Genomic DNA, 130499 nt, shown 5'->3' on the forward strand with positions numbered 1-130499 from the left:
AAAAATAACAGCTAGAAGATTACAATCCAACTCCATTCAACAACCAATTAGTTACACTGAACTCGTCATCCAAATGTGCTTGCCACGCTATTAATATATTAGGTAACTCAGAGGCCACGAGAACTGATGCAGCCATCTTTGAAAATTAGACTAAGTGTCGCACCCAAAAAAGAAACAAAAAAAAAAAGTCTCATGTTTCAGATATTGACATTTAAGCAGAAATTCAAATATGGTACCACTGCCATTCGTAAAATGTTTCAATTAAAACTGAGCCCACATTATAGCTGTCTGTTTTCTCTCGCAAAGGAATTCAAATAATGGCCATTCTGGCATTTATGAGACAGCTGCTCCCGGGGCAGAAGCTACATTTACACACCATCTTTGGAGCCTAATTGGGCAAGAAGTGAAGCCCCATTAAATAATATGGCATAATATATAGTATGTTCCGAGAGCTAAAATGAAGAACTTCAATGGAACCAGTCCTATTTGAGTTAACAGTAAGGGTAATACTGTTATAAAAATCCTGTGCATTTCAGTTTTATATACTGATTTATTGCCTTCTCTTTTGCTTTTTGTATTCAGAATTAAGAGTTATGTCATAATTTGTTTCAGTCACATAAAACTGAATTGACAAAACAGCAGAAACTGTTCTCGGAAATACTGTATATGCACATTAATTATTCCTCAATGATGATGACTGCAGTTATAATCACACATTACTGCATATCACCACAGTACAATAACTAACTTCAAGCTCTTCACTTTAACAACTGCCAACAGTTTCTTCAGCTGTTTTGATATGTTATAATGAGACTCCGCTGGATGACAACATGACACCGATTCATCTCAAGGCAGGCTGCTTCTATTTTCATTTCCTATTTACTCTTTTTGGTGCTGGTACTTGTTTTCTCATGGTTTCCAAACAACAATCCATCCACACGCTGCATGTCAGCAGGAACACAAGTCCCACTACTGTAAACGTAGCACCTAAACAGCGTTGGCAACATATGATTCATTTTGTGATTTGAAGATCAATAACCAATTTGAAGATGACCTAGTGGAGAGGATCCAGATTGCGCGGCTGTGCTTCGATGTGCAGTGTAAATCTCGTGTGGTGGATGTGCATTTAGGCCTGCCACAGCTCCTGCTCTGGGGAATGATTTATGCCTCGGCCCTGCGCCATGTCCTGTAGCAGTTGGGTTCTCATCGAACGCACAGGGCTAATTTGAGAGGAGAAGATGGTAAGCCAAAGGGTCAGGGTGTTAGAATCAGAGAAAGTGCAGAAATTCATGATCAGTAAAAAAAAAAAAAACACTAAATCATTAGCTTTATCTTAACTTATCTATTCACTTGCAATATCTGAGCAGAGATGAACAAAAAAGAACAAAATAGAAAGCCAGAGTCCATGAGTGGATGCAAGTTAAAGACTCTGGGAGGTAAATGGTTGTCCCAGGCCATCATCTTAAGACCAGAGTCAATCATCCACCGAGGCACCGCAAAGAGACAAACGTTTAAATGCTCTCCTCACATCGGAGTAACAACCGTTCGTCCGTCCGCCTGCATGGCCTCCCATTGCAGCGTGAGAGCAGTTCTGAGAGCTGGTTGCATAAGTGCCAAATATGAATGGATCCAAGACGACAGGAGGGAGAAAAGTTAGATGGAAGGAACTCATTAGAAGGGCTGCACTCTGCTCACAAACCCCATCTCGGAAAAGCAGAGAAATTTGTGAACTGGCCATGAGTTTTGAAGGATATCAAATAACACTTGACAAGTGAAAATGGCCACCAGGCAGCTAATAGCTATACTGTCATAAGGGCAAATTAAAAGGCATGACTTTGCATGCATGTAGGCTTTGTGGCTCTGGTCATGTGAGACACACTTTGCAAAAGGCAATTCCCTCACTCCCCGAGTTCCCCAACATATCTGTTCTGCTGGCAGGCCAGATGTGAGATGAAAGGATTGTTGGTGTTAGGAAAAAGGGGCTGACTGAGGAGAAGAGGAAGAGAAAGAGAGGGGAAAAAGGTGTGCTTCATTAAGTGCTCAGCTCACTCCCAGGTGGCCAGTTGTCCCTGAGGCATAGTCCCAGTGGAGTAGAGCTCTGTGAGGTTTGAGAGGAGATGAACAGAGGCTTGCAGTGGGCAGCGGCTACAGCATCCTCAAGTCCACAGCTGCCAGTGGCTGCATCACACTCTCTGGACTCCAGTAGCTATACCACATGGATCAGAGCCCGCTTCCTGACTCCGCCAATTACAGTGAACCGTTAAGAAGAACGAATGCAGCTTCAACAGATGGGAGAAAGGAGGTGTGTTCATTCGCTTGTTGGTGATCGAAGAGACAAAGACTATTTTAATGCTAATGTGCCACTTGCCTGTGGTCTAAAGAGATTTCTTTCCATCACAATAATCATCCTTATTTGTGCTGTTGTTTTTGCCTGTGTTTACTTGACAAAACACTAGACGCTGAGACTGATTAAGTGCATCATGCATTTCCTCAACCCTCACCAATACACAGTCCATATGCCTCTACATAATTACACAACCTATACTATTAATAATTAAGTTCTATGACTGTCTTACCCCAACTGGTGAAGCAAACAACATAGTTGAACTATATGGTAAAAAGAAAACCCACAGGGAACTCGCACACTATGATCAACGAACACATTATGCTGTATATGTCACAAGGGACCTCAGAAATAAACCTAATCCTACCACTAAGAGATGTTATGAGAAATAAGATCAGCGGCATTAGGAACTCAATGGGCCATACAGCTGTGAAGTAATGCTGCATGGCCTCCTTTCACAGGTTTGGCTCATGTGCTTTCTGTACATTCGTGAGCTCGTTTGTGTTTATTTACTTCCAGGGGGCTGTGAAGGTAGATGAAGGAGAAGCAGGGAGAAGTCAGCCGGAGCTGTAAAGTAATGGTTCCATCTTTAATGAGCAGCTGGGGATCGCAATATCTGGTGACAGAGAGGGTCTCTCTGCACAGTCTCTGTCACACTGGAGCGGCTCATCCTAAATCTTGCTCTTATTGCTATGAGAAGCGTAACAATATCTCACTACAGAGACAGAACCTCAGGTTTTTATGGGTGCTTGGGTAATTGAACAGCAGGAGGTAAAACGGTCTAATCTACTTACCAGTAAAGGAAGTGTATCCATACTAAATGAATGGTAAATTGATCTTGGTATTCACTCTTCATCCCATCTCTTTCACTCCTAGTATTTTGTCAACGAGATATGTTTGTGAGCCAGCTGTGTCTGGCACTGGAGTGATAGTATCATCTAGGCCACATGTGTCCTGGTGTAAATAAGCCTGTCAGTTTAGCCACTAGTCCATATGTAACAGAGGACAGGACTGAGAGATGGTGGCAGTGCCGTTTTACGGCCCCTCAAACCACACTTGTCAAGGAAACTGACCCATAAGACAGCTTGGATGGGAACAACAAATAGGCTTTGTCTCTGTAGTTTACAATTACCCAACAGTGAGACAGACCATACAGCATTTTCAGTCTCTAATCTGACGTCAGAGAAACATCGGCAGAGACACACCCACTGTTGATTTTGTCTGTACAAAGGGAAACATGACGTCTATAAAGCCAGACTTTCAAAGTCTTAGAAAATACTAATAATGTGTTTATAAAGCAACAAAGCAGCTTGAAAATGAGAGATTTGTGAGCCACTTAATAACTTGCAGATAAATCTGAATATTATTATTTAAAAAAAAATTTTTTTTTTTTTTTCAATGGAGATGTAAAAATTAAATCACTTATACCTGTAATATATACAAATATTGTCACATTAATGACTTAATCCTGCTCTGCTTTGCTATATCAGTGTAATTATTAATTAAATACTTGTTGTAAATAGATGTGCAAAGATAAAAGAATCTATCTTTGGACTTCTCGTCTCAATTAGAAGCCTTAAATCCTGCGGGAGTTATGATACATGCAATCACTCTCCCATGTTTCATTTATGTTTTGATTAAAAAAAAAAAAAAAAAAAAAAAGATGTCTCTGGGAGGACTGGGGGGCTTTCACAAATGAATTCAAATTAATATTCAGTAAAAAAAAAAAGGCCCAGCAGGGACTAGCTTTCTAACCAGGAAATCCTCAACCCCCTGCTCGTCTTTGCTGGCAAATCAAATATGCTTTCAAAACACTGTAAATACAGCGTTATCACAGAAAAACAGACAAATAATAGTTTGGTTCTGTGAATCTGTGAAGAACGATTCAAAAAGAAACAGAGGCCTTAAAAGAACTCATTTATAAAGATCCCAACAAAATGTCCAGGAAAAGCACAGTGAGAAGCCCAATGAAAGGTCAGAGCCTACAGGTGGACTCTCTAGTCCATCTCCAGGCTCTACTACTCTCAAACGAATCAAAAGATAACATACACATATATATATGTACCTTTAGATGTTAGAGGTTCTGGCTGAGGCAATCATTGAGATTGCAAGATTTAACCACAAAATAAGGAAGGAAAGGGAAGAACACGGCCTCACATTCGAGAAACTGAAACCACCCACTGTTTGACCTTTTTTTTTTTTTGCCTTACGTTGTTTTTCTCTAGTTCCAACTGCTGTGTGTTGAAATCTAATCATATCCTGAAAATGATCAAGGCCAAAAGCCAGTAAAATGTCTCCTTTGAAATGTGTGGAAAGCATCTGTCTTTGGCACCTTTGAAACCCAGAGAGACATCTGTCTAATGTGGTAACATGCCAAAGTGCACTGAGATCAACATACATACCTCAGCTATACACCTCATTTCAACACATGGTCCTGTGCAAATAAAGTTATAATTTAAAACATTTAGCAGCAAAATAAATGTCGTGTTTAATTTTCCTTAATAAGCTTCTTGTTGCACTTTGAAATCTCTGCCAGGGAGCTGAATATATCTTTCTCTTTTTGAAATTCTGATTGGTCTTGTGCGGACATGGAACAGATGGTGTTATCCAACTCATGGGTGGAAGGAGGTAGAAGGAGCAACAAGTGTGCAATTAAAGGCCTGAAGAGATGACTTCCGTTAAAAACTGTCATATACAACAAAATTAATGGTCCATACAGTATCTGGTGTACTAATATATGGTCAAATTGAGCTTATGACCAGTTTATTCAATTAGAACTAGTGAGTGGACTGTCCCTAAATTAACAGTTTTCAAATACACACTTGGAGGTCATCGTATTTTCCACAAATGTCACTCTGGCAGTTTTTTTTCCCATTAAAAGTGCTGAATCCTCCCCACTTGAAATGGTGAGATGAATAAGTGAACTTGTGAGATTTCAAGTTTTTAAAGATGCAAAACTAGACTTGCCAGCATTATTTGAAAGTTGAAATTGACCCACTAGCGTTGTGTTTAGTTCAGTGGTTGTACAGACCCTTTCCTCTGACGCCTACGCTCTTTTCTGCATTGCAGTAATTTCAAAAAGAATAACTAACTCCAACATGATCTGCTCCGTTTCAGTTGCCATTTTAGTACACCGAACAACTCCACACAGTGGTAGAGACGCAACGCAACCCTATCGCCAACTAGCGTTTTGATGGGGTGACTGCAGAATGCCGCAGGAACACAGCACACAAGTAGAAATGTTCACAGCGTAGGACAATTGCGTCGTCTACAGCGTAGACTCATCATAGAATAACATAAGCATAAGCTTAGGTTAAGTTCAGCAGTAGCTTCCAAGTTGGATAAACTTACCTACAATTTACAGTGCACCATCATTAGAGGTTTATTCTACACATGTTGCCGTGGTGAATAGGTACTCCTTACTCTTGTGTATCTACAGTGACAGCAATTCTCCATCTTTCATTCAAGCTGAGTCAGTATCAATCACACAACACTCCAAAGATAGATAGGCAATCTAATAACAGTAGGAGCAAAAATAACTTCACTCACTCAATCCTTGACCTTATGGAGCGAGCAGTCAGTTTGGTTAAAGCTACAGCCATCACATAAAAATGGATTTTTCTTTTGGATCAATTGCACTGGAAACATTTTAACTAAAATGGCCATAGAAAGCTGTCACTAATAAATAATTGCTGTTGTCATGGATTTATATACCGCCTCCGCCTCCTCTGGAGGAGCCCATATTTAAGAGTGTTTGTGACTGCAGGCTATTTAGACCAAATAAGACAATGCAAGCAGGTTTTCTGAGCAGCAAAGGAACTGCCTCTGGACAAGGAACCATTTCAGCATGAACGGAGCTGGAGGAGAGACGCAAATTACCATCAAACGATAGCAGCGATGCCACTGCTGAGGCGCCACATAGGACAAGGAGGAAGCGGTGAAACATTTAGGTCATGCAAAGTTCAGATACAGCAGTGTGAGTTGAGGATATCAAAGAATGATATCAGTTTGTTAATTATAATGTTACAAATTTAATTTAACAGAAGAGCACTGTTAAGCACTGTAATTTCCAGAACATGAGGATGCCAAGGCAAACATCCTGTCTGTAAAAGAATATGATGGTTGATTAAACTTGCTGATGGCTGCGAGTAAATTAGTGCCTTTAATGTGTTCCAATATAATGGTGATTTTTGCAGCTGCTTCGCAACCGTTTCTTGACCACAGCTTTACAATCACATGTTGGTTTGGTGTATTCAGCTTCAGATTCACTGTTATACTCAGCTGTGTGTGTCTCACTCCAGTAAGTTAGGTACTGTAACAAAATGCACCAGTGCTAAAGGTCTTGCCAATAAACATTTCTTAATAAATCCCTTTGAAAACTGCAAGTGCACATTTTAATTAGCTCATGAAAGGGATATAACCACCGTGGAGGTAGTTCTTTGATGTATGAAATGTAATTTCAGTTTTTGAACAGATGACAGTTGTCATACTGCAAAAGTTTCAAAATGAACTCGAGAAAAATACACTGATGTTATCCCAAAGTTAAGACTGAAGGATGTACATATTCTTACCCTAATGGTAAATTGGTGAACGTAATCTTGTCTATTTAGATATTAGCAGTTAGTTTTTCTTCATGTTAACCATCTCTACTACTACCAAGTGTAAAACGGAAATAATTCATGATCAACGTTCTAAAATGAATGAACTGCAAATTGACTGTATCCCATAAGTATGATGAGGCCTCAGGTGTTTATTTGCAGTTCCATCTTTTTAAACATAATAAAATAAGATTTTATCATGGAAAGGACAAAATATGAATAATTAGCAAAATACCACTCGAGACAACTAATTCTATTTTTGTCTTAAGATTTCAGTCCAAATAAATGTAAGCCGCTGCTCCCAGGGTTTAATCAAACATATCAATATTCAGCTGTTAATGCCTTTAATCTGTGGCCAAAAGGAACTCGCAGAACTCATTCAAACACTACGGGGAGTTTCCACTAATGATCAAATATGATAAGAAAATACAAAGTAAATAGCTGATCATTTAAATAGGGCTTTCCATTTATAATCCAGCACCCTACATTATCAGAGATGACCTCCTTGGATGGAAACAAAGCAAAAGTGGAAAGATTATACAGCAATGTCGTTCAAGCTCTATTTTCTGCATTTTATTTGTTCTTGCAGGCTCATTGATAATTTATACAACAGAATAAAGAAGACAGGAAATGCATTCCCAGCTAGCATTACTACTCATTAGATGCAGCACTGGTTTTGACTTAGTGTTGCACACTTCAACTATGGCCTGTGCCACCAGAAATTGATTAAATCAGGAAGTACTGCTCTTCAATAACAAGGTGCTAGGCCAAGCATGCCCAAGCAAGCTAGTTTTAAATAAAAGAAAACAAATACTTCAATGCCACAAGGACACTGCTATTAAAGCCAACATGGTTGTTTTTTTGCAGGTAAGTTTCTTTTATTCACCATAGACTTACTGTATGTATGTTACCATACTGCATTTTCTGATTAGCCCTAAAATATAATGGCAATGTCACAGCAATGCATCAATCACTGTTATTATACAATACAATACCCCCAAACCATTCAGTGGATGCATTTCCCATTCTGCTTTTATAAAGTTCAAAGTCTTATCTGCAAACTGCATTACTTACTTTTCCATTACCAAGTGATTGTGTTTTAAAAACTGAACACTGCTCATGTTTGTGACTTTATGACAGATGGTAGCCAAAAGGTCAAAGACACAAATGGGGTTCAGTGCAGAGAGATCAATTCGGTAGGATACCCCTGTGTGTCTATGGTGATCCCCTTGGGAGGGACTCCACCAAAGGCTGTTTTTGAACTCAGCATGCTACAAATAGAGACCCCCTACATCTTGCCTGAAGTAGGAGGTCTATGATTTCCATGAAGGCAGACTGCTCCAAGCTTAGAGACGCCTACACCTCATTGACTCACTTACAGGCTCCCAGGAATCCATTCAGAACCACACACTCTGGAGACAAAACAAAGTTAACATTCAAACAAATATAATTAGTCAATAAACTCCTGCTGACTGAATAATGTGTAAATTGACAGATAATGGCTCGCTGGGCATGTAACTAGATAATCTCACAGGAAGAGGTTGTCAAAGACATCACCAAGAATATTTGGTGTCTTTAACTTCAAGTGCCGAAGGTTCCAACTTCTCAATGGAAATAAAGTTGTGTTTTGTCCAAAAGACAAGAGGAATCACACATCACCAGTACCCAACTCTCACCTCTGACTGGATTTTCTCTGATCTACTTTTTACTTAATGAGGTGTCATGCACAGTTTATATAAAAGATATGACCTTATTAAATTGTGAGTGAAAGGGTGAAGCAATAGCTGGGGAGAGATAAATGGCAAGGCTGTAGAGAATCTCATTTTGCCTTTAACATCAATGGAACAAGCCCTCATCCTGATTGTTCCGAGATGAATTAGTGACATTCAGGGCTTAATTCAATTAGTAGTTCAGATGAATAAACATGAAATATAAATCTGTAAATATCACATTTGCTAAAACTACAAAAAATAATTAAATAAAATCTATTTGATGAAGCTTGTTGAAAAAGCAAAATACCCAAGAAATTCAATTCAAATGTAGCTACACAACATTTATTAAGAAAGTCTTTAAATAACAGATTTGCAGAAAAATCAGTTGTAATAAACAGAAACAAATCAAATGTATATTTTAAGTCCAACTGGGTTCTTTGAGACGTGTATCACATGTAGCAAATCTCCAAAGGATGTCTTCATTGACCCCCGATTTTAACTTGCATTTTGCTATAAATGCAGAAGCTTAGAGTTCATTTTCCAAAGAGCCAAGCTGCTCTTTAAATCAAATTGCTTTCCTGAGACCACTTCAAGCTTTCCAAACCCTGTTCTTGTTATTCTTTTCCCTTAACTTGATTTCTGACAGCCAATTCAATTAGGCTGGATATGTGTGGGTGTAAAAAAGGCAACATGACAAAATGAGAAGATGGATGGCAACCTTTGCTTCACCATATAAAAAAAAAAAAAAAAAAAAAAAAAATCACAATTGCATCGTATTGAAGCTCAATCTATAGGTGTTTAACCAGCAGTAAAACGAATGCAGCTTCGACTCCAGAGCCATACAGGATCACAACCAGATGACGCCTAATCACCTTTTGCAGTTTTGTTGATTTTTGAAAAGGGCCTGCATGCTAGATTTTCATTTTCATCTTGGTATATCTACCACTGTTAATTAAAAATTTATTTAACAAAAAATTGAGATAAAAATTAGGAGGCAGAGTGATATTTTCAGCAACCCTTGAATTTTCCAAACACGGGGCACAGTGACTCATTAGCCACCTGACCTTAATGGTTGTCTGCAGGGACATGTCTGGCCGAGTCACTGTCTGAGTCATTGGGCGCCAGGGAGGAGCCGACCTGTTGGTAGATGAAGGAGTAGAGGCTGACGTCAGGGCGCCGACTCAGGCAGCTCTTACACACCGAGTTGTAGTACTGCCTCAGTAGATCGTACACCTTGCCTGTGATGGAGATGGAGAAGATTTGTGCACACTGTCTAGTCTAGCGGGGATAATGCAGGCAAATTTTCAGGACAATAATGAGCCATTTGATTGTGTCATGAGACCACAACATTTAGAACAACAATCTAAAAGGTAAATTATTATTATTATTATTATCATCATCAGGCATCACATCGTGGCAGTGCAGTCAAAGAAAGATATAAACATAGGTGCATATAAACAAGGCAGAGTGGTACTTAGTCTTACCGACACTGATTTTCCTCTGAGTGAGGAAAGCATGCATGTTGTGGACATCTGTCATGAGCTGGCTGTCACCAAAGGTGAAATAAGCCACATCTCTGCCCGCCTCAGCAGCTGCCAGCATCTGGAGCAAAGCTGGAGGAGAAGACGCTTATGTTAGTGAGAGTTACACAAATTCAATGCAGTGAAACTACTACTTATTTTACAGATTTAGCCACACTATCTTTGTCCTTGTTAGGTACAGCAAGATTAAATAAAACAGAGGTCCGAAGAGTCATTCCTTAGCAGATGTTAGCGGTAAAAGTGAGGCACAAGCATCTGTGGTACGAACAGCAAAAGGTAAATAATCGGGGGAATAGGTCTCACCCCTACTGAGAACTCTGGATTAGTTGCAAAGAGAGGCCAGGTCTGGCCCCGGAGAGCTGTGAATATTTTAAGAGGCTGGAAATATGTCTGCTGATTAATGAAGGTTGGGTTAAGTTAATGAGCAAAACTGAATCAACATTTTCAGAATAGGGCTGAGATGAATACGGCACTTCAGCAGTTTCTCTTCACTTCTCGGTTTCAACTGCTTTGTGCAAAAATTATCTGCCAATTATTGAAAGGTGGCTATGTGAGGCCATGCAAGGTAAACCCAAGATGAGAACAGCATCTGAATTATGAAGCTTCCCCTGGAGGCATTTCATTAAGCAGACAGTAGACAACTGTGACCATGGAGTCCCGTACGCCGCTACAGCTAATTAAGAAATATACAGTACATGGCTGTATGTATAGTATGGAAGCACAGGGCCTCGAAGTCAAACACAAAGTGAGAAGATGGAGCTACTACTGCAGAAGCTCCCTGCTCACAGACAGTGATACAAGGCTCTGACAAAGTGTTGTAACAGACTGATGGACTCAAGCAGGCGATCAATTTCACTATTAATGAAACATATTAACTTTGTCATTTGATCAATAGAAGGAAGACAACAAATAGGCTTTAAGTAAATGAACGCATTCCCAGAAGACAAATGGATACCCACACTGATCTGCTGGAGCCTTTCAATCTGAAATTTATTCTGTCATATCCAGGAAGAGAGACCACTTAGGCTGCTAAGTGCACAAAGACGATTTGAGTGCATTTCTCCACATCTACTGAGGGCAGTGTAACGTCAGTGCTTACCCTTTAGACGTGCGTCACCCCCGAAAACCCCACAGCCCCAGTTCCCTGTAGCCACCGCTGCAAGGTTTTGGCTTTGCTCCTCAGGGCGAGCAAAGCCACAGTACGCCTGAACGAAGACAGAGTCAAAGGATGATTGAAGAAAGGAAATTAGGAAGGAAATGAAAGCACAGAGAAAATTACATTTCAATATGATACGACAAGTGTTTGTAGCAGATTCAATATACAAAATACCGAGGAGATAAGTACACTGTAAACTTATGCTCTGTCTGAAAGGATCTCTACATTGCATTACATAAATGTTTTTTAGATTCAAACGATTTTTCGCAAATGTAAAACATTAAAAGGCAAATACAGAGTTTTTTCCTCACACACACACACACACAAACACTAATCCCATACATTATTGAAAACAGGAAAGTCACAAACAATTTGTCATTTGATAAATGAAGCCAGAATCCACTGTGATGAGCCTCAGTTCTTACAGCAGGTACAGTGGTTCATTCAAATTATTCAACATGATACTGCATGAGAAATACTTTTTTTTGTTGAATAAAATATGTGGATTGAGCTCTGGACATTCTCACAATGGTAATAATGTGCATAGTGAAAATGAATTGCAAGAGCCCATCCTACCCGTTGACCAGTCATAAATTCTTCTTTAGAAAGGGCAGATGTGACAGGTACTGTAGCTACTGTAGCTTAACAATATTTGAAACGGGATTGATCTTTATGTTGGTACATTCCTCACATCCTTGTCAGCGCTGTCAAACTCCTGCACGCTTTCTGATGGCAGGTTTGACAAAATCTACATCTTGATTTTCTGTTACAAATGGACATCCCCCAGTAGCAAGACAGCACATATGAAAAGGATTCTTAATTTGAAAAAAACAATGTTGTTGCCAATAGAATAATCGTGATTAATCACCCTGAGGTCGATTAAGTTCATTAAAATTCATTCTGAGCCTAATGGGCAGTGTAATGAATTAGATTAAGTTTATTCTCTACATATATTTGACACTTCATCACTCTGTATTACACATGTTCAACAATTAGCATTATTCAAATATTTACCCTGGGAAATGTAAACATGAGTCAATGACATCTTAGTTGATATTTGTGTTAAGACTGTTTGATGAGGCTGTTACTAGATAAACTAACAGAAAAACCATTAAACCTGTGTAAACCGAACATCAAAGAAAACATGTGACACTGCTGCTGTCTTATACAATTACAACATGACACAAAAGTGTAGCATCAAAGAGCAGTGGTAGTTTGCCTCCCCCTGCACATGGCACATCCACTTCCAGAAACTGATCGTCTGTCTACAAAAATGCATTTAACTCATCTCTCACGCTGTAGTTACTATAACCTCTTCTCCAATGAGCCAATGCTCTGGAGCTCAGGTTTTGTTTTCGCTCTCAGGTGTTTTCATTGAAGCGTGATCTAAAGTGCCAAGCACAACAACAAAAGGCAAACCCACGCGGGCTAAAGAAACCAAACAGAGAGACAACAGAATGAAATGAACACTTAACAGTAAAGCAGTGAACAGAGAAAAGGAAAATAACGTGTAACCTTGTTGAGTTCTCGGTTGATTTTCTCTGGTTGAAACTGTTCAAGAAAGTTCCTAAACTGCAGAGCATCGATGGCCACAATTTCTGTGCATTTTCTTTGCCAGTCATCCCTGAAACAATTCAAAGACATCATTTTTAACCAATTTTTGCACAGCACAACAAACCAAAAGATCTTCAAACAATAATCTTATTAGCACATAAGATAAGAAGGAAAAAATGAAGCAGAAAAATAGACGACAAAACGCTTTGTGATCACTTTAAAGGTGTGACTTTAGAAATGGTTGTAGAAAATCATTTAAATACACAGTATTTGGTCATAAGACAAAGTAATGGGCAAATTTAATGTTGACCTCATGGTAAAACAGATAAAGGGTCATGGTTTCACTGAAGTTAATTAAAATTAATCCTAAGGGACTGTACAAAATGTAATGGTAATGCATCCAGTAGTTGAGATAATTCAGTCTTGCAAGAGGTGGTTCAGTTTCTTATCAGTTCAGTTCATGCTTGATCAATCAGAAGGACTGATTAACCATAACTAAGCACAGTTAACAGGTATAAAAATTATTTTAATGCATCAATGTGCTGTAAGTACCTTGGAGTTGTGTCCTGGTGGCTGCCAGCCCACTTGTAGGTCTGAGCATAGCCTGTGTATTTACTGTACTGCTGCGTACCTATAAAGAACAAAGAAACATTAATCGTGCACCTTTGCAAAATCAACCAAATAATAAATAAACAAAAACACAAAGAAATACGATTCTCTTCAATGTGGCACTCGGGTTCTTTGCATAACCATCCAACAATAATATATTTTTTTTAATGATGAAGGCTTTTCAGGCGGTGTGTCTATAGTTATTCTGCCTGATTGGATAAGACAGGATTAGCTGTCCCCTGGTAAAAGGAAGGTCAAGTTATTAGCCCCCTACAATAATATGAGAAGCAGTAACTGACCACCAGCCCACAGGGGAACACTCAACACCCCATAAAGAGAGGGCAGTGGGTGGGGAGGTGACCGCACAGTGAAACAAATGAGGCCACGGATTAACTTCCCATTCATTAGCGCTCATTAATACCTGGCTTTTGAGAGCACTTGCTGAGATGCTTATGCTGCAAAATGAATAAACCAAGTGATTACTTGTGGTCCGCAGGTATTAGGGAAAGCACAGTGGGGGAATCTCTAGAGTTCACTCTACTTGACAGACATTTTATAAATAATCAGACTCCCTCTTAAATTGTTTTCAAGCCTGAATTGGACACTGCGACGCCTAATCTAACCTTGTCCATAAGCATTAAAACAAAACAGAGGGATGGGAAATATACTATCTGGCTGGCCAATGTCACCAAAGGAATAATGAGAGAATAATATAAAGCATATTAAGTTCACATTAAGTTAACACTTCCAGTTTCAGACCAGACGGCCTTGTGTTAACCATGCATACACCTAACCTTTAATGGTCTTCCAAAAATATCTAATTCTATGATCAACTATATTTGCATTTGAAAAGAACAACCTTCAAGAACAATATAAATGATGCTTATGTTTTATTATGCAAGTCAAATGTCATTTTGAAATTATTTGTAGTGGGAAGCGGATCAGTCTTGGTGAGGGAAAAGATGCATCTGGTTAATAGAAGTTATTGCTAAATATAATTCACAATGTTCCTGAAGGTTGTTCCATTCATGTGTAAATATGTCAGAACAAAGTGTCTCATATTTGTTGTGGGGTAGAGACTGTAAAAGGGCAGAAGCGCATCTCATTGCATGGTTGAGGCACAATTGGGCAAGTTTTACTACTGTAATGCTGTCGTACTCTGCATGTACTGTAAATACAGTCCCACCTACAAGTAAAAAAAGTAGTGCCACACATAGTTTTGAAGTACATTAAAGTAGTTTATGCAATGCTGCTTTTCTCCTACACGCCAACAGCTCTCTGCTTTTCATGTTGATGTATCCTATATTACAAACTACTACCAAGAGCAGTTATTTATTTTAAACAGATTATTTTACCCAGAGATATATGGGTAACAAGAAATCACCACCATACTTTTGCTCATGTAAAATTTGTGTCATCTGATATAAAAGTCCTACATTCTATGTTGGAAAGCCTATAAACATGTGAAACCGTCATACACAATGAAAAATGGAGAACATAAAAAAGGATTTTGTGCAGACTCAGGAAAAATGCACATATGTTGACATCTTGCTTGATCCAAGCTTGCACTATGTTTGTGGTCAGTGCTGCCGTTAATGAATCACACGATTTCTCCCTGATACTATTTATACTTTTGACCGCCCCAATGGCAGCCAGAGATCCAGCAATCAAGGAAAATTCAATTAGGCCTGGGTACTTTTGCAAATTTCAGTGCAGAGGTAAGATCCATTAGCTTCTCTACTGTATGTCAAAATGTATCACAAGGGAATATGATTTACCACATGGCCACAATGCAGCTAGGACTTTTACAACAGGGGGACAAGAGATACAGGCAGGGTTTAATAAAGATGATGGAATCGAACAGTCCATTAGCGGAGCAGGTCCTGGGCAGGTCTTCCAGCTATAATTAATTCTGGGCTGCAGTAATAAAGTTAAGTGGCATAAGTGGAAGCGAGGGAGAAATGGCCAGAAATCTGAAGGTGACTCCGCCAGAGTAAGAAGAGCTCCAGTAAAAGGAAGAGGAATGATTGTTGATCAGGTGGGGGGAGGCTCTGTTGCCTCATTTCCTGCTTTAATCCAACCTACTTATAAAAACTGACAATTTCCAACTCCCATTCAATTATGAGAGAAAGATATTTCCAATTATACTGGTTCAAGACAAGGACTTTTATTTACTAAAAATAATATACTGTATATAAAAATAAAATTTTAACTGGGGAGCTACTATACATGTAATATTTCTCTGATATTCAGTTGTCTTTTTTCCACCAGCTCTGATAGAAACTTCAAGGAGTCATCAGCCTCCTGCAGGGACTCCTTACGTCGAACTGTTGCTACTGCGTCTGCTGTCCTGTCCAAATCTTGTTGTTGAAAGCATTCAATAGTGAAGTACAGTCAGTGAGAATTACTCAACAGAGCAATCACGACAGCCCAATCTCACACTTCTGAACAATTTTCTGATGGGACTCTCCAGTTTGCAGCCAATCAAAATAAAACATGTGACAAGGTGAGATTCAGAAAACAGAGCAACTACCAGAAACATTCTTTAGTCTCTTGCTGCGCCAGGATGGGGTAAATTGAAGATGTGCAACGTGTGCACCATGCTGTGTGTGACAACTAACAATATGTTGCAACTGTCAAGTCACCCCAGGAAGTTATTCATTGGACTAAAATCGGCTAAAGCAGTGTTACTATGTTTATATGATTTGGATTTTGGATTAGAATTTCTTTAGTGGGCATTATTATTAAACTAAGTGTTGAAGAATTTGAAGAAAGATCACTGACCTGTAATGATCAGACATTCATTGTGACCCAAGACTTCAGTGAATAGGCGAGAAACAATCAGCTCTGGATTGATCAGAAAACGTATTTCCTCTTGGACTAGTCCAGTACCAGTGACTCCTCCTCCCACAAACTTATTGGCAAAATCTACCTGCAAATCAAAGTAGATGTGTGAGAATAAAAAACAATAAATCACCCATGGCCTTGCAGACAATCTTAAATCTACACAGTTCACAAGTGTAGACAATAAACATCTACTAAATGTAGCAGCAGACCATACAGTGTATTCAAATATTATAACATTTTAATTTACTGTGAAGTGTATGGTTCATAAAAATTGGAAGAGAAAGGAAAAAACAGCTTGTGAAGTTAATGTCAGACCTTTTCTTTTATTTGTGACAGAATCCCAGACAAGCTGATTGGGAAGTTGGCCTGAGGTGCTCACATTACTCAGACACTTGTCACCCATGCCAAAATGAGCTCTCCCCAGGAGCAGCACTTAGGTGTTCTGCTGCCAGTAGCAAACATCAAAACAAGAGAGCAGTCTTACAGTGCAAAGTAAACATCTCCCTCCAGTCATAACATGCTGCTAAATTGACTGCTGACTGATGCCTGTGATATCTTTTGCTGCTTGTGTTCTTTCAGGTTTGTGCAGACTCATGGGTGGCACTTCTTTATGGTCTGTTTATGATTCAAAATTAAATATGCAACTCAACGTTTCAGCTCAGACAGAGGCGTGGCAATGCATTGTTTCAGTCAGAAAGCAACCATGTGGAACATACAATCCAATTTCCCGACTGGCAGTTGTTGCTTATTGGCCTGCAGACAGCGCAGACCAGCCCCGTTATAACCTGCAAAGGGCTAAGCTGCAGTCTTACAACGCATCTCCACATAGTGGTCACTCAACTCTGGGACAGTGAGCCAGCCTCCAAAGTATGCTTTGACAGGCTGTCAGAACCCAGCACCCCCGCCCCAACAGAGCATCCATCAATCTGGGCCAAACCTTCCCCTGGAGCTGGTCATGTGTACACATCAACTGTCAGCTTGTGGCAACTAGAGGCACACAAAGGGTGAAAGGCAGAGCGGGCCATCCTGACAGTGTAGAGGAAACGTGGCCGACAAAGAGAGCAGAGGAGGCTCAGAGGCCTCGACCCCAGTCCCTGCACACAGAAACCAGCATGTCACAGGCTCCCTGAATGAAAAAAAGGCCTTTTCAGCAGTAGTAAGCAAACTGGGTGAGAGACTCCAGAATGAGGTGGCTCAGTGACTGACTACAACAGAGGGAAAAGAGCACAGCTAAGAGCAGCTCTCAAAGTAAGAGCTCCTTCAAGCAAATGAAAATGATTCTGCAAATTGAAGTCGCTCCACATCACACTACCATGCCGTGTTTCCACAAGCAAACTGGGACATTTCTCCTTCTATGCATCTTACCTGAAGCATTCCACAACCATCATCCTCAATGGTCCCTTCACAAGTAATGTGGAGCTTTGTGAGCTCAGTCTGTGAGCTGAAACACAAATGGTAAATTGGTTTTCTGTTACTGACTGTGGTTAAGATGATGGATCATCGTTTCCAAAATGCCTACTAGATGCAGCAGACGGCAGGGATTCTTGCTAAAAACAATTACCACACTACTACTACTTCAAATATTAATAATAATGTATTCTTTAACCACAGCATCAATATACTACACCTTTTCCAGTCAACGGGTTTATCCAAACTTCTCCGTGTGAAGGTTACAAGTCCGGTAGGCTCTGAAAAAGCAAAACATTTCTTACTTTATGTCATTTAGAGTGCATTACTGCAAGATTTGAAGTCTAAAATAAAATCTGAACACCTACTTTCCTCAGTGACACTTTTAAAATAGCACATCAGGGTTTTCAGCTTCTCAATCTTCTTTGAGGAGGAGCCTTCAAACAACCTAAAGAGAAATTATTCATTTTATTCAATTATTTTTAATATTGGCAACAAAACCAACTCTTATACAATAAGTTACAGCAAAGAGCCAGGAAAATGACTGGTTATCACCATAGAGACTCACTTTGGCAATGTGAGTTCAGTCATGCTTTAACTTGATATGAATTAGTTCATCTCTCACTCAGTTTCCCTTTCAGTTACTAGTCGATTATGTAGGAGCTCCTTCACTGTTGCGACAATGGAGTTGCCCCAGGCTTACCATCACAGCCTCACTCGTGTGCCACTTCATAGCACTTTCACAAAAAGAAAAAAAGGGGAACAGAGAAGGAACCAGTGCTTCCTCCTTGGGGATACATTAAGGAGCTCTGTGTCCTTTTAAGCAACAGAGTCCTCAGGAGGCAAAAGGTCATTTCCCCCTGAAGAGTAACACACAAACTTTCCCTGCAAACAAACATGTATGCAACGCTGCTGGTAGTGAGGTGCAGTGGATGGGTTTGAATGCATTTACAGCATTAAGTCCACCATCTCCCTCTCAAGAAAACACTTAAAAGAGCCCCACAGCCTGCTTCCCATGCCTCAATAAATAGAAAAAAAATCATGGGAGGGAAATGAAATAACAGCATCAGCTTGATGCACTGAGGGCCCTTCAGGGGCTTAAAAACTCATTCATCGAACTTAACCCCTGCAATACCTTCTCTTTTTAAGCAGTGTGGCCCCAAGAAACAATCGTGCGTTGTGTAGTCCTCAAGACAAATTGCATTTCACATAACCAAGTCACTAGTGAGAGCAGGCTTTTAGTAACAAATCCTACTATGGTCTTTGGGGAATAGAGAATTAATACACAATTATATAACATCAATAAACCACCCACAGACGTGCAGAAAGCAATGATGTAACTCAGGAAAAGGGTATACGTGACTATGTGTAACATGTGTAACAGCTGGGTTTTCGCATCACCAGCAGAAATGAAAGAAATGATACGAACATAACTCTGGAAACTCTGCTTAAGCAAAATGCACTTCATGATATAATGATTTTTGCTGACCAATACCTGAATGACAGAATCAACATTCAAGTAAGCAAAAGAAAAGAATAGAAAGTATGAAATCTAAAGTGAGATGAAAGGACATCTGCAGATAAAAAGGCTTTTACTTCCTTTACAGGAACGGAAAGAAAGAGAGTCTAGAGGCCATATGTGTTCACCAAATCTAATAAGAAATTATTAAGGAAAATTCATAGCACTTAATATCTGGCTCCAGACAAGTTTTAGAAGCTACAAAGAAAAGATCACACTGGCCTTCCAGCAAAACCTCTATGTGAATGAAATAGTGATGATATTGAACTCTGTTACAGCCTTCTGCAAACCAGCCAATGCCTTTCTCCATTGTCAAAGGCAGCCATCGGAGTCAATGTTAATCTAATTCCCCCCTCCATTTAGGTAATTACACTGTGATGCCAGCAGAAAGGACATGACTGAGCAGTGATCTGCAGACTGCTTTTGCATTACACCACCAAAACGATCGCCACAGTGAAAGTTTGCAGGAATTAAAAGAAGAAAAACAAAAACAAAAGGTTTGGCTCTTATGTACAGAAACGCATTTACTGTTCTAACAGTCCTGGTAAGTATGCATTCACATACATCCAGGCACAAAAATGCTTAGTGCAGAAAGCAGTAGTGCCCCCTCATGGAAATGGAGCTAGTTGTCACAGCAGCTTCCTTTACACTCAGATTATGTAACTTTAAACATGACTCAAAGTAGCACCTCCCTACATTACCTAAAGAAGTTGATGTCTGGGTAGTTGCAGTACTCAGTCTTTCTGGAGTTTCGTCGGGGGAAGGTGCAGAAGAAGGCGTTGGCGAGTAGACATGCCACCTGCTCCTGAGACATGGTGATGGATTGGTTTGTGCCTGCCTTGAGCAGGGGTATCGGCTAGAGGAGGAACAGAGGTACAACTGAAGAAGGTCAAAATAATTTGTTTAGTCAATTTGAGACAATGAAGCGTGTTGCATAAAGGCAATAATTTTGTACCACTCTCTAATCAGCCATCATAATTACAATCATGGCCTATTCATGTTTGCACATGCTCCATGCTCCAAATAAAGGTCTTGGGTTTAAAAACAAAGCATCAGCATAAGAAACCGTAATAACAGTGTGGAAAGCTTCTTACAATTAAGACTATATGCTACATAAAGAGGAAAAAAACTGCAAGGCATGGCAATATAGTTTGAAAATGACAAGGAACAAGACAGTAATTATGATGGCTAAGTTGTACATTAAAGATCAACATATTTAATTGAATTAGCAAATTCACAGGTTGTTATGTTGTAATAGGGCAACATAAATGGGAGAATCCTGTCGCTTTCATTTAACATGAAGATATTGATCTCTCATCAGCTATCAACATAATAAATGGCATTTTCAAATGATCAATAGATTTTACACACACATTTATTTGCATTAAAAATGGGTTAGATAATCCTAAGATAACTTAAAAAAAAGACTGTAGGGGCCAGCGTTTAACTCAATGCAACTTCCTGTGTTAAACATCCATAGACAGTGTGTAAAATTAGATGGTTGGCCAAATGGATACACTTTTTTGCTATTTGGCCTTTATTAACAGTGAGTTGCAGAGCGGCAGATACAAAGCATGAGAAGAAAGAGAGAGGGTACAACATATAACAAATATACCCAGTGGACATTGCAGCTTTTTGGCATCTGCTGTAACTATTCTGCAACCAAGGTGCTCCCACAAAAACCTTTTTAATAAGACGACTTGATATTGATCATCCTCACACCAATGAACAAAAGACCAAAAAGACTATAAAACATGTGACAAATGACCATCAACAGCCACATGCCTTGACCTCACCATTTTTACTACCATTTCCTAAGATTATTTGTCATGTTGTGACCTTTAGGATCAACCCACTGCAGTGATCTACTGTGTTACAGACCAGTGGGTCAGTGTCCATTGGGTAGTGATGGGTGTTACCTTGGTACAGAGCTCATATGCTCTCAGCGCTAATTGCACCATGTCTGGCAGCAGGGAGTCAAACAGATGTTCAGCATCATCAGGCTTCAGGACCTTGGAGAGAGAAAGAGACGTGTTTATGTTTGCTGTTTTGCCACAAAACTCAGTTGTGACATTATTAGCCATTTGGGCTGATTAGTTTGAGACGAAAGGCTTAAAATTAACAGTGTAGACCCATAAAAAAATACATTAATAAAATACAAGAAATACAAATGCTTCAAAATTATAGTAAAATTAGTATTAAAATAAATAAAATAAAATGTCACTACCTGACCTACAGTACCATACACGCAGATGTAAAACAGTGAAAAAAATGAAAACTTGTACAGCTGAAAATATCAGAAAGATCAATCACAAAGCAATTTCATCAAGGTTGCACGACCATGCCAGCTGATTAAACAGCCTTGCTGGAAGAGATGCAAATGCCCAAGCGTTCCAAATAGAAAGGACAGTGTGTTCTCTGGACAAGGAGCCTTGACTAGTGATTTAGCCTAGGACATTTATATTATGGCAAAGGAAGCCTGACTAAACACTGTCATAAGTAATGACTTGGTTGACATCATAAACTGCTCCAATGGGTGTAATAAATGAAGGCAGTTGACAGGGCGAGACGCTGGGTATAGCTGAGGTAGTCCAGCTCTTTAAATCAGCAGAAGACAGTGCATCAAATCAGCTGAACCAACTCTCTGTATGACCCGATACAGGTCTGTACATCACACCAAACTAATAAAGTAATCAAGCAAGATGCAGGGGTGAGAAACCACAGCTCTTTTACAGATTTAGCATCCCTACAAGACCAAGCAATAAAGCAATCTGCTTGACTGCGCCCGTGAACGCGTGAGCATGTAAAAATAAAACACTTGCATGCTCATAACCGTAAATACAGCATGGGCTGAGCTCGACAAAGAGAAACAAACAGAAGAGATGCTGTCTGTCAACAGCTTTTCAGTTATTCATAAGATGTGTTTGCTAAAATAAATATTCATTGAAGGGGCCAGGCCTGTCACTCTGTGCCATTCATGTCTCTTTTTCTCTGACACTCAAAATCATCTCGCTACAGCGTCGCCAATCTGGCACTTCCAGAGGAAAAGTAATAAAGTGAAAAATGGGGTACATTACATCATATTGTCTGCCATTTCCAATTTTAATTGTGTGTTGCACTGAAAATAAAAAAATAAAAATGTGGGATCCAGTGCAACAGTTTTTTTAAGTTACTGTATATGTGTTCATAATACAGAACCATATTGAGTGGGCAAATTGATTTCTGTCAATATATTCCAGCTTTCTATAGACTGTACATTACGGTGGATGGCTGCTACCTATTTATCATATCAGATACACACTAAGACACATAAATTACTAAGTGTAGGTTAGGAACAACATGTATCAATATAGCGCATAAATAAATTATTTGTTTCTTGTATGAGCTGCAACAACATCTCTCTAATATCTAATATAATACAATATCTACTAAGATATATTGTATATTATATCATGATATAAATGGCATGAATCAAAATTGTGACCCTTTCACAAGTTCACAATCAAATATGAACCTGCACAGTCATCGATCAACAAATTAGTGTATGATCAAATATACAATGTTATTATGTACAATTTATGCAGAATCTCACTTAAAATCCATCTCTATTTTTGAAGGTTCTTGCAGTCTGACAAAAATCAAATTTTGCCAGTCTAGTAGACGTGACACAAAGCCAGCATAAACAAACAAAACTTGGCCTATGGCTAAAGGCTCTCAACACGTTCAGATTTTATCCAATAAACCCACTAATATGATTTATGACATATATAAAGAACTGATTCAACAGAATACGGCTGGACCAAAGCATTCTGTGGGGTGTAATGTCAGCCATTTTCATTCCTGACAAGTTGCTAATCGTGACCTTTTGGCAAAAGATTAAATTATTTCTCTAGAGTCTCACTTTGTCTCTGAAGGGCTGAAACATTCTATCGCGTAAAATCCATTACTGTTATTGTGTAAAATGACAAACCCCTTTCACATACTGGTGTTGCATGTGCTTTTTTCTTGAAATGTGAGATGTCATAAAAAATATGTAGCTGAGAGTGAATGAGTACTCCTTTACTGCAAAGAGCATAAAGCCTATTATTTATCTAGTCTTAGGTACAAGTTACAGGATTTCCTATATCATACACTCATGTCATAACAGTCCATCTCTCCAGATGTCTGTGGATCTTTCTGTGGTTCTCTACAGATGGAATATTCCCATCCCTTTGATGAGCCAGACAGTAGAGTACAGCCCCCCTCGACTTACACAGGATGACGCAGAGCGCATCGAGACAACAGATGATGGATGGCCCCCAAACGAGGCAGGAGAAGACACTGGCAACTCTGAGCAACAACCAATGAACTAGCAGGGATCTGGTCATCATAATGAAACACTGGCTTTTTTCCCTTTGGTTTGTAAAAAAAAAAAAAAAAAACGACTTTGCTTATTCAAAAAATAAGTTTTTTACGTGACCACACCTTTAACATATAACGTTAGTCTCCGAGCCTTTAAAAGACACAAACCTTTTCACCAAACCTCACTCTAAAAATAAGTATTTTTTACTCTCACTTCCTCAACATGGCAGGCTCATTATTTAGCAAGTACTATAAATTCCTAACTGGATTCCTAACTGGATTTTCAGTTAAAGCTAACACTCAGTACTGATTGGCAATGCCACCTAAATGAGAATCAAATCAAGGGTTAAGTAAGACATCTGTATTACTGCATATTTAAAAATAAAAAATTAGTGAATCATTACTTCACTTCTGGGTTCAGAGAAACTCATAAACAGAACAGGAATCATACCAGATATTTATAATGTTTACCTTAGTGCAGTATAAGTTTAATGCTGTGAAGTCCCACTTCTTGGCATGCGAGGCATTGTATTTCAGTATTGCATTCTGTAACAACAACAAATTCAATATATAAATGTAACAGGCAATATTATTCCAAACTTAACTTATAATTAGACTTAATACTGTATCTATGCCTATTAAAACAACACCCAAGTTGCCATAATATGAAAATTGTGTGCCTCTCAATTCTTAGACCTATGGTGCCCTCTTATGGCACGGTCTGGCAACAGCAACTGTAGTAGACTGCGCATAAAGTAAAATGTACTGGGTCTTCTCTATAAAATTACATAGTTGTAATACTTGCCTTCAACTCAAGTGGACTTGAACATTTCTTCTTTAAAGTTTCCTTGATCAACTCCCACCGACTCTTATTCTGCAGTTTTTGTGTTTCCTGTGAAAGCACAACTTTTTGTCAGGTCTCCCTGGGACAAATTTAATTCCACTTTTATATGCAAATAATGGTCATGGTGTGTTGTTGAGCGTGTTCCTGGAAGTGATTTCAGCCAGCATTTTAATAAATGTTGTGCCCCAATAAATTATAATAGTACAGTATTACCTGAAGTGATTTCAACACTTTCAAACAATAAATATATTGCTCATATCATCATTGTCATTGGAAGCAATAATAATGTAATATGCATTCTGTTAGGCTTATGTGAATGCCCTTTTAACACAAATCATATTAAAGCATGAGGACACCATCCGTGCAATTAAAAGCAGCCTGCCTACCACATATTTTGATGTGACATTTCCATGTTTTAATACTTTTATTGAGTCTATAGATATGTGAACTATTACCTCGTCTACTATGGGAAAAAGATTACTACTGGAACATGGCATTTTGACATGGACATCATCCCAGGTATCCATAAACTTAGCAGGAAAAGGAACAGGAACTCTACCATCCTGAAGAAGGTCTGTCTGTCAAAAAGAGTGGATGAAAACAAGTGACGCAAACTATTATGCATAAACTAATAGTCACACTGGTAATTGCATTCAATTTCTTATTTTGATTCTTCAAACAAAAAAGCATTATGTTTTACTTTGGATCTAGTTCAAAGTAAATTACTGGATTCTGATGTGATAAAATGTCTGCCAAAGTTAAACATGTTAACATTTAAAGACTTTAAAGTAACTTAAGAGTGAGAGCTCTCTTAGAAATCCTTTAGCAAACACTAAGAATGTGGCGATATGATAAATGCGTTTAGCAGAAATTTAACTGTGTCTGCGATTCATAAAGCTCCTTAAATGACATGAGAAGGCAATATGCTGAACCCTGAATGCTATGCAGACACTGGCACTAACTCAAAGGAGAAGAAAACAGACAAAACCTGCAAAATATTGCGTTACTTCAATTACTGTGTTTCTATGATGTAACCTCTTGAAATGCGGTGATTAGCATAGGCAATGAAAGAACTGCTCAAACCCTTATCATCACAGTGTGCCGGCCGGGAATATCCTTCAATGGAGGAAGTTCTCTGCCACATGTAGGCATTCTCTTTAGCTCACTAATTGGTGTCCCCAGCCATTTGACTTCAGGCTTTACGTTGGCAGAAGTAGTTTCCTTGTCTGCGTCTTGTTTCTCTGAAGACTTATGTGGCCTGGCCCGCCTCACAGGTAAACTCTGTGATGAGGTCCCTGGAAAGAAATCTGTTATTTTCTTATTGTGTTTGACGAAGTCCTCTGAACTTGTTGAACATGATTGCATTCCTTGTTTTTCTAATCCATCATCACTGTGGCACTCTGTCTGGATATTACTTTCAGCAGAATCCTTGGATGCTGGTGATGCAGGATTGTCTCTTTCCAGATCTTGTGATGTCAGTGGTTGGGTTTCTTCATCCATATCAGTGACGGCAAGTTTTTCATCATTTTGAGGATCAAAAGACTGAGCAGAGGTGCTCGGAAAGCCACAATTATCTGTCATTTCTGCATTGTCCTGGGTTTGGCACACTTCAGCTGTACTTGGGCTCTTTTTGGGTTTAACCAACCATTGCTCAAGAGTATTTCTGAACATGTGTGGCTGTCTGGCACCAGTTCTTTGAGGATGTTTTTTCTTTACACCTCGTAAACCACCGTCTCCAGATTTCGGCTGATTCACCATCTTGTCAGTGTTGCTCTTCTCCTGATCTACTGTCTCATTATCTCTGCTCTTATTGCATAAAGACGAGACTGAAGAAAAATACAAGACAGACATATTAAAACAATGCCAAAAAATGTTTGCTATACACTGCAAATAACAATTTATAAATTACCTTCAAGAGAAGATGAACGGGACACTGAGGAACCAGTTTCCACCTTTAGTCTCTTTGCTAAAGGTTCAAAGTTGGTCAGTTCAGTCATTCTATAAAAGCAGAAAGTAACGTGTCATATCCATTTTATTTTGAGATAGAGCTGAGTCTTGACTGCTTAAACATATAAACAGATTCATGAATACTCACAATACAACTTGAGCTGACACCACGAACAGGGGGGTAAAGCTAGTTGGTTTGGTCCAGACTTGTTTCTTGGGCAGTCTTTTCTTCAATAGATGAGCAAATCTTCGAATATAGTGCGCAGCCATACATGACACGATGTTTTTAAATAAAGCACATCAGTCAGACGCAATCCCACATACTTTTATGTCAGCATTTATAATGACTGGATTTAACTAATAAGCATTAGCTTAGTAATTAATAATGAAAGTCGTGTTTTGTATTTGATTATTAGCCAAACGTTATTTAAAGTTAGCTGCTGTCCAACAACAGACTGCCTGTAGCTTATTAACTTTAGGTTAGTTGACTGACATGCTAACTAGCTTTAAACTAGTTATACCGGGTGGTTACAACAACCAAAACGCAACCTGCTTTAGAACAGCGTCAGTCACTTTAACAGACATTGTGTAAAATTAAAACTTTCTATTGGATTTGTCAAAGTACTCAATAAAACATTTGTTTAGCTTTGGTTTGCAAAAAAACGTGGTTAAAGCGACACAACAATACTTTTAGTCGAACGTCAAAACACTTCCGGGTACAGGTGACGTAACATCTCTTAAATAACGCGATATTTCCGGAGCTGCCCAACAAAGTTTATTTTGTCTATGATACAGTCTGATTCAGGGAATCATCAATATTTGTTACATATAATGATTCACGGAAATAAGTGAAAATAAATTAAATTAGCTAGCTATTTCTTTACAATTAAAAACGCCACTGAATGAAGCAATCACAAAAAAACTCACCCACTTAGGTAAAAGCAGACAAAGTTACATAACAGTTATAGAATAGCAAAAAAAAAAAAAGTATTTAACTGTGTGCAGAATATTCTCACAAGTGTTTAACCACTGTGCCATCTTTGCTTTTAGTTTACTGCCTCTTACTGGGTAGCTCACCTGTGGTTAGCCACGCCCACCATCATGACGCACCTGTGCTGTGGAATGGACGAAGCGAATTCATTAAAAGCAGACACACCTGAGAGCAAATGAACACATAGTCTAGATATTCTAAGCAGAAACATGTTCAGAAAATGCATCTCCGCCGTCTTCTTGCTATGTTGTGTTTCTGGGATCGACAACAAAGGTGAGCCACAGCTGATGTGGCTCCTACGATGGAGCCGAAAAAATGAGAGGCTTGTTTTCTTCCTTCGTGCACACCGAGATATCGACATTATTTTTTGTTATTCTTATTATTTATTATTATCTCCATGAAGGTTGTTTGTCGTGTTCGTGCTCCTTTGTCCATTTTTGTTGTTTTACATTGACACAGACATGGCGTATCCATCGTATCTCTGTATTTATTTACTTTTCTATCATTTGTTTATATATTGGTGCTCATCAACGTTAAGCAAAGACTAACATCTCCGTGTTGTTTCTGTGTTGTTTCTTCCAGACATTTACAGTGAGTTTACATCAAAACTTTCGGGGTACTCCATTGTAAATCCTCAGGTGATACACAGATGGACAAGGAACATCAACAGACCGACACAGTCAAGGGAGGTGGGTACAGTTTTATATTTTAAAAATGATATTTTAATATGACCACATTAATTATGATTTCCACCAATTCAGAATTATGAAGAGGAGACGATATCCTATGCAATCAACATAGAAAACAGAAAGCACATCCTTCACCTTAAAAAGAACAGGTAAGTACAGTTAGGTTACACTGATGTTATTCTAAGTTATTGTTAGTGCTTCAAATTGGTATCACGTTTATTTTCTTCTCTTCTTCACAGAGACTTTTTACACCCAAACTTGGTTCAGTATTTTTCTGGCTCTACCGGTAACCAGTCATCACATCCACGATATGTGAGTCAGAACTTCTGGTTTTAAGGCTGGTTTTTAACATCAATCTTTGAAACTTTTATTTTATTTCTCTTTTATTTATATTTATGTTTTCGTTTTCTTAGGTACATTGCTATTACCATGGAGAAGTGGAGGGATACAAGAATTCAGTGGTAGCCGTCAGCACATGCTCTGGCCTAAGGTTTGAACATCACTCTTCCACTTTCACTTTTGTCTCTTGTCTATACATTATTAACATTTACTGACTTATCATGGTTATACTTTATAATCCTATTGAATTTTGGGTTATTTATAAGACTGAAAATAAATCTGTTTTTATGGAATTTTACATTACATTTTACATTAATTTGCCATCATCATACCAGTACTGGCTTTTTAGTCATATTAGCAGTACCTAAACACAGTCACTCATGAATGTTCTGCTCCTCTGTTAATACATATGCCAAGAAATGCCATTGTGTGGGATTGAAATGTCACATCTCTGAACTGGGAGAGTCTGAAAAAGCATTTATCCAACACTTCACTATAGGGGTGTGATCATCCTTGGAAAGGAGACCTATGGAGTTGAGCCTGTGCCACAGTCTACCACCAATGAGCATCTTCTGTATCGACTGAAGGATATTCAGACAGGGCCTGTCACCTGTGGGGTCGCCCATGAGGCTTTGTCAACGCAAACCCATGAACGCTTTGAACCTGGCCGGTCCCTGACTTCACTGCTGCGGGTTAGGATGGTCGCTTCATTTGCTTGAAATTTACATTGGAGAAATTGAAAGTGACTTCAAGTGAGAGTTTTTCCTGTTTTTCCTTCCGCTGTTTGTTTCAACAGAGGAAGCGCAATTTGCCTCAAACCAGTTATGTGGAGTTGGTTCTGGTTGTGGATAATCTCAGGGTGAGTGTGCGTACATGCTGTACAGCTCTCCTGGAAGCTTTCACCTTTTGTTTTTTAATAATGTCAAATCAAGGTTGATTTAATTTGGCTTTTTTGGCTTTCTTCTGTCTTTATGAGGTTGTTTTTGGCCAGCATACTGATTTACCTCAAATTGTATACTTATTTTTCTAAAATATAGTGAATAACGATTCTCTTTTGTTGTGGTCATTGTATTAACAGTATAATTACAAGAATAAAAATGAGACGGCAGTACGGATAGAGACAGTGGAACTAGCTAATCTCCTGGATGGGGTGAGATTTAAATTTGTGTGTACAAGAAACTATACTAAATTAGTTTTAAGGATGGTTTTGTGTTGTGTCATGTTTTAAAATTTCTATATTCTCTCTTCTGTTCTAGTATTTCAAGCAGCTCAATATCCGAGTCATCCTAGTGGGCCTGCAGATTTTTAAGGATGGGAATCCTTTTGACGTTAATGATTCTGCAGGAAATGTGTTGGATAGCTTTGTTAAGTGGAGGAAGGCTGTTCTTATACCACAAATCAGGCATGACATTGGTCATCTCATTGTGTAAGTAAATTTGTATTCATCCTCAAGCCTCATAACCATATATTTTGTTCCTGTAATACAGAGTCAAACTTAAGACTTCTTTTTTTGGTTTGCTTGTTTCTTAGTGGTCGGTCCTCAGCATACAGAGGTGGTATATTAGGTATAGCCTTTGTGGGCTCTGTCTGCTCCATATCAACATCTGGAGGAATCAGCGTGGTTAGTTCAACTTAATTTAACTTCTAACACTAGCTGACAGCAATAATGCTTCGGTAGCATGAGCTTATGTTTAGAAACTGACACCATTGCATTATTTATGGACAGTGCTAGGAGAGCAGCTCTTTCTCCCAGGCTCCTAATAACACGAGTCAAACAGGTTAGACTAGTACAGAGTGTTGCTAAGCTCCATGATTCTGCATTTTTTTTGTGTGTTATTGGATTCCCTTTCAAGTCACACCTGAAGTGGAAAAAAACTATTAGTTTAACTGTGCCATATGTTGGTTAGTTGAGAATTGATGTGAAAAATTACATTTTATTTACAACAGTTTGTGTTTACAACTAAAAATGATCAAATTTCCCATTTAGAGTATTTTATTTAAACTATGGAGAATGCTGGGACTGAATGTGCTGTTTCTCTTTTCACAGTTCAGTGACAACTCCCTTCCATATTACTCCACTGTGGTGGCTCATGAGATGGGCCATAACCTGGGCATGAATCATGATGATAACCGCTGCAGCTGTAATGGAGGCTGCATCATGACAAGCACTGCAACGTAACACATCTTCCATAAATATAATTCTTAAAATCAGAACTAAATTTTTTAAAATTTATTTAAAGACCTGAATTGTTTGTAGTGCATTTAATGAACGTCAGCATTTGAATTATACAGAATTTCATTAGGCAAGCACAGCATGCTTCTGTACAAATGCATGTATAGCATGATTTTATCATGTTGTTTAGAAATGTTAGGGCTGTTCAAAATATTATCACTAATGTTTTATCTTTCACCCTCTAGTGGTTCCACCACCTTCAGCAACTGCAGTGGAAATGACTTTGAGTCGCTGATACTCCGTGGAGGGGGTGTGTGTCTCAGGAACCAACCATCTCCATCTAATGTTATTAGTATTCCTACATGTGGCAATGGACTGGTGGAGCAAGGGGAACAGTGTGACTGCGGCAAACCAGAGGTAGAGCATTGCTTTCTAGATAAGCTCATTGATGTAGAAAGTTACAGAACTATGGTGGGCTGTAAAGCATAGTTTTTCTCTGTTTCCTTTCAACACAGGAATGTAAGAATAAGTGCTGCGATGCTGCCACCTGCACACTGACATTTGGGTCCTCCTGTGCTCAGGGAGCCTGCTGTGACAACTGTCGGGTCAGCATTTTGCTGGTCTTCAGGCTGTGGTTATGTGGTATTGACATTTTGCATCATTGTAGATCAGTTTCCTGATGTTGTACGTTGTGTGTTTTTGTTTTAGATCAAAGTTTCTGGAACGCCATGCAGAGATTCTGTCAATACCTGTGATCTTCCTGAATATTGTGATGGCTACAATTCTTCATGTCCCATTGACTCATATGTCATGGATGGCCTGAGTTGTGAAAATAATGCTGCATACTGCTATGAGGGCCGATGCCAGACATATGATTTCCAATGTAAACAGCTCTTTGCACCAGGTACATTGAATAAATACTGACACACTGTTATTTTGTTAGCTAGTTTCTACCTTTGTGCAACAACCTAGCTGTGGATATTCCAGTCAAGACAACATCAGGGCATAGTCTAAAAAGAGACACTTGAAACCTGTCAAATTATTATTTTATGTCTCTTGTGATTAATCTTGTAATCCTTTTTCCACTGGGCAGATCCAGCAACAAAGGCAGCAGATGTTTGTTTTGTGACTGCAAATACGCGAGGAGACTTATTTGGAAATTGTGGAGTCACCAGCACAGGACAGTTCATCGCATGTAGTATAGCGTAAGTGCTCTGAAAAATATAAAAATATTACAAAAAGTGTGTCTTGTTCGTTAGTCTATACTTGAAATAGGCTTCACAGGAATCAAACTCCTAAATGATATATATCAAGCTATCTTACTGCCCGTTTATTGAATGAATGTGCAACACATTTAAGGTTTTCAAGATTCCTACCGTGATTTTTACCAAACCTGTGAATACGACTACTGTAAATGTAATAATTTTACTGTATTGTTATCAGTGTGTAAAATAGTCTAATAGAATAGTTAAAGGATAGATTAACTTTTTAACCAGTGTTTAGCTCATGGCAGCAGCGGTAACTGTCTGTTTCTCTTTAACCTGTACTATAGAGACTCCATGTGCGGAAAAGTGCAGTGCACTAATGTGAATGTCAACAAACCCCCTCCTGGTGCCCATGTCAGTATCCAAGTAGTTCAAGGGTCAACCTGCGTTAATGCAGACTTCAACCTTGGCTCAGATGTGTTAGATCCTGGCTATGTTAAACCTGGCAGCCCTTGTGCTAGCGGAAAGGTAAGCCAACTTTGAAGGCTGTTTTAAAAAAATATACACACCAAAGAGTAGGAATGCAACCAGGACGTTATGTGAGCTTTATTTGTTAAAGGATTGTGCTGTCATTGTATGGGAGGGGAAAATAAATGATGTGGTTTTTTTATATTGCATCATTATGGTTAACATCTCCTCTTTCAGACCTGCCTGAACTTTAATTGTGTGAATGCCTCTCTTCTGCTACCTAACTTAAACTGTGATGCCCAGGCCACCTGCAATGGCAGAGGGGTAAGTAGGCATTTAAGTTTCTTTTTCAGTTTACAGCTAATAAGAACTGAGAGACGTCTGACTTTGCTGTTGTAATTTATTGTTTTACAGATATGTAATGACAAAGGGCACTGTCATTGTAACAATGGTTGGGCCCCACCCTACTGTGACAGATCAGGGAGAGGCGGCAGTATAGACAGTGGCCCTGCTCAGATAGGTGGGTCTAAATTGATTCATGAGTTGCCTCTAAGTGCATTTATAAATTCAGAGAAATGTAAACCAACCAAGATAGTTTGGACTATAATATTAATAATAATGATGCCCCAACCTTAATGTTAGGGCATCATGGTGCTCTTATATTAATCATGATCTGCTAGATTGATTGTAGTTGTGGTGGATACTTATTATATTTGCTAGTTACATCTGAAATTACAACTTTTAGAAAAACTAAATGAAAATGGCAAAGAAACTACACAGAAAAGTTGTCAATATAGTTGAAGGGAATCTGCTGGGATGTTGATTCTCATCTGAACTTTTCTATCTTAGACTACTCCCTCAGGAATGGCCTGTTGATCTTCTTCCTATTGGTGGTTCCTGTTCTGGTCGTCCTTATTCTGGTGCTGCTCTACTTCTTTAGGAGAGAGTCCCTGGACGCTTGCTTGAAAAGATTCTGCAAGTAAACTTGCAGACAAAATATACTATTATCGCCAGTATATTAAGTATACTATTAAAAAAGCACTTAATCATATAGGCTGCATTTACAGTACTTTATATTTGTCTTTTTCTTTTTTTTTTTTTGTAAAGGCCACGTAATGCTCAAAATGGAAATACAGATGGACGGTCAAACAAAAATGTTCAAACAAGTGCAACAACCCAACGTCCAGAACCACCTCTCCCTGTAAGTGCAAATTTTTTTGCTCTTGTTTTTTTTTTTTTTTTTTTTTGTTAATGATTGGTTCAGGGTAGACAGGGCTGGGTTTATTTTGCAACAGGAAGATCAGGTTTTTATTACCTAAATATGCAGTCATACAAGAATCAGCCAAGTATTTTTTTAGAATTACTTTTTTATTGCTTGTTTTATTCCTTTAATTCTAGCTTGGAAATTCACCAGCTACCTCAGCTCCCATTTCTGGGTATGAAATAACTTGAACTATTTATTATCTTATTTATGCTAATGCAAACTTGTCTAACTGGTTGAACTGAATGTATATTTTACCTGTCAGTTTCAGGTATGGCGAACTGGATTATTGGAATACAGAAGCAAGCACTGCCCCTGCAAAACCTCCACCTCCTATGCAGGGCCCCGGCATGCCGAAACCAATCCCACCCAAGCAGCCACAATGTTGATGTGCTTTTTAGACTACATATTTTCAGTTGTATTGAATGTATGAAGTTTACAGCTCAACACTGTAATGTGAATGTGTGGAGTTTACGTACAGCTCAATGTATGACAAGATCATATTATTAGACAGCAATAATAATATATGCACAGTAATGTGTTGCCAAGGCCTTTATAAGGTCACCTACAGTATAGTAACATGGTGGTGGATGACACTGGTATACTTGTGCATATTTATTGGAATATGTGTTTTATTAGATTCCTGCTTATCACTTGTACATAAAATGTATAATGCACATACACAGTATTTTAATGGTTTTGTGAATGTTAATATCTAGAGTGTTAATTGGAATAATAAAAGTACCCATATTTAAATAAAGCTCCCTTTTTTTGCAGTAGTGTAACTATAGGTACACATACCATATTGTATAATGATTGAAAACAAAAGGCACAGAGTGAAACTATGTAGGTATCAGTAATAAGAACAAGTAAGACAATGTTTTAGTGGCTTTTGCTTTGTGATGAAGTTATTCAAAGAATCATAGCAATTTCCCTGAAGTGAAATTCTTTTGTCATGCATCTTGTCATCCTTTACACCATTAATGTTTCTGTGTTTTTGTGATTCCCACATGGGCCAAACGGATTTTACATGTAAAACAAAACTCTCCCGATCTGACGCGCTGGGTATGCACAATGTCCCATAATCTGCAAACATTTATATAGGCCACAGGGCCTCAGTCAGACTCATGAGCTGTGAGGAGGAAATGTCTCAATTTCTTATTAACCATCGCTTGACTTGTTTTAATTCGTAGGCTTTTATTTTGAATGTCATGGCACCGGAAACGCGTGTTTTGTTCTTCCGTTCTGACGCAGCATGATGCGGAAGTCAGTTGTTATGAACCTACATCCAAGTCAATAACTACCAATTGCTACAAAAAACCTACCTTACAAGCCCATGATTACAACACGATGTAGACAGCAGAGGTAAACCGGCTGTCTGGTAGCGCATGGCGGCAGAGATAGACGCAGGTGCGGGTCGGGCTCCGGCTTGTCTGTGTGTCCTGTGCGGGCTACCTGCTGCTGGCAAGTCCTCTCTGGCTCGTACGATCCTCGGCACCGCTGCACAGCACGGGTGGAGAGCAGCTGTGGTGCCCTACGACCACTTAATCCCCGAGCACGCTTTTCAGACTAGAGTCGTGGAGGACGGTGCCAAAGTGCAGGAAACGGTAAAGGCACAAATGTCTCATGTAATTACACGATATCCAAAACTAGAAGAGGGCAATGCATGTTATTTTAAGTGCACTTTCCCTTTATCTGTAACAGTCAACAACGAATATGATGTGATGTTACTCACTCAAGGTGCTTTTTAGCATGCATTTATAAAAAGTATAGATTTTTCTTTTTTCGTTTTTAGCACACTGAGTGGAAATCACACCGACGGGCAGTGTTGCAGTGCATCGAGCAGTTCTTGAAGGAGCCTCAACTGTTGACAGAGCAGCTGAGCAGCTGTCAGATCAACAGAGAAGTGTGGCAACAATGCGTTCAAGTCCTTGTGCAGCCAGAAGCTGCTCACCAGACAGCGCTCCTGTTTGTACTGGATGACAACTTTTACTATCCGAGCATGAGATATGAAGTGTATCAACTTGCAAGGAAGTGTAAGCACTGTTTGTACAACATGACCATGTTGATGATATTGCAGGTTTTAGCACATTAAGTTCAAATCTTGTACATTTGAGGTACCTGTTGACATTTTTTAAGTATCTATCTAAATAGTGCACTCAAATAAAGTGAAATCGTGCTGTTTATATGGTGCTCCTTTGATTTCATTCATCGTCAGTTGTCATTGCAGATTCGCTGGGGTTCTGCCAGGTGTATTTACAATGTGATTTGGAGTCCTGCATCAAAAGAAACCAGTGCCGGTCTCGGCCCATTCCCACTGAGGTTATTCTGGAGATGGAGAAGCATTTGGAGTCTCCAAATCCACAGAAGTACTCTTGGGAGACAAACAGCATTTCACTCAACACAACAGAAGATTTGTCAGACTGTGCCATGTAAGGCAGCAGAATAAGCAGTTATTACTTAAGCTGAAGTATATAAATCAGGTCTTAATTAGTGGCCTGTTTCTCCACCTATGTTGTTTGTCCCTAGCCAGAAGGTGATAGAGTTGATCTCCTTTGCACTGAGCAACCCGCTGTGCCCAATTGAGGACAACACTGAACAAAAGGTGCGTCAACATACCTCCCCTCAAATCTGTAGTGGATTTTAAATATGCAAGTTGAACATTGGATTGTTGTCTCATGCTGTGCAGGAGGCTGACCGTCTGAAATGTGCCACCAATGTGGTTCACCAGGCTGACCAGGCCTGTAGACGCCTGGTCTCCGAAGCCATGAAGAGAGCCAGAGGTCAGTAGAGATACTGCATACTTGACATATTTCTCACTTTGTTATTCACAGCCCCGAATAATGATCATTTTTGTGACTTTAACCTCAGAAAACCAAGTGCCCCCTGATCACATGAGGTCTTTGGCTGCACAGCTGAATGAATCGAAAGCAGTATTTCTTCATAACCTGCGAAAACAGTTCCTTCAAGAAACATCTTTCCTTCAAAATGAGGACATTAATGTGGAAGGTGTGGTGAAAAGAGCAGTAGACAATTTTGAACACGAGAAGAAAGAAATCTTGTTGAGAATCATTAATGACTAGAAATTACTTTTTCACAAAGCAAGATTGAATTGCACTAGAAGTCACAGTCTGTATTTCATTAAATTTAAATAAAATATACTGTCAGTACCACCATTGTCTTTTTATTACTTTATTTTGAAATAAAACCACTATTTCCTCATAACGTCAAACTCGATAAGCCACCATGTTTTGGTTACGTTTGTATTATATAATTAAGATTAAAGGGATAAGAGCACATCAATCTCAATTTTCCATTTTCTGTCATAATAAGATAGATAATCACATAGAAACAAACACAGAATAGGTTTTTACTTTGGACCAAGATTTACACAAAATCAAAACTGCTACTTAAACTAGATAAAAATATCCAATATTTTACACATGGAAAAACATTACTTCATATTATGTGTTAGAATCATTCAGGTTACCCTGGGTGTTTATAGTGCTGTAGGCTACAGTAAAATGTCATTTTATACCAAATACTGGTATATACAGTAGCATGAAAATGACTAAAGACCATTAATAAATAGTCCTAGAAAAGGGATTCAGAGTATAAAAATGGTAACTACTACACTCTCTAGAGTGTATGTAAGAATAAATACACATCAGAACAGTCTGGTTGGCTTAAACTTTGAACATAAAGCCAATTAGGTCAAAACATATCCATCTAATTTAGCTAAGTGAGCTGGAACTTGTAAAACAAATACAAAGCCGGTGAAAGTGATAATGTTAGTTCTGAAATACTGTGGTTTTTGTGTTATACTTAGCTGCCTGTGTAACTGCAATTTACAATAAGAGCTGTAACAATAAGGGTTGAGTGAATTCCTGGTTACTCACTGCAAACTGATGGCAAATGGTGAAAGTCACAATAATATTCCAAATGCAAACTGCTGGTCAGAAGAAATACTGACCATAATATGCTGCAAATGCTGTGTTTCAAGGTGTTTCTGTTATTTTGTCCATTCAAAACTAATATGAAAAGTTTGAAGTCCGGAGCCATGTTGTAAGGCAAAAATATAGTGCAGTTAATGTGTAAAATAAAAAGATAGTAAGCAAAAATATAAAATGTAAATCAGTGTCACCATTTTAAAATGCTGTACAAGAAAACAAAAGGATTTAACATTCCAAAGGTTTGTCAATTGATTCCTTGAAAGGAATCACTTTTTATGCTGGCCACGGGCAAAATGGCAAGCAAAGTCGTATTTGTCTATGCACAAGTGTCCACAGATGTTGCACTGAAATGGATTTTCATAACCATGACAGCCCATGTGAATGGTGTAGAGGATATTGTCAGAGAAGTGAACATCACAGTGCTGGCATTTCAGTAACTGCTGTTGGTCCAAAGCAGTCATGGCAGGGGCGGGTGTGCTCGGCTGGCTGTTGCTAACACTTGCAGGAAGAGTGTTCATGTTGTTCTCAAAGCTGAGGGCCGGAACGGGACTGCAGTTACCGTGGCTTGAGGTGGGAGAAGATTTATTAGGTGGTGACGTCTGCACTCCGTTTGAACTCACTGCAACCTCTTCACTAGAGACCTGATGTATGAGAATGGGCTTCTCATCTTTTAAGGACTCTCTGTCTGGGGATGCAGGAGTCTGCGATTCAGGGTGGAGGTTGGCCAACTGTCCAGCAAGTGTGGACAGCTGGTCCAGGGGGTTATCAAAAGTGACAACATTAGCACCTCTGTTGCGATTGTCATTGTCGTCCACCTTGGGAAGGTTCTTGTGGTCACCGCTATTCAAATGGTGGTGGATCTTATGAGAAAAGTCACTCAAATAATCAGACTTTGGCAGCACCACAGAGGGAGGGCTGAAGTTAATGAGTAGTCGTCTGCTGAAGCCCAGCGAGCCCGTCCTCTTCTGCAGGGCACTCAACATTCTCTTGTTAGAGAACGGAGAACGGACGACCCTTGTGGGAAGAAGCTTGTGGCGGCGACGCCGGTGGTGCGACAGGTTGCTGCGGTCGCTGCAGCGGAAGGCGCAAAGGTCACACTTGTACGGCTTCTCTCCTGTGTGCGAGCGCATGTGGGCTTCCAAGTGGCGCTCATATGCAGATGCAAATGGGCATAGTTGGCAGCGGTGAGGCTTTTCTCCTGTGCAACGATAAAAAGAAAAAATAACTGCAGTTGGTTGATGTTTCCAATGAATAAATTAACAAAGAGTAAACAGTGATGAGGCAATAGGTACAATGTAGTATGTGTGCAGAAAAAAGGATTATACAAAGTGAGGCTAGATGATACAAAGACAGAACAGAAATGTTTAACCTCAATAAACAAATAACAGCAGCAGACTTTGTGGAAATCAGTTTACTGCATCTGTCTTTACTCTTCAACCAATTATTGTGCTTCAGGTGTTTCCAAGTTCCAGTTCGGTCCCACTCTTGCTTCTCATGAGTTAACAATAACAAATGTTGTTATATACTGTATCTCACCTCCCCAACTGTATATTGTTCTTACTATTACACTATTGACCTATTCTTTATTTTTGTACTGTATTCTAGATTTATTCTGTTCTGTTGTTTTTAACTTTTGATGTACCCTGCTGCTCTCTGCTGGGGGGATCTCCCTTAATACACTGAGCTCATCTCTTCTCGTCTTGCCATTCAAATGCCACCATTGCATCATCATTTGCGTCTCCTCTCCCCCCTGTAGTTGTGTTTCCTCCTCTCTGTCCCCCTCTCTCTTGCCTTTTCTGCTTGGAGCTGTATACTTCCTGAGTGCAGTTACTGGCCTTACCAACCTGCCCAGTGTTTTTCCTACTTATTGTTGTTGCTGTTTTTGTTGCCCAACCAGTAGAGGCAGATGGCCGCCCAGCCTGAGCCTGGTTCTGCTGGAGGTTGGGTTTCCAATATAATTCTGAATACACTTACATACACTTGCATTTTGTAAGGTCGTAAACCTTACACTGTAAAGGGCCTTGATGTGACTATTGTCTTGATTTGGTGCTATATAAATACAATTGAATTGAAAAACATTGAAAATGAAGTGAATGCAGTGGAAACACAAACCTGTGTGGATGCGGATGTGCTCTATTAACCGAGCCATGCCCTTGTTGGCATAGCTGCAGTAGCTGCACTTGTACTTTCCATCGCAGGTCCTCTCTAAACCATCCATCTGCACGTCTGACCCATCCTCCACTGACAGGCTCACCTCCACCGCAGGGGGGTCCAGACCATTGTGCTCACTCCTGGGTGCAACTAAAACACACACACACACACAAAAACGACTTTAATATCTCACCTTTATCAAATACACAGTGATATTTTATGTGTTGTGAGCTATACCAGTTACCCACCGGCTTGAAACGGCTCCGCTGAGTGTTTCTCTCCACAAACAGAGCCCGAAATCATGTTGACATGCTGGGTTTGCTGCGTTAGGTATTCTTGAAATTCCTTCACAAAATCCACAGGCTCAGTCTTTATCTCCTCCATTCTTTGTTTTTTTTTTAATCTGTGTTGAACTTGAAAAGATCCGGGGACATTAATCGACAGCTAGACGTGTAATAACTCACATTTGATAGACGAAAACTGACACAAGCTAACGACGCTTCCTACAAAACATGTTCACAGTGGACTCAGCTGGTATCAACAATGCTAACGATACCTAGCTAGCAAGCCCTATAGCATTGTCCTTATTATTAACAACGAATATTTCACGCCACATTAATCACAGTTACCTTTTAGCGTCTGAGCAATAATATCGCCGAGCAAAAAGAAGTACAGAAATTGAGACTTGGTATAAAATGATCAGCTACAGTCGTTGCCAAGTGAAAGCCCAGTAACCTCTTCCTTTTTTCTGAGTAAGCCTGCTGTGTTCCGTGTGTACCCAAACGCACCTGTTGCCTTCGCCCACCATCGGAAAAATGTATTAACATGTTTCATAAAACAAATGACTGATGTGATGGTGATGACACAAAACGAGAGTAAATAGCTCTACGTCAGAAGTTCACAACTTACATCTCAGCATTGGACCACAAGTGGAGGTTTTTTGTGTTATCAATTTGCACAGTAAACACAATCTGCTATGCGATCACCACATGCTAGTAGTCTCTAACAAAGTTTAACGCGTATACGCAATAAACATACCGTTCTTTCACAATCAGCAATGCTATTCCAGCTGTTTGTTGCTGCTGTTTATCTGCTGATAAGCATCACACCTGATGCTGTTTTGTGTCTATACCATACATTAGTTTTTACAGTAGTTAATACGAGTATGAAATTGAAAACAACTTTTACATGAGGCACTTGAAGGCAGCAGCACTTCCCCCCTAGCATATTTGACAACAAATCATGGCTGCTTCGTTAGCTAGGATTCTCTCAAAGGTGAGACTGGATATGTTAATGATTATAACATTACAGTTTCCTTTTCTAATTTCAATATACTTTCCACTGTTTAAACCCTTTATACGCGAATTAAAACCCTAGCTTGGCTTTGCCTATGTCGCTAGCTAAAAGCTGACGCTAGCTGTAGCATTACAAAATAAGACAACAGTGTTATTGTGTTCATTTGTTATGATGGCCGCTTGTGCAACATTTACTCAGATGGGATATTTACTCAAAACGCAGATGGATGTTTTCACTGTCCTCTGCCCTGTCTTATAGTCTTGCAGACAGATCGCTCGGCCATGGGGAGCATGTCAGGCTGGATGGAGGAGCACGTCCACCAAATCTGCCCCAGAGGTGCCTTCAGAGCAGTCGTCCGGAGGGCTCTCCTTTCCTCCCCTTCAGACATTTTCAGAAGAGGAGACTATGATGAGGGATGCAGGTAAGCTGACAACCCGGTAAGCTGTTGGGGCTGGTGACAGAAGTTTCTAAAACGCTGAACATCTGATTGAATTATTTTGCAGTGAAGAAATACGCACAAGAGCGCATTGCTCCATTGGTGTCCAAGATGGATGAAGATTCTTTCATGGACCAGGAAGTGATCAAATCTCTCTTTGAGCATGGTGTATGTAATTGATATAATTGCCAATTAACAGTGTTATTGCAGCTGCTGCAACTGTTTTTTTATAGCTAGTAACACTTTTGTTGCTTATTTACAGCTCATGGGTATTGAGATTGACCCACAATATGGAGGCTCTGGATCCTCGTTCTTCTCTTCTATTTTGGTCATCGAAGAGCTGGCGAAGGTGGATCCCTCTGTGGCTGTGCTCTGTGATATCCAGAACACACTGATCAACACGCTGTTTGCCAAACTGGGTACCCCGGCTCAGAAGGAGCAGTACCTCAGCCGACTGTCCACTGATATGGTGAGCAGTTTGCTTCTTTAGTGTGTAACATAAAGCAGCTACATCACAGTAAAGGTTTAATTATTGTTTTCACTCCCTTGAATATTTACCCGTGTCTTGTACCATAGATTGGAAGCTTCTGCCTCTCTGAAGCAGAGTCAGGGAGTGATGCCTTTTCTCTGAAGACGCGTGCTGAAAAACAAAAAGACTATTATGTCATTAATGGATCCAAGATGTGGATCAGTAATGCAGAGCATGCAGGTGTATTCCTCGTGATGGCAAATGTGGATCACAGTGCTGTGAGTTGCAGCTCATCTTTTTATTCTTGTTACCCATTTTTGGCTGAAACATGTGATCCACAACTTATTTATTTAGTGAATGTCTTAATGCTAAAATACCTCATCTCCATGGTTTACTTGACCAAAAAGTGTGCTTCCATTGTTACAAATGTCGGACTTTCTTTTGCTTGGCAGGGATACAGAGGCATCACTTGCTTCATTGTGGACCGGGACACAGAGGGGCTTGAGATTTGCAAGAAGGAGAACAAGCTTGGCCTGCGAGCATCCTCTACCTGCCCAGTCAACTTTGACAATGTGAAGGTGCTACCAGATACACAGTTCTGTACCAGAACAACACAAACAAATAAAATTGGTGGCTATTACCAAATGTCTGCTCATCATTGCAGGTACCAGTGAAAAACATCTTGGGACAGATCGGTCACGGGTACAAGTATGCTATTGGAATGTTGAACGAAGGCAGGATTGGAATTGCAGCTCAAGTAAACTATGAGTCATTTTTATCATGATCAATATCCCTATGATATGAAATATTTAGATTTGTAAATGTTGCATGGGATGTGTTTATGCTTTTCAGATGCTTGGGCTGGCACAGGGTTGCTTTGACCACACAATTCCTTACACCAGACAGAGAGTTCAGTTTGGAAAACGCATCTTTGACTTCCAGGTTTAGATCTTTTTAAATAACATGTTTGGGTTCAGTCATATTACCTGGTGGCCTTCTTATATTATGTCCTCTTTGTGTTGCAGGGAATGCAGCATCAAATAGCCCATGTAGCAACACAGATTGAAGCTGCCAGGCTGCTGACATACAACGCAGCTCGTCTGAGGGAAGCTGGGAGACCTTTCATTAAGGAGGCCTGTATGGCTAAATACCATGCTTCAGAGGTGAGCACCCTGATTCAGTGAAACTATTATGGTGTTTGGAACTGGTTACGTATATTCTTAGGATGTATTGTGATCATTGGTTATCTAGTTTGTGATTTTATACATATATTTTATTTATTTGTCTTTTCTTTATGTGTGGTATTGTGAGTCGAAGGTTTTTCCAGGTTAAATAAAATGCATCAACTTTTCTGTTCTTCAGGTTGCAACACTAACTACATCTAAATGCATTGAATGGATGGGAGGGGTTGGCTTCACCAAAGACTATCCCATTGAGAAATACTACAGAGACTGTAAAATTGGTGAGAATGACTGCAGAAATATGTTCTGTTCTGACTAAAGCAACAATTTGGAAAGGACACATTTCATGAGATCTGAAGGAAGTCAGGTGTAGCTGTTGTGTGATTGGACCAGAGCGGGGCGGAGAGAAGGGCTGATAGCAGTGGCTGTAATCGGACCCCACAGGAATTCCCCTGTCCGAGTCCTCAGTGTGTCATTAAATCAACACACAGCCAAGGAAGCTGCCAGAGCAAAATATCACATTTCATTTCACCAACTTCATTTTAGCTTCCCAATTCTCCAGCGGGATCACCAGCAAGCTGAGCAGCATAATAACCCCCTTGTCTTCTGATAGTGAAAGCTGCAATTTTGACAAAACTGTTTTGCACAGCAGGAATTCATTGTAATCCTTTGTTTTGTCTTCACGTGCAGGTACCATTTATGAGGGCACTACCAATATCCAGCTCACTACAATCGCCAAGTTTATTGACAAGGAGTACGACAACTGAAAACCACTGACTTTGAGCCTGATAGATTGCACTCTGTGCTGCACACTCCTTTTTCCCCTCATATTACTTAGGTGGGATTAATGCAGCAGTGCAGGTAGGGCTGATAGTGTTCACTTCTTAGCACCATGTCCTCACCACAGTGATCGCCCAGCCCTAAGTCCTGGACCTGTTGTAGTCCTGCTTTCCTGTTTCTAGAGTTGGCTCACCATCTCTGTACTCTGTCTACTGTAAAGCAGACCCCCCCCCCCTCCCTCCACGGTTGTTTCCTCACATTTAAGGTCAACATTGCTCCAGTTTCATAGTTTTTGATTTTATTTTTCTCTAAAGTGGAGGAATAAGACATTGTCATGTGTAGACCTTCACAACCTCCCTCTTATATGTAGCTGTAACAGTCACGTGTTGCATCATGTAATCGGATTTTTTAAAAGGTATTCGTTGGGATTTTCTTTGAATGTTTCAGTGCCTTCAGAAGATCTGCTACGACTGAAATCAGTAAATGCAGTGTGTGTTGTCTTAGGATATGTTTCAATGGGGAGGAAACTTGAAAATAGGCAGAATGTAACAGCTCACTGGTTTAGGGAATATGTTCCATAAACTGTACAGTTCCTTGTTGGAAATATGAGAAAGTTATTTCATATCATAGCAATATATTATCTTAAGGAGTGATCTGTTCGTAAGTGACAAAATTAAATGAATAAAGTATTTTTCAGTGCTGTCTAACGTGTCTAAAGTGACTGAGGCGTTTGCAGGCTATTACAAACCTGTGTCGGTAGATGGCAGCATTCTCCTGAGCGACAGCGCTGCTCTGGGTTGAGTGCTCAAACAGCTTCTCCCTGAAAGAGCAGTTAATTAGCTTTTCTTTTAACAGCCTGTCACCTCTAATGATATTTTATATCAGTTTAATTAAGCTAGTGCTTCAGATGAGGAGAGCCTGCCTCGCACGATCATTTTTCAGGTGATTACATTTCCACGGCCTGGGTGCGCTGCGTAAAAGGATGTGTATGATTTTACCCAAGAGACAAAGACGAGCTCTGTCCCAATATGCAGACCTGTAGGAGTTTTTACCCAGAACAGGCAACTTACAAAGTGTCTGTTTAATAAAGAGGATGTTATTGCTGATAGAAATTAACAATGGAAAGTCCGATTCATAACGTGCTGCACTGGAAACGTTCAGATGAAATGAGTGTTTTTACATCTTGAACATATGTTATTTATCATTACATTGATTAAATCATCCTTTAACTAAAAAACAAATCTTTCTTACATTAATAGATACAATATTTTGGCAAAGTATTCTTCAGACGTGAACAATGCCATTAAAAAAACACCGATGATTAAACTACATTTCCTGGAAATGAACAATCTGAGATTTACTGTTTAGTGTTAGAATAAGAATTTATTTACTGATTAATTAATAGCAGCTAAACGATGACTGACATGTTGTCACCTGGTATAACAGCAGTTGGTGGGTGTAGGATGATGTTGTGCATCATCTACCAAGTTGAACATGGAGCTCAGAGACACAACAAACTATTATTCATGTGATCAGCTCTTAAAAAATATAACTGAAAAGGGGAAACACAGGCTCGCGTTTGCACCACTGATTGAGTGTCCTTTGTTTTCCCCTCTGATCCACTCTGACTTGTTCTGTCTATTGAACAAGCCCGAGTTTAATGAACATCATCTGATGAAAACACAGCTATCTGCTTTTCACTTTGCATCTGCGAACAGCTCCACTAACCTCCTTCTCCGCCCCCATCTTTAACACCGCTATGAGACCTCTAATTATGCGGGGATTCAAGTAGCTTTTCACAAAACACAGTGTTGTCCTTTAGAGCTGAAGAGCGCTTCATGAGCTAAAAGGACAGGCTGCATGTTTGTAGGTTGAGCAAATTCAATTTGTTTGATTAGTTCACTGCATCTGCTGCAAGTTTGGTTGGAATGATTCATCTCAGATGCACTTTGTGTTATTAGTATATTTTGGCCTATGGAAGAATGTGTCTACTCACTAACTTTTATCCTAAAGATGAGGCCTGTTCTGTATTTCATTTAGGGTTTAATCGTGTTTTGGTGCAAAGCACGGTGCGGAGGATCCAGCATAGCTCCCTATGGTGCTTTCTCAATATTTAATGTGACTTTATTTCATTTTACCACAGAAATAAATACTAAATCTTATCTCGCTCCTGCTCCTTTCATGTCTTTATTTTCTTATCATCACATCACAGCTGATTAACAGAATGGCTCATTACACATACAACTAATCCGCCGTACAAGCACTGGTATTAGTCTAATATGGGACACAAGACTGCTCCTGTCACGCGTTAGATCACTACCTGCCCCTGTAGGTTTGCAGGCTTTTTTGTACAAAGCTGATGTGAAAAGCTTTTATCACAATAGTAAGCATTCAATTTGATGCCTGCCTGTAGCACTTCCTGGCTAATAACATTACGCTGAAGTCGATCAGCTCTGGTTCATGTGAAGCGCACAGGACACATTGCTCTCCTGCTGCACACAGGTGGAAGACACATTATGTCTGACATACAACAGACGAGCGGCCGGTGGTTCCACAGCAGGTCACAGTATTCAAATGGACCCAAACTGGATGAAGGATGTCACGCTTTTAGTAATGTGGCTTCCAGTTTCTAAATATAGCCTAACGTTCGAGTTTGTTTGGTGGTTCACATGAATGAAACCATTTGTGCTTTTGTTGTGAGTCAAACTGTTTAGTTTCACGTCTTGGTGAGATCATTTCCAGGCCATTTATTCAATTTATACTGACAGGTGATTGCGGTTTGTGCACGGCCCAAAAACCCTGAGACATGTTTTCTCTTTAATCTAATTGGATGATAAGTGGCTGCCTACTGTTGAGCTCTAAGCCAAAACGCTTGCGCGGCCTTTTTCTTCCGCGGCTGTTCTCGCCACAGCCCCTCGTCGGTTTCATCTCCAATCCCATTTGCTGTTGCACTTGCCCAATAGCAGAGACCGAGCGGCGTTTTAACTCGGATGGCATTTTTATTTCCTCGTTACAATCCGGCGCATGTTTGACGCAGTGATCTCTGCGCTCTCGTTCTGCTCATCATCGGGGAGCTGGACGCAGCTCCGAGCGAATTTCTGTTTTTCTTTTTCCTGTCTTTCTCGTTTGACCTAAACTAAAACCAAGCAAATCTTTTTTAGGGCTTTTTCCTCTTTGATACGTTTTTTGATGGTGACCCACGTCGGACAGTGAACGGTGATGGCAGACTCTGACGCGCAAGAGACTCGCCAAACTGCAAAAGATTCGCCGTTCTCCATCAAGAATCTGCTGAACATCGAGGACAAACCCACGAAACCAAAAAGCTTTCTCGCCTCGTCCAAAGGAGTGTTTGATGGCAGCTTCTTTTCTAGGCTCGGTGATTTATCTTTTCCTCGGTTTGAGTTGCCCACACAGAGAATTGGACTATCAGCGCAGTATTTGGAGAGAGCGCCTGCCTGGTGGTACCCATACACACTTGGAACTCATCTGAGGACTGGGGGTAAATGATTAGAAACTGCTTTAAATCTGCAGATAAAGACATTGACGCGTTTTCTTCTGAACACATCTACATTTAGATTAATTCCCAGAAAAAGGCCTAGCTCACACAATTATGATATAATTATTTATACTGTTGGTAGCGAATCGTTTTTAACAAAATAAAAAACAGTAAACTGCAGGTCCAAAGCGTAAACCTAACTAAATACTGCCAAATGTCACTGTCTGTGTATAACGCATGCTGAATGGCTTAAAAGGTCAAGTTTTAATACTGTTCAACATTTTTTCTGCAGGGTCTGAGAAGGCCAACCTGAGGGAACTGTCACCGACACCGGACAGGCGCTCCCCGGACGTCCACAAAAGTGACCTAGATGCCAAAGACGAAAGCGCCGATGAAGATATCGCTCTGGATGAAAGTGACACAGAAGAGCCAAAGAAAGAAACAGACCAGGAGGACGAGTGGGGAAGAAAAGCGGATGAGCTGGACTCCGACAAGAAGCCTTGTCGGAAGAAGAAGACGCGCACCGTGTTTTCCAGGAGTCAGGTCTTCCAACTGGAGTCCACCTTCGACATCAAGCGCTACCTGAGCAGCTCGGAGAGGGCCGGTCTCGCCGCGTCCCTGCACCTGACGGAGACGCAGGTGAAAATCTGGTTTCAAAATCGCAGGAATAAGTGGAAAAGGCAGCTGGCCGCGGAGCTAGAGGCGGCCAACCTGAGCCATGCCGCGGCGCAGAGGATTGTGCGGGTTCCCATACTTTACCACGAGAACGGAGCCCCAGAGACGACCGGGAGCACCGCCGCAAACTCGTCCAGCAACCAGTCCCTCTTGGCTTTTCCTCACCACATGTACTATTCCCACCCGGTCCCACTGCTGAGACCTGTTTAACACTGACTGTCAAAATGCTCTGTATATATGTTTTTAAATGAGAGTGATGTTCATTGACAAAAGTTACGATTTATATATTTTGTAGATTCAACGGGCACAATGTTTGGTCATATTATTATTATTATTATTATTATTATTATTATTATTATTATTATTATTATTATTATCCTGCTTAAGTGTCCTTGAGCAAGACGCACAGCCCCTACACAGCCTCCAAAGGTTGCAATGGGACAATAGAAAACTCTTCTTATGACCACTGTCATTATCATTATTATTATTATTATTATTATTAATAATATTATTATTATTATTGAAATCGTTGCATCCTCAAAAGTGGGTGAAAATATTTTAATGTATTTTGTTTGAAAGAACAAAAAACAAAACAGGGTCTAACTTTATGTACTTTACAGAGTTTTGTGTCAGTGTTTGTAGCTAAAAATGTGGAATTTAATATTTTGATATTTTTCAGTATTGTGCAATACTGTTGGCTTCACGTTAGGCTTCCAGCCTTTGTCACTTACAGTTCACTTTTACAGAAAAAGAAATATCCTTTGCTCTTTGTAATAGTGAGGACAATCATGTGATCCTTTAAAAAAAATCTCCGAAATACTGCAGGTCATCAGAGATGGAAAGAAAGACAGGTGAATTGTATTTAAGACGCGATGTTTTGCCTGTAATTTTAAAGCCATGAAAGAGCCAAAAACCACCCTCTGTTTTGTGTATGGGTTTATTCTGATGTTGTTATTGAAATTCTTGTACATTATATGGTCTTACACTCAGTAAAGATTTTGTTCCAAAAAGTGATGTATGCAGGGTATCCTTAGTGGACCTATCGTTGTGGAAAACGAATCGTTAGTTTAAATCATGTGGTAAAGCCGTAGGAAATAATTTGTGAGGATTTATGAGGAAATAGGCTATTTTCAAATAATAATACCAGGTATTAATGCACACTGCGATTCAAAGATTGTGCTCTTTATTATAAAATATTAAAATGTGATCATTTTAGCAGTTAATTGTTCGCAGCCACCTTTTAAAATCTAGTTTGGCTTCTTAAATTTAAATGATGATGTCTTAATTTTAACATAACACGAAGAAACATTATACTGGGTATTTAACTTATTTTTAGATTTACTGATTTGAACAGCTATTACAAAAATAAATACTTTTGAGCTATGTGTATCTTATCGACATACCCTTTGCTAATTTGTGCTTTCTTTGATAACTGATAATAGGCCGCAATGACTAAAAATGAAATTATTCTGTTGCTTAATCATATTTGGGTAAGGTTCCCCACGAACCACAAATATAATACGGCAGGTGACAAGTAATATGAAGGAACAAAATATGAAGGAAAGCCATATACAAATGCACTATATCATACAATAGCCTAATCTATTATTGTATTACATTACATTATAGTGATAATGTAATCTATCACTGTGATATTTCTAATAAGATAGCCTAAGATTCAGGTCTGATTCACAACTACCACGCAAACCATAGGCTTCTTTATTTTCTCTGTGATGCATTACAATGTTTTGTAATATTTGCATTTTATCAATCTTAAATGGAAGACATACAATTATTCATATTACTATAATCAAATATAAAATAATTTAGTTACTCATCAGAGTCACGGAGGAGCGCGAGCAGTCCTGTGTCATGTGATCTGTACCAAGACAACGGAAGTATACGTCGACGTTAAACCAACCAATCAAATCGCAGGCGGGAACTTGAATATTCGTCTCAACCAATCAGCATCGTCAGGGATGTTCGGTAGCGCTCAGTGCTTCATGCTTTCATGCAATGTGTTAGCAGTGTAGCATTTTCCGCTGTGTAATTTCTATCCAATAATTATTGGTTATAATTAAAGCCTTTAAAGAGAATAACATTTTCCCTCGAAACGACACTCAACTGAAACGGTAAGTGAAGAGCAACGGCTAACAGCAAGGCTTGCACCCTATGTTATCGTTACCGTTACAAGCTAACTGTTAGCAAACACCGGTGGTAGCAGAGCGGGGCTTGGTGTAATTGCTGGACGTAACGAAACGGGTTGCGTTGAAATAATAAAAAAAAAATACTTTTAATAAAACTGATTCTACTGAAAGTAGTTAAAGTTATTGTTTCACCGTCTCTCGCAACAGAAAGTCGTGTTATTTAGGTCAAATAAGGCACGGAAGCCACGTACTGAACGGGGTTGGTTAATAGCCATCGTGACTGAGAAAGCCAGTTAGGCTAGGCTAGGCTAGGCTAGGCTAATGACAAGCAGGAAAGCTAACGTTACTAATATTCCAACGTTAGTAGGTCCCAGTGGAAATCTGACAAAATAAGTCTGACGGACGTTTTCAAGACAAACGCATTTGGTTTGTACCAGTACTGTACAAGGGCTGTGCACCAAAGTATAAATACAACCACTACAATGAAGTCCCTGTATACAGTCCTCCAAATTATATAAATAAAAAAAACCTTTATTAATAAAAGAGGGACATCGTTTGAAACAATCCAATTTAATACAGCTATGAAGCCGAAACTATAACAATGATAATTTAAATAACAGAAAAGAATAAAAGAAACAAATTTGGAGTTTGGAAACGTTTCAAAGCTTCTGTTTGTTATATTAGAGTTTAACATGAACGACATCTATGTCTTGAATTTAATCTTGATTTCAGGGTTTGGTATTTATTTCTTCTGCAGATGACTGGCTCAAATGAATACAAGCTGAACCAGGGACCAGAGGACGGTATTTCTGCTGTCAAGTTCAGCCCCAGCACAGCCCAATTTCTGCTGGTTTCCTCCTGGGACTGCACTGTCCGTCTTTATGATGTTGGAGGCAACACCATGCGCATGAAGTACCAGCACACAGCTCCAGTTCTTGATTGTGCTTTTTATGTAAGTCACATATTTTTATGTTTGTTGACTTTGTTTATACTCATGTCATGTCATGGACTGGTCTGATACACAAATATAATGTCCCCTTTTACTTGCAGGACCCAACACATTCTTGGAGTGGAGGTTTAGATGCACAACTAAAAACACATGATTTGAACACAGATCAAGGTATGTTTCAAACCTGTGAAATACTAAACCTTTAGACAGTATTATACTGTATCATGAATCAGCACAACAAATATGATGATAATTTGCTTATTTTGATTTTATTTATATTTTATGTTTGATGTTTTGTTTTAACAGACACTATAGTTGGTACACATGACGCCCCCATTCGATGTGTGGAGTACTGCCCGGAGGTTAATGTTATGGTAACGGGTAGTTGGGACAGATCAGTTAGACTGTGGGATCCAAGGACACCCTGCAACGCTGGTACTTTTACCCAGCCTGAAAAGGTACAGCAGATATCACATGTTGTTAATAAAAAAAAAAAAAAAAAAAGTTATTTATGAAATGAGTAATTTTGTCAGGTTGGAAAATGCATAAATTGTGATAGTGTTATTTCATTGCTCCCTTGTTTCTTGTGTTTGTGTAGGTTACAGTTGTGTTTTGTGGCATTGCTAGTGCTGTCTCACTCTTGTCTCATGCACATTGTCTGTATGACAGGTGTATACCCTCTCTGTGGCGGGAGATAGGCTGATCGTTGGCACAGCTGGAAGACGAGTCCTGGTGTGGGATTTGAGAAACATGGGCTATGTACAGCAAAGAAGAGAGTCCAGTCTCAAGTATCAGACTCGCTGCATTAGAGCCTTCCCCAACAAACAGGTGCACTGTGAATTAATTTGTCTTAGAATTGGCTTTTTAATAAAGTTCACACAGGTTTTTATGAGAGAGACAGACCATATTTAAAACTAGACAGATCATTTACTTACAATTAAGCGTCATGTTACGGATGGAGATTCCTGTGTTCATGTGAAAAAGTTCACTGGTAACTTTTCTGTCTTTGCTGCAGGGCTATGTCTTGAGTTCAATTGAGGGACGTGTAGCTGTGGAGTACCTGGACCCAAGCCAGGAAGTTCAGAAGAAGAAGTATGCCTTTAAGTGCCACAGGCTGAAAGAGGATGGAATTGAGCATGTTTACCCGGTCAATGCCATCTCATTTCACAGTGTTCATAACACTTTTGCCACAGGTATAATTGGCTACTTTGTATTTAATAAAAGCACGTGTGTGCCTGTTTGTGTCTTTTTACAATGGTCATATGCTTTTCTGTGACATGAGCTTTCAATGTGGATCACATAGTTATCAGAGATCTGTATCTCAGAAGTAACAAGGTTTCACTTTGAGTTTGACCTTGAGTCTCTCCTCTTTCCAGGTGGTTCAGATGGTTTTGTGAACATCTGGGACCCATTCAACAAGAAGCGTCTCTGTCAGTTCCACCGATACCCAACAAGCATTGCGTCTCTTGCCTTCAATAATGATGGTACCATGCTTGCCATTGCCTCCTCCTACATGCATGAAAAGGGAGACATTAGCCACCCAGAAGACGCCATCTTCATCCGCCAAGTCACAGATGCAGAAACCAAGCCCAAGTGAGTCCTCCCTGCCTCTCGTGTCCTCAGTATGCCACTTTACTACTCACAGAATGTGTGAGCAGCTGTATTTATAAGGAGCATGTCCAGCTGCAGCATATGCTGATCTGTATCACTCTCGTCCACTTTTCAATATCCGACAGTTGAAAGATAGACGGATGACAACTTGAAAATACAGTTTTCTGTATCTGTACTGTCATAAATATACTCTGTGACCAGACAAATAGAAACCTGGTGTGTAATGTAGTTCACTACAATACCCATGTGATAAATACAAATAGTATGAGGTGGTGAGGTTGTTTGTGGCACTGTTGTATTGACATGTTTTTTTATATAATAATGTATATAATACTTCTGTTTATGTACATGTATATTGGTGAGGATAAGTACATAATACAATGCATTGTTTAGTAGAAGGCAATTGTGTTTAGTTTTAATTCTGCTTGTATTTGTCTGGACAGTGCAGGTCTGGAATCTCTGTCAGGTCTTGAAGTAAATATCTTACTGAGTTTAAGTTAAGTAAAAAAAATAGCAACAGGGAATTTAAAATATAAATGATCAGATAGGCCTAGTGTTGACTTTTCTGCTTGTCATTTGTATTTTATTACAATAATTGTGCAAATTGTTTAATTAAGGGTAAAATCACTTATTTTGTCAAACCAAAAGATGTATGTTTTATTACTGCAATGAAAGGCAAATTCACAAGAACAATTTTTCAGTTATTACGTGTTTTAACATTCATGTAGCCAGGGTATACGGACTTCTATTTGACAGGTGCCATTTAAATTTTTTTTCTTCTACTTTTTTATTTGTTTTTTCTTTTTTTAATTTAAAGTGAAATGGTGAGTAGTATACGACTTCAGACCCCCAGACCTCAGTTCAGTGATGGCTCCTGAGTTGATTGAATTGTGTGTTCTCTTCTGATTTGGTTTACAGGTCAACCTAAGTCCATGTCAAAATGGTTCCCTCCCTGTATGAAGCCTTTATCACGTTTGGGTTATCTGCTGGCATCCAGTGTACCATTACCATATTGTTTCCTGTCATTTATTTCCATTCCAGTAAAAACATTTATCTTTCTTGTAAGTAATGTTTGTCAAAATCTTCTTTTCTCTCGTTAAATATTTCTTTGTTTCATGTGTGTTTTGACAACTATTATTAACTAAAACTGATTTCTATACCCCTTTTTTTGAAATTCTTTTGCTTGGTCATTTCTGAGTCTCCAAAAAAAAGACTATTTTTGTTGACTCTTAACAGGGAGTTAAAACGAAACTGATCTTTGGCAAATCTTTTAATAGACATAAGTTTGATAGTTTTAATAAAACTTTTTAACCACCAGCACAAAGTCGGTTTGTATCCCTAATGTGTGTCACCTGTAAAAGTGAACTTGAGCAATGTCAGGAATGTGTCGGGGCAGAAGAGGTTGTTCTCCTGATGATGTGTTGAATGAAAGCGATGATCCAGTCATATTGCCAAAGGCTCCACTTGCCCCCAGACAGTGACCTGTGCTGATAGACATCAGAGGTCTGCAGCCTAAACCAGGTCCTGCTTTATTACTAGGGGAAAATTGGAGAAAACCACTAAACTGGATGACCTGGTTGCATCTTGTGGACTGACTGGGGTGAAGGGTGGTTCAACCAAAAATAATGATCATGATGCTCATTTTAGTATTTTAAATCTTGCATGAAGGGGCCAATTGCCTTGTGTGGTATATCGCTTGCAGCAAAGTGTTTATAGTCTTTATATTTTCACTGCACTATGCATTTGTTTTAAATTGTTTAAATGAAAAATGTAATTCATAATTCAGTGTACGAATTCAAAAGATGAAGGATGACAGCCAAGATGTTTTAGCTGTTCATTATTGCCGAATTGCTCTGCGGTAGTTGTGCAAGTTGTGACTATGGTGAGAGTCCGATATAATGCAGCATTCGGCATTATACGAATGGGAACTGTGAGCACAAAGCAGCGCCCTGCACAACTCTAAGTGATGCCTTTTCCCCCTCAGTTCAGATTTTCAATTGCAACTAATGCAATTTCTGAAGCCCTTCAGCCAAAGCAGCAGAGAAGATATAGATGTCAGTCATTCTGTTTAAGAGCTCCAATTTTTTACTAATGGCTCTATCTGCTTCTGCGGTATCCTGGAAATGATTAGTTCAGTTTGGTTAAATGATGTAACTAATTCCCATCATTGTCAATAATGAGTTAGTCTTTGACGTTGGAGTATGACTGCAGCTTAATATGAAATGGCATTCATTTTTGGACATAATTACTGCCCACGAAGCAGACAGAGAATGGCCAGAGGTTTGTTGTTGGGGTTACAGTGAATTACCTTGTTTCCTGTCATCTTTGGCTTCCGCTAAATTGGAAAATTGAGTTTTTTTTTTGAATGTGCATCACAACTGTTGAGGTTTTCTTGTCTGTATTGAATAACCATTTTATGGAGGAAAAAGTAATTTAGCAGCTAATCTGTCAGATACATTAAAGCAGGGTTTTTTTTTTAGCAACCTTAAAGTTTGCACAGAGTTTAAAATGCAGGACTCTGTTATTTAGCATATTAAAGGATTTAGTGTTAACAATGCAATTCAAAGTAGATAATGTAGCTGTCGAATTATCTGACAGCATCAACTTCTTACTTTTTTCTGTTCCTTCAGCAAAGGCCCAGTTAACCACAACTGTGGTTGTGTGGCCAGGCTCTGGTTTCCAACCGCTGAAGTGTTGCAGACAGTTTGGCTCTACATGAAACCATTACATGACAATTAAAATGGGTGATTGTGCTCCAACAGCCTGTCAGGTGCATTTAACCCAACCACAAAGGGCTCTTATGTTCACTCAAGAGGGCGCAGATGACCTTCAACTAGACACCTTATCTCTCAAGACCGGTTTCTAATATTATATCAAGCTGATGATACCGTCCTTTGTGAGCTGTGGAGAAATGGGGAAATCACATGATGCATCAGGAAAATATTGATAGCATTCTGTATTCTGGCTTGTCTTCTGTTTCATTGCCACATACTGCAGGTCGGAGATGAAGAGGCAGTGACACCATACGACAGTGCAGTGTCTTCTTCCTTGAACAGAATAAATCCTTACGTAGTAAGGGCTAGATCTTAGAAAATTGTATGGAAAGCCCAAATTTCTGCTTTGATTTTGGACGGCTGATGTTAGACCTGCAGGAAATACACAGCCATTTAATAGACTGAACAATTAACTGAAAACCCAATCAGCTGATTAATCTGTCGATGAAGTCGTCATCAGTTGTAACTCATAATGTGATAAACAAAACTAAGCTGATAACAAGGAGATGCACCACGATATGGGCGGTTTACCACCTTTGCTAAACAATTTACAGATGGAAAACATGTTGAAGTTTCATCCAGAGGGTAATTAGTCAAATGCTCCATTGAAAGGCACTTCTTGTTAAATTATCCACGAGCTGACGTAGTTTATGCTGCTGGTGGATTTACACTATCTACGTTCATTTTGTAATGTTTATTACTGACGTGTCCGTGATTTTAAAATGGCTTATTCAGCATTGAAAACATTTGTATCCTCTTTTATATGGGGTTGACACAGTCATCACACCAGGCCACAATGAAAATGTCCAGTAGAGAGTTGGCGTCCCGTTGCAGATACATCCCACCGAGGGAATGAAACCTGAGCCTTTCATTTGGAGGTGTTTGCTGCCTGCCACAACGCCTCACTCCAAGCAGCCCCTGCCCCGAGGAGGCTTTTAAAGAGCTTTCATGGGCAAGACAACATCTCCTCCAGAGCATTGTAGTTACATTAGAGCCTAATTAGATGGTAAAGCTCAAGGCCATGTAACCCACTGCTTGGTTTACACTCGCCACCATCAATCTCTTTACAAGGTGGGCTGACAGGCAGCAGGGGGCTGACTAGTGGAGGGGACGCTCACCTGTGGGCTCAGCTATACTAAATCAAAAATCTCTCGACACCACAAGAGGGTCACAGATTTTGGGCTTGGGGTTCCATTTTCAGCTCCCAGGCTTTTTGCTGGAGATTAATCATTTGATAATGAGTTAGTGGCCTGTAAAACTATGAAACCAGACGAAAATCATGTCACCAGACGTTAAAGGTGGAAACATACTGAAAAGGGAAGTCCTGCTTGTGACTTTAGCCCCAAAATGCAAACCTCTCAGCCCTTATGATACTGATTTGTAATTTGATTAATTGTTGTCCAAGAGTTTTCCATGTACTGTAGCTTGTTAATTTCCTCCAGGGGTGAAACCACAGCCCTGTAAACATAACCGACCCATGTCCTATAGAGAGACACCTGTCAGGCTCTGAAAGAACTGAGGGCAAGACCTGCGCTATTCCTCATGAAATATAGAACCTGTTGCATCGTGTCAATGAATCGCGGTCTGCTTTGGAGTGACGGGCAGTTTTCTTTATATAGTCAAAAAAATCTGGTGATGGTCGATCCCAAGGGGGACTTTGGAAAACAGTAACTTGTTATCCCCATTTAAACTGAAATCAAATTGCAGGTCTTTTCAGTCCAGCCCCTTTGTACACTCCCTGTGTCTATGAAACCCTCTGTGCTGTTTAATGGGTTCATGGCCACAGGGCAAGGGTTACAGTTTGTCCTTCCTGCAATTAGCATTCACGGTTAGCTTAGCAGAACTAATGCACCACATCTTTGAGGCTCAAGTTCCCCGTGTGCCTCTGAGTGACTGCGGGCAAGATTTAACTGACTTCTTGTATCCATTACAACCTGCTTTATTAGATGTTATTGGCAAAACCCTGAGAAGAATGCCTATTCAGTTAATGTGCCACATTTTTGCACAAAGAAAAAAAAAAAAACAGAGGAGATTTAATTTTGGTATTTATAGCTACCATAATGTTAACACAGAGGTCAGAGTCAGCGGCAGGCAGGGTCACATCTCATTCATATCACAGATCAATACAGGCCATTTCCATTCCATTATCAATCTAATTGTTGCTCATATTTTACCCACATTTCTCCATTAGAACAAAAACCACATTTAAAACACTGTTTTCTCTCCCGGTGTGCCCTTTAACATTTAGGTCAAGACACTGTGATCCCATGACAGTTCAAAGCTATTGTGGAGGCAGTTGTGGGCTGTGAGGATCTCATGGATCTTAAGTGACACCACTGCTGAAATGACGCAGCCTAGAGCAGTTTTCTGCTGTTGGCTTTCTCCGTGTTGTGTAATATCACATTGTTTATGTATGTATGAGTTTGTGGTTGTCTATGTACAGTAGGTAGGATGAGCATTGTATGCACACTACGTGGACTGTGGTACTATCAGAGTGCAAGAGAATCAAATTCTTATATTCAAATAATGAAATAAGCATTTCTTAAATACGAGTTACATATTTTTCACAAAAAGACAACTTGATCTTAGTTTTAAAACCAGACCATTAGTCAACATCAGGCCAAATTCAGACAGTTCCCCGGTTGTATTTACGCCATCATGATCCCAAACTAGTGCTTCATGACAAAACTGAATGTTCAATGTCGTTAGTTAACGTCTATATGTATTATAGATTCAGATATCTAATTTTGTCCGTGTGTTTAAACTCCAACCTGTGGCTAACTGGGGAAAATGTTCAATGCTCAATGTAAAATGCATTTGTCATTTCCTAAGTGCATTTTGTCTGAGTGATCAGTGACTGCAGTGCATTATGGAGCCAAATCAATGACAAAGAGGAGGTGCTTTCATAAACAGCTTTTGATTATTGGAGATTATTAACGTTTTTTGAATTCGGTGAAGTGAAACAACGTGTTGTCCCATCGACTCGAATGCAGATTAAGCAAACTAATGTGAATACAGAGATCAATGCATTCATCCAGTGATGTTTCTGTGCGTAGACTGGCCATGCACTGAGACGTCTGGCTCTAATTCATCATCGTCCACACATTATATTATTATTGATGGCTCTTGCCCTGGGCTAGTGCATTTGTTTTTTAGATTTGTGACAGGAGGCAGAATGCTAGATGAGGTTTATTCTGCAGCCATGCCAGCAGCCGTGCACATAGCACTCTCTTATTTATCTATTGATCATCATACCTCCCAATAATCTGGTGCCTGACACATTTGACAACATTATGTGGAACGGGTCAGAGGACAGCGCTAATGAAACTGAATGATGGATGATGTTATCCGCAGCATTAACCTTGCTAATAGTTGTCACAGGCAGCACATTTACTCACACATAGCTGGAACCCTGCAGAGCCTGATGGAGTTGCCATAAAAATAAAGAGCATTCAATGAGGTCGTCCAGAGGCAAATGCAGAAAAACAAAGAAGAAAATATAAATAAATAAACTTTAACATTATGTTGTGGTGTGCATTAGCTGCCGAAACAATGTCTAGGTCAAAAATGGACAAAAGTTTTCATGCAAAGAAAGATTTTTTCAGTTGTATAAAGCTATGGCTGTAACCAGATTTTAGTGCAACTCCTATTCTAACTACATGTTGAAATAAAGTCAGTGCAATGATACAGTTGCATGTAAACTTTGCCCAGGCAGGTTGAAGGTAGGCTTCTGGAGGTCTTTTGACCCAAACCATGTCTCAGGGGGTGCCTCTGGAAAAAAATATTAACTGTGAAAATTGGCCTGGATGAGGGGCAAAACAGATTGTTTGGGGCATGAAAAGAGCAGCGGGACGGCTTGAAGTAAGAGCAGGCTCACCACATCCTTTAGAAACAAGTTCTATCTGACAACAAACCAACAGGTGTGTACTAGTCAACAAACTATACAGTATTTCAATCCAGCAAAATCAGAAATTAAACCATGCATGAATTTTATCACAGTGTTTCATCCAAAAAGATTTCTCAAAAAAAAAGAAAAAAGAAGCAACTAAGCTGATATTTTCATAGAACGGAGTAGAAATAAAAGTAAAAATCACATTATGTGCGAGCAGTCATAAGAGAGGTCTGTAACACCAGGTATGAAGTGAGCAGTATGACTGCGAGCGCTCTGCTCTGCTCCTCTCCACTCCATCCATCCCGCCTGGCTAATGTATCCCTCTCAATAGCTGGGGACAAGGGGAGAAAAGACTGCTAGTGTGAAGCACAAAAAGCCCCACCGCGGCCATGTTCACAACAGTAATTGGCAAGGAAGCTTCATTTCATTCACTCCTGTATGTCTTTTGTTGTCCTGTAGGTTTTTACAAGTGTGGCGCTTTTGAGAGTTGTTTAAAGATGGACTAATTTCTGCAGCCCCCTGCCTGTTGTCGCCCATATGCCCATTTATTTATTTCTTGTGAATACACAGTAAAAAGATTCTTTCTTTATTTTGGTGGACAGCAAAGTGTATTAATAACTAAACATTCAACAGTGTCTTGATGACACTTCTGAGTGCCCTACTTAATTTTGAACATCTGCAAGAGGTGGAAAATATTTAATCTTCTTACAAATTCTGCTGCTTTTTACACGTAGAAAGCTTTGTTGCTGTTCAGTGAAGTAGTGGTCACAGAATAGATGGTGGTGGGCATTAGAGGGATGGCATATCTCCTTTCATCATCACATTGTAGTAGTTGTTTAAAAGCCTGCAAAATGTGGCTTGCAGTTTTTTTCCCCACCACAATTACACTTTATACTGTTGTAAAATGCATTAAAAGATTCTTCACAATACGACATTTGTGCATTTTTTTTTTTTATGATAAGCACTCTTGACCCTCTGATGCACCAGTTTTACATAAACGCAGCTGCAAAGAAAGGTCTTAGGGGGTTGTCTGCTGTTTGCTTTTTCAGGCGTGATTCAGATTCACTCTATTTTTCTGAGAATGAATTTGTATATTTCTGTGATGTTTTCATACAACCTGTATTTATGCTAGTTTGTGTGTGATCACACCATTTGGAACAGTAGGTGTGACCAATGTTGTATGTGCAACATGTGACTCTTTATCCCTTCATTACAGGTCGCGTATCTGTGATTGTTTTATTGTTATAGCTAATTTAACAGGCTTTAAAGGGTTAAATGGTGTATTCATATATTCATTGATATTTCACAAGTGTGAGAAAGATGAGGAACTGTTTTTATTTTTCTGTATTTATCTTATTAGATAACGATAAAGAAGATGAGGGTTAAGATAATACCTGGGTTAAAATTAAACAATTCATACCACATTTCTTTTGTTATATTTAATTTTCTTGTTTTCCTTCTTTAAGAGCTGCAAAACACACAAGTCAAATTCATGTCTATATACATGGATGTATATCCAGCTATAAGGCTAGGTAACAAGTTTCGGCGTGAAAATTGTTAATTAAAATTCTGCAATAATTACAGGTAGATAAAAAAGTGATAACACTAAGTTCTGGATGGTAATGTACTGTAGAGATACATTGGTATTCACAGTGTTTACACTGGGGGCACCATCAGAGCTAAGAGTTATTCCCTCCTGTTTCTCCACTTACAGTAAACAGCTTTTCCCGTGAGGTTAGACTCTCAGTACACAATCTCATGCCTAGGGCCCTTTACAGATGAAACATCTCACAAAGTATCAGCGCTAATAAGAGAATGTTGACCCGTCCCTGATCAGAACCTCTGAGCTAACCGAAGCAGCAAAAAACGCAGAAGATGGGAGGTTCACATAATGGGGTCAAACAGTTTGGCTGTCAAATTGCATCTCAAGTAGGTGAAAGTAGTGTTGCAAACATTTTAGAGAGAAAATACAGTTGAAGTCCTCAAGTGCCGTCTGTATGAATACAGCCCTGTGGTGCAGGGTTTCCAGCAGAGTAGCTCGAACAGTTACTCGTTCCTTCGCATGTCATTTGAGAACGACATGTCCTTCACATCCAGGCTATTCTACAATTCCACGTCCTTTACGAAGGAAAGGTCAAACCGGTCACATGACCTGACATCCCTGTGGACTATGCCGAATGGCTAGAGGTCAGAGTTGGACACCTGGCCTCACTGCAGGGTCAAGACTCTTAGTTCTTCACTTAGTCTCTCTCTATGCAAAGTTATGCAACTCACTGATAGTTAGAACACCTATATGCAGGTTACGTCACATCCAGACTTTCTGCAAAAGAAAACAGCCACATATTTATTGTTAATTGTGTTCCACTATCAACCCGTAAGGACTTCAACTTCAACAGAACCCTCATTGATTCAGTTTCCAGAGGAACTGCAGCCTGGATCAGTTTACATTGTTACCTTGTCACACTATGTTCTGGTCTGATCTCCGTGTCCATTTCCGCTCAGCTTCCCCTCCCAGTCACCACCATACTGTGCAACAGAGCCCGCTTTGTCCCCGTGGCCAGTCACCCATTTCTAATCTCCAGTCTTTACCGCACTGGAGACATGCTGCATGCTTTCAAAGAGCAGAGCGAACTGTTGATGCATGCCCTCCATCTCCCAAATGAAGTGCTGAAGAAGACCTTGTGGTCTAGTAGCGACAAGTGACTCGGTATTAAAGTTCCTTTGCACCATGCAGATCTGGTCGATACCATCCCGGGAGGTAATCATGAGAAGTATTAAATCATTAATCTTTTTATTATAACAGCAGATAATACAATGACAATTAATTAAATGTTAAAAAAACACTTAATGACACCATGACTAAAAAAACATATACTCACACACACACACCAACGAATAAAACAACCATTAAATCGATCAACTGAAGAGTATGGTTGGCAATCATGCTTTTTGAGTTGGCTTGATGCTGAAAGTGCTTTAAGTTTTCTTTAGTAAAACATGACTATTTTTTACTTTATAAACTATAACAAAAGCTCAATAAAACCTACATGCACCCTTTTTTAAGCGCTGTCCCCAAGAACATTCTTTAGTACTTAAGTTTAAATATGCAAAGACAATAAATTCATCAAAATACTTCGATAATTCAAGCAACACTGAATGAAATCTCAAAACAACTAGAGTTTAAAAATGTGTACATATCAGCTAATGCAACACAGCGCTGTCTGCATATCTATCAACGATCTGTCTCTCAGGTTAAACAGTAAACAGACATTTGAAAAACCGAGGAGCTTGAGTACAGTGTAATGATGTTTCAGGTAGATGCCATGCAAACAGATACCATCGACACAGAGAGCTCCTTCTATTGCATTAGCTAAAGGCACTGATATCTTGATGGAAATAACTTCATTTTGGCCACTACCAGGCCCAGTAAATACAATTGCTAGCTGTTAGCGCAGCTGTGTGCGCCCAGTAACTGATGGAAAGTGACTCAGACACAGTTATGAATGGTGCTGGTGGCTGCGCCTGTGCACTCTTGAATACGTTATCATCCCCTCTGTATGGTGGAGCATATTAATAAAGCACCTCACAGTTACACCATCTAAACAGACAGTAAATCACGGTCTATTAGACCAATAGGAGCAGGAACACGCCAGGCCCTCATTGTACTAGAGTCCACCAGTTTTAACCACCACAATTAACACATTAAACACTTCAATCGTGAACTGATGTGCCACAATCAGCTAACATAATGATTCATTGATGGCTAGTGTAAAGTGAAGGCCAGCCCTACAAAGTTAATCAGGCTAATTGTCTGAAACCATCTTCATTAACATAATATTGTTACTGAGGATCAGAGAATCAAGTAAAATCTGGAAAACTGGGTTTTTCTTAAAAGCTGAAATAGTGACATTCACGACTTCTATTCTACTCAGGCACTCAGTAAAAATGTGATGTGGTTTGAGCGAAATTAACAGGTTTTTTTTTTTTTTCCCCCATCTGGACTCATCCTCCCCCTACAGTCCCATGTTATGGTGGTGATCCTCTTTACTGACTAATATATATATTGTTAAATGCTGAGTGTGATACTGTGGATGGATTTTGCTGGGATTTTGGCATCTGTATCCTCTCCGGCGATCCTGAACATCACACAGGTGTTGGAGGGGATGGTGGTGGCGGCGGTCTGGGATTTTCCCAGCCATCCTTGAGATCCACGCCTGTACATTTTAACTGTTACCTGCAGAGTAGGAAACAGAAGAGTAAAAAGAAAATGAAAGTCACATTCAGGAGCCTCTTGTCATCCCTTTTGTGGGTAAAAACTGAGGCAATATTCTTGGTTGTTTGGGGCTTTTGTCTGAGGTCATGACCCTGACTGAGACCTCCTGACTTTTGACTAGACCCAAGCAGACACTCATGACTTTCACCTTTGACCTCTACGTGGACAAGCTGTTCAATTCAATTCAGTTTATTTGTATAGAACCAAATGCCAACAGAAGTCACCTCGAGGCACTTTACCATGGTTTGAGACTTAGCAGTATGTAACAATATGACTATAAATGACATTAAAAAAGCACAACAATCCTTCTTGAGCAGGCACTAGGTGACGGTAGGATAGGAAAAAAACTTTCTTTAACGGAATAATCATCAAGCAGGACCAGAGTTGGCGACCAGTAACCCAGACACCTAAAAACATATTGACTTTTTAACTACACATAGTCTGGTTTTAACTTTTTTACCAGCAAATGACCAAATCTGGCCATTATTTTCTCTATTAATTATTTAACTGACTAGCACAACTTTTCAGGAACCACAACTTCAACTTATTTTGTCTGAAACATTCACACACATCAAAACAAAGCCGCTCTGTTCTCAGTGGAAAAAAACAATGTGAATACTCTTTAGGAATCAGTCAGCTGAAATTTTGATAATTTTAGCAGATGACTGTCAAATTTTCCTGAACCTTAGTAAAATATTGTGCATCTCTGTGAGAAGAGTCATGCAAACAGCAGTATGAAACTAAATAAATATTAAATTAACCTTGTTCTCACTGGGAGTTTTTAATTCCCCTCTACATCTTGAATGGAGTCATACCTCTCTTGATTTTATGTAGGTTGTAGGGCATAATACGCTTTAACACTACATCAAAACTGCCTGTTATGTTTGAGCTTGACAATGGACGCCTTAACTAGATTTAGACATGCAGGTAATTGAACCACATCCATTTCAAAAAGAATGCCTCGCTGCATCTCTTGTTTGGCTGCATTTACAGGGGATAACAGAATATTACAGTGCCTTTTCACAGTTCCATTTTCTTTCACTTTAGCATTAGGCAATTTTTCAATTATTATTTTTTTCCATGTTCTTTCATCCCCAGCTCTCCATAATGCCTGGGCCTTTTAGTTAATGGTAGCGACAGTCAGAGCCCAGTATATCGGCCCTTGTCCATTTTGTGGGTCATTGTGGAAGCCCAATAGGCCTTTTATTACACCGACATCAAAAGGCAGATAAGCATTAGAGGTGGGGAAAATACCCTGCACTAGATATGTTCCCTCTTTCCTTTGTCTGCTATTGAAAGTGATCATTTTAATAGTGAAGAGGTTGGTGAGCTTTGGGGCTGATGGGAAGTGCGACACCCCTGACAGCCTACGAATATGAGCAAGTTGATAACACAACACAAGCGCACAGCACACCCTCAACACCTGCACACTCTTGCCGCTAACCTAATTATCTGCAACAAAGGGCACTGCGATTTCAGACACACATCTTTCCACCATTTACTTACTTATTACTGTGCATTAAAACAGGGAGAAAGAGAGAAAAAAAAAAACTAAACAATTGTGTCTTCTATTGCAGCCTTGGCCGAATGCCACATGGCTTGTATTACAATAGCATCAGACACTTCAGAGTGAGTGAGTGTCTATTAATTTGGGATGCATGACAAAATAGCTTCATGACAGCTGGTGGCAGAAAAGCATATAAACCAACACAAAGACATCAGAGAGGAATTATTCTAACAAATCATACGATGTAATAGTCAGCAATTAACTAATTTAATGGAACTAAAGTAGAGTACTTCCATATACAAGCCCTGTTACATATTTTCAAGCCCTTATAGAAGGAGAAAAACTATTCACTTCATATAGTATGGGCAGGAGAAGAGGCTAGGAGGAAAACCTACTTCCTACAAAATGTACCTGCAACAAAGCTGCACAAACACGTAAATGTATTTTAATAATAGAAAATATTTTTACAAATCTGGATCTGGAGTCCACAACAGCATCTAGTGTTTGTTTAGAATAAATTGTGCAAAAATGTCGCTGTCATTTAATCCTAATTTTGTCTAATAACATTTTGCAGGATTACACTAAATTGATATAAGTGTGGACATTCTATTTAGTGGCAAGTTACTGTATATCATCGGGATTCACATCAACCTTGTAATGCCATACAGGAAGGATGCCGCAGCCTTTGGCATAAAATCAAAGAGGGTAGTCCTGTGTGGTCTTGACAACCTGTCTGCCAGGTGTATTACAGAGATGGTGTGTCAGGTACAGGAAGTGTCACTGCATGTTATACTCTCAGCCACTTGAGGCGAGTGTAAAGATGATACTGTATCTAACTTTGCAGGGCAAAGGAACAGCTGAGATAAAACAGATTAGCTAGACGTTTTTAGAGTGCAGTCAGCCTTCTACAGTACATTTGATGAAATGTACCATGTCACAGCTACACAACTTTCAACAAGCCAAGAGGAAAAGATCAATAGTTACTAAAAATAATCTCTCACTTTTGGCTTTTGAATTTTCCATAAGCGTATGAGAATCATTACTATTTCAAGCACAGACAGGCCTGAATTTGTGTGTACAACACTTCATGGCGAGGACAGGACCCTTGGGGCTAAGGTTGGGTGTCACACAAAGGGCTGAGAGCTCACTTAACGGTGTCTGCTCCTGAGCTGCCTCTCACTTTCAGTATCAGGGGAGTCGTGTGAATGACATCACTCCTCAAATTTCAACAAGACAAACTCCCGCTTCTTATTTACCGTCTGCTAATAGTCATAAATCCTGCTCCTGCCTCACTGTTCACCTTTTGCCCTTTTTAAGTCAAGACAGCTCTTTCTGCGTCCAAAAAGAGAAACACCTCTCTGCAAATAGCCGATACAGATCTTTACCGGTTTCCTTTCCTACTACCTGAGTCACTTTTGGTGTAATGACAGTTCAGGAATCCCCAATTACTTTTGATCAGAAAACAAAACATAAACATGTGTTATGAACTCTGCACTCTGACTATACACTTTAGATCTTCTAGTTGTTTTAGTACCAATGTCATTTTTTGCAATGTAAGGTCTGATCGGTCTAATGAACTTCAATAATGCGAGGGACTTATTAGGTAGAGACGTGTCACCACCTGCGTGTACTGCCATTCACAAAGTTTAGATTCTCCCCCTGATAAAGTCAAAGAATCTCAGCAGGGTATCAGTCAGCAGGGGCTGTAACCCGGAGCCATGGGTGCAGTGTTTCAGGTGAACTCTGAGTGAGCGTAAAGCCACACCAGCTTCAGACGACGGGTTCTTTGTTCCACGCCGTGTCTCACCAGACACAGATGGGGAGGAACACTGAGTAACACACCTCTGGCACAGCAAACATCTTTGTCGACAAGCCAAATGCAATGGAATCTGACCAAAAGTGTTTCGCTGTCATTTTGGCTAGATGTAACAAGGCAATTAGGTAAACACCGTGCGGTTTGGCTCACCAGATGAATATATTAACAACCTGCTAAGAGGGTTGTGAATCACAGGAGCATCAGTGATTTATTTTAATTATTGAAGCTGGTGGTTTGATTGAAGACAAATTATTGTTTTTGTCAATTTAATTTAATTTTGGAAGCCACAATTTTACTCAGCAATAATTATTCAAAACAGAATATTGATTAAATAAATGTTTAATAACATGAAAACTCTTTCTTCTCCTATAAGGTGAAAATGATCCCAGAATTACGTTTCTAACATTGTTCTTGAATGAGATGGAAACAGTAAGTGTTTCTATCATTAAGCATTAGAAACATGAAAACCCTGACTATTTATACAGGGATGTTCATATCCAATGTAAAGAATTAAAAACTAATAGGGCATCAACTGCTTGTCTGAAGTGTCACTACAATACATCCTGCATGAAATAATCAAACACCATATTTGAACTCTTATGTGATCCAGATGTTGACCGCTCATTAGGATGCCTAAACTTTAGCTTGGTGACATTACTGACTACGTCAATAACTCCATTTGTCTAAAGCCACGAACACATAAAATGACCGGCTAGGTTCTGAATAGCTCCATCTCTGCTTCTAAACAACCTGCCTCAGCTAACAGGAAGCCATTAGACTCTCAGCAATAACCATTTACATCCATTCACCCTTGCACTGACTTTATTTTCATCCACATAAGTACATTTTCTGAGAGAGATTAAAATATGAATCCCCCTCCCTTTTCTCCTCAATGGGTCTGGTTGTCTGGCTGACTTGAGAGGGCACAATCTATGACTGATTTAATTTGCTTTACGAACATCTCTAACAGCATTACCCCCAGAGCATACACTGACTGCCCCCATCTGACTCCATTAACTCCCAAATCAGGTTTAAAGACCATATTGATGCCGTACGTTATTAAGGGTGATTATCAAAACAACAGACAATGGGCCAAAGTGTCTGTTAACTAGTTTATCCATAATTTCATGTAACTGTAACAGATGGCAGGGCTGCACACAGTGGCCACACACTGTCTGGAAAGAACCACATATTAGCCTTTACATTAAAAGAACGATAGTCTGCTCGCAGGTGGTCAGAAGAAATGGTCTGAACACACTGAATAAACTGTGGTATTAAATGTCAAACCCAGAAATGCTTGAAGAGCCCAAGATAAACAACTAATTTCAGAAAACAGTGAGAACCAATTACAAACTGCCCTTTTTATTTTTCTGTAACTGAGGCTCTTGCTGCACTAAAAAAAAAAAGTCTGATAAAAAATGTTAATGTTGCCGTTCAGTCCACTTCACCACCTTTATTCTCCTCAATTAACAAGAATGGCTTTTGAAACTGTAATTAAGTGTCTCTGCTCCACTCAGCCTCTTCATTATTCATGAATCCCTATTGATCATATCTTACAGCCCATACTGTGGGGATCACTGTAATATCCTGAAGCCCCAAAACAAATAGCTGAGCTTCCCAAGATAAAATTAACATCTTGGCCAGTTACCAAGTTCCTGGAAAATACAAAATCCAGCATCTGATGCCAAACTCAATGATGTCAGAGAAACATTATTAGAAATAATTGCATACTTATTGCAGAAATGTGTCATTGCATGGGTTTGATATTACTGTTTGACTTCCAGCGGAACTCTATTGTCACAACATATATCATTTGGGATGCAAGTAATGATTAAGAAGAAGTTTTTCTCTATAAAACATCAGAGCCCAATATGATGTCAAATATATTCAGATGTCTAATCCCCTTGTATGACAAGCCACAACCAAAGCATAAGTAGCTTGTTATACAAAAGTCAATTTTCTGGATGAAGTAATACAAACTAAAACAATTATTAAACTTTTTTAAAGTTTTGATATAAAGCACCACAGTGGAACATATTTGTTTAATCATTCTACATGTGTGTTTTTTATCCATATTTATTAATGATATAAAGGATATAGTATAAATTGGCTAACTAATCTTTTTAAAAGTTAGGGTTATGCATTTATCACACAGTCCTATGGAAGAATAAGCAAAAGCTAGGACTTGTAGCCAATTTCACCTTACGTGTTATTATTTTAATATTTATGAGCAGCACAGTATTACCTACTATGTGTCTCGAACAATCACAGCTCGTCCCACTTTCAAATAAATTATTTTGTAAAGAATATTAATGGCTTCGAGCTTTATTTTAAACATGTATTCAAATTTACTGAAACTCAATCTCCACCTGTGTTAAGTAGGAATGTGTAAAACATGAACTCCACCGGTTGATGTTTAACTAAATTAACAAGAGCTCTTGAAGGGCCCTTTAAAATGACTGGTACTGCATGCTGGGCGATGTATTTAGAGGAGACACATTGAGTCATCTTCAAATTGACAGATGCAGAATCTCTCCACGGGACTCTTCACTGAGGCTTAGTGTTAGTGAAAAAAATAGACTTTACCAAGTTTAATCACATGCTATTACAATGCAGCTTTTATCATTGCCTTCCACTGTATCAGTGCTGGTGTCTTCACTAGTTCATTACAGACACTTGTGATTCTGCAGCACTCTTCTCATGTGTAATTGCACGGCCAGCTTTCCTCTGTGGCTTCCTACACACACTCTGGTGTAAATTATTTCCAATTCCGGTTTCCTTTTGAGAGCGATGGTGCAATTACAGAAATCTGAACATCCTGGTAATTTCCCCACAATTTTCATTTTTGTTAAAAAATACTAGGCAGCTAATATATCGCTTTTTTTCTCGGAAATTCTTCAAAAAGTTCTGGTGAAAAGTGTGCTTTAGTAAGTTTAAGTGAGTACTTGGCAAACTCGAACAGTGACGTCTATGGGTCTGATGATGCACTTAATTACACATCAGGTTAAACAATTTAAGTCCATCTTTCTGAGTTGATGTCTGGTAACTGAAAAAAATACATCTTTGTTTATCTGTGGTCAGAAAAACATTTACAAGTACACAGACATTAAGACACGTCACTGGCACTGCCATTATATGGATTTTGTTGTTTACACAGCAGATATTTTAGACTATGGCTAAGTATTCTTTTTTACCCTGCATAAAAGACTAAAAAGTCACAGCGGCTGCCAGTGTTATCTATTTAGGCAGTAGAATTTGCAGGCTTTGTAAATGGCCAGCTCCTGGCCCTTTGTGTGTCTCCATTCATTATCACCACAAAGCGGTTGATGTCTCCCCTCTCTGCCTTTTCTGTGCGAAGCACTGAGCACACCAGCCTGTCCATTACATGCCTGTGACACGTGCAGCCTGGGAGATGGCCCAACAGAGAGGAATGTCAGCGTGGAGTTAAATTAACAAGCTACATCTGTGTGAAATCTGTAGCGAGTCTAAGAGATGACATGTATCTCAGGAAACCATCTCTGATTATTTGTTAGTTGATATGTTGTCAGTGAGTTTGCAGCTTTCTCACTTGGTGGCTTTGCTTCTATTAATCAGCTGACAGGGCGGTGTAGTCAAGTTACAGTTGAAGGAACTCAATTGTTGTTTCTTAGCTATGCAATTAGTAGACACTGTATATGCTCACTGTGAGACCTTTTTAATACAGGGGCTCCATTTGTGCCCCTCCTGAATAAGATTGATTATATCAACTGGTAGAAAGGCCTCATGAACAGTCAAATATCACAACAGAAGACGACATGAAGATGAACAACATAAGTAACCTGCACTTTAAATTATGACATGAATAGATCTTTAGCCCTTTTCTCTCTCCCTAACAGACACAGACACATTCGCACACACGCATACACACTATAATTACCCCTCAATCCATACAAATTGAATGAAGCCAGAACCGTGTTCTAAGAATATAGACCATAATTAATAAATTACAGCCACTCTACTCAATCATTCTCCACTTTGGGGACATGTAGACATCCCATTTTCCGCAGAGTAATTGACTGAGCCCGCAGAAAACACACCTAGTGCCTCCATGGTGGCTTTCTGGATACATCTGGCACCACTTCTTACAACCAAACAGATGCCTGAGTGAAACTGTAGGCCATATCGCAGATCTTCTAGCCTGTGTGTTTACAAGTAACAAATCAAATGCATGCATTATTTCTAGGCTCTGAAAATACGCCTGGGGGAGCTATCAGGTTTCTTCGTCACCCCCCCCCGGCTCACAAGCTTCCCCTCGCAGCTGCTACACTGGATGGCACAATCACGTAGAGCAAAGAAAAAAAACACTTCAAATGTTTTTACTTAAGTTAATTGTACAAATCCATGGTAAAATCTATTTTACCTAGTGGTTACTGCAGCTCAATACTTGCAATCTGATAACAAGAAAATAAGTATGTAGGCCTGCATATTGTTTTCGAACATACTAAATAGGGTTAAACAGACACAGCAAATGACATTTACCATTTATTCCAAATTACTTCAAATATCTCTGTGAAATATTGGGAGGGGGTGCCCCTCACACTGACTCCATTTAGAAATATTCCTTTGAAAATATAATTCATTGTCATCGTGTGTGTCCCTCTGGGCTAGAAAAGGGCTCACTGGAGACCGTCTAATGATTGTTGGGTCATGTATCAAATACACAGCAGCTGGAGGCGAGAAAGGAAGAGTACATGCAGTCTGGGTTTTTGGGGACGGGGCGGGGGTGGGCGAACCTGGGTGAGCCTGAGTGGAGTCTGTAAGGAAAGCCCAGACTGAGTGTTTGGGTGATGATGGTGAGTGTGAAACACTAATGGAGGCTGAGAAGGGGTCACACTCACTGAACCTTAAGACCTCGGATTTTAGTGTGAGTAAGAACAAACCTCATTCTGCACATTTATTTAACAACCCTGCTTGCTCGAAGCACCAGTGAACAAGCAAAAAGTATTTGTTTGTGAATGCTTTTAAATGCCACCAAATCTAAAAATGAACTGTAACAGGTCTGACCTTTACATTCATTGCCAAAGTTCAGATTTCTTTTCATATCACCTGGAGACACAACATTTAACTAATCTGGTGTATCCATTCATTACCACACATTAAAATATCTGGCATGAGACTATGAATAAGCTCAAATGTTTTTAGACTGTGTGACTGCTTTGATTTTTTTTTTATTAAATCAAATGAGCTAATGAGTACCTTTCAGGTAGGCACAATGACTTAACTCAATCAAAACACTGACGAGTTAAAGCTGCAATTAACACTGGGGAGTGTGGAAATTATATGAGAGAGCGCACTACAGTCAGGTCAGTCAAACTGTTCTTTTGTTTTTTTTAATGGCTCATTCATCCTTTTCTAGCTTGGAAAAAACAGATTTAAAAATAGAGTACTATATCTTTAATTGCTCTACTTTTAAATACATTTAAAAAAATAAAGACTAGGAATAAAGACTAAGAATAGGATAATTATCCTCCTGATGTGTTGTAAAATCTTTAATTATTTTGACCAAACTATTACTGTAATCATTCAATCTGGTGTTTAGACAGCCATTTTTAAATTAATATTGACCCCGATTGTTGTCAAATAAACTGTAAAATTGCCGTCATGTTCTGCAGTCATGAGCATAAATGAAATAGTGTTTTTCCAGAAACCAAATTGAAAAGGGGAAAATTTTGTGAAACAGTCATAAAGTACTACTGCCCCCTGCTGGTCTTTACATCTATGTTTGGCTTTATGCTTTAGGCTGTCATTGGATGTCACTGACACAGTATTCAGCCCTCATTTACAGACAGTACCTCTGGTTCTGGTAGCTCATTGGAGGCAGGATAGTCAACTGACCTGAGGAGTGTGTCCCAGCAGGGCCCACAGCAAATCTGGAGACAGGTTCTTGACTCGTGAAAATTCAAGCGTGTCTGTCTCTTCCCGGTTCAGAGCGATGTACTGGCAGCCCTGATAGTCTCCTTTCAGCTCCCCACCACAGTTGAGCTGCACCAGATCCCACGTCCCCACCCTCCTCAGGACCTCACGCACTAAATCCATCTGCCTGTATGACAGATGACCTACAGGACAAACAATCTGTTAGCATTTAGATTCTTTCATGTTTTAGATCTCAGTAACAGACAAAAGCAACATGTTGAGTGTTATAAATATCAGATATATCAGAACAGTGATTGGATCTCTCAACCAATATTGAACCGGTGCGTCTCAAAAAGTTTAAATATCATAAAAGAGTTACTGGACTGTTGCTCAGTGGTCCTCCTGCAAGTGTTTGATTCTGCTCTGTCCTGTGACTATACAGAACGGACGGTTAGAGCATTACTCTTGTTTAATGGATCTTTTCTTAACACTAAGAGGCTGCATCAACCATGGCTACATGACTTATATGACACCCACAACATTCTCACTTCCTGTTCTTCCGCTGTTCACCTCTATGCTGTCCTGATTTTAAACTGTCCCTCATTCTTTACTAATGCTCCCTCTGTAAAGTCTTTGTTTGGGACGAAAGCAATTTAAAAACCATGCTCCTAAAGGAGTCTAAAGAAAGAGTGGAGAGGCACATATTTCAAATAGCTTGAAGTCTAGTGTGAGGTTTCTATAGTCAGTGATGATTTGGGGCCATGTCATCTGCTGTGGTCGACCATGAGGTTTTAAACCACTTCATGTTTCTGTCTTCTGAGAAGCTTAAGTGAGATGCTGGTTTTTTTTTCAGTAGGACCTTGCACCTGCCCACTGTGACAAAACTAACACTAACTGCTTTGCTGAACATAATATTTCTCTGCTTTATTGTCTAGTCAACCTGCCTGACCTGACCCGTATAGAGAATGTATGGGGTATTGTCAAGAGGAAGATAAGACACACCCGACCAAACAATACAAATGAGCTGAAGGCTGCTATCTGAGCAACAAGGTCTTCAACAGGGCCACCATCTGCATACCACATGGCACTGAAGCATTAGTTTTTGCAAAATGCCTATTGAATGCATATATGAACATTATTTTCAGAAGTTTAGGAAAACATTGAGATACAGGATAGGCTGTAATAATCTTAAATTAAATTAATTGAAATGCACATTATATAAACAATATTTTACTTTTTAAATGAAATTCTATATTTTTTCCCCCACAATAATCACATTTTTTTTTAGATGCACCTGTAAATCTTTTAAGGACCCACTCACCAGAGAGCCAGGAGGGAGTCAGAGCATCTGATATCCAGGCCATATAGCCCTCCCTGAAAGACCTGAGGAAGTTGTCTATCTGGCTGTGGGAGACCAGCTCCCTCAATTTCCTCAGGTCCTCATCCAGCTCACAGTCTGGAGAGAGGAAGATGACCCTGGAGAAGAAGAGGCTTTGGCGCACAGATACTCCACTCCTCTTCAAATGGCAGTATAGATTAGTTGTTTTGGTCTATAGGAGAAAATGATTAAATGGAGGGATTCAACTACAGAAATGTGTGGAAAATGTATAGAAACAGTGAAACAGGTCACAACTCGTGTTAGATATCAAACTTCGATACTTTTTGGAGTCAACTTCTTACTACATTTTCTGTGATCAGTATCCGGTATAAGTTATTTATCATTTAACATTACATAGCTCAAATTATTTTGTTGATTTAAAAAAATTTAAATAAATAAATAAACATTGCCAGTAGCTTTTGTATGACCAACAGAGACACTGGATTCACAATGATGTAGGTTAGGTCAGGATATTCTCTTATCAGACTAATCCAGTAATTAACTTATCATTTCAGAAGGTAGATAATTCAAACCTGATGTCAATGAATCCAGATAAGAGACATTTGTATGTGCTACTATTCAGCAGAGTGTCTCAACAATCATACTGTCTAATGGCACATATGCTGCACTTTTTCATCTCCAACAGTACCCAATTTAAGAAATTATACATCCTCACAGACGGCCGAGCTGTATCTGCTTTGTGTAGGTTAATGGAGTTAATAGATTCAATTCAAGCTGAACTATTTTAATAATGCACTGAGTATTTGCTGTCAGACTCTTCTGTCAAGCTTCCAGTCCAAATTGAACATCTATAGAGATGGAAATGAATGACTCCTAACAGACCTAGGCACATAAGGTGACAGCTGTGTTTAGGCACCTGCCTGCTTTCACCACCTCCCCCATGAACATAATTATGGCCTTTCAAATGAAGAGCATCCACTTGGGAAGTTTAGGAAGCCCTGCTGTAGTGTTAGAAATTTCCATATAAATTGTTAGGGTGACTCAGATCCTCTTAACCTAGCTGTGGTTTGGATGAAAATAATGTAGTGGACAATCGAATGGACCTCTGACTTCAGTGCAACAAACCGTTTGACACTTAGATGTTTACGATGGTATTTTGACGTTTCTGCTAAGTGTGTCTTTTTATTTTTTACCATGATTGCTTTGAGGGGATCTTCAATCTGTTCAATGCAGGTATTGGTAAAGTTTTGGTCCTCTTCTTTCACTTGCACATGCCAGTTACGGTTGTGAGCAGACACTGTGCCTCTCCAGGGTTTAACATCTATGCAGAAGATCCCCTGGCCTTAGTAAAAGAAAAAAAATCAAAACAACACATACACACAGACACACACACACATTCATTAGAAATACATTACACTAAAAACCATTAAGTAAAAACTAACATTAACAAAACCAACTGTTATGATATGTTAAAACAATATACACATATACAGCACAGCAAAGTGCTGTAGTAATACTACTAATAGTAAGTAAATGTATGGTATATAACCTGTTTAATATCACTACATCGTTTAACTATTCAAAAAGATACAAGCTCACAACAATCTGCAAATGCACAAGTGGTGTTGAATGATTGGTCAGTGTGAAAAAGTTAAATTAGACTGTCACAAAACATGAAACAAACTATTTTTTCTTTGGTCACATAAAATCTAAATAAATTAAGTTGGATCAGACCAGTATATTTATCGCAGACCTGGCTGCAGTGATTGTATACAGTACAGGAGTGGAAGAAAAGAGAAAATTGTCCCCTGGCTTGAATCCAGTAGCACACTTTTGGTGTAATTTAAAGCTTAACGTGGAGCAACTAAACCCCTCCAGCAAAGAGCAGCTGAAAGGAATAACGCAAAGAAGACACACTTTTCTATTTCATGGGAAAGATCTGTAATTACTTTTCATTTTTGGGTGGACTCGATACTGTGCATTGTACAGTGTTTTTCTTCTGGATCTCGGTAATCTGAATGTGAAGACATTCTGACATGTCACAGTGGGGTAAGGATTGGCATAAATGATAAAGTCAATGATGTGTAAACTCGATTTAGCTGCTTTAGTTTCAGCCTCTTGCTTTTGTGTATCTTGGCTCATTGTTACGCTCTCATAGCGCACTGGGACATGAAAGGGACATGAAAACAACAGACATGCGACTTATGCTAACAGCTGTGCTTTTCTACTTTAACACTTGTTAGCTGTTAGCGATGCCTTTTAGCATGACTCATCAAATCTTAACATAAAATGTAAGATTCAGCATCCCTACATCACAAAAACCAATACTAACCTAATATGGACCTCTATGCCACAATGTGAGTAATAGATTGATTGATTCATTTGTTCATCTATTTTGAAACGTTATTTCACTCTAGATATCCACCTGTGAGGATAACAACGTTGATGTCATCTTTGGTATTCTGAAACTGGTCTGGGATCCGCAGATTGCAGTAAACATCTTCCTTTTTCAGCCCGGCCAGTCTCCTACAGTGCAGGAACACAGAAGATAAAAGATAAAAAAAAAACAACTGAGGTGAGAAAAACAGAAACATAGAGTTCACTGGAGAGTTGGGTTGTAAATCATTGTGGGTTTATTATTATTATTATTCCTCCACAGTTCCTGAGTCATTGTGCAACTCAGATACTCACTTGACCTGCTGCAGAAAGTCAGCCAGTGTTGGTATCTGCTCCTGGCTCTGGCCTTGGGCACCCTCCGAAGCTCTGGAGCTGAGCTGGAACTGGGTAAACAGGCTTCCAAGCATTCTCGGCTTTATGTGAGAGGGGAAAAACAGAAAGATGGACAGAGACAGCAAATACAGTTAAACTACTTTAGCTTTAAATAAAGTTTTTAAACGATGCCAACATCAAGCCAAACACAACTTATGTTCTTTTTTATTCATGCAAACAAGTAAAAAAACAAACAAACAAAAAACCACACACACACACACTGCTTCAACCTTTAAAAGCCTTTAAAAGCATGCTAGCTGCTAAACCACCTGGTCGACGCCACTTGAACTTGAACAAACAGGATAAATACACACCGCTGAGGTCTTTCGTTGTTTCAAACCGTCTTTGAAGAAGAGGGGAAATGAGGGAAGTCACTTCGGCATTTTTTTTTTCTCCCCCCCCCCACCTCACCAACTGCTGAGCAATGTAACTCTATCCACAAGAGCAGTTTCCCAACTTCACCGCCCTCCACCAGCTGCACCTCACTGTTCCTGGAAGAAGTAAACAGCGGACCACGTGCACCACCTGCAGCGTCATATTTCCCCCACACGGGGGCGTGACGTCACGACACGTCACTCAGCGCTCAGCTGCTATTTGCATGTGATGATCAGCTGATGATGCTTTGGATTGACTGACAGGAGGCGACCTCCACTCCTTCGCATATGTGCTCATCTGTAGTTGTTTGTTGCTTGTAGTCGCATTGCCGGTCTACTAACACTGCGTTTTGCTGTAGTTTACATCCAACCAAAGTCTTAGAAGATGTTTCACTTCTCTTTCTGGGATATTTTGCAGATGAAGACCAGGCCTCTGACATTTTTTAAAATCTGGGTGTTTGCCTGTTAAGTAGACCTATTCAGTAAAGCATCCATGTTAAAGTCACAGCGGCACTAAACATGTACTAAAATGTAGTCACATATCATAAATATTCACTGTGGTAAAGATTAGATTACAGATTTTACTCTTGTAAAGTATGTATCGCAATATAATCCAATTAATTCTAAGCTGTGCAGGATGATGCTGAATTGTGGAATAAGATTACATTTCATAAGGTGACCCTTACAAATACAATGAACAGACTTCAGGTTTATTTCAGAGTTGCTTTAAAATGACTTTACACTTCACAGTACAGGCTTTGGGAGGACATAGTGTTTTTGTGAACTTGCAGGTAGTCTGCATAAATGACTGGCTTACACATGCGACAAGGAGCCTCACACCCTGCGCGAGCCTAGAGGATATTACAAAAGTGATGAAGAATATTTAATTCAGTAGTAAATACACAGCGAATATCTCAATATGGTGATAAACAATATCCGGATAGCACAAAATACTATGAAAGAGCTTAATATCAAGAGCAGATAGCCAAATCAGCTCATATGGGCTCAATAGAAGCCAATAAACAAAGGCACTCTGCCTCTCCTGACCTTCACTTCTGGTTTAGATGGGAGCGATAAAGCAGGCGCAACCTCAATAAAACCCATACAATGGAGTAAAATAAACAGATATTAAATTAAATCAGAGGCAATACTGGCTGAACTGCTGCAGGAATTCAAGAACAAAAGCTTCTTTGTGCAGTTTAATATTGTCTACAATCACCACCTCATGATACATTTCAAATCATTTTCATCTCTTGCCTTTACGTATCAACACATATAATCATCTTGTATTGGAACTTACAAATGACTTGTGTGTGTGAACGGCCATGTTCATACTTATATTAAATGTGCGTCATGCTGCTAGTTTGGCCTTTTCAGTTGGAGCTAATATAAAATTCATAATCCATCTCATCTCTGACTGTCGGCCATTGTTGTGTCAAACATTGTCATGTTTGTCTTGCACCAAATCTACCCTGCACCGGTTTCTATTCTTATAGTCATTATATTAAAATACCCCAAAAACTATTATTCAGCTGCAGAATATATACTGCTGCAAGACCCATGTTGTTTTCATTATCTTGCCACGGACTGGCCTTCAAGCCCTCTTTGGGGCTTCTGCATGCTTCAAGTGGCTCCTGATGCCTTGCATCTCCCATTGTCAGTGTTAATGTCATTTTCAGCTAATGCACTTGAAGAGCTCCACTGCGTGTGTGAGGAGTTGCTGAGGTTTTTCAGGTCTCCTCTAAAGTGTAATTAGACATCAGAGTTTGTGCTTTGGAGGTTTAGCCACTATAGAAGGCTTGGTGATCTCAGTAGAAAGAAACAGGTATAATCTGGAGACTGATAGAGGTATAGACTTCATGAATTTGTCAGATTTTCACTGTCGTCTATAAGCGCATGATGTTCAGTTTCTAGTACTTTAAAAAGAAAAAAATCACACTGATAATGTTTCCATTTTCAATTTTTCAAATGAAATATCTAATTTGCAGAAGTAATGGCTACATGACATCGCTGATGCTCTGCTCACTAATTTTTGCTCATTTCCTTTGAATTATTAATATGAGAGATTCTCCATATGCTCTCTGAGGATTCATTACACAGTGAATTAGCATTTTGCAGTGAAGAGTATAAAGAGCTTAAATGCCTCAATCAAACGAAGTGATTTAAATCCTGTCTAATCAAGATGTTTAATGGAAGTGGCAGCTGGATGACCTGAAGTAAATGGTCTGAAAATGTCTGCGGGTCCCAATCACCTGTATAATTAGTACAATTTTACCTGGAAAAGCTTGGGTGCTGAAATTGGGTTTTCAAAATAAAACTGCATTAATGTATAAATGAGGTAAAATTTCCCTTTAGGGAAAGTTTTTGGATAAAGTACTCAATGTAAAATTACTAAGAAAATATACAAATTGTAAAACACAAATTGTAAAACTACCACTGTAACAGTGGCATTATTGCTGGTCTATTTTGTTTGTAATTCTCCATTTTAATAACCTCGGTTAAATTTGGGCTCAGGAATTAAGTGTGAAAATGTGAACAGTTTTGGTTCTGACCCCAGAGAGCCTTCTCTGTGGCCGGCTTGCCTCAGTAATTAGTTATGCCATATGAAGAGGTAATTTGTATGCTAAAGTTTGATTGTTCAATTATCACTGGATGAGAGAGGAGGCCTCGATGCCATTTCATCATGTTGTAATAGTTGGCATTTATAGAGAGAGCCCTTTAACTAAGTTGATTGATGCAGACTGGCCCTCCTGAAAAGCTTTTGCTACCTGCCTGGTGCCGCCGTTGGCAGTGAAGAGTGGCTTCATTCAGCACTGCGGAGCTGAATCAGCCAGGAAAAGGACCTCGACTAGCTGCTGACAGACAGCATAAACACTAACTATATAAGTACCCCTGAGAACTACTGTTAAAACAACATTATTACGGAGTAAACAAAGAAGCATTGAATTATGTAATAGAATATTATAAATGAAATGAGAAAATATGTTTAAAATACATTGTTTTGTGGGACAGATGAATGTTTTTGATGATATGTGTTGTAATACAGATCATGGGAGTTTGAACATATGTGTGATACAAACATTTATACTTTTATTATAGCTACAAAATCAGTTACTGATGATGATAACTACTAATGATTATGGTCCACTTCATGCATCCCAGGGACCCAGATGGGCATTCATCAGACAAAAGGGGCCCCTGCACTTTTAGCTTTGCAGGATTCTCATTAGAGTCCTAAATCGCTCTATAGAGACATATGTGTCTGATTTGTAATTAGCTCTTGTGGAACAAGGGGTGACATAATGTCTTTAATAAATTGAAGGTCTTTTCTCCTTCTTACATCACTGACTATAAACATTTTCTATCTAAAATCTAAAATCAATCTAAAAGCAAAAGTGTTGAAAAGTTGAAAAGAGTTTTTTCTTATACATTATCCAGTGAAGTTATGTTTTCGGTCAGGTTTATCATTTACTTTCTCATCATATCTACTGCACTTGTACAAATCAAACATATGTATCACATGGTACACATGGTACAGAAAAACAAAATGTGCATTTTACAGTCTAAACAAAAGTATATTGAGCTGTTTAGGTTACTAAAAAGTTTCATTTTCATTTAGGTGATTAAACACTGTGGACGTTCTTCTGCACCTGTGAACAGCAACATGTGTCAGCGAACAGAGACAGACCCTTTGATGAGTGATTTGTAAAACCAGAGGTATAACAACAGGTATTTTCAGCTCTTCCCAAACAGAAAATGCCCCTTTCATGTCCCTCCATCTCAGTACTCACAATCTGAAACAAGGGTGCAATTGTGGTTGTCACAAAACAATGACATTTTTCTTTCTTTCACTCTGTAAATTCCCCGTATCATCTCTGCACAGATGAACAATTTGTCTGTCATGCGGTCTGGGGCATCAGCCCACTCTGGGCCTATTTCACTGACAACACTGTTATTAGCTGTAAGCTGAGCCAGAGGCAAATGAATCTGCCTACTGTTCAGGAGGCCAGGACTCTTTTCACCGATTAATTTGATAAATATATTAATTATGAATCTGGATGACAGTGCAATCAGATTGTCAGGCTTCCAGACTTAGCCTTTGTGATAAGTCAGCTTTCAAATTGGGGCTGCTCAGGTTTCAGGAGCTGTCATCCCTGGGGCTCAGCCTCTTATCAGCTCCTGACCCATTCACTTGGTAATTTCCTGTGTGTCGTAATTAAATGGAGGCTTTCTGATTGCAAGTGACTCTCTTTAAGATGTGCTTCTAGGGTTTCAGGTGAAAGGGGATGTTCTGTAGACAGGCTGTCTTCCCTGCCCTCTGCAGGTCTCAGTAGGCACTGAATGTCCTATTTTTACAGCATGTAGGGAGCTTTAATACATCTGTTTGATTTAAAAGGTCTTGTTAACATGCTTTCACAAACATTACTTGAACATATGCGTATAGTGTATGGGTATACACCAATTATGTTTGCATCCTGAAACATAACTTGAATAATGGCCTGTTTAGCTGTATGGCTGCTGCTCTGCTTACTGCTGACAGTGGATTCTAGATGTTTACTTCTTGGTGCTGACTCTTCCTGTGCATCTTTGCTTAGATACTGTTACAAAGATGGCACAGGGACATCATGAACCTGGCCTCCAGCTGCAATTCTTTGTCAGTGCAGTCTGACAAATGGCTTCAAGGCTGTGGAGGAGTGAAAAAAGAAAGAAATGCTGGAGGTGCCTCAGGACAAGATACACAAAAGTCTGGAGTTTTGCAGCAACACGCAAACATGCTTACTGTCATCTGAAGTTCTTATATCATATCAGCTGACTAAAGAACAAATCTTAGATCAATAAATTGTTCATCACGGCTTCACAGTCTGCAGATAAGTAAAACATTTATTAATAATTTTAGAGCACAAATCGGGACACAGTTAAACAAGGATGACTCTGATTATGTCTGAGCAAAGATTTAACTCTAATTTCCAATTTCAACAAAAAAGAGAATTCTGTTTCTCCCAGATAAACCCATAAAATATCTTTAGTAAGACTTGCTAATACTAAAACCCTTTTTCTCTCGAGTGGGATCCAATGAAAGCTTGAATTAGCTCAACTGTGCTGCTTCTGAAGGCAAAAGAAAAGGTTTCCCTGCTGCTATCTTTCACTTCTCCTCTCTGGTATCGCCAAGACCTGTAATTAAAATCATGTTTTTTTTCATTCTGCTGGTGAGCGCCATTAATTCAGAGAGTAGAGCCATTATAGAGGTTGTGGCTCCCAGGGTAGCACTGGGGAAGAGGTGGGGCAGTGGCTTTTCAACACTAATAGCCCCTGTGTGTGCCTGCTATTAATCTCAACAAGGAGTGAAGTGGCTTCATCCCAGCTGCAGGAGCAGGGCAATGGACCCCAAAACACTGCAGAGATTAAATGAAGTTTTGTGGCTGGCCCTTCACTCTGACCTCTGATATTTAAATTAGTTCTAACTATAAACTCACCTTTACTTGCCAATAGGTGCTTTGTCCATAAAATGGACATGGAACATTGTTCACTTTTCTTTTCTCCTGTCTTAAACAACAGCATCAACACAAGACATGTGAAATCATTTTAGGAAAAGATTCTCATGAGGACTGCACACTTTTCCTTTTCTCTTTTCAGCAACTCAGCTAAAGCAGTTATCTTGTGTTAGAAAGAAACCACAGTCTTGGTGCATGTCCAAACATTAGGACAGAAAAATGGTATTTGTCGTGTATCGTGTTTTTTTGTTTGAACTTCAGGTTTCAGCTTCTAACAAGTTTTACTTACTTTTAAAGATGCCAAATAATTTATGCAGCTACAATATTATTACAAATGTAATTTTCTTGACTGTAAATAGCACAAAAATGACAAAGAAATATGAATAAAAAGAGATGACGATGTAGATGAAACCAGCACTGACCTTGCTTTGCCACAAGGAGGAACCACTGATTAAACTATGCTGCACTGTAGTAAGATCATATTGGAATAACAGTTCAACAGAGGCTTTGGGTTTGTTTGTAATACTGAAATCTGTCACTAGGTGGCAGGATATCATGATTAAGTGACTGACCTGGTGCCATCCTGACAATGTGCTCCCAAAATAATCTCTTTTATAAACCACCTCAACAAACAGGTGAGTCACAGCTCCTGCCTTTCAGTCTGGCCAACAATGTACAGCTGTAAACCAGATTTCTAATATCATTGATAAACAAGGTGGTGATGAGTCATATTGTTTGGTTGTAAATAGTATGTTTCTTTGTTGAAAGGCTCCATTATTTTCCTTCAGCAATATAATAGAGTGTGTCTGCAGAGCCTCATATGCATCACTAAAAACAATCATATTAATGATACAGTAACGGTTGAGCTGAGGTGGGAGAGCTGGATGCTGGAGAGGTGACACTGGAGGTTAATTGTAGTCTCCTGCAACCTAGACAGGTCGGCCTGATGCAAATAGGGAAAAAACAAATGACACTCATATTCATGTAATCGTGCTGATATACTGCTGTCATCCCCTTGTTGCGTTCTATTCATGCTGCCAAAGTTAAGCCAGAAATAAAAGAATAATTACGCATTAGCGTTTTTAATTAAGATTTCTCTCAAAGGTGAATGGAACACTGATGGAATTTTGGAGGGATTTATTAAATTACTGTGAAATCAAATTAAGGGAGCAAATTAATCCTTGCAGTGAATTTAATCATTGAATGAGAAAACTGACCTTTGAACACAAGCCAGGGATAAGGCTGGAGTGGTGTAAAACACTTACACACTACAAGTTGTTGTGCTCAGATGATTATCAAGAATAAATGGCAACAGCTTTTAATTGTTTATTGAAGATGTCTACATTTACATGTAGGATGTCTGAATCTGTCACTTTTGATTTTGCACATGTGATTTTGCAAAAAAAAAAAAAAAAAAAAATCACATCACATCCTGTGAGTACGAACAATGCAATACAAACATGCAGCAGTTTAGGGCTGAGTCCCTGTGTTTACTCCTTATGCTACAGCTAAGCTAATTGCGCCATGCCCACAGCTTCATACTTACAATGATGAGAAGGGTATCGATCAGCTCATCAAACTCTCAGCTAGAGCATAAATAAGCACTTTCTCTAAATGTAACCCACTGCGACTTTACATAGTCTAATTTGACTTCATTTTCTCTAATTAACTAGTAAAGTGTAAGTATGATTTTCAGTATGGAGCATTACTGAACTGGTACTAAATGGTTTGTTAATCTACACTTTGACAACTTGAACTTAAAAGATGTAAAATTCATATTAGCCCTAATATTCAAAACTTGTATTGTAATACATGTGATGTAATGTATATGAAATGTTATTCTTAGGATCAAATAGGATTCAGATTTCCACTCAGCTGCTGCAGACTGACACACAGATGGAACCCATTATTTGTCAGATCTGCTTTCTACATTAGCTCTGGATTGTGCTGACTGGCATTGATCACGATGTCTCAGATACAGTAGCAACAGACACAACAGGTCTATACAAAAAAAAAAAAAAAACAGGATCACATTCCCCTTGCAATTACTGCAATCTCATGTATTTGAATGACAAGCAGATTTAACTGGTGTCAGGAAGGAAGGTTTTAATTCATGCTCTGGTGTAGAGGAGAAATCTAATCAGGCTCACGTCAAGTGTATTAGCAGGAATACAAATTGTCCATTTCAATATAATAAAAAAAGGTAAAAAACAAGATAAAATATATAAAAGTATGTTTATGCAGCTTCTGTAAACTCTGCAGCTTGACAGAAAGTATTGAAGTACTTTGCTGGAGAATTACTAATAAGGAGATCAATACCTTGCAAATTGTGTTTGCTTTCTTTCTTCGATGTAGCATAGGCTCTCAAAGAAGCTGATAATGACAATGTGAACTCATCTGTGAAATAAAGCGATGGGAGACAGAAAGCCTCATATTTGAATTGCCTCAGTTGACACGTTTGAGTCCAAATGTGCAAAAACACCTGACCTTTATATTGTAATATGGTGAAAATCCCACTAACATCAACTTCAGTTGCACAGACCAGCTCTTTTCTGTAAGATTCAACAGTTTTCCAACAGCTATGTTCAAACAATGCCAACATCCTTGTGGATCCACAACAAAAATCAACTTGGGGATCATCACTCAAGTGGTGATTATAAATTCCTGATGGCGAGCTTAGGCTCGGTGCTGAATTTCCTAGACATCACCATGACTAATGTGAAAAGACAGAAGCCTCCGATTGTTTAGGAGAGTTTGGACGGTGCACTGCCCAGACTGGGATACAGATGAAGGACATGAGCAAAAGCCTCTTATCAGGGAGGCTTTTCTAACATTTATAAGCAGCACTCAGTGTGTTATGTTATTACATTATTGGATTTTTGCAACGGATGCACTGACATAAGAAGCATTTTAATGCTGTGGCTGGTTAAGGTTTTTTATGTACTGTATCTTAATAGATAATCATGTGTCAGCAATACATTAGATGATACATTTTGTATGTGCTATACAAAAAGACAAAATGGTGCAGACTGATGCATTAACATGTCAACATATAATCATAGTAATGATGACAACATGGTTATGCTAGTTGGTCATTTTGTGCTATTGTGTATTTTTATAAGTCAATTAGAGGTTTTTATGTAAAACTAGTAGTAAATACCTTTCACATGTACAACAGTGCAATATTTGCACAATTGTAGTAGCACTATATTTACTGAAGTGTAGCAGAGTAGAAGAGTACATTCAAATTGTGATTTCATTTAAGTAGTGGACATAAAAGGAGTAATAGTGTATTTAAAAAGACACAAAGAACAACAGGGAATCAGGGGAAGCCAAATGATGTCAGTGTTAACAGGCTTGATCTTCAAAGTACAAACCTGTCATTATACAATCAAAAGCGTCCCTGCATTGTTCAAACAAGCAGATGAGGCTGATTACATGATGTAATCACACAACAAACTGATTAGAACATTTTTTAATTATTTTTTTTTTTTAGCCTTTCATTTTCAATTTGTTTCTGGGAGTCTTATAAAGCCAGTCCCCCCTCTCTCATTGATTGAACCATTTACTAATTATAGACCTGTCGGATGAGAACAGGTTGCTGGAGATTTACGATGTGACAAAGATGCTGTTCAGGTTCATCACAAGAGCTCTTCTGAGCGTCATTAATGGCTATATTTAAATTAAGCTGACTGTGAGCTGAACAGGGGAGTAGACAGATCACACAGTGAATCCAATCTAAATGAAAAGATCTAAAGATCTGGTCTTGATTTTTTAAATAAGCTAGTGTTTTTTACTATTGGGATTTTATTAGCTACTAACTAAATTGTTATTATTATTATTAATGTCAGTATTGTGTGGGTGATATAGTATGTGTAGATTTATAGAGGTTTATTTTACTGCTAACAACACAGCTGCCAGGAAACCCCATGTTATGTTGGTTTTAAAGTCAGTTTGACCACCTCTTTGCTCCAGAATGAAATATCTCACTGTCTGTTGTAATCACCTCAAGTTTTCTCTTGCATCACCATGAGGCTGACATCTGTGTTGTCTGAGAGAAATATCTGACATTTCACTCATGACATTTAAATTCATTAGTGGAGTACCGCCATGACAATCTGTACACACATTCATGCTACTCGAGGTGGTTGCAATCATTGTGGTAACGCTCCGGCTTTTCATGGAGTGCCATCATCATCAAATAAGCGGCAAACAGTTAATTAGTGAGCATTTGAGGTGTTGGAGGGATGCCGTTTCCCTTGGACAAAGCCAGCCCAGCTGATTTCCTGTTACCAGTGTTTGTGCTAAACTGAGTTAACCAGCTGTATGAAGCTGCTTTATGTTTAGCAAACAGCCAAAAGAAGGGTATCCATCTTTTCATCTAAGTCTTTGCCACAAAAGCAAATATGGGTATTTCCCAAAATGTTGGTCCTTTCCTATAACATAAACCCATATAGCAAGTGTGCAGACAATAAATAAAAGCTCAGTATTTTTACAATAACACATCAATAAAAAAAAACGTGCAGCTTCACAGAAAGCTCCAGTGATCCAGCAGCGACTTTGGCCCCATGTGGGTTCAAACATATTGTTCTGTATGTTCAGGTTCATAGAAGCTCTTTCAAACTGTTCAATATCAGACTGGTTGCAGTGGTGATGACTAAGCCAGGGGTAACAGGAACCTGGCTTCTCAGCATTATTGTTAGCACTGTCAACACCTTCCCTTCTCCTTTCTTGCAGGTTGGCATTTCATTCTGTTTGTATAAAGCTTTTTGTCAGAGTGAGTGTCCCTCCTGTCTTCACCTGTGAGACCTTTAGGAACCGTAAGACTGCTGTGCAGCCAGTCAGCTCTTACAGTATGCTCTCTCGGAGTGGCTACTGAACACACACTCTCTAGGTCTGAGTTTTAAAAGTTTCTTAATAGCAGCATTTACACTAAATAGAACAAACTTACTCCTAAAGAATTGTATTTTCAGATCAATGCAGAGATCCTGCGTCAAAAGTTGAGATTCACTGAAAATATAAGTGACAAGTGTATATTCAAAAGGTGAGTCAGGAAAACAGAGACGCTAAAGCATACATCTAGGGTTTAACATTTACGGCAGCCTGCCAATCCAAGAGAAGTCAAGTGTGGAATTGGAACTGGCAGCGAATTCAAATCCACAATGTCACAGCATAAAGGAGGTGTGCTGCAGGCTTATCCCACCATCTCTCACAGTCAAGCCCTGCACTTGTTAAATCTTCTGACAAGAGGTATTATCTTCAAAGTGCGGACCTGCAGACTTGTGATCTTGTCTCAAATGCAGTAAACACGAGGAGATCCCCCCTGTAATTCTGATTTTAGTTGATACAAAATACATTTTTCTCACAGTTAGGAAGCTAATCACTAATGACAATGTTGACATTGTTCCTCTTGGATTGAAATATAGCCCGAGGTGTGCACACTGCACATCCTTTAAAGCCTACATACTGTACATGGTGGAATGTGGTTTGTTTTAACAAATTCATCAATTTCAGAAACACATAACTAACCACTGAAAACAAGGCAACTAACGCTTCCATTTAGCTGATTAAAACTGGTCATCACGATAAAATGCAAGCATCCTCAATATTTTGCTCTTTGTATGTGTCTATACCTGGCATGATTAATCAGTGAGACACATTATACCAATATCAGACAAAGCAGCTGCTGTGCTGTATTCATTCAAGGTGATATTACCTGAGGCCAGGATGTGTCAAAGCCCATGTGTCCACCTTGAATCAGGCCTCATTTACATGGATCTGCATACACATAATGCTCCCCTCAAATAAAGCCTCTTTCAGGTGGCATGAAAGAGGACATTTTGTATTTTTGACAACAGCATTCATATTTATCAACAGCTATTACCATGCGTGCCTGTCTAATGCTGCATGATGCTTAATGGGGATGTTTGTGTGGCTTTGTTGTGACAGCTACCTCCTTAGCTAAAATTTCCAAAAACAAAAGCCACCAAAAATACACATTAACCATATACAGTGGCAAGAAAAAGTATGTGAACCCTTTGGAATGTAAAAAAGAATGTGAACCCTTTAAATAGGGACCTCCAAAAAGCTGATTGGAGTCATAGTGTTAGCATGAGTTGAGAAATTTTGTTTGTAAACCATAATAACTATTTAACTAACAAGACGAATGATGAAATACTTTATTGATGCCTTTGGGAAAATTTGAATTTAGACTGCTGATCCACATGCTACAGGATGCGCCTGGTTGAGGTTATTGCTGCCTGGGGGGGTCAACCAGTTATTACCACCACTATCCACTATTACAAAGAGGTTTTTATGGTTGTTCTCAATAAAGACATGAAATATCATAATTTCTTTGTGTTATTACTTTATAGGCACATTATATGTGTTAATACTCTTCCCTTAGATGAAGATCAGATCATATTTTATGACAAATTAATGCAGAAAACTATAAAATCCATGTATTTCCTCTTGCCACTGTACATATATATTACTCTATCCCTTCAAGGCTACATTTTTACAGACTTCATTATCTGCAGAATTCGAATATGATTATGAAAAAAAAAAATAATGCAATGCCCCCAAAGAAGTGGTGCACCACCACACGTGAAACTCTGATGTTGGAAATGCATCCATCATTGCCCAAACCCAACTTGGTAACAAGATGGAGATGCATTTCAGCCTAATAACCCCCAGCATCTGACAGAGTTGTCTGTCCACCCCCTGCAGGTGCCTTCTCTATGCATCCAGAGCAAACATCAGCCCAGACACTGTGCTCGCCAGACACTATAACCGGATGGTGTTTAAATGAGCCTCACTTTGAAGGGAAAACTCCTCTTTCTCTCCCGTTCCCTCTCACCTTTTGTTACCCTGGAGAGAACGAAGAGAACATGGTGGCCTGTATAGCTCCACAGTCGAACACCATGTGGATGCGTGTTGCAGCAACAATAACTCCTTCCGCCCACACACTCTCACTCCAACCCCCTCCTCCCCTTACTGCAACCACAACCACCACCTCATCCTGCTCCAGTGCCTTCACTGGCTCACGTGCCACAGCACACGCTGACGAGTCCCACGCTCCAGAGGGAAAAGTCTCAACAATCACGTCCAGAGGGGCAGCAGAATGTGGGGGTGTCATGTGGCTTCGAGGGGAATGGAAGATGTTGCTCCTCATCAATCTGATGAAGCAGTTAATTAGTAAAGATATTTGAGCAAAGCAGAAGGAGGAACAAATTCACTTGGAACACAATGATGGGTTGTAGAAATGGAACCACTTCACCACATATATGATAATGAATTAACAGTTGCTTTTGCTTTTGCTTCAACCTATTTAATTCATTTTCTTAAAAATTTAAATATGTTTCCTAACAAGACGTGCACATGCTCTTTTGTGCCACGTTATTCTTTACCTGACTGTTTATCTATGTATTTTTTGCCTCGGCACTGCTATGTTTTAGGTCCTGTGCCCAAGTCTTTCTTGAAAAAAACAAAAAAACACACACATTGGACACTTTAGACAAGATGGGGCATTTCAAGTGAATATCAGAATATATTGAATAGTGTTTAAAATGTAAAAAAAATAATAATTTACTTAATTTACTTAATAATTTATTTAAGTAATTTACATTTACACATTAAGTTTGGATTATGTCAAAGTGAAACAGGAAAGGGAAACTATCTGGAGAATCAATGCAAGCTTACTTCCCCTTCCTCCTGTAGTGAGGAACCCCGCTTAAATATTATTAATGTTCTCTGTCTTTGTCTCTCAGAGGAGACTGGGGAGAGATCAAGTAGCCCACACACTGTGCAGTGTGTGCGGAGGGGTGATACCTCGAGAGCGCATCACAGGACCACAAAACCCGCTGCAAGACGCAGTGCCAGAACAGAGCAGCTCTGCTACGAGAGGTGGTTTCCTGTAGTTTGTACAGCAGGAAAAGGAGGAGATCGACTCTGCAAATTCCCAAACACAGTTGTTATCATGCCGGAATCCTCCTGATCATCTTTGCAGAGACAATGTAGTGGAGAGGGCAGGATCTCTACCGGTGGACTATCTGGGATGCATGGACACGGTTATGGGTGATTAATGATATTTTGCAGCTGCAGAACAAAGACTGGATATGCGCACAAAAAGTGGGAATAAGTGAGTTTTGGGGCACACAGGATGGACACTGTGGAGGTAATACTCTCTATGTTGGTGGTTGTGATTATTATAGTGTCGTTGCTGTCCAACGTCCTGGTGCTGATCTGCTTTCTCTACAACCCGGAGATCCGCAAGCAGGTCCCCGGTCTGTTCAACCTCAACCTCACCTTTTGCAACTTGTTGCTGACCGTGTCCAACATGCCGCTTACTTTGGTGGGGCTCATCAGCAAGGCTCAACCAGGAGGAGACGGCTTCTGCCAGGTCGTGGGTTTCCTGGAGACATTCCTGTCCACCAACTCGATGCTGAGCATGGCAGCTCTGAGCATCGACAGGTGGATAGCGGTGGTGTTCCCGCTGAGGTACCACTCAAAAATGCGCCACAAGGACGCGGCTTTTGTGCTCGGGTACACGTGGGCGCACTCCATGTCGTTCTCCACGGTGGCCACCTGCCTCTCATGGGTGGGATACCACCGGCTTTACGCATCCTGCACCCTGTCCAACCCCAGGGCTGGTAGTCGGACCCAATTTATTGTCTTCACCGTCTTTTTCCACTCCTTCACCTTTCTCCTGTCTTTTATAGTGTTATGTGTCACATACCTCAAAGTGCTTAAAGTGGCAAGGTTTCATTGTAAAAGGATCGACGTTATTACAATGCAAACTTTGGTTCTGCTGGTGGATATACACCCCAGGTGAGCTCCTTTAACTTATTCCTCTTTGTGTTACTCAGTAGATAGACATCGACAAAACCTATAATAAGGCAATTTCAAAAGCACATTATTCAGATATAGTGTAGAAAATAAAATAAAAATAATAAACAGTACAAAGCAAACCTGTGACCAAAAAGGAGCAGGTTGCTGTTAGTGTAGTCGATGCCATCTTTACTTTTCCTGTTGATGTTGTTTTAAAGCCTGAACTGACACTGGTCTGTATTGATGGTCTGGACAGTTTAGCTCAGTTAATGGTTCTTTGCAGTGACATTTGAAATGTCTGTATGAAGGGATGCAAAATCTGATTTGGTTGAAATGTCATCCAGAGCGATTGCTTTACTCTAAGCTAAGAACCCATGCATAGTTGTGTGAATATGTGTGTGTACACACACTGCTACTTTAGGTACACAGTGGTGTTCGAAATTCTGAAATTCTGACAAACCCATCATCCACAAACACAAACACTCATATTACATTTCATTAAGTCAGGATTTTTACTTTGTACTACTGTACATGAGAATATTTAAATAAATGGAGTTATCTCTAAACACCCTGCTGTGTTTTAATCAGATTTCTAGAGATACTTTTTGTTGAGTGTGTCCCACTGGTTATAGACCCACTAAACTCTCTTTGCTCACAGTGTACGCGAGCGTTGCCTGGAGGAGCAGAAGAGGAGACGACAGAGAGCTACAAGGAAGATCAGCACCTTCATAGGCACCTTCATGCTCTGCTTCGCCCCTTATGTGATCACAAGGTGTGTGTCGGTGGGGGGGAGGAGGAATCACACTGGCACACATTACTGCACGCATGTCTCTTTTGTTTTGCTGGCATCCCCCAAACCTCCCTTACTCTCCAGTCAACTCCCCCCTACCGCCTCCACTCTGCCTTGTCTCTGCTTCCTCTCCACACCGACTGGAGGTGGAAGATGAGATTGGCTGACCTTGTGATAAGTAATATCCCTCTGCTTGCTGCGGTTGCTGCTGCATTAGCAGTTTTGTCCTCAAGTTCGTTGGGTGCACCTCAGTTGGTTAGGTAGAATCCCCTTGCATTAATCACTGGACCAAGAGAGAATGTCAAATGACAACATAAGTGATGTGCGAGTATAAGTTTAAGTTACAAATCACATGAGGTCGTGGCAACAAGACCATCAAAATGTAGTAGGGAGATAGTAGTGTAGTAGGGATATATACTATATACTAATTAAGTATGTTGACTTACAAACATATAGAACATGTTTGGTTTTGGACAAGCAGTCCAATGGAAGCGATGGGAAACACAGTCAGCAGAAAAAGGTATTCAAATGTGTATTTTGAAGCTACTACACAACTTTTTAAATTTAACTTTTAACTGTCAAATCAAGTGGGTATCTTCCTTTCAAATATGTCTCCCATCACTTCGTATCAGTAGGATATGTTGGATTGAGCTCTTAAAAGAAAGGAAACAGGAGACATGGTTGCGGCAAACAAAATCTGAATCCAAAGGCATACTGTACTTGAGAAACTGTGAACATATCCTTTCAATTATATTTTAATTTACCTTTGCTGGCAGGATGTTGGGATGAGGGAGATGAAAATTGAATTACTGTCTCATTGAACAAAAGCGTAGATGATTCTGCTGAACTTTATCTTTGTAAATATCTCCCTTTATGGTCTCAGGAGAATTTGGACTTTCTGGAATGAAAGGTTGCCATAAAAATAAAAACCTAGAGGCTTTGAAACGTTTTTTTTTTTCTTCATCAACAAGCAACAATTTGTTGTTTTATCGGTAAACTGTCAGTAATGAATGATCATAGCAGCACCGTGCATGCTCTCATTCTGCAAATGGCAGTTTACTAATTATGATCTGAATATATTACGCTAAAAGCTCCTCCACTCCCTGTCTGATGCTCATTTGTTGTCAGGATCATCATGGATATACGTAGTAAAAGCCCTGCTGTGCGGTGTGGCAGCTGACTTAACCTCCTGTTCACTCTGATGCTGTGCGGTGTGTGGGCAAATGCTAGTGATGGCTACTGGCCCATAAGGCCACCGTTAATACGCTGACAGAGCTCAATTGTAGACAGTGTAATCACACAGAGTGCAAGGGCAGAGGATCAGCACTTTTTTGATGCCTTTTATGACACCACATATTGTACATTTATTTTAGTTATTGTCACACTTGACAAAAATTAGTGTAAAAGCATTTATTTTATGGCTTTATAAGCATGACTGAGAAGACAACAGGCAAGACCGTAAACCTCATTAGGTGCCCGTTCAAATCAAATATAAAGTATTTAATTTTTTTCCCAGACAGCTGGAAAATCTTACTGTATTCTATCCTTTAGAGAATGTAATATTTTTGGTGGTAGAAACTCTTTTTGTTTATATTGTGGTCAAATTATTAGAGAGAAGTGGAAAATACTGATGAATAAGCTATAATCAGGTGCTGGACTCACAGCTCAATTTAGTTGTAGTCTTGTTATTGGATAGAAAACCATCAGCGCTTCTGCTTAGCATTCAATCTAATAATGTATTAAATAACAACCAGCGTTAATTGGCTTGTTTCCACACACTCGTTACTGCTTAGACAGGTCTGTTTTATTCTTACAGTGACTATGCCTTTGCCTCCTCTGACATGAAATACTGCAGGCTGCAAATGAGAAATGAGATGAAAAGCAGCCTCACACTGTAAATCCACTCAAGAGAGAAATATGAGGGATCTCTCTTTGTGTAGTTTCACTTGATAGCTCACCACATTTGATCTAGTTGGTGACTGCAAATAATAACTTAAGACAGAATAAGTAGCTCTAAGGTGACTGGTTCTTTACATAATTACACAGTAGTAGCAGCACACTGCTCAGTGAAACACGCTGCTCCAAATAAAAATATTATGTTATGGGCAACAATGTCTTGTAAATGTATTTTTTCTTCTGCCTAATACGCTTAGGGCTCTCATGTCTTTTCTAGCACGTTGACTTCCCTTTCCATTACTCTCTGTCTCACTACCCCCTTTTTATGCTTGCCCGCAGAATTGTGGAGTTATTTCCAGCGGTGCCTATCAACCCTCACTGGGGAATTGTCTCCAAGTGCTTAGCTTACAGCAAGGCAGCCTGTGACCCTTTCGTGTACTCCCTTCTCCGACACCAGTACAAGAAGACATGCACTGACATAATGAACAAGCTGCTGAAGCGTAGCTCCTTGAACGCGTCCGGACGCGGGCATGAGAACCAAGGCAACAGCATACAGACGGTGGAGTGACAGCGAGTGGACTGATGTGGACTGATGGTAAACCTGGCAACTGTCAGGGAAATATAAAGCTGATATATCGTTGATAAAGAAGAGGACACCTATTGTTGTTCCTGTTTATGTCTGCTTGAATTTGGTACGACAAAAAAAAAAAAAAAGTCATCACAGACAAGGGCAAATCTCTGCACAGGAATACCACTGTGCTTGCATATTGAGCGCTCAGAGCAGCAGATCAGTGCACTGAACTTGCTTTGAGGACAACAAAGGCAGATTTCACATCCACCTGGAGAAACAGATGTGCTCACCCAAGAAGAACAACAGTATATCATTAGTTTAACTAGTGTAGCTTTCAGTCCGATACAATTGATTTTGCAGTATGTCTGTTTTAATCTTTAAAAAATTGGCTTTAAGCCTGTTTTAGTCTGTACAAAGTGACAAGTAGATGCATTCTTATTGTACTGTCTGTAGCACTGAAAAACTAGCCTAACCAAAAGTTGATGGAAAACAGAATCTCCAAATTGTATAATAGTTGAAAAGACAGTTCAGCAGACAATGGCGCTGCACAGTCGAGCTCAGGTTATTTCTGAATTGGTGGGATAAAATACACTCAATGTTTTTTTTTCAGTACATTGCTTTAAATGTGTATAAATGTTTGTGCTTTCAGACTCATTTTGAAGGTCTTACAAACCTGCCCAGGCAGAGTTTTAATGGAAGAAATGGGCTTTCAAACTGGCTGCCTATGCTGTCATGACTGACGTGTGCCCCTCAGGTTGTTCAGTCAAGTGGAGCGCGATCGACTGTATTTGCCCTGGTTTGCACTCATAGAGAGGAGTAACCCATAGAGAGTGCTTCATGCTTTCTCAGACATTTTGGGCAGGGAAGGAAAATCATTCTGAATGACATTTCACAGTGCTCACATGTGAACTAATGACATCCTGTCTTATTTTGCAGCAATGACATAGATCCTAATGTCGTACACATGTCCAACTGTAATAATAGAAATTATTCGTACAGCAGAGAAGTTCCAGAAGCAGATAATAATTTTTAAGTCAGTGGTAAATGTCTGTTTTTTTAAACCAGACAATTTAAAGTGTAAAAGAAATGTTTCTGACCTTAATCATAGAGGTAGCACTATATTTATGCTTTAATATTCGTATAGACAAACCTCTCACTGTTTTTTAAATCAGTTTGTAATTACTAAACATGCTAATCTTAGTTACAGCATGATGCCAGTCACACTCAGTGAAGGCAATCCATTCCCATAAAGATGAATTGCTTGTTTTGGAGGCCTGAAACAGCACATCTAAACTATGATTATATTTTAGCAGTTTTGTGCTAGTAGGACTAACATGAATGTAAAAGATGAGCTAAGTTAAAAACTAGTGTAGATTTTCTCAGTATGATTAGTGAAGTAGTTAAGTTACTATTAAAGACTACATACCATAAATGCATCATTAGATAGTAACAGTGTGATTTTTATGTTGTGAGACAACTCGAAGAAACAGAAAAGCAATAGATGGTGTTGACAAGTATTTACAGTAATTACAAGACAGAGTTCTGTTATGATTTGGCTTAGGTTTAAAGAAAGTTGGAGCAGTGGTTATAGACGGTAACCTTCATTCTCTGGCTACAGAGATCTCTAACCTGCAAGCCTTGAATTTCACTGCGCTCATGGAGTTCAGCTGAAGGGCAAAGCCTGTGTGAAGCAAAACTGCATTTCATAAAATAACCTCTGTTCACTATAAAAACATAATTTCACCTTTTCCTGGTAAACCACAGAAAAAATAGGAACTAAAAACAAGTTCTTGCCAGAATCAAGTTTTGCACCGCACATTTATTTTAGTTATCAAATAATTAGCTACTATTTATTTAATTGATTAATTATTGGATTTGTTGAAGAATCAATCAAGTTTGATTAACATAACATAACATAATACCACACTAAATTATGACACCTAAAAGATACATGTTCTCTAGATTAATTTTGGCTCACTACCTGTTCAGTGTGTAGTTTTCAGGCATTTCTTGTAGAAAAGTCAGGGGTTATATGACCCTCAACTTTTATGTTCACATTTTCTGTACCTGAAGACAGGCAGCCTTGTTAGAGCATTAACATGTAAAGGGGTATTTGTGTTTTTGGTGTTGGTGCCTTAGTTCAGACAAAAGTGAATATAGAGTAATATGCATTGTTAATGTTTATTGTATGGATTTGGATACACAATGCAATTAAACTGTTCATGCAAGGGGCAAACAGTCAGATACTTTATGCATATAAAGGTAGAACATGCAGTGCCAAAATCATGGATGATGCCCAGTGAGCCAAATGTTAGTAGCTTCAGTTTATTTTCTGAAAACAGAGAGAGGATTTAAATGAACCATGTACCGACTAATGCTTTTATTTTGTGTCCATAAGTTTAGACCTCTATGATTATACAGAGCAGAAATGGTGGTCCGGGATATGTGACGCATAAAACTGTACGGCACTCCAAGACAAGTGATGCCTTAAATTCTGTAATATACAACATGGTGTTTATTCCACTGGTCATTGCCTTATTCAATTTCATTCACTGACAAACATCTAGATTAGACTCTGCCTCTGTATTTCTGCACCCTAATTCTGCTTTCCATGGTAATTTTTGGTGATGTTTTGCACTGATGTAGAGTAGTTATTTTTCTCATAAATGATGAGTATGGTTATTGGTGAAAAACAAACTAAACATTAAATTATATATGTTAACTTTGAATTTAGATAAAGGATAACTTGAAAAGTATTTTTGTGTCTTTTTGATATACGTACATGTGATTTATGATGACACTGTATTTGAGTGTTACAAAATGTGCTGCTTCAAATGCAAACTGAGTTGTAACCGTTGTTGATAGTTGACAATGAATTGAGTGTAATATACCTCATTTTGTTAGTGACTGACTTGACTGCCTGAAGTGTGTTGTTACGTATACCTCCTAACTTATTAAACCTTGGCTTGATGCTGCTGCTGCTGCTAAAGATGGCTAAGATGACAAACTGATCTTGGTGGTGGTGACAGGTGATGATGGTAAGAACAACTATCTGCTGAAGATAATATGAGAATATTAAATCTTGATGGTGATTGTAATATGGGTGAACAAGAGAAAGAGGACTGTTAATTATGATTAAACTGTAGACTGTATCTAAATGCTCTGGTGGTGTTGTGAAAAATAAGTGGAGTATCTCCATGAAAGGCTTCTCTCAGACTAACCCTATGTCCACACGAGGTTGGAGTTAAGTTTGTAGGAGCTCTTTTTTTTCTCTATTTTATTTAAACTAAAGACCCAAACAGCATTTTTCTGGCCCCAAAACAGCCTCCTGAGCATATACATTTTAAAATGCTGGCTCAGTATTTCAGTAGAAGAGCAAAGCTGAGCTTTTCCAAATTGATGACATAAGCCAGTCCAGTCAGGGTCAGGGTTGTTTGGTTACAAAGTTGAGGAGGACTTTCTGTCACCTCGAACTTTCTCTGTAATCCAATATAGAGTAAGAGTCAGTACAGCCATGTACAATAAACAACAGCGCTGCTGTAATCAATTGAATACTTCTTTATAGTTATGTTAATTATACAATACATTGATAAATGGCCAATGACCAATGCTCTGCTCGGTCAGGCTGCAGATCAACTAAACAACAACTATTATGTTAATATCCATCAACTCCCCTCATTTTGACATTTTGCCATCAGCTAACAGCACAACTATTTCTTTCTGAAAGTTTTTCTTGCTACTTTTTTTAGTGTGATTAAGCAATATGTCCCCCAAATTTGCCCACAATGAGCTTTATAGTCAGTACAATCTGTACAGAATATCCTGTGCAACACTTGTTAGATCCTCAGCGGTTGATGCGGACATTGTTGAGATGCACCACGTACATGGATAAGTGATAAGTCAGTGTTGTATCCGTTCTTTCCGTTTTCAAATTGGAAGATCAGTATGGGGCAGGAAGACCAAAAATAGGAGGGTTTCTAAAGAGTGAAACAACTTTCGGCTTTTGTATTCACAGCAGTTCAGACGCCTTCCACTTGCAATCAGTGTGAGCCAGGGGGAAGTGATTTTTTTAGTTCACACCACAGTGCACATGGTAATGAATCAACACCGATGGCCGACTGAGACGGCCTGGGCTGTAAATGACTGAGATTCTGTGCATTGATTCACACCCCAGGAGCCAGTGAATATCTTCAGGTAGGTAGCACTAACTGTAACACAGCTTAATCATGGTTGATATAAACCCACTCAGTCCACTGACCCTCTCAAGGGAAAAATAAACCACAACTCAAAGTGAAAAGTACAGACACCTCCCTCTGTAGCACAAATACATTTATATCCTCTTATTGCCCTTTGAACTGGGATATTGAAGAATTATTATTTTTAAAAGTGCTTTAATTAAATCAGTGGCTTTAAATGTTGTTTGTTGGATTTTTTTGTACTGTTGAAATTCTCCTTGACTTCTCTTCCACGTCTGAATGACATGTAGGTGGATTTGTAAAAATTGAGCTGGAGAATCCACAATGACCTGTCTGCTAGTGTATCAATAAACAAAAGCTTATTATTGCACTTGTTTGTCTCCATATGTGTCAATATGATTTCTAGACTGTGTACTAGGAAATTTAACACCCAATGCCACTGTGCTGTTCTGTCATATGTTTGTCTGCTGCTCAGTGTTGTAACTTCCACCAAGATGTTGTTTTTTTCATTTAGCATTCAAATTCTTTGGCATTCTTCATTTATTTTTTGCTAAGATATAAAAATAAACACATTTTAGAGAAAACATACAACAAGTAAGAGCATATTCTTAATTTATTGTTCATTGTAAAGATGTTTAAATCATTTTCCCACATTCTTTCTTTTCTGTATTTCTAGGCCTGCCCCTGGACAGGGCTGGCAGAGGCACACTACCATTCATGCTTACATTCACACCTACGGGTAAATTTCGAGTAGTCATTTAAGCTAACCTGTGTGCTTTTGGCCTGTGGGCAGTAACTGGAATACTCAAGAGGAAACCCCATGTCTAATTAAGGTTAAGCCGTGTGGGTGTTCAGTGCCTGCTGGCAGTTGACCATATTTAAACATTCATCTGTCTGTGCCCTCATCCATAACATAAGTTTCTTCTCAGGTTTTTTCTCCTCTAACAAAATACTGAAGACCTTACTCACCTGACACACACTTCCTCAGGTGATTTCACTTGCCTCCCTGATTAGCTCTCATTACACACAGCCTTTCCCTCTGCGAACATCCACGGTGAACACTTAAGGTTAGGTGCAAGGTACAGCATGTCTGCCTTTCGCCTGCCATCACACACCTGGTAATGAATAGTTCATACGTTCTCTAATGTTAACAAGACGATTTTTCTTGTTGCCTCACACTCCTTATACACTAACCATGGTACATTTGCATTATTCCCAGAATGCTTTCTCATTTTCCTGTAATTTCCTGTGGCAGTGGAGTCGAGGAGTTTTCTGGCTCCAATTAGGGAGAAAATAAATATATATTGCTGAGATTCAGCATATTATCTCTTCTTATCTACTACATTCAGAGCTTCTTCATTGACCAGCTGTGTGTGATGACTTCAGCCACTCTTTTGCAGAAAACTGGTGGGTGGAGATAGTTTGTTGCTCATACAGTATCAGTGCTGGCTGACTGTCTCATTGGGCAGGAACCTCTTCCCTTGTCTTCTTGGCAGACCCCTGCACAAGTTCTACACACTCATATCACACAAACACAGCTGGCCTCAGCACTGGTGACACATCTTATGCCTTGGGTTTGGTTAATGATGATTTAATGAATTTAATTTCAATTCCATGTTGTTAATCATGATCATTATCAATGGGGATTTGATGTAGGGTTTTATTTCTATTTATTCATTCACATTCACACAGTGAGTAAGTATTGATCTTAATATCGACATTTATTTTTCTGGTTTATTCATTTAAAAAAAGGAATAACACACATTCACAGACTATTACATCAAGGATCTTCCAACTGCTGGAATTAATTGCAACAAAATAGGATAGTACAGATATTCACGGTGTCTGGAAGATGAAATCTACTGACTTTGATGATTCACGTACCATCATAGGTTGACATTTTGAGTAACATGCCACCATCAGAATGAATTGTAATAACTTTGGTTGTCCTATGACCTTTGAATGGTGCTGCTACTATGTCAAAATTTGAATTTCTCCAGTATTTTGGTTTACAATCAAGTACACACTGACTGACTAAATTCCTGCCAACCTCAGCTGTACTTTGTGTTTAGTGCAAAGTAGCAAATGTTAGCATGACAACAGTCAAACTAATAAGCTGGATATTTGGTAAATTTACACGTAAACACACCTGTGCCTAAGCACAGACTTGACTCTGCACCACTATGGTTTTGCTCATCATTGTTACAATAACACTGCACTCACCTGGGTCGTGCCAGAAATCTGGCCTCAATCATTTTACAACAGATAACTGGAATCTCCCAGAGATTTAATTTGAAACAATAAAATAAGTTGAACTAACTTTAAAAAATAAGTATGTTTGTCATACGGGAGCAAAATGATACACTATGGCCTGTAATGCTTCTAAAATGTTTAATCGAGAAATTACAAACCTCTCTGACCGCCGTCCCTCTTTTATGTTGGTTTAGTTGTTGTCTTTGATGTCCACCGAGCCCACAGAGAGTCTAATCTGTCTCTGAGACTCTGGAGGAGCAGAGGGGAGAGAGGTTAAGAGCTGGTTTACCAACGTTGCATGGCGACCCACTCCTGTGATATCCAGGCCGGCGCTAGACACATCAAAGGCTGGAGTGACTTCTGAAGAAGCGTTGGCCTTTCAACTGCTGGCAAGGTCAGCTTGTGCCCGTGTCTTCCCACACGTCTGCACAGTATCACAGCTGCAGGCCACAGCGGCTGCTCTTCACATCCTGTACAACCTTCTCCTCCCATCCAACCAAGCTCCACACACATCTCCACTCACAGGGATCATCTGCAGTCCATATGGGAGACGTTTGGACATCCATTTATCTTATACATTCTTATTATAAATGATTATCCTCACTTTTTAAAAGTCAAAAGACTATGTCCTTTGGATGCTCTTCAATGCTTATTTAATGGATTACCTGATCACCGGCATGGTCTCTTTAAGACGTCCCACTCTATATTACCTACTTACACTATGCTGTACACTTTTTCTGTTTCATATTCAATGAATATGGTATATTGCAGCGGAAAGCATATTAAAATATAAATTATTAACAAGCTTCATATGTCTTCTACTCTCCAGTGCTCTGAGATGATGACAGGTGTGTGAGCCTCCGTTCAATAACTTTTGGAGGAGGAGATAAGAGGCCGAGGTCTTCCTCTAATTGCATGTTGGCTGGAGAGAAGGAAAGCTGGTATTGTTGTCAGATGAAGCCAGTGATCTGTAAAAGCACCAGCAGAGCTCAGATAATTAGAGCCTTTTCAGCCCAACACTCCCAAGATGCAATCTCACTACAGAAAGGAAATGAGATAATGCTTAAAATTAACCACAGTGATTACAATGAGCAATGTTAGGGATGTTCAGTCAAGAAGGAGTGAATGTAAAATCATCTTTAAAATTAATCAGACAAATAACAAACAACATTATCTTTGACTTTATCTTTGGCCCTTTGATGTGGAGTTTCCTCCATAAATCTTTTATAAGGCGGACTAAAACTTTAGCCTGTCCAGTGATCTGATGGAAGCAATTTGCCGGTCAATATCTGCTGGTGCTGTGCAGGGACGATAATTTAGACAGAGGTCTTACACCCAGTTTGCTGGGGTGAACTGCAATTCAATGTGACTCTGAATGAGATTCTTGTGAAAAAATAATTCATTAGGAGAAAAAGAAAAGGTATTTAGACAGTTACATATTGGTCCTTTATTAAAGTCTCAGGTTTACTTTGGGTAGATTTACATCAATATTGAACAAACTCTTTGGGCACTTGAGCACTTTTAACACAGTGCCCAAACTCTAAGGGATCAAAACTAATTAGAAACGTGCATGCAGGCTGTGAGTAAAGGTGTAATTATGCAGGTGGAAAAGTTATTAATGAGGAGGCGTGTACATAGAAAGTTAAACTTATTTCAGAGGTGTTTACCGTGAGAAACTCAACACACATACGTGCAGGTGAAGACGTTTAAATCTTTATTTAATGACTTGCTATTAAAGTTATTTAAAAAAACTAGTCAGTGATATAGAAAAGGCCACTGAGTCCACAACATTGTACAAGTGCGGGTAATAAAGCTTTTGTAATGGTTTACATAACTGTGTTACATAAGTTAATGAGTATGTACATAATGACAGTCATGACCATTTCTCAGAGCGGCTAAAATAAGATGCTAATAGAAATGTATCATCTATATCTGTGTGTATATCAATTTTCTTTTATTTAAAAAAATAGGTTCTAGTGTGATTTTATTCTGTTATAGGCCGTCTAAATAGAAAAACAAAAAGGGATCATTAGCTTCTGACAGAATGAAATATTTAAACATTTAAAATGGATATCAAGAAATGCTGAGATGACAACAGTGATGACAAGAGCTCCAATGTCTGGGGACCAAATAAAATGAAATAAAGCATCCAGTTTAAATGAATCCACACTTTTGATCTTCAAACATTATTTCCACTGACAGTACTTTGGAAGAATCTAGCATTGGTCCAAACCCAGACTTGGAGTTCTCCCAGTCTGATCAGAGCATGTGTTTGTTTTTCATTTTTCCTCTGGCTCTAGTCATTATGTTCCCAGACGTCTTGCTCTGGACCTGCGAGCTTGAAGATGCCTAATGGGCATTCTGATGGGCTGCTTGTTGAATTTTTCCATTATTTCTTTGATTCGTGACAGGTTGGTGCGGATGATGGTGAAGTCACACCTGGTGGCGCCCATCTCATAGCCCACCTCGCACTTCCTACTGATGAGACTGTAGCCCTCAGCCCTAGCTGTTACTCTGTACTCTCCTGGGTTCAGCAAACGCCAGTAATCGCCGTCAGCAGCTGAAAACACACACAGACAACAAATACATACGTTGCACTTTTGTGTTTGGGTTGATTGACACTGATTATTGGTTAAGAGCAGCAGCAGAAAACAAGCATTACAGAACATTTCATCTAAGAGCTTAAAGAAACGTTCTACATGAAATAGGAGGTGAGTATTTCTGTTCAGATGATTTAAAATAGCTTTGCTTTGACTTTCTCTCTGAATGTTGCCCTTATGTGACCTGGAAACAGAAGCAGTGGTGTTTTGTTCACCTCACCACTCACACATTTACCTGATATGATGAACAGACACGACACTTGGAAAATATAACTGAAAATCTGTCTCTCTTGCTGATCTACAGCCAATTCCCATCATTTACACACAGACATCTGTACTCACATTACTCACATTCCTAAAGCAGAAGGTAATCTAATTATTTCCTGAAATGCTCCAATGTAAAATTATAATGAGTTAATTAATCCTCAGTTTGGCAACACAACCTCCTGATGTCAGTGTACATCAATAGCTTCTCGGCTGTGTCTCAGTAACTACAAGAGATTCATTCTGATGGAAGAACAATTATTTATATTTTTTTGAGGGTTTATATACTTTCAAAGTTAATTCAAAGCAGCTGAAATGATAGAATTTTCAAAATAAATATTACAGTAATGAGTTGTGTTGCAATAAAATTGTCCAGGCTCTGGTCAAATCTTGTCTTGACTACTGCAATGTCTTCCTGACGGGGTTTCCAGCATGCACCATCAAACCCCTGCAGATGATCCAAAATGCAGCAGCACAGCTAATTCTTGATCAGCCAAAAGGGACACGTTTCACCACTCTTCAGATCTCTTCACTGGCTTCCTGTAGCTGCCCACATCAACTTCAAAGCCCTGACCGTTCAAAGTGGTCAACTCAACAGCACCTGCCTACCTGAATTCCCTCATCCGGGTCTACAATCCTAAATGTAAATGTAAACGTGAATGTGAATCGCTTAAAATCAGTGCAACTGAGAATAGTATCCTTTCTAAAAGGAAGGAGTGACTTATACTTAGTTCCAGGAATAATAATGGCTAATGTCCTTTTGGACATTTGATTTCACGCTTTCAAGTGCAAAACGACTTTTGCTTTGAAGGCTGCATTTTTCAGGCATCAGCAGAGATTGCCTTGAGGATTCACAATCGATAGTCAAATTCGTAGCAGAAGGATTCGGCAGCACTGGTTATGACTGTGAATTGAGTCAGACTCCAACCTGCGGCTCTGCTAACATTCATCAGCTGCTTTTATTTATGCTTTTTATTTCTTCTTTAACCAAAAGACTAAACTACTGTAAGAGACTTCTCCCTGAGAAACAGGCTGCAGTGTAGAGACAGTCGAGTCAGGGTGCCCTCAGGTAGCTTCTGCTGCTTTGATTGCGAAATCTGAGCTTAGTCACAAAAACATTCACATGCTGTAAAATAGACCATGACAGCTGAAGGTGCCCAGACGAACTTAGACGGCGCACACTGAAAATATTTATTTTTTATTGGCTTCTATCTCGAACGAAACAGTTGAAATTATACATAACAAAATCAGTGTTTCATTTTGTTTATGTTTTATTTTACCTGTGCGAATATCATGATTGATGCCCTCCACAGAGATGATGGCATTAGCTATTCCGCGACCTTGCAGATCCCGGACCACACCTTTGATCCCACGATGCACCTGTAAATGAGGAGCATGACACAGTTTACCCCATCAACATCCACTGCATAATTTAATACAATGTATATTACATGATCATATTTACGATCCTCATTTTAACAGAATAATTTAATATGCTGTAATATTTTTTTTTTTTTGTCTTAAAGCATCAATATTTAAATAAATGCAGTGGACCAGCATGAGGCTGGACCCTCTGAAGTCCACATATGTAGCACCATATTCCTGAAATAACTCAATAATTAAAAAGCATGTGTTCGCATGCGGAAGGGTTTTTGTGTGTGCATGCGTGAGTTGTGGGGGCTGCTTTGCCTCTGTACCTGCTCCATGAATACAAGGAGAGACTCACGATTGTTCTCCCACTCCTCGGGCAGTTCGCTCTCATGAGGAAATTTGTCACAACCCACATACATCGATAATTCAAAGCAGTTGGTGTGCAAATAGCTGAAATCATTCATACCTGCCAACAAAGAAAAACATATCTGTGTCTGTATGTAAGACAAACATCAACTTAACTCAGCAAGAGGTGATAATTAAGAGAGAAAAAACACTTTTGCCTTTCTGTGTTTGTTTGCCTTCAAATTCTTACATGATGCTTCAAGATAAAACCTAGAAGCATCGAAATGCCAAAGAGGTTCAGTGCTGAATATGTAGATGTGCTCATGGGTGCTAAACAAAGCTACAGCTCAAGGGCTCAGCGCTAAGCAGAGAAATCCTGCATAACACAGTGTCAGGATCAGTGAGAAAACACGCGGACAGCAATGGACACTAACTGCCAGCTGCAGTGTGCCAGGACGCTCCGTTGATGGTGCCGTCCTCCTTGGCAAAGTCCTCTGTGTGGCAGGCCCGCCGGTTGGCATCAGTCATCAGACGGTGGGTGGAGGCGTAGGAGAAGGCCAGCCAGCGAAAGACGTGGTCGTCAGGGCTGGGGGTCTGCTCCCTGATCACCCCTTGAGAGCGAGTTTTGTCATATGGGAAGGTCACCACCAGCTCCCCTCCCTGGAGGTTACCACCAAGAACAAAGGGAATCTTCTCCATCCATGCTGCCAGAGCCCGTGTCTCCACAGCAACCTGCAGCAGATATACAGGAGAGAGGGGAGAAGATAATATAATTCATCCAATCATCTCAGTACTCTGATTGCAAAATTAACTCCCTGACATTGAAAACAATTTTACTGCAATATACTCTCAAGAGGGAGTAATGAAACTGCCTCAAAGGCTGCACACCCTCCCCCCATGCTGTAAACTCATTTCACTGGTGTTTATTCAGAAAAGTTAACAAAATGTCAACAAAAGGCAGCAGGACACGTAGGATCCAGTGGCTGGTTTTTGCATGATCAAATCAGGAAACTGATAAAACTGCCCCTGTCATTAGGGCTCACATAATTAAACCAGCCCTCATATCTGCAGGAGCTGGTTGGGCTGGTCAGTGAGGTGAGGGGAGGACTGTTTTCACAGCTTCCTGAGCACAGATGGGTATCCCAGCTCTGCAGCTGCAGCAGCTATTCTGGAGGCTCTGTGTGACTCACCCGTGGCTCTCAGTAATGTCAAAACACTTGTGAGGATGAGCTTTTAATAGATTGCTGGGTATATTTTAGCTCTCAGCCTCTTCGTCACAAATACCGAACGTATCCGCTTCACCCAAAATAGACCATGCTGATATGCTCACATGGCTGTCTTACCCTTTTCAAGAGGCGGCTGGTCCTCACTGTGGGATTTATTGGACTGGGGAAGGTTTAGGACGAGGACTCAGAATAATAATGGGTCACATTTGGGTGAATTCACTGACCAAATGGCAATCACATACAGTGGAAACTGCCAGAGCAGCTCGTCCTAATCTGAAAACTGCATGTCCTTATGTGTTGGCATGCTGAAATGTACACATTAATCCATTTAAAATATGATATAATGGTCTATCTAACAAAGTCAAGAAAGACTCACTGAGGCATTTTTGGACTGGTACCACTCTGGGATGGGCACATGGTGGTTGAACATTTTGCGAGGGACCCACTTCTTGGCCTCAGCTTCCCACAGTATAGAATTGAGATCAGGGAAGTTATGGTGAATGTCTATTCCGTCATTGCTCCATCGGCCAAGTGACCAGCCACTGAGCTCTGAGCCCTGGATGAAAGAGAATAACAGCACAGTAACACAACATGTTTTCAGTCCAACATTCACTTGGATCAAAGCTTTGTTTTGGAAAGATCTTTAACTTGTTATCATGTCTCTTAAATTTTCATGTGCTTGTAAATGTGGGTAAAAGCAGACATGTACGTTAAGTCACCAAATAGCATGGCGTCATTGACTGGACAGAGGCCAACCACTGTCCACTCATATACTGTAACATACATTGTTTACCGTGACTTTGTCCGTATGCCATATTCCACCCATCTGGCATGCACCTGCACCACATGCACTCTTATCAAGAGGAGACCGGCCAAGCAGATATGGTGCTGTTGTCACCAGAGGCCAGCTCGTGATGTGAGGTCACTAATGGCCGTCTTGCAGACCTACCACTTCAAAGGCTTTCTCGTACCCATCGGGGTTGACAGATGGCAAGAGATGGATTCTGGTCTCATCCACAAGGTGACGTATCCGCTGGTTGCCAGACAAATACTCCAGACACATGAACTGCATTAGCAGGAGGAGCAGCTCCCTCCCTAGCACCTCATTACCATGGGAACCTGCTGTGTAACGAAATTCAGGTTCACCTGGTCCACGGGTTCACGTGAAGGAAGAGAAAGGGAGAAGAGAGTGGAAGGTGAAATATGCAATCATTACAACATGCTCTGCCACACAGTAGTATACACTGTGTGGAATACAGTGTGATGTCTCGTGTTGTTATTGTGCATTAAATTGAGCAATCGTGCTCATCCCATAAATACACTCACCAAGCTCATGCTCTCCAGGGTTGTCAGAAATCTCTATGGCATACAGCTTGAGGCCACTGTGACTCTTTCCTATGTTATAGATCCGGGTGATGTTGGGGCACATTTCATTCACCACCTTCATCAGCTGTGGAAGGTGGAGACAAAATGTTCTCCATGATATTGGAAATTTCAAAACACTATCGCCCGTGCAGTGTCATAGACTTTACTTAATAACGCTCACTGAAGTAGGCATGTGTCTGTGTGCAAAGCAGTCAAGGTAATTATGAAGGCAGGCTTGTAGAAGCGACAATTAAAATAGCAACAACTATCATTTACCCACACGGGCACGAGTGGAGAGACACAAAGAGGTGCCGCAGGAAAGAGACTAACAAGCTGTTAAGCACAACAACAGCACTGATGTCAGAAATCTGTGTTTACTCGTTCTTCCAGCTGTTGCAGACGTCGTTAACCAGTCAGGAATGATGGAGTTTTAATTGCGTCTGGGTGGAATGTTGACTTTTCTAACCAAGTCAGTCATTAAACAAATGTCTGGCTTTGTTCATGTGAAGGATTACAAGTCGGGAGTGAAGCTGTTGATCCAAGCTTAATAAAACTGATTGAGCCTAGTTTTTTTTTACGTGTTTTTCTTGTAGAAACATTATAAAACTGAACGGGTTAGACTACGCTTTGATCTGTATGTAGTACAGGCTAATGTTGACATTAAAGAGAAGCATCTTTCAATATCCTGACAGGATGTGCCTGAGCTTTTGAAAGGTAATATATTCATCTCACAAGAATATGGAAATGTTCTTTCTTTCACCTAATTATAATGTCCACACTCTGCACTGTCACTATCCCCTAGGCTCAACATCACAATCAGTTGTGATCTAAGAAAAGGATAGTCCTCAAGCAATATAAGACTTGTCCTTTTCACTTCTCTCATGGGGGATGTACTTTACTTCAAAAGCCACAATGGTCTATTTCCACTTAGAGGTTCTGGCACAGCCCTATTTAAACTGCTGCAGATGAGAGGGAGATATGGTACCAGGTACCTGCACGAAGAAAAGAAATGTCAATGGTGAAAAGGCTTTAGAAGCAGTTTTAAAAATAGTCCTTCCTTTCTTTGTGAGGGCCTACTGAGGCCAGACACACTGTGTGACACGCATTAGCCTCAAAGGTAGAGACAGAAAGAAACGAAAAAGAGTCCACATAATTTACATGGATATTCCTGGAGCAGCGTTTTAGACTGTCACTTGAGGAAAAAAGGCTGCTGCTCCATAATAAACCATATGGCTTGAGCATTTAATCGGAGAAAGTTTTATTGTCATAACAGCAGTTCAGGACACCTGTAGTCCACAGTTTGGTCAGTGTGAGCTGCTGCATAACAGAAGATCACAATTCACGGCACTTGGGCCTTCACAACCCAGAGCCAAGTGCACACAGTGACAGAAACAGCTGTCCCCCCTCCTCAGTACAAACAGGCTACTGGTCATGACAACTATATGAATAAGTAATGACAGAACCCAGGAGACGCTGGATGCATTTTCATGCAGCTGTCGTACCTCGGTTCATTTGTTCCTGTTGCACACTTTGTTCTTGCAAAGGACACAACTTGTCTGGCGTTGGCACACAGTTACAGAAGATGTTTTATTGCTCTGGTGTCTTGCTGAATAAGAAATAGGAGCGTGGCCATCAGAAGTAGGCTGATATTGTTTTCAGTGACTCACCTGTCTCATCTCTTTATAGCTGTGGTGTCTAAAATCCAAGTCGTCTGTTGTTATGACTTCATTGCGTCTGTGATAATAATTATTTGGATCTGGGGGGGGGGGGGGGGGGATTCAGAAAACATAAAGTTATTGACATTAAATGAGATGGATTATAGTAGTCAGCAAATGGCGTGGGATGGCTACAGAAAGGAATAATTAGTCATGCCAGGTTGGACTAGATTATAAATGAGGATTATCCGATCTGTTTTTTCTAGTTTTGGTTCAGCGGAGCCAAATTCCATAGAAATACTAATACTGTACTCTCATCCAATAGAAACATATTTTCATTATTCTTATCTCTAGTAATAGCTAGCCATGACGTTTTTGTATTTTGTGCCAGAGTCCTGCAATAACAAAGTAGATAAATAGTCGTAATAGCTGTAAGATCACTGCACTCCGTGAGGGAGACCGGGGTTTGAATCCCAGCAGTGGCCTACCTTCGTTAGGTAGCCTTGTACATTGTAAGTCACTCTGGATAAAAGCATGAAAAAGAAAAGAGCTTTGAAAAAAATTTAAAATATGTCCCTCTGAGATCTCTGCCACCAACCCGAAGACAAAGAAAGTGAAACTTATTTTAATGCACTGTGCTCTCTGCACTGAACAGTTACCCATTAATAACTCACTATCAACCTGTCTTTCCAGAAACAATGTCCCAGTTTCTGTGGATAATCTCGACAGACCTTGTTATGCAAAGTTTTCACTGTGACAGTTTTTTGAGTAGTCCAGTGAAAAAGTCTCAAACCCTGAGCATATGGCTCAATACTAGGAGAGGTAACGGGAGGCAGAGGTAGGTTTGTGTTTCAGAGTTAACCCGTCCCCTTCCCCAAAGCTGATTGGAAACTCACATGATGAACATCATTGTGAAATAAAATTGTCAATTACAAATTTTTAGTTTTTCATTTGCTTACTTTGCCTTTGTTTTATGTTTGCTCTTGTTTGTAGATTACAGTAGATACTAAGTCAGTTCTGTCCCTACAAGCCCAATACCTGGCATTGGACAGCCAAGGATCTCTACTCTCATACAGATGTTGCCACTGTTGAACCAGGAGCGAGGGTTGACTCTAATGTATCGGGCGACCACTGGAACTGGGAAGATATTCCGGACAGGGATCTCCTTTTCTCTGTTGGCACTGAAGATCTACTGAGACAAACAGAGGCCTTTGTAAGTTAAATTCACGAAGAGACTGAACAAGACATGACGATGAAAAAAGATTTTAAAATTTTGTTTCCATGGGTTGGTCCACATAACCCTTAAGCCAGCACACATCCGTGCACCTGCAGAATGCGATTGAACTTTGATGCCACTGGGAGTTTATTGTAAATTCTAACACCCACAGACAGAGTTCTTCTCTGCACCTTTTGGCATTTTCAAAGACAAACAGTGCAGTTTGGCATTTGGCACAAAAGGTGGGTGAGTGGGTGAGTGGGAAGCTTGTAGCAGAGGCTAAATTACTGTAGGGGCATCATCTCCCACATCGATGACTTCACCAGCTGCGGGAGTGTACAGTTACACCAAAATCTTATTAGGTGCAACATGAACCACAGAAGGAGCAACAAGGAAATAATTTTCCTAAAAAATATCAACTTAAGCAGAGCCACATGTTCACTGATAATAGGATTGTTAATACTGTTATTATTTCACAAAATGCATCAGTGATCAGTTGCTCCTTTAGTTATCTAGGTGTCTTTCTAGGTAATTTCCTTCCATTCAATTACATCAAGTGCCCAAGTAGAAAATTAATGCAAGTCTGACAATGAGCCAGGATGAGCTTCCCATCTGCTTGAGGATCATCAGTATTTACTATTCCCCTCAGCTCATTAAGTTTGGAAATAAGCAGAGATGTAAATCTTCTTCTGTAATTACTCTCAAGCAAGAATTCCTTTTTTTAAATCTGGCTCCAGTCAGAGACACACAAAACAAGCCTCCTCGTGATGCAAGTTTACAAAGTGCAAGTAATAATATTTGAGCTGAAAAGCTTGGTAATGTGCTTGTGGTGATGTTTTTCCCACTTTAGCTACAGAAAATACTAATATGTGAATGTCACGACAGTTACTCACCAAGTCCTCTGAGCCATTCTTCAGTGTTATCCAGGTGTGACTGTCGTTGCTCACCATGACCTTGTACGAGGTCACCCAGTCGCTCCTGTTAACATGAAAAAAAATCAGGAGAGGAGAGAAGGAAAATAGAAATACCCTGTCAGACTAAATTCAGTGCAAATCGAGTGCTGAGGTGACTGTGAGAAAGTCATTTATCGCACATCCTCACATACTTAATACCCACCAGGCGAAAGACTGTTTAAAAATAGGACAATTGGACAGAAGGTCAAATAATTTATATTACAAGCGTCACTTGAGCCTTTTATTGCTTTTCAAAGTTTTGTAATGCAAACAAAAATAAAGTTTGTTATGCAAATGATTTTTATTGTAACTGGGTTGAGTTTTTATACTGAATTCCAGAAAACTGTTAAATAATTAAACTACATTTTCATTTTAACTCACTTTATTCATATATTCATTTTCATCCCTGAAGAAATCTGAAAAACAGGCGGTGATCCAGAGGTCTGGAGGCAACTGTACTAGTAGATTAGAAGATTGATGTGGCTCTGATATATCTCCTACAACATCTGAGCCAAGTAGCCTGAGTGTCTCCAAAGTAAAATAAACTTTTACTTAATGTTCATCGTGATGATTAAAAAAGTCAAGCTAATTTACAATAAATGGAGATAAATTGAAACAAATGGCATTTTGAAATGGTAAAATGTTTTGTTTTGTTTTTTAAAAACACCCTCATTTGTCCTAGTTCATTTCTGTCCTACTGTGCGAGACAGAAGTCTTCCCAGCGTATGTAGTATGTAGGTTGGCAGTGACTCCAATGCTTCTAGATAAAGACATCAATGCTGAGCCCGGTCCGGCCTGGTAAGAATTCCCAGTTCTGCTAATTAAAGCACTGTTATAGACAGGAGCCACAGAGCAGGCACCACAGACAGATTCAAGCCCTACAGAGCTAATTGTAGAGAAATCCTGTCTCAGGCATTGGTGTATTCTGTGCCCTCAGATTGTGCTGGCCTTGAAAGAAAATTACAAACACAGCCTGATAAAGTATCTCCCCGTGGTCTTTAACTGTGCAGCTATTTCCAAAAGTCTGTGTCACCCTTTCCAATTAACAAGTACAAAGGCTAAAAAGTTGTCAAATATTATTACAGAGCGAAGGCAGAGTAGGTAGATGGTAAAGAGGAAAAAACGGGAGAAGAAGCAGTTGTTGGTTGTCTTGGTGATCAGATTAAATGCAAGCTTTTACTCTGATGTACATAGCATGTACTTTCTAAAAAGCCATATTAGAGCATTTAAAACTAAACTAACTACTTTATTATTAGCTGATAAACCATTTGATGCTAAGCTGTGCTGTTATGCTATCCTCTTTCACAGATTTGTATGATAAAGTACTTGTACTACCAGATTATTAAAAACCCATACCCTTACTCCTCAACATTGCTGGGTCCAATCTAAATCAAAATGTATGGGTTGAATAATTGAAGGTAAAGTTTTATAACTGCTATACAGGTACCTTTCTCCATTACATACATACACATAGATCCTTTATGAGCCCTGGGGTTTCGCAGAAGCTCAAGGAATCAAATATGTTTTATGTGTACATATAAATTCACTATATGTACCTATTGATACTGGTTAAAGGGAACAAAGTATTACAACAGTGCTACAATAATTCAAACTGTGTAACATTTAACCCGGTGATTTTTGATTACAGTATGTCAGAAAATGGCTCTATACAGTTGGATATGATTGTGTAACCTTACCTTGAGAACAGTTTTGAAATATTAAACACTGTGATGGGGATGGGGGAAATGTTTGCTTACTGAAAAAACTGCTCAGGCAGTGGGAGGCGATATTATTCTCGTTGCTTTGTGTTTTTTGAAGATGCCATAGAGACGTGATGGTGCTGCAACTCATCTCTTAACAAGTTGTCATGACACAGCTGGGTGACTCATTCCATATTGTAATTAGTCAACACTTAAATTCTTAAAATACATAGTTTAAAAAATAATCCCTCTTGTTTTGCCCTTCATCTGAGCGTAATGAATGAGCTTACAGTCTTTTCTCCAGTGTTATTTTTGTAATGTAGTGACCTTTTAAGAGAGATGAAAGAATAAGACTGCACTGCAATCAATCAAAGTCATAAATCCTTAATCCCTTAGTGCAGGGATCAGGAAAGACTTGTGAAAAGGGTAAACACCAGTGATGGTTCAGCGCCACATGGACTAGATTGAAAAACTTGCTTTGTTTATATTTGTGAAGGCAAATTTTCCAGTTGGGTTTATTGCTGCCTTTCTACTTCCAGTTTTCCGTTCCCATAGCCATTTTGAAACTACTGCCACCTGCAATGAGATTTTTGTCCTTCTACATTATTTGGGTCATTAATAGTATAGCAGCATGTGTATACCAATAACTTGGTTGAGCTGTACGTTGGTTAGTTTTGTCCCCACACGATAAATCCTACTGACTGATTCCACGATGTTTCCTCTACCACCACAAATGTTATGTTAACACACTTGATTAAGATGGTGAATGTGGTAAACATTATGTTTGGTAAAAATCATCATGAATGTTAGCACCCTGATGCTTCCTGGAAGGTCGTGGAGAGACCTTCCTAGCGTGTCAACAGACTCTTAAAATAGTTTTTCAGTCTGTGGTTGAAATTAATTGATCCAAGTATGTCACTAATAAAAAAGTAGGGGGGTAGCAATAAAGACTATAAAGCAAAAGGCTTTCCTGTTGGAACCTTTCATTTTTTCTTCCAGCCTAGAACCCAGTCCTATTTGATATAAAGTGAGAGGTGCATGGGGATACACCCAGGTTGCTAGACTACAGACAGCAGCACAAAACCTACTTTCCACATTTATCCTTCTAAGTTAGCTTGCACAAGAAAATCCTCCTCCTCACACTGTGACCATGTGCAGCTCTCTGTGCAAGCCTGCATGGTTCCTACTCACGACCAGAGGGAGCTCCTGCCTTGTGTGATGACCCCTGTGAACTTTGTCAGCCTCCTGGCATCCACCTCAAACCATTGCAGTGGGTCATCTCTCCCAGCACACCAGGCCCCGTCATAGAGGTCATCATCATAAAGGCCAGCCTGCAGGGCAGAAACATTCATGTGGAGCAACTTCGTGTACCAGATGTGCCTGTTGACAGACACACAGTCGCATTGCACAACACACTGACTGTTAATTCTAAGATCATCTACTGTACTTTGCTTGTTTCTGTAACAGATTTATTAGAGGTTATCATTTTAGTAGACAGCGGAGAAGTATGGTAAAGTAATCAAGGCTGAGATGTTAGGATTAGATTTCTGTCTGGACTAGAATCAACTAAGCTAGATAAATGTGCCTTGTTACATGACGAAGATAGTACACCAACCATAAATTTTATTAACAAAGTACAGGCTACATTACTCATTCTAGACGAAAGGGAGTGAATAAGGGCAAAACAGAGCCAGCGGAGTTACAGGAAGGATTGTAGGACACATCTGTGAGGCAGGGATGAGTGCTGAAAACTGTGTCTCAGCCTCTTTCCAAATCCCAGCATTCCTGAATTGAATGAACAGTTCATTGCACATTTTACTGATGTAACGTAAGGACACATTTTCTTGACACTCGCTGGGTTCAACAGCTGAAAATGTTATTCTAATTATGATGCATTAAATGCTTCTCAGTCCATAAAGTCAGTGAAGTGTTGGCTCGGGGTGAGATCTGTGGACAGCCCCATGCAGTTTGTTGACAGGCCACATCATTCATATTCTTCATCCACACTTGAATGTGATGACACACTGTTATGTACATGCTGCAGATCACAGCACAGTAAGAAGCCGACACATCTGTGAATATATATGTTAAGGTTTTTTGTACTTTAATTATACATTAATTTACATACAGAATAAATCTGTATCAAGTGGAAATTAAGCTGAAAGTCTTTAACATGAAAAGTTAAGGACAAAAGTGTGTGTATAAGAAAACAAACAGAATTAAGCTCTAGGCATAAGATGCAATGTACAGTAATGATTCAGCTAAAGCAAAAATTCATAAATGATAAAGCAGATTTGGAAACAATCACATTTTCCAAGCAGGGTCGTTTTTATGTTGCTGTTTTTCTTTCAGCTATTGTAGCAGAGTACTCCAAAGAATTTCAATGAAATATGGAGGACAATTGGCCATGGAGCATTCAGGTGCAGACCCATGACCTTTCATGAACTCACTTGAATGAAAATAAAATGGTATATGTATTGCATGATTGTCTATCGGTAGATGTACAGTATGTTGCTGCTGGATCCTGACTCAATTTCAAAACTTTTTTTTCCAATTACTGCAAATTTAGAGGGCATGTGCCATCTCACATCTCAGTGCCTTCTAGTATTTCAGTTGTTTTCCTGTTGTGCATGTCAAAAGAAAGTTAAATTCATCCCAGTGCTGTTGGTGTCTGGAATGTAAACACACTGTAACTGCTACAGAAGTGAAAATATACCGAGTTCACTGGCCACAGGCCTGATTCAACAGGCGACATCTGTTCTCTGAGTTTCCCTTAATAATAGTTCTCTAAAATGGACACAATCTCTGTCCCTTTATGATCCATGACAAGAAGGCTGCACACACACCGAACAGCAAAGCCTTTGTTTTGTTGGTTTCCTGAAACATAATGCCTTGCCTTCTTGAGTGAATTAAGCCCTCGTGTGTATGTGTTTCATTAATTGTGCAGTTGTATTGAAAGCAATGCAGCCTGCAGTAGACGAGGCTTGCTGCAGACTGTATGCAGGCTAATACCCTCAAAGCACATCTTGCACTAACAGGAAATACCTCTTTTCCCAGATGTCAATCGTTTTATTAGGTTTGGGGATATGCCCCTGGTTTGATGACAATGCTATTACTTTCTCTGTTGAGTTAGCTTTGGAGTATTAAAATATACTGCGAGCTGAAACAGAATGAAAATGTCATCCAAATTTAACAGAGGAAAAGCCAGTTATTCCATTTTCCATGAAGCTTAACTATGACCTTTAACTGATCCTGAAATTAAAAGATGCTATCTCTAGATGATGCTCTTTTGTATTGCTGGTTTGTAGGATAAAAAAACACATCCACAAAACATGAAAGCTTCCAAGGAAAGATGAGATTGCCCAGGGAATATTGCAAGCCTCAACATTTCCTGCAAGCTTGCCCAAGCTACGCCAACACTTTACATTCCCATCTTACCTGAATGTTAAGACGACCTCTGTGTGCACCAAGGCCGTAGCGCTTCGTGGTTGAGGCGTGAAGCTGGAAATCATCAATCTTCAATGTCTCCAGTCCCATGGGAGGGCATTCTAGGTAACAAGAATGACAAACTAGCCTGTGATGGTAATGTAATGGATCATGCTTTGCATTGCTCGAGGTGCACAGCGCTCTGCACAGTATAGCGCCATGCATTCGTTAATGACAAACGAACTTAACTTGACTCTATAGCTCAAATATGTGGAGCAAACAAGACAGCAACTGCACTCTGAGAAACACTGAGGTCTAATAATAGGTGTTTCATACAGAAAACCTAATGTAATTAATTTCATAATTTATTTTTTCAAAACCTGGAATAACTAACAAAAAAAGGCAACCTGACAGAGACTTTGATGTCTAAATTATAGTAAACTTCACAATGTGTCAAGCTTTATGGGTGCTAAAGAACTGTACGCTGCACTTCCTTTTGATAGTTTTGAAATGCACACCTTTCACAGCTGCCTAACTGCACCCTGAATACTTGATTAAACTGCAGAAATGACTATAGCATTACATTATTGAGGAGAAAATAAAACTGCATAGTGGACTTCAAAGACAATAGGGTTTTTAGTTTTTCAGATGTTAAATAAATGCTTTTTTTTAATGCACCCCACATACAGCATACTCAAACACTGGCATCTATGTTGAAGTTATTAATATGTATTTTGTTGCTGTATATCAATAGAACCAAAATGTAGGATCAATCTTGTTTAGGCCCAATTTGAAATGACCCTTCTCTATAATTGTTTGTATAAATATTTTCTGTAAGGTCTTAAACCTTACTGTAAAGTGCCTTGAGATAACTTCTGTTGTAAATTGGCGCTATACAAATAAAATTGAATTGAATTGAAATGAATTGAATTGAATTGAATTGAATTGAATTGGGTTGCACTGAGTAAGTAGCACTCCTCTTGACTACTACACCGACCAAATCAGTGGAATCCTCCTTTAACTATAGTCACCTAAAGTGTGGACTGTCACAACTGTGAAGCACATTGCTGTATGTGATGCCTGGGAGCTGTGATGTAGAGTGTAGCGTGTGACCTTGATATTACGCTGTGGGCAGGCTTTGTGTTTAGTCATGCAGAAATGCCACAATGTAAACAATACTCTTGTCACCATGGAGCATCACCAAGTCATAACTGACTGTAATTAAAGTCGTTTTACTTGGTTTGCTTGTTTTTGTTTTTTAGTGAGTATCAGGTCGTTTCCAAGCTGGTTAGTTCATATTGTTTTCTTTACGTGATGCTGGGTCAGTTGTATTGTATTGTGTTGTTGAGAAAATGAAACTGTTAAATGATGCTATTTTTTAAACACAGAACAGTGTTGCTTATATTTGTGTTATACTGTGTTTAAGCGCAACGCTGCTGTGGCTCATATAGTTCAAGAAAATACAACTTAAAGGTCCTTAAACAGTGTGTAAGATTTAGAGGGATCTATCTGCAGAAGCTGAACACAGTATTCATAATTATTTTGCACCTGGAAGTAATAATGAATTGCTTTAAATTAGAATGAGCCTTGCATATCAACATAGAGAGTGGGTGCCCTTTCATGGACAGTAGACAAGAACGGATGCTGTGCTTTTAAGAAAACATCTTGACCAATCTCACAACACAGGAACAGCATTTAATAAAACTGCTACAAACAGAGATCACAACCAAATGCAAAAATGAGCCACAGAAACGATTCTAAAACACGGTTTCAGCTACAGCAATGGGTTTTGCAAACTTGCAGCTGTATTTTGGAAAAACCCACTCTTAGAAAAGAGAAAGCTGCACATCACTTTAAAAAATGTGTTCATTTGATGCTTGAGGGGTTTTGCAGTTCATTTGAACAAATGCCCATCTTTAAGTGATTGCAGAAGCTGAGATGTTGTTCACTAAATAGAGCTCTTTGTGTGAAATTGCCTCATCTTTTACACTACAATAGATATCATACAAGGAGGGCCAAATGGGCAGCTCTTTGAGTCGGACCGAGCTCTTTACAGACTTCCCTGAACCTCAGCATTGGAATTTTAGAGCAAAAATTTCCAACCAGGCACTCGTGTGTTTGTACATGCAGCATATGCCACACATGTCACTCTCATACGGCCAGGACTGCCTTCACAAATGAACCCTCAGAGGTGAAACAGGCACAAGAAGGCACAAATAATGTTCTTTAATTTCCTTATATTGAGTGAGTCTTGATACTTGCTTTTGCGTGACATATGCATGTGGAGTCGGACATCGGCAATAAAGAATGCCGGCTGAAATGTGTGAGACAAAAGTTTCAGAGAGAAAGTTTTAGAGGAGCCACAAAGAAGATTTGCCTCCAAAATCCACACATGAACTCTATGTAATTTATCATCAGTGCATAAAGCAAACATAGCTTGAGACCAAATTAATTCCTGCTGTAACACTGAAGCGTAAAAGTTGATCAACAAGCCAGAGGCGAAGCCACTGGTAAGACCAGTTAGTGTAGTGCTCACAGTAATTCTATTCTAACACTAAAGCGTGTTGCTCTACTTTCAAACGTATACGCCTGTATTTAAAATCATTAAAGAATCACACACATACTGTTAGTCCACAGGCTTTCTGAATGAAGCAATCACAACATATTAGGGACAACCCAACTCTCAGAGCAGACTAAAGGGTCAAGGTAAGAAAAAAAGTAGATGGGAGTCTGCCATGTTGCAAGGCCCTAAATCATCATCGCCATCTGCATGCAATCCTTCACAAGAAGACCCATATCAGAGCACAGCATCTGGCTTCAACAACAATATGCAACAGAAATGAGAAAACCCACAGTCCTGTATGTATGTTGATATCTAGGCCACTTGCTATGTTACTGCTGAGGGATCAAGATTTAGTCACGCTATGTATGTCATAAGTTCACATTTCACATCTGGTTGCAAAAAACTAGGTGTGTTCTTTTTTAAATTTATTTTAAAGTGTTTGTGTGCAGCAAGCTTTAAACTGATGCAAAACAAAGAGCTCCTGGCCCCTGTTTAATAAATGCCATTGAATCTTGCAGGAAAAGCTTTGAGCACTGTAACAGTCTAAACATAAGTGGTGCACTCTTGTATTTAATTGAAGCAACATTTTGTAATGTTTGCTGGACAGCGTCCCCTGTGGTAACAGAAAGCAATTTCAGGATGACGACACATTATTTCCCAGTATTTTCCTTGCTTTTGTTAAGTGAGTTGTTTCAATTAGATATTAATTAGGTGAGGAGAGAAAGTGGAATGGGGCCAGGTTGGGAACAGCACTGGCCTTTCAGTTTTCACGTAGTAGCAACAGAAATAGCTGTAAAATGATTAAATACATTGTTCTGAGTAAAATAAACACACTCAAATGACTGTATCAGCTCAGTTTAAGTCCAATGAACATTAAATAACCGTGTGAATAAACTTGTTTGGTGTAATTCATATGCTTCGCAGGCAAAAAGTCGGCCAGCTCATCCACAGTATAGGGCCCACAACCCAACAGATTTTTCAGTTTGTATTTTAATGTTGCCAAAATGAATGAGATCAGAGGCAGGAAATGACAAACATACTCATGTTGGTGAGGTGCGTTACGTAATCTTTTAGTTTTGTGGTAAAACTCTTGTTTTCTCATGCTTGACATGCAAGTGGTTGTAAAGACAGTGAGATTATTTAACATACTAACACGAGCGACCATAAACCAGGCCAAGCCCTTTTTAAAAAGTGTTCACAAATAAGCAACAGTGCATTTTATTCTTTCAGCTTTTAATTTGCAAGAAGAAGATTGTGTTGTTTATTCTTCCATACTGACACACTACTTCTATACCTTTGCACAAAGTCAGCCTCAGCATTTGCAGCTTGACTGTACAGATGTGACAAACTGTGACATCTGTGTGGAAACATCTTGTTTTAACAATGTCTCTCTGATGGGAATAATGAATAAGCTGTTGAAACATCTGCTCAATCAAACCTTGAAAATCCCTGCTTGTCTTAGATCCTCGTTTAATGAATTCCCTATTGTTCTGGTATGTGAGGCTGCGCCAGACACTGTTTTTCTCAGACAATGGTCAAATTATTACTATTTTGGAGGCAAAAGATTTTTTTTTATGCTGACAAATGGAGCTTGTGATGTACAGAAAGTGTTTTTCATATTGCTGAAACCCTCAAAGTGTGACCCATATAATTCAGCTGCTTCCAGGAGACGCTGAAACAAATTCAGAAAACACATTGGTGTTGAGTCACAGTTTGCAAGCCATGAAAACATGGTTTTTGGAGTTGGAGTCTTCCAGATCTCAACTGTGTGGGCTGTTTAATGCCAGGCGTGTCGGCATGACTCCCATTTTCCTACATGCTAGAATATCCAAGTTTCTGCTGCCTGGTTTCCCGTGCCAAATTTTTAATTTTTAATTTGGCATGGGCAGCCTATCTGTCTGTGTCAGTAGATTCCTTAAAACAGCATCAACATCATTTCACCTACTGGCCCCAGCTACACTGAACCTCCTGGTATCATTAAAAAAAAGCTCCCTATTATACTAGAAGTGCCTCAAACGTGTAATAAGCTCAACATCAGCTCGTTCAGAGCTGTGGAAAGTGTTTTGCCCGACTCACATTTTTTAGACAAGTGAGTTTAATCTGTCATCTGACATGACAGGAAGGCTACTGGGGCATCCTGGCTTCAGTTTAACAAATCTACTGTGATCTATGGAAACCAAACACAATTCTTAGGCAAAGAGGGCTTCATTGCCTCTGTGGCTTGACTCCACATCTGAGAGCATCCTTTTACTCTGCCAAACTCTCCCTCTCAGGGAGAATACACTTTGTGAATAGTCTTTCCTTTTCCAGAATATTTGTCATCTCACGGAGAGTTTGTTCCCTTTTTTTCCCAGCTCCCGTGAAATTAGAGATATAATCCCTGCACAGTGGAGGGAAGATGACTTTTTGTGAGATCATGAATTTCCCATAACAAGACAGAGTGTCATCAGTCTGTTGCTCACCCTTATTTATTGAGCTGTAATGTCCTTCTCCTTCTGAGATGCTGTTTGGAGTCTTCATGGTGCTCTTCTTGTTCTTCTCTGTCTTTTTGTTGGCTGTTTTCACTGAGGAAGGAAATGACATGAATACAGGACTGGGAATATTTTATTTTGTCTGAAAATACATCTGTAAAAAGAGTCTTGCTGCTGCTAATTGATTGCTGCCAGCACAGAGAGACTAGACATATTCATTCATGCAGGCAGTTAAATACTGTTTGCTCTACTCAGTTATACATTCAGTGCTCAAAGCCAATCTGATAATGCATTTCAATTTGCACTCCTTTAAGATACTTTATGTCATATGTATTCTGTATGTGTGAGATAACTGCCTCAAGATTCAAATCAATCATAAAAGCCCTGTGTACAGGAGACAAGATGGGGGCTGGGAGTCACATTCCACCCTCTGTGGATCTGAATGAGGTCACTATATATACAGAACATGATGACAAGTCTTTCTCCTCATATGATTCTGGGGACAGGTTCAATCCCTAACATGTAACATGGGGCAAAATATCTGCATAGCTCTGACGATTTAGACACTCATGAGGTGCAATGCTTATAGCAATTTGAAGGTGAATTCAAAATTCAGCCATGCAGCAAAAATCGACCCTTTATCAGTATCTCTTGCAGGTATCTGCATTAATTTACAGATGAATTAACATGCATTGCATAGTGTAATCTTATCATCAGTCACAATCAGGACTCTTGGGTCTTTACAGTTTTTCAGTTAATATGATGCAGTGTGCCTGAGATGAAGCAAACAATACTCATTCAATGGAAACAAGGCTTCTGTATGTTTCACTGCTGTTGTACTGCTGCTCCAGCTCCACCTGCAGCAGGTATCCCTGCTTGGGCACGTGAAGCCAGAGGCCTGAAACATGAAGTTGACAGCTGCGTTACGTTATCTGCCACCAACCAACAGAAAACCCTCGTGCCTGTTACTGTCCTCCAATCACCTGGCAAGATTTCCAACATACCTACACACCTACTATAGCATGGGTTGTAAATCCCACAGAGAGATCGGGGCTGTACGTTTCTGTATAGATTAGAGCAGCAGTGCTGTGTGTGGGGAAACGTGGATTTCACACGTGCTCTGGCTCCTACGTGTAGTGCGGTTGTGACCTCCACCATGTGTGAGATTCTTAATCCTTCTTTTGTGCAGAAACCACACAGAAACATGGTTGGGATCCTACGTGGAGCAGCGCTATCTGAGGAAGTCACATTGTATTTTTTAATCTGCTCATCCTGCATCATGAAAACTGGATTCAGCTGCTCATCTGAAGTCCCAGAGGTTTAATCTGACACCTTAGATTTGCTAATTGAACTCATCAAACAGTGGTAGCTGCAATAGTAATACCTGAATAGTAGCTTCCTGAGTAGTATTATGCTCAACTTACCAGAAATAATTTCAAAGGTTGCAGTCACACAAGAGTACTGGTGTGGGTGTTGTAACATAGTTAAAGAATCAGCATTGCTTATTTATTGCACTGGCACATATAAGATTGGTGGATTTCTAGAGGAAGAATACTTATTGCCATACACACGCAAGAGTTTGAAGAAAAACAACACTTCCTTCAGTTATCCTGCTAAGAGATGACAAAGCTTTTACCTGATTTTGCATCAGCTGTTGTTTTATCCATCTGCCTGCTGCTGTCTGCCTTTCCCTTGGGCACTTTCTTGCCAGGGTTTTGGCTGGGGTGATCATGTCTGTCAGGTATTGAGGCCACAGGCTTCTCCAACATTTGCACCTGGTTGTACTGTTCTCTCGTCAGCAGATCCTGCATGTAGTAATCCTCATCCTCACCAGCAGAGCCATGGCTAAGTTCTGCAAGCCCCATGAGGAGTCCCAGCAGAGCCAGGGGCGTTAGGAGGCTGAGGTGCTGTCTTGTCATGACCTGGGGGATTATCTCCAGCTGAGTGTCGTGATGTCGTCTCCAGAGGAGCTGGCTGCTGCCAGACTGCGTCCCATCAACTGCTCCTCTTTCTCTCCCTTCCCACTCCAAAACGGAGAGTTCAGAAAGTTCTCTGAGTGCTCCAAGTCACTGACGAAAGCAGGGGAGCCAGAGGCTCCATGGACGCCTCAGCCTGGGAAAAATGCAGTGAGGGAGGGAGAGACACACAAAGCAGTAGATGAGGGAGAGAATGGAGAAGAGGCAGGGAGACAGACAGACAGTGCAGTTCTCTCTTTTAGATGCTGGCAGGTGACTCAAAAAGAAGCCTTGTTTCCATTTCTCTTTTAGATCTGAACTAGTCCAGGCTGCTGACACATTGCAGAGTCACTTTAGAGGTGTGGGCAGAAGTGAAATAAGGATAGATATCTCTCTGGCGAGCATATATTGATACATTTAGGATCTGCTTTCATCTCCATCTCCTCCCACTCTGTCTGGGGCAGGCACTCCTTTAACCAGAGAAAAGTTTTTTTTTTCTTTCCTGTGGGGGAATCATCTCAGGGGCTTAAAACAGCTCTGTGTGTCCAAAGAAGAAGCAGAGGCGAGCTTCCTGATCCATGTAGGGGTGTGTTTAAAGTCCTAACTGGCAAATATTCATTTCCAAGCAAACAGCAGCAGTCGTCTGCCCTTTTCAGTTTGAGCATTAGATCACCCCTGGGCGAACAGCATATTGCATTGATTTTGAGCTAACACTACATGATATCCCTTTACTGGAAAAGATAATTAACTTAATGCTTCTCTTCAAGCTGCCTCATTTGCTAAGGGCTTCCTCTTGTGTCAGTCAAAACTTGTTTGGACTTTGCAATAATTTGCACATTAACAAGCGGGCTGAAATTTAACCGACCGAACTCTCTGTGGAGCATCTAGGCATGTTCCAACACAGGGATAAAGTGCTGCCCACGTGTGTCACAGCTCATCACATCTGCTCAGTCTGTTCCTCATGAAGCTTTTCCTCTCCTGTTTTTTTTTTTTTTTCTCTGTCTGTCTCTCACACAAACATTACAACAGCAGCTCAGCAGCCTCAGCTTTCACAAGGAGAGGAATAATAAAGCCCAAAGCGGAGAGTTCAACTGAAACACTCCTGATAAAAACCATACTACCACGCAGCTATTTTTTAAAGTTAAATTGTGAAAGACAAGGATCACAACATGTCATTGCTGGCATTTGGAGTTATTGCTAAGCAAAGAAATGCCTCTCCTTGTGCTTAAAAGATTTAGTCCTAAGGAGTAGGAATTCCACAGAGAATATGCACAATTAATAACTAAAGCTTTTGACATTTCATCAACCTGAGGCAAGACAAACTAAGGCAGAAATAATAATTCCCTAACAAGCCCGGTGCCTGGATGCTGGCCAATTTAAATGCACCGGTTCATTACACACACTGTAAATGATGCAGATGGACAATGCATATAGAAGAATCTTAAAAGGTTGCATGATAATCAGACTTTACATCTGGAACTGAGAGAGCTACTGAGCAGAGGCTAAAGGAGGATGACGGCACAGGCTAATCACACAAGAACAGGATCCGAGGTGGGTGGACAGCTCAAGGCTACTAGACTCCATGCTCGACTGGCACAGTCCTTCGCCAGCTAGGCAGGCATTCACTGCTCGCCCACTCCTCAGCTAGACTACACCCATTCTAAACTGTCTGGGAGGAAGAAGAGGGAAGGGGTGATGAGAGGAAGGCAACCAAGAGGAATGTAAGATTTTACCACATAAGATATCTTCCCTTCCTTCACACCTCGGCACAACAGCGACCCTCAGAGTGTCAGGTTGCTCCAGTTGCATGACTGCACTCTAGTTGTATTCATCTCTGCAGACAGGTCTATGTTGCAGGAGTAATTAGTTTATGAAAAAAGTAAACGGTTTCGAATGATTCGTATTGTTTTATTTTGAAAACCAAGGCCCACACATCCATTAATAGGCATCCAGGCATTCATTTGGAGCTGGTCAAACTAGTGCCAGTGCATTTAGAAATTGATTTGACGATTTAGCGTATGCTTTCCAGCACGTCAGTAACTGGACCCTCATTGGATTTAAGTCTCACTAAATTAAATTGTAGGTTTTTTTTTTGCTTTTTCTGTTTTATATTTTGTTGAAAGAAACTACATTTATGGACCTTATTTTTCTCCGAGTGAGCAATGCCCAAGTGCATGTACTGTCATTTATGAAAAGTTAAACATTCAACATTTATTAAAGCATGAAATTATTTCCAAACGCGCTGTCTGAAACAGCCATAATGTCTGCATTAAAATACCTTCTATGGTCTGAAGCCGGCAGATCAAACAGCTGCTTATCAGGCAGTGGAGCAGAGCAGCTTAAGGCAGGCATGTTGTGACAATAGCTGTCCTTCTCAGTGAAGAACACCCAAGGTACAAGAGTGATGGCTCCTGCCTCTCCCCATAATCTCCTACATGGAGAAAACCTGTGGCTGAATTCTCATTAATTGGACGTCGGTGCCCAAAGTAACAGGTTAGAAACTCAGTGCAGATATCTCCCTGTGGCTGCTTGGCACCTTGTAATTGATGACAAATAGTACTGGCTTGAATCTGTGGGTGTAAAGAATAATGTACTGTATTATAGTTTTTGCACTTCTGGACATGACAAGGCCATTTTTCCCTAACAAAATGTTGTTTGTGATAATTGGGACTTGAGAAATACTAGAGCAAATGCAAAATCACACACTTACTCTTTTCGCTTTTTAAACCAATCAAAGCAAAGCTGGTAATGAACCCAGAGTGATCGTGTGTAATTTCACACAGTCTGCACACAGCAACAAAAAAAAGTACTGGATGCATGAAAACACATTTTGCACCAATCCATCAAGTTCAATGTCATTTCAAATGGGCTTGTTTTCAATTTTTCTAACAAATTCTGATTTTAAGGGTTTATTCGGTTCGTTCATTTGTACATTGATTCTGCTGCTGGTTGACAGCAATAACCCCACCTTATCTTATATATTTATTTATATGTCTACCAAAATGTAATATGACACATTTATGGATATGAAACATATCACGACCTTGGATTTACTACTTTAAAGCATGTGCATTTCATTATGGGGGAATCACTACTCTAGGTACTGATACTAGTAGACAGGCAGGGAAGCTAAATCTGCTAAATCTCTGTTCGCCTCACTTGGTAGGGCTGCTGACACACAAGGATGGCATCGGGTTTGTACGTTTTGGATTTTAAAGATAGCATTATGCATTTGAGTGACATGGTCAAAGAAGGAGTACAGTAGTCCCACATGGATTGTTGTCAGATAGGCTTAAAAGACACATCACAATCGTGATTAGATAGAATTAATCAGAATGACAAGAGTGGATTTTATTGTATTTTTTTTTTTTAAACAAATCTTATTTCTGCATAGTTGTGTTTGTATGTGCTCAGTTGTGGCCGTACACATTCTGATAACTGTGGGATCAAAGAAAAAGGTAAAAGGCTGGTGATCTTAGCAATTTCTCTCCAGTGTCCATGGAGACTGTGGCGATGATCAATTTGCTAGACCAGCACACATGCAGAGCAGTATGCTTTGAGTCTTGAAGTCTGTGTCAGCTTATGTGATCATAGTACCCTTCTTGGAACTCAGAAATTCCCACTTGTTTTGCCAGTTTGATGAAAGATGCAAGTCATTTTTGGAGGTTTGATTTTAAAACCAATGGATCCAATGCTGTAATTTAACATGACATTTATTAAAGCTGATGCAATACAGATATTTGACAATGGATCAAATAACATTATATAAAAAAAATATTGAACAAATAGACATTATCACCCTATAACGTATTTTTACACAGTTCCTTGGAGCATTTCTGCATCTTTAACTCAATTCATCAGATGGACAGAAACATACATACAGTATCTGCTGAATGTATAAATAAGCTATTGTTTGGTACCAAATTTATTATTGAAAGGTGATAATGCAGTATAACAATCTTGTTTCTGCTGCTTCGAATTGTGGCCAAAAAATCCTTAAATGCATTAAAGGCCAAGGTTACCTTTTACTGAATTATTTAATGGGGTTATAGTAACTTTTCAAACTGCACAATAATCCATACATTCAGGACAAATGAGACAAAAGTGTCACTAGACGCAGATTTGACTCTTTCTGTAACCTACTTTTGTGGTTTTCTACTTGCTTTTGCTCTGTCTGCTCTCAGTAATAATTTTAGTTTAAGGTCCCTACAGAAACTATTACATTTGTCATGGTCGTACAACTTTTCAGCAATTTATTATTGCTTGTGGTTTGGAGAGTTTGCTGACAATGGATCCCTTTGGAGACCTTTGGGTGATGAAAAGGCTCTTTATCTATTTATCACACACTTAGTCCTGAAGTTCTTTGCTAACAATGCCAGTTTTACTGCATAGTGACCTAGATCCTGGTGCGTTTCAGGACAACAGCACTCAGAGTCCTTGGAGTCCTCCCTAAAAACGCTCCCTTCCTGAACACCTGTGTTCCTAATCTTTTGTCCATGTTCATTGTGGCTGAAAGTGGCCAAATGAGGACAGATAAGCAACATTTAGCGTTATTTACTGCCAAGTAGATTTTTTACTGTTAAAATCATTATTACACCTTTATTGGCAAATACCTTAATGAGAAAAATCTAAATCCTTGCCTGTCATCAGGGATTTAATAGATCTGTTATACAGTAGTTGTGTATTACAGGATGCAGTCCCCATACATAGGGATTCTGAGGGGCATCTGGCAGTGTTGCCGCTTTGAGGGGATGGTCCTCCCTGACACAGATGTAACCACATTACAATTCTGTACTGTCCTTGTTGTGAAATACTTGGCACTTCTAGTTTGAGCTGATGCTCACGTAGAATAATGACCCTGGATCCGCTGAACTTTGATGAACAATGACACAACTGTAAAGACACAAGAGACCTGGAAGGAAAAGCAACATCTGGTTTTGCACATGCTTCATTGATAGGGATGTGGTCTGATTAAAAAAAAAAAAAAAGTACATTCAGTTGTTTGGAGACTTATTAATGCTAAAGAAAACCATTAGGATAATTAGGATGCAGACCTGCATGAAAGGGACTGTTTGAAATTTAAGACATTACTACAGATGCATTTAGGAGGGAAGTAAACAGATGTTTCAAATCACCCTGGGCAACCATCTTTATAAGAGCAGGAAAAATGTTCACTGCCCAAATAAATAAAAACAACTACAACCTGTTCGACATTTCCATCACAATAACATCTTAGATTAACTTGGACTGTGTGAAGAAATAAGCAGGGTAATTAGTAATCAATAACTTTGCCAGGGACCTTTTCTGTCTGTACAATATGTGTCCAAAAGAGATAAAGCTGCATAGCACTGTATATCACAAACAGATGTTTTAGGTTCAACCCCTTAATAACCCACAAATGTGAGGAGAGAGCTGAACGTGGTTTGCAGGACTGTTTTTACTTTCTGAATATGTGTAATATTAAATAAAATTATCATCAATCTTCTCTAACAAATCTCATACAGTCAACGCTGCAGTTGTTTTTTAAAATAAAGATCTGCTTATTTCCTGCATTCCTCTCTCGCTCCATCTCCGGTGAGCAAGACGGGGCCCTCGCGCAGCCTCCTTTAAATATAACTGGCACACTATCAGAGCATTCAATCAGCATGATGGATTACAAATGTTTGTTGCACAAACTTGTTTATCCAGATATTTCTTTCTTGTTATCTCAAGACATTCTCCATTAATCATTGACACCAAGGGAGACAGCTGTGGTTTCAAAGGAAGACTTTCGCTCAGTCTATTTTGAAAGAATGACGGGAGAGTTACGAGCATGAGATGCAGGGGACGTCACTTTGTTGGTGGTCTGGACAGCATTTCTATCCCGACTGTGATGGTTAAGAGTCTCACACTTAAGAGACCAATAACAAACTGTCATGATTCACTCTCTGACTTCCTGGTCTCTCTGTTTTCATCTTCACTCCCTGCTCCCCCCTTCTTTGGTTTAGTCCCCTGAAATGGACTGCTCCACCCTGATTGCTCCCTGATTGGAAACACC

General features: G+C 39.6%; 10 protein-coding genes across 14 annotated transcripts; 6 read left to right on the plus strand and 4 right to left on the minus strand.

Annotated features, from left to right (window-relative positions):
• Window positions 1-8969: 8969 nt before the first annotated feature.
• On the minus strand, window positions 8970-27524 carry LOC113156297 (poly(ADP-ribose) glycohydrolase). Of its 2 annotated transcripts, none has more exons than XM_026351351.2 (18): window positions 27497-27524; window positions 26568-26666; window positions 26382-26470; window positions 25556-26298; window positions 24928-25050; window positions 24434-24520; window positions 24100-24174; window positions 21207-21299; window positions 19989-20143; window positions 18137-18216; window positions 17989-18049; window positions 17727-17802; window positions 16299-16446; window positions 13458-13536; window positions 12867-12975; window positions 11295-11400; window positions 10139-10267; window positions 8970-9892 (listed from the first exon to the last, which is right to left on the minus strand). In XM_026351351.2, the coding sequence occupies exons 1-18, from the start codon at window positions 27520-27522 to the stop codon at window positions 9720-9722; spliced, it is 2451 nt and encodes an 816-aa protein (XP_026207136.1). In that variant the 5' UTR covers window positions 27523-27524; the 3' UTR covers window positions 8970-9719. The 2 variants fall into 2 exon arrangements, with proteins under 2 accessions (XP_026207136.1, XP_026207137.1); XM_026351352.2 differs by lacking the exon at window positions 27497-27524 and adding an exon at window positions 27347-27445.
• Window position 27525: 1 nt separating this feature from the next.
• zgc:174164 (ZnMc_adamalysin_II_like and ADAM_CR domain-containing protein) lies at window positions 27526-34301 on the plus strand. Its single transcript, XM_026351353.1, has 22 exons — window positions 27526-27683; window positions 27993-28099; window positions 28172-28248; window positions 28339-28411; window positions 28513-28589; window positions 28938-29130; window positions 29235-29297; window positions 29517-29588; window positions 29695-29864; window positions 29969-30059; window positions 30486-30613; window positions 30857-31028; window positions 31127-31216; window positions 31320-31515; window positions 31705-31816; window positions 32164-32344; window positions 32522-32608; window positions 32699-32804; window positions 33134-33263; window positions 33392-33485; window positions 33683-33720; window positions 33811-34301. The coding sequence occupies exons 1-22, from the start codon at window positions 27620-27622 to the stop codon at window positions 33932-33934; spliced, it is 2445 nt and encodes an 814-aa protein (XP_026207138.1). The 5' UTR covers window positions 27526-27619; the 3' UTR covers window positions 33935-34301.
• A 479-nt stretch (window positions 34302-34780) lies between these two features.
• On the plus strand, window positions 34781-36715 carry LOC113156698 (L-seryl-tRNA(Sec) kinase). Its single transcript, XM_026351946.1, has 6 exons — window positions 34781-35152; window positions 35341-35581; window positions 35776-35977; window positions 36075-36150; window positions 36235-36328; window positions 36417-36715. Exons 1-6 carry the CDS (start codon window positions 34934-34936, stop codon window positions 36626-36628), a joined length of 1044 nt encoding a protein of 347 aa, XP_026207731.1. The 5' UTR covers window positions 34781-34933; the 3' UTR covers window positions 36629-36715.
• Window positions 36716-36721: 6 nt separating this feature from the next.
• LOC113156697 (zinc finger protein Pegasus) lies at window positions 36722-40420 on the minus strand. 2 transcript variants are annotated; one of them, XM_026351945.1, is made up of 4 exons: window positions 40279-40420; window positions 39898-40062; window positions 39611-39799; window positions 36722-38696 (listed from the first exon to the last, which is right to left on the minus strand). In XM_026351945.1, the coding sequence occupies exons 2-4, from the start codon at window positions 40031-40033 to the stop codon at window positions 37765-37767; spliced, it is 1257 nt and encodes a 418-aa protein (XP_026207730.1). In that variant the 5' UTR covers window positions 40034-40062; window positions 40279-40420; the 3' UTR covers window positions 36722-37764. The 2 variants fall into 2 exon arrangements, with proteins under 2 accessions (XP_026207730.1, XP_026207729.1); XM_026351944.1 differs by having other exon boundaries at window positions 39898-40413.
• Window positions 40421-40841: 421 nt separating this feature from the next.
• On the plus strand, window positions 40842-44515 carry acadsb (acyl-CoA dehydrogenase short/branched chain). Its single transcript, XM_026352252.1, has 11 exons — window positions 40842-40924; window positions 41204-41366; window positions 41449-41549; window positions 41644-41850; window positions 41958-42128; window positions 42303-42428; window positions 42515-42607; window positions 42703-42792; window positions 42876-43013; window positions 43213-43312; window positions 43722-44515. Exons 1-11 carry the CDS (start codon window positions 40892-40894, stop codon window positions 43796-43798), a joined length of 1299 nt encoding a protein of 432 aa, XP_026208037.1. The 5' UTR covers window positions 40842-40891; the 3' UTR covers window positions 43799-44515.
• Window positions 44516-46902: 2387 nt separating this feature from the next.
• Window positions 46903-48192, plus strand: LOC113156576 (homeobox protein HMX3-B). Its single transcript, XM_026351800.1, has 2 exons — window positions 46903-47310; window positions 47600-48192. Exons 1-2 carry the CDS (start codon window positions 47031-47033, stop codon window positions 48190-48192), a joined length of 873 nt encoding a protein of 290 aa, XP_026207585.1. The 5' UTR covers window positions 46903-47030.
• A 1773-nt stretch (window positions 48193-49965) lies between these two features.
• bub3 (BUB3 mitotic checkpoint protein) lies at window positions 49966-54009 on the plus strand. Of its 2 annotated transcripts, XM_026350510.2 has the most exons (8): window positions 49966-50114; window positions 50887-51081; window positions 51180-51249; window positions 51385-51536; window positions 51748-51906; window positions 52094-52271; window positions 52455-52671; window positions 53608-54009. In XM_026350510.2, exons 2-8 carry the CDS (start codon window positions 50887-50889, stop codon window positions 53615-53617), a joined length of 981 nt encoding a protein of 326 aa, XP_026206295.1. In that variant the 5' UTR covers window positions 49966-50114; the 3' UTR covers window positions 53618-54009. The 2 variants fall into 2 exon arrangements, with proteins under 2 accessions (XP_026206295.1, XP_026206296.1); XM_026350511.2 differs by having other exon boundaries at window positions 52455-54009.
• Window positions 54010-62162: 8153 nt separating this feature from the next.
• Window positions 62163-77423, minus strand: si:zfos-911d5.4. 2 transcript variants are annotated; one of them, XM_026350757.1, is made up of 7 exons: window positions 77266-77423; window positions 76874-76992; window positions 76608-76708; window positions 75376-75524; window positions 74165-74393; window positions 72826-73046; window positions 62163-63589 (listed from the first exon to the last, which is right to left on the minus strand). In XM_026350757.1, exons 2-7 carry the CDS (start codon window positions 76984-76986, stop codon window positions 63422-63424), a joined length of 981 nt encoding a protein of 326 aa, XP_026206542.1. In that variant the 5' UTR covers window positions 76987-76992; window positions 77266-77423; the 3' UTR covers window positions 62163-63421. The 2 variants fall into 2 exon arrangements, with proteins under 2 accessions (XP_026206542.1, XP_026206543.1); XM_026350758.1 differs by having other exon boundaries at window positions 77221-77423.
• Window positions 77424-90615: 13192 nt separating this feature from the next.
• On the plus strand, window positions 90616-98065 carry LOC113155901 (G-protein coupled receptor 26-like). The gene is made up of 3 exons (XM_026350636.1): window positions 90616-91646; window positions 92305-92418; window positions 94672-98065. The coding sequence occupies exons 1-3, from the start codon at window positions 90979-90981 to the stop codon at window positions 94898-94900; spliced, it is 1011 nt and encodes a 336-aa protein (XP_026206421.1). The 5' UTR covers window positions 90616-90978; the 3' UTR covers window positions 94901-98065.
• A 4750-nt stretch (window positions 98066-102815) lies between these two features.
• cpxm2 (carboxypeptidase X (M14 family), member 2) lies at window positions 102816-124843 on the minus strand. The gene is made up of 14 exons (XM_026350594.1): window positions 124144-124843; window positions 122499-122600; window positions 117486-117595; window positions 115239-115378; window positions 112288-112372; window positions 111217-111367; window positions 110191-110279; window positions 108485-108608; window positions 108108-108304; window positions 107535-107714; window positions 106367-106664; window positions 105914-106053; window positions 105497-105596; window positions 102816-103912 (listed from the first exon to the last, which is right to left on the minus strand). The coding sequence occupies exons 1-14, from the start codon at window positions 124424-124426 to the stop codon at window positions 103656-103658; spliced, it is 2256 nt and encodes a 751-aa protein (XP_026206379.1). The 5' UTR covers window positions 124427-124843; the 3' UTR covers window positions 102816-103655.
• Between the last annotated feature and the right edge of the window lie 5656 nt (window positions 124844-130499).

This window comes from Anabas testudineus, chromosome 19 (genome assembly GCF_900324465.2).
Source record: "Anabas testudineus chromosome 19, fAnaTes1.2, whole genome shotgun sequence".
Classification (NCBI taxonomy): Eukaryota; Metazoa; Chordata; class Actinopteri; order Anabantiformes; family Anabantidae; genus Anabas; species Anabas testudineus.

Coding starts and splice junctions, on each gene's coding strand:
- LOC113156297 (XM_026351351.2), bottom strand. CDS start 27,522: ATGATGGTGGGCGTGGCTAACCACAG. Junction 17,803..17,988: donor AAACCCGTTGACTGGAAAAG/GTGTAGTATATT, acceptor TTTGTGTTTCAG/CTCACAGACTGAGCTCACAA. Junction 16,447..17,726: donor ATGGTTGTGGAATGCTTCAG/GTAAGATGCATA, acceptor TTTGATTTGCAG/GTAGATTTTGCCAATAAGTT.
- zgc:174164 (XM_026351353.1), top strand. CDS start 27,620: ATGTTCAGAAAATGCATCTCCGCCGTCTTCTTGCTATGTTGTGTTTCT. Junction 28,100..28,171: donor GACCGACACAGTCAAGGGAG/GTGGGTACAGTT, acceptor CCACCAATTCAG/AATTATGAAGAGGAGACGAT. Junction 32,609..32,698: donor CCACCTGCAATGGCAGAGGG/GTAAGTAGGCAT, acceptor ATTGTTTTACAG/ATATGTAATGACAAAGGGCA.
- LOC113156698 (XM_026351946.1), top strand. CDS start 34,934: ATGGCGGCAGAGATAGACGCAGGTGCGGGTCGGGCTCCGGCTTGTCTG. Junction 35,153..35,340: donor GTGCCAAAGTGCAGGAAACG/GTAAAGGCACAA, acceptor TTTCGTTTTTAG/CACACTGAGTGGAAATCACA. Junction 36,329..36,416: donor AGCCATGAAGAGAGCCAGAG/GTCAGTAGAGAT, acceptor CTTTAACCTCAG/AAAACCAAGTGCCCCCTGAT.
- LOC113156697 (XM_026351945.1), bottom strand. CDS start 40,033: ATGGAGGAGATAAAGACTGAGCCTGTGGATTTTGTGAAGGAATTTCAA. Junction 39,800..39,897: donor AGCGGAGCCGTTTCAAGCCG/GTGGGTAACTGG, acceptor TGTGTGTTTTAG/TTGCACCCAGGAGTGAGCAC. Junction 38,697..39,610: donor GCACATCCGCATCCACACAG/GTTTGTGTTTCC, acceptor ATCGTTGCACAG/GAGAAAAGCCTCACCGCTGC.
- acadsb (XM_026352252.1), top strand. CDS start 40,892: ATGGCTGCTTCGTTAGCTAGGATTCTCTCAAAG. Junction 40,925..41,203: donor TAGCTAGGATTCTCTCAAAG/GTGAGACTGGAT, acceptor CCTGTCTTATAG/TCTTGCAGACAGATCGCTCG. Junction 42,793..42,875: donor AACGCATCTTTGACTTCCAG/GTTTAGATCTTT, acceptor TTTGTGTTGCAG/GGAATGCAGCATCAAATAGC.
- LOC113156576 (XM_026351800.1), top strand. CDS start 47,031: ATGGCAGACTCTGACGCGCAAGAGACTCGCCAAACTGCAAAAGATTCG. Junction 47,311..47,599: donor AACTCATCTGAGGACTGGGG/GTAAATGATTAG, acceptor TTTTTTCTGCAG/GGTCTGAGAAGGCCAACCTG.
- bub3 (XM_026350510.2), top strand. CDS start 50,887: ATGACTGGCTCAAATGAATACAAGCTGAACCAGGGACCAGAGGACGGT. Junction 51,082..51,179: donor TTCTTGATTGTGCTTTTTAT/GTAAGTCACATA, acceptor TTTTACTTGCAG/GACCCAACACATTCTTGGAG. Junction 52,272..52,454: donor TCATAACACTTTTGCCACAG/GTATAATTGGCT, acceptor TCCTCTTTCCAG/GTGGTTCAGATGGTTTTGTG.
- si:zfos-911d5.4 (XM_026350757.1), bottom strand. CDS start 76,986: ATGCTTGGAAGCCTGTTTACCCAGTTCCAGCTCAGCTCCAGAGCTTCG. Junction 76,709..76,873: donor GACTTTCTGCAGCAGGTCAA/GTGAGTATCTGA, acceptor CCTGCACTGTAG/GAGACTGGCCGGGCTGAAAA. Junction 74,394..75,375: donor ATCCCCTCAAAGCAATCATG/GTAAAAAATAAA, acceptor TTTCTCCTATAG/ACCAAAACAACTAATCTATA.
- LOC113155901 (XM_026350636.1), top strand. CDS start 90,979: ATGGACACTGTGGAGGTAATACTCTCTATGTTGGTGGTTGTGATTATT. Junction 91,647..92,304: donor CTGGTGGATATACACCCCAG/GTGAGCTCCTTT, acceptor CTTTGCTCACAG/TGTACGCGAGCGTTGCCTGG. Junction 92,419..94,671: donor GCCCCTTATGTGATCACAAG/GTGTGTGTCGGT, acceptor GCTTGCCCGCAG/AATTGTGGAGTTATTTCCAG.
- cpxm2 (XM_026350594.1), bottom strand. CDS start 124,426: ATGACAAGACAGCACCTCAGCCTCCTAACGCCCCTGGCTCTGCTGGGA. Junction 117,596..122,498: donor TTACAGCTCAATAAATAAGG/GTGAGCAACAGA, acceptor CTTGTTACCTAG/AATGCCCTCCCATGGGACTG. Junction 106,054..106,366: donor CTGGCACACTGCAGCTGGCA/GTTAGTGTCCAT, acceptor CTTTGTTGGCAG/GTATGAATGATTTCAGCTAT.